The sequence below is a fragment of the Crocuta crocuta genome, unplaced genomic scaffold, assembly GCF_008692635.1.
Source record: "Crocuta crocuta isolate KB4526 unplaced genomic scaffold, BGI_CrCroc_1.0 scaffold112, whole genome shotgun sequence".
NCBI classification, from domain to species: domain Eukaryota; kingdom Metazoa; phylum Chordata; class Mammalia; order Carnivora; family Hyaenidae; genus Crocuta; species Crocuta crocuta.
Window position 1 is genome coordinate 779,725 of NW_027528818.1, and position 112,124 is coordinate 891,848.

Genomic DNA, 112,124 nt, shown 5'->3' on the forward strand with positions numbered 1-112,124 from the left:
TTTTGCACAGTGCTTTGGTCTTGCACTAGTTTTTGTTTCTCATCTGCAAAAAAAAAAAAGTAAAAGGAAGAAAATGTACCTTTTATATTGAATGAGTAGACTGTAAGTTTGAAAATTTTGTCACAACCTCTTTGACATATAACGACCCAACAAAAAGGTGCTGTTTAGTCCTACGGTTCAATTTATGCCCCTGAGAAGTTTCCCTTGTGTTTGCAGATCGTCTGGCTATAGTGGTATTCTCCATGTTATTAATAATTCTGTATTCCATTTTGTTAACGCCTGGTAGATGTAACCTGCTAGGAGGCTAACTTTATACTTATTTAAAGCTTTTATTTTGTGGTCATTAAAATGGCAACTTATGTGCAGCACTTTATTGCCGCAAGAAGCAGATGTGGATTGGTTGCAGAGCCCTTGGCTAATCCTAAAAAGTAAAGGGTGATTTAAAAAGAAAAAAAAAAGAATCTTTGGCCGAATATGTCAATGGCCTGTATTTTTAAGACAACAGAATTCCCAGTATGAAACAGGCTCAAAGGGCAGGACGAAATGTGCTTTGTATAATAATGGAAAGATTGGAATATAAAAGTTTATATATTATTTATCTATTGAAGAACTGGTGTACAAGAGGAATGCCTTCTTACTGCCTTGCTGTTTTCCATCTTGTGTTATTCTAGAGTTGGGATTTTCCTTTTCATCTGTTTCACCAGGGGAAAATAAAAGCATCCCTCATTTTCTTCCTCTAGTCAGTTTGCTTCACTGAAAGCCACTCGAACTTGGTACAGTCCTACAGGAAGCCAGAAGACTGTACCATCTGTCCACACCATGGACTCCCCCACCCCCATCCCCATTCTCCTTCCCCCAGACCGAGCAGGTGTGCTACACTTCCCTTCGCCAGTCATTCAGCCCTGGCAAACCTGTTTACACTAAGGAGATGTCCCCAGGGGCAGGGAGGCCGAGCCAGCTAGGGCAGGAAGCTCCCAGACCCTCGGCCATCCTCCAGCAGAGACATTTGTCCTTGGCTATGTTAGAACCGTCATTCAACCTCGCCGCGTCAATGTCTCGGTAAAAAACACTATAGACAGTTACGGACAGTACACTCCAAGAATACCGGGCTTGTGGGTGGGTGTGTTTTTTTTTTTTTTTAAGTCCTGTCTTTATCCCCATATAATGGAGAATGTGCCACTTGGCTAATAATGTGCTTTCAAAACTACAAGTTCAGTGATGACAGCATAGAGGGCCACGGTGATCCCACTGAGGCTGGCAGAAAGGGTGAATCACACACAAGCACCAGCAGGTTAAAAACCTGAAAGGGTGGCCCCAACATTTAGGACTATAGGTTTTACAGCATGCCAACTTGTGCAATATGAGGTCCTAAGCTGATACTTTCAAGGTTGAGGGGGATGTTGGAAGGAGATGTTTACTGCTCAAATGCCATGCATTTCACTGCTTGCCACTGAACTTGTATTTGAATGACTTAGTTATGCTTAATGTAATTGGGCAACTTTTTTAGCACTTTGGAAAGAGTCATCAATCTTTCTGGTAAATTATAAACGTTTTCTGAGTGAGAAAAGGTGTGTTTGGAGTTTGTTTGACTTTTTATATTATTATTATTGTTATTAATAAAGGAAAATCTACAGCATTTTTCAGACTCCACCGAGATAATATATACCCTCGAATTTGGTTTGCAGTTTGATACTCAGGGAAGGATTATTCCATAGATATCCTTTCCGTGTAAAACACTAACGTCTTTGAGAAATTCACCTGCCAACTAACTTCAATTCTGTTTTCACTATGCATTCTTCAATGAAAGCTAGCTTATTTTTCCATATAGTACTGCAGTTAGCATTCTCAGCACTTTCTTTCTTCTTTCCTTTTTTTAACTCCTCATATTATGTTCAGATGATCATACTGTCAAGGTTTGTGTACATTACTGAAAATTTGTATTGTATAAAGCTTTTTGCATTACAAGGCTGTACAGGGTCATTTTGACAGTAACTGGTATATTTCTTTGCATCTTATGTTGCATTGCCAATTTCTAGTGTATCCAGTTTGGAAGTATAATATACTCTAATTAAAACAAAAAAAAAGGTTGGCTATACTCTTTGTTTCTTTTTTTTTTTCTCCTTGGTGGCCATCCTCGACTACTTATTAGTCTCAGGGTTCTATTTGTATTGCTTTGTTCCCATTTTAACTTTGCAGCGTATTTTAAATAAGTTCAGGAAACGTCCATTACTAGTTATAGCTATTGCAAAATGCAAGTTTTGAACAGCCATGGTTATAATGCAGAGTGTCATTATGTAAGTCATTAATAGACGTTAAGACATAAAGCATATATCCATCATTCAGTACAGTTTCAGGCCAGCTCCTTCCTGAAATTACTTAGTGACATTTAAAAGTGTTCACCAGCCTTCCCCTCTCCTGCTTAACATCGTTTTACTGACCCCATAGCCAAAGGGCCGGGGGTGGGGGTGGGGGGACAGATGAATAATTCCATTGCTCCTAATGAAGTTTGGCAACTAGGAGATTTTAATGAGGGGGGAAATGGTCTGTTTTGCAAGCTAAATAATAATCTATCCAAATGCAAGTAATAGTTCATCATTCAAAGGAAGGAACCAGAGAAAGAAACAGGAAAAAAAAAAAAAAAAGATAACTCACACTAAGTTGAAACAGTAATTTTTTGAAATCCATTTTAAAGTTCTAGCCACTAGAGATCTGCCCTATGAATCGGTGATGGTTGATAAAAAATATAAAACAACAAAAGAAAATGTTCTATCTAGTTCACAGTTTGCATGCTTATAAATATAATGTCCTTTCCTCCGTGTAAGAAATTATAAACTGCTTCACTCTAGCATTATAAAGGTCAAATTTACTTTTCATAAAATGAGATCATGTAGGAGAAGCCACTTTGAAAATGACCAGTTACTAATCACACTCTTTTCCCCTTTAATATTTCATCCAATAGCTATTTTTTAGGTGATTGAATCAAGTGCTCTCACTTTATTCAATATCAGTTTAGTTTGCAGGCAGCTGATATTTACTGAAAATTTTAAAATAAGTCAGACTTCTTTGCCTTTTGCTAGCACTATAGGCCAGAGTGACTTCTCATTTTGTATACATATTTTTTTTTCTTAGATCCCACACCTACCTCACACTTTCCCTGTGGTTGAGAAAAGCCAGAAATACAGAGAAAATAATCATCAGTTTCGTAATCGTCTTCCACTAATGGGCTTCCAGTGACTGAGGAAGGAGCGATCTGTGACGGAACAGACCACAGCCTCTAACACCTTCGCTCACGTAGAATGTCGCAGGTGCACCTGGGCAGCTCCAAGCCAGTGTTGTGGCCCCCACTTGACTTTAACCTAAAATCATACATACTTTTCCTACTGTCATGTTAAATAAATATACTTTAAGTTAAGACGCAAGGCCATGTTTTCTATAGCGTGTCTATGGCCGATTGGCTCTCTTTTTTGGCCACCGAAAAGTCCCTCATGATTTAACAGAGCCCCAGCGCTGGTCACAGACAGGGGCACAGGAAGAAATCTTAAGGTCTGATGAGCACATGTGCCTCCTTCCCCCACAGAATCATCATATTAGAACCCCCACCTGCCAAAAATCATGTGAGGCTTGCAAACTGTTTGAAGGAGAGGGCACATCTCATTCTTTGCTGAAACTTCGGTCCTTGGGGAGGACACGAGCTCTACGCATACAAGAGGGGAGGGACAGAAGGAAGAGGATCCAGGCTGAGTGACTACATCCTGCTTCCAGAAGACAGACAGTGTAAAACTGGAATCCTTTGCTCCCTGTGAACAAAGTCACAGGATAAAATAATGCCCTTGGGGATTTGGACTCCATTCTATGGAGCCATCAACCACAAATATTCAAGAGACCCCACCCAACCTTCTTGCTTATACCACTGTCTCAAAACAAAAAAAGGTTTATTTTGCGAATAGCTACCAGTAAGTAACAAAGCAGATATCCATAGAGCAGTCCCTGGGGTAAGTCAAGTGTGGTGACTGGAGGTACGCAGTCTTCCCCTGTCCAGGCTCTGAATGGTCTCAAGTTATCAACCAAGACCTCTTCTTTATGAGGCAGCAGATCTATCGATAATTCTTGATAGCCGGGTCTGTAAAAGACAAAATGCAAATATTGCTCGCATTGGTCAGAGATGCAAAGAGGAAAAAGAAAGTGAACTGCTGTATCCCTTTGGAATTCTATTTTGATAGGAGTTAGGATAAGGATTAGTTAGTTCTTAGTTTTCAATAGAATTATTGACCTGGAGCAAATGCCACCTCAATCCACACTTCAAACTTATTTCCCCCTATGCCAATCACTAACAGGTAGCTTTCTACCCTAGTTAGTGAAAATACCTGAATTACAGAGTGTTTTCCAACCCTGAGGGCAATTACCATAGAATCAGATCACCTAAATTTGAGGCCTAAGCTACAGGTTAAATTGGATGATCTCTAACACCCCTACCCCCCTACAGATAACATATAATAAACTATGATTCCACCACTCTCTAAATAAGTAAAAATGCGCCTTTGGAAACAAAGTGGCTGCAAAACAGAATCCTTGCAAGGCAGTTATAGCAAAAATGACATCTCAACATTTTCAAATGACAGCAAACTCACGGGAGAAAAGAAAAAAGTGGCCAAAAATATGTTTCTGCTCACTTCAGAGTTTGAGAGGTCTACAACTTTTCTCTTCTGATTAAACACTAAATCATCATGCTTGGATCACCTGCCAACATCTTGAGGGTGGCTTAAACATTATTTTACCAAATTGTGGGTACCTAATCTGGTTAGATGGGTCAGGGGGTAACCAGGTGGGGATGGAAAGGGTTTGTCAGGCCAGTCTTCATTCCTCTAACTTCGCCCCCCTACCACCACCCAACCCCCACTGCTTGAAACCTCCTCCAGGCAACTAGCACAATTATGACCTCTGAGCTCTCTTGCCACCACCCGCCACATTTCAAATGTTTCCTGTAGAAGGGCACACAGTTGCTTTTAGCAGCAAAAAGACATTTTAGTTTTAATACAGTGAAAGAATACACTAAATATGCTTATTTCGCTACTGGTCTAAAAAAAAGATTCTCAGCCTCAAAACTCTAAACACATTATGAAACCTCCCAGGCACTTCCATTGGATGGAAAGTCTCCACGTGCTTACAGAAACACAGGGAAATAACTGATCTATCCCCGTCATCACACAATTAATGCCAAGAGTATGGGTCTAGCCACTGGTCTAGGACGAGGGAAATTTATCTAGCCATCCTCTGGCCTGATGCAGCGCTCCACCCAAACCATTCCAGAATGGGAAGTGTCTTTTCAATCTTAAAGATTTCTAGACAGGAGACGCCATCACTTGGCCTCAGTGTGCTCTTATGTTTATTTGAACTGCAGTTCCTAATCGGTGGTCCACACTTTTCAGTGTGTCTTCCAAGAAACCAACAAGCCCCAGTCCTCTTAGGTGCCACTTCAAATAGAATGTTACAACATTCTGCACAATGGGTTTGGTCAGCATTTGTGGTCACCCCTCCCCGTGCTCCGCCCCCAATACCAATCTGTTTTCCAGGTCCTCCTAAAAAGCAGAACCTTGAGGGGCGCCTGGGTGGCTCAGTCGGTTAAGCGTCCGACTTCAGCTCAGGTCATGATCTCACGGTTCGTGGGTTCAAGCCCTGCGTCGGGCTCTGTGCTGACGGCCAGCTCAGAGCCTGGACCTGCTTCAGATTCTGTGTCTCTCTCTCTGACCCTCCCCTGCTCTCTCTTTCTCTCTCTCTCTCTCTCTCTCTCTCTCTCAGAAATAAACAAAACATTAAAAAATGTTTTAAAAAAATCAGAACCTTGGGATTTATTCTGGGAAGCTATTATAGAAACGAAAGTGGGGAACTATAAAGAGTGAAACAAGAAGGGAAAGCCAACCCCGGAATGAACAAGTAGGATGTAATCCTTCCAGAAACTCTCATGAGAAGCTGTATAAATGTATCTCAGGAGTGACAGCCCAAGGGACAGGAGAAAGAAGGAGCTAGAATAGCCCCAGAGAGTTAACTGCCTTGCACTTTCAGGTTTGCACATCATGTAGAATGCCTGATTAGGTTCCTGCAGGCAGCCACAAAGGTGGCAAAGAAGCCAAGGGTGCAGAACGCGCCTAGTGAAGCCAAGGGCAAGTGCTGTCAATTATATCTGACCATAGCTGGTTACTATGGCAAAGCTTGGCTTAAGAAGGTGGATTTGCGGGGCGCCTGGGTGGCTTAGTCGGTTAAGCGTCCGACTTTCGCTTAGGTCATGATCTCGCGGTTCGTGGGTTCGAGCCCCGCGTCGGGCTCTGTGCTGACTGCCAGCTCAGAGCCTGGAGCCTGTTTCGGATTGTGTCTCCCTCTCTCTCTGACCTTCCCCTGCTCACGCTGTCTCTCTCTCTCTCTCTCTCTTTCCTAGAAATAAATAAAAAATATTTAAAAAATTAAAAAAAAAAAGAAGTTGGATTTGTGAGTTGGGAAACAATAGGTATCCAATTAAATTATCACATTTAGCAAGAATGTTGCCATCACTGTAGCCTCTAAAACAATGTTGGCTACGTATCCAACCTAATGAGTTAGCTCAAAGCCCTTCTCCTTTCCCTCCATTGAAACTGGGCAGAGCCAAAGACAGACAGTGTTGGGTCATTATGCTACGGAAGGGAAGAGGTGGCACATAAGAAGGTGAAGACACCATACGATAGAGTCTCTCTAGAGTCTGCCCTTTGGGGTTTGTTTTTTGATGTCTGTGAAGGAATTGAGCTGTTCTAGGACTCCATTAGGGGAAAGTCACTTGACAAGGACATTGGCTGCCTCCCACCTCAGAGAGCCTCCTTGACCCGGGGGAGCCACGAGAGAGCCCCAGTGAGGCCAAAAGAGAGGAGTCATCTCCCAGGCTTCTGAGGACGGCCTCAAGTCTAAGCAAAAGGCATCCTGGTGTCTCGCACAGGTCCCAACATACCATGAATGGGGGCTCAACAAAGGCGTTGGCAGCCAGACCTCAGAGAGGAATAAAATGGTTACATATGTTTACCTGGCATTGTTTGTGTACACATATCTCCCTCAAGAACCTGGAGCTAAGCAGGGAAATATCTGTCCTCATGGAAAACAGCTGATTGAAAATAGAAATAGTCAGGATATGGGTCATCTATGTTTCTTTCTATTTCTAACCCACAGCTAGCAGTCCTTTTGCTAACGGAAGTTTGGGCTAAGCATGGACTGATGATGGAGCATACAGAGCTACGGAGAAAATATATATAAAGAATGCATACAGGAAATATATAATATAGATATAAACATAAAAGATGTGTGCATTTGTATTAGAGCATCAAGAAGGAAGGCCAGGGATTGTATTCTTCTGGGATCCCCATTATTAAATTTTTTTTTCATTTTTCCTTTGTGCTGCTGAGAATAAATATAGGTTGATGAAAAGGTAACATATGAAAAGAATAATTAAAAGTCAAAGAAATCCCATTAATCAGCATATCCTCCTGTCCCTCTTTTCTACAATTAAATAAATGGGCACAGCAACGGGTCATCACCACACTATCAGTCAAGGTCCCATCTCTTTATGGCATCACACAATAGAACGCAGCAGCAATAGCTAAATATGCAAGAGTCTTGGTTACACAGAGAAGCCATGTATCTTTTTAAATGGGCAGAATAATAATTCCGGCTGATGAAGGAGTTTACGATTGGGTTTGTCTGCCTCTGAGTAAGGCTAAATTGTGTACATATGTGATTTTGTGCCATAGAGCCTGTCTTTAAATATGAGTCCCTTATATTACCCAGAATTCATTGCCTCCTTCATTATTATTCCCTGCACTTATTCTTCACACACAAAGTACCTATCCCAGTTGGCCATATTCTAGAGCAAGTCCAAGCATCTCTTACCAATTACTTCTCCCCCAACCTCCTCTTCCATTCTAACCATTTCTCTTCTTTTCATTCATTATTTAATAAACAAATATGTGGGAGGTCATGTACAAGCAGCTGGTATGAAACAGAGACAAATAAGATACTTTTCCCAGCTTTAAGGAGTTTTATCAACCAACAGAAAAAAATGCATACTTAAGTGAATAAATTATAATACCAGGAAAAATACACATAAATTGTTGTGGAAAAAAATTGAATAAAGAGCTACCAATTCCAATCAGAGTGAAAGGAGGATTTATGAGGGATACAATCCCATGCAAACTGCAATCTAACCAATGAGTGGAATTTTCTAGGCAGAAAAAGTGGGGAGGGCATTCCAGATTGGGAGAACAGCTTGAGAAAAGGCAAGAAGGTGAGAAATTGCATGGTGGGTTCTGTTGTGCTAGGAGATTATAATGAAATTAAACAAAGCCGGCTTGTGCAGGGCTTCAAACCCCTTGTTAAGGAGACTGAACGTCTGAATTACTCCACAGTTAATAAGCGCTAAAAAAAAATTTGAGGAGGAGAATGGCATGATCTGACCTTTGTTTTAGGAAGATAATTCTAGCAGCTCTACAAAAGGAAGACTCGAATGACAAAAAGGCAGAGATACATGGTATGTTCAGAATGTCCTAAAGGGAAGCCATTGTTTTCTCTCGCAGACCTACCCCTTAACCGTGTATTCCTCAGCTCTGTAAGGGCACACCATCCTCCAAGCGGCCCAAGCTACACCACCTCAGCTCAACTTTGCCCCTTCTATCTCTCCTCATTTTCTCTCTCCTCTCTTTCTTTGGACAGCCAATCCATCACAGTTGTGCTTATTTGAGCTGCTATCCTGCCTCTCCACTCTTTCAACATCCTGGTGCAGGTCCTTAAGCATCCTTGCCAGATGCCTTTGCATAGTTTCCTGTCTGAATAGGACATTTTTTGTGTAGGAAAGACTGTAAAATTTATTCCAGAGCTCAGGAGAAAGTTTATGATCAGACCTGTAGACACAAAGATGAGAGGTAGAGCCAGCGGACAGGCTGATAACATTATGGTAGCAACAGCAACAACGGAACAGCAGCAGAGCGTCAAAGACAGGATGTTGGGAGATGCCGATTTTAGTGGAGAAGCCAGAGGAAGCAACAGAGGAGACTTAGGAGAAACCATCAGAGAAGTCATAGACAAGCGCAGCATTGTTAAGAGAAATCCAAGGTTAGAGAGAATTCCATATGACATTGGACAAAGGGATGAGTGGTGTGAAGTTAGATTTTAGTCCTTACCAATTTGATGGCATTTGGTGGTCTTTGAGGATACAGTTTCGGGGACAGGATGGGATGGAAACCAAATTCTTATAGGTTAAAGAATGAATTGACAGTGAGGATCCGGTGACAAGGAGAAAAGTCTGCTCGTGTATTAAGTTTGGTAGTGAAAGAAAACAAATTATGCATGCCTACCCCTTGCCAAAAGATGCCTTTTCTCTCAAGGCAATCTACTCCTTTCCCTTTCTTTAACTTCACATGTCTTCAAAGAGAGAAGCATAAGCTACTGACATTACAATCCCCAGCCACACTCCAAACCAATTTTCCATACCACTTTTGATGTAACTCATCCTTTGAAGTGCATGAAGTCTGTGTTCACACCATGCCTGTTATTGCTGTGTCTGCCTTGACCAGGGTCTGTTAGCCACAGACATCTACAGGAAATGGACTCTGCATGAATAAAATTTAGTACCACTTCTTCTAACTATAAGAGTCTAAAGAAACGCAAAAAAAGATGGTCAAGAGATGGAAAGTCACCCCCCTCCCAATCCCCTCTACTGTGGCCAGAACCATAAAATAAGGATTTCAGTGTGGAATGATGAAGGCTTAGAAGGGAATATGATAGGTCTCTTAAAAAAAAAAAAAAAAAAAAACCATGATGGCTGTGGCCAGAGAGCACAGACTTAGTCACCAAATTCCAGAATATTAGGCCTAGGGGGTAAATCTCAAAGCTTAAAAGAAGTTGTTTATGTTGGAGCCCTGACTAAACTGTCCCTTTCTAAGGTGGTGCAAACCCGACCTTTGTGGAGAGCGATGGATCTCAACCCCTTCTAGGCTGCACAGCGCTTCAGCTAGGGAAAAAGAGCTACAGCTCAATTCTTCTGCCCCAGCTTGCTGTCATCCCACCAACAGGAAAAAAAAAAAATCACCCTCATCAGACATAATGGAAAGAAAGGTACCGGATTTTATGAGATAGAAAAGAAATAATCTGTTTTTTATTAAATATCATGACAAAATTATTAATTCATGCCAGAAACACAAATATAAACACTATCATATTGAAAGCATTTATTCTGAAGGAGACCATCTGGCAGAGCCTCGCAGACCACACTTTGAGAAGCAGAGGGTATGTGTCACCATGCCGGGCTCTGCCATTAAAGCAGCAAATCCAGAGGAAGTGAAAATTGAAGGGTTTTGAGGGAATGCTTTGCAGTAATGACATCTGCTAGATGCTTGTCATGTGTTTCTCAAGAGGTGGGCCTGCTTTTACAAATGTTGTTATATGAAAACCTACATTTTCAAAACAAGGGGTGGTTATTTCTCAGGTTCTCTCCCTTTAAAAATGGATTTTTCCTTAGGCACCAAATTCCAAGAGAGTATTTACATACAAATGTATACAGCATTCATTGTTGAACAGAAAGTCTAGACGGAAGCTGAAGGACAATGTAGGACATCTAATGAGTCGGGAGCCCCAAGCAATTAGAGATGGACCAAAATTTAAAAATCCTGTACAGCATTATGAGGTTATAAAGTAAATGGATGGTTCTTTTCTTTTGTAAAACATAGGTTTAAAAATGTCATGTCATCACACTCTTCACAGAAGGGCAGGGATATCTAGGACTTGGAAAGCATGCACCGCCTCTGGAGACGCATGGAGCACTGGTCACACACAAAGTAGAGGAACCCTTGCATTCTAGAAAAGAAGAAATGCTCACGGCAACTGGAAGAGATACAGGATCCCCTTCAGGGTCTGAGTGAACCTGTCTCACCTGGCTGCCCTGCATTTTCAAAGGATTCCTGGCCTTAATTCTGAGTACATCTTCTGCCTTCAGAGATGCTACTGTTGGTTGAACATCAGCTCTTTGTTTCCCTTTTCCAAAAGTCTCTCCTCGATGTCCTCGGGGTGTCTGAGTGGCTCACTCTGTTGAACATCTGACTCTTGATTTTTGGCTTAGATCATGATCTCACAGTTTGTGATTATGAGCCCCGGATCAGACTCTGTGTTTACAAGCACAGAGCCTGCTAGGGACTCTCTCTTCCTCTCTCTTTCTCTCAAAATAAATAAATAAACAGTAAAAAAAAAAATTTTACAAAAAAAAAACCCCAGATCTCTTTCCTCTAGGTCCTACATCAGCCCCAATGGGTGGACCTAGAAAATCCACAGAACAAATTCCTCAGTCTAGAATGGGGGAGGTCAGCAGAGTTTGACCTCTGTAGAGTTCCAGCACTTGAAAGTTCATTCCCAAGACCATCAGGCATCCACCTACCAAAGTTCAATCACTGTGTATAAAATCATCTCAAAAGATCCACATTACATATCAAAATGGTGTTAATATGATATACTGCATTCCTACTTAGGCATGGCTCAAATTCTAGTGAGAAGAACAGCATCTATCAACTAGGAGCTCAGTATTTGTCATGGATATCAGGCCTGTAGCTACTCAAGCCCTAATTACCGTTGAGTTTGGAGAGTAATTCAATTATACAGGCTGCATATGTTTACTGTCTCTCTTCATATCAAACACTTTAATGTGTATATTTAGGAGTGGAAGAAATAGCCCTCATGCAATCCAAATCTCCTAAGGGAATTTGGATCCTCAATGATTACTCCTATATTCCTCATACTTTTAAAAGTTTAATAACACGTTTTAGTACTGTTTAAAGGGCAATACGTGCACACGGTAAAAATAAAAACTGATTCAATGATTAGGTTTCAGGAAGAATAATTTAATTTTTAAAATTCTTTGTAAGTATATTTGTCTTGACAGAGCAGAGAAGGGGCAGAGAGAGAGGGAGAGAGAGAATCCCAGGCAGGCTCCCTGCTGTCAGTGTGGAGCCCAATGCAGGCCTCAAACTCACAAACTGTGAGATCGTGACCTGAGCCGGAACCAAGAGTCAGGTGCTTAACTGACTGACCCACCCAGGCGCCCTGAAGGATAATTAATTTTGTTGCCATCTTTAGCCTTTGTCTGTTCAGAGATGCTGTTGTTAAGTGGAGCCTTTCCCAAATCTCTCCCCCTTGCTACGCATCAACTCCAATGGGTGGACCGAGACAATCTATGGAAGACATTCCTCAGTATAGAGCAGTAGCTTCTGGGAAGGTTGGCAAAGCTTCACACGCCAGATCTTAAGCCAGGAATCCTCACCTGCTATAAGCTTGGTCATGTGCCGACTTCCCTGTCCAAATCTATAGTCTACTCATGACAGCTCATTTAGTGACTAATTAAATTACAGGAATGAATGAACCAACTATTTGTCTATGCATCTTATGAGCTATTAGCCATTAAAGAAAATGGTAAGGTAGGTAAATGAAAGATGAGAACGAGAGTCATAGAGAAGTGGCTGGAGTTCAGAGCATGTAATTCTATTTCTTCATTATGTAAAAGAAGAACCTGCAGTCTGCACCGGGAGGGGAAGTTGAGAGGAGAAAAAGAACAAGAGAAAGAGTGATGGAAAATACTTCTTAATAATAATTAATAATAATAATAATAATAATTGCATCTATAACTAATTAATCCAAGGCAGTCTTGTGGTTCAGTCTCAGCAACAGATCACAGAAAAAAATTCCCACAGAAAAAAATATAATAAACAGCAATTCAAGTCTTAGTCTCTCCCTAAAACACCAAAGAGGGGAATATACTCAATATACATCCAAAGATCTTAAAACTCTTCTGAGGGCATTTTCCCCACCTTACTGATAATGAATCCCCTCGAATCTTATTCTTCTCTCTCTCTCGAGAACCCCTTAAAATTCCTCCCAATACTCAGGCTACCTAGTCCCTTTTCTCTGCTCCCTGGCACTTCAGTATACAGATCACCATAACTTTTCTGGCTTTTTTCCTCATTGCCGCACATCCTAGAACTAAAGAAAGATGGGAACCCTCAGATTGAGAGCCTATCAGTCTCAAGGAGGATAAACTTTAAAAATAAACTGACACATAGATATTATACTACAATTCCAGAACATCAAGGTGAAAAACGTCCTAAAAGGTAAAATAGGATACAGATAAATTACCTACAAAGGAGTGAAATTCAGATCAACCATTGACACTTCAAGAAAATAATGGAACAATAGCTTAGAAATGTTCAGGAAAAGTAAACTCTAAAACTTAGAGTTGTATAACAAGCCAAACTAACACTCAAGAGAAAGATGAAAATATATCCTCAGACACACAAGCCCTCAGAAAAATGTATTATCCAGACACTTCCTAGCAGAGAAAAGAGAGAGAGCAAAAGAAACCTACCAGACGATGTACTCCAGCAAGAAGCAAAATGAAAGATAATCAAGTGGCAAAGAAGAATATATTCATGTCTGGGCTTTTTTGTTTTTGATTTTTTTAAAAGTAAACTCCCACAGACCATGGGGCTTGAACTCACAACCCCGAGATCAAGAATTGCATGCTCTACCAACTGAGCCAGCCAAATGCCCTGAATGTATGTGTATTTTATTTTTGTAATTAAAAGGGATTTCTTTGTGTGTGGTGGTTGCCACAGGGGAGGAGGAAGGTGGGCAAAATGTGTGAAGGGGAGAGGAGGCACAGGCTTCCGGTTATGGAATGAATAAATCACCGGCATGAAAGGGAATACAGTCAAGGATGTTGCAATAGTGCTGTATGGTGACAGATGGTAGCTACGCTTGTGGTGAACATTGCATAACATACAGATATGTCAGACTATGCTGTACACCTGAAACTGATATAACATTGTGTGTCAACTATACTGCAATGAAACAAAAGTAATTTTTGAAAAGGTTGGGGAGAAAGTGAGGTAGAAAACACAATTCAACTTCTTTACTTTTTAAAAAATTTTATTATGGAAGTATAATTGATATACAGTGGTATATTCATTCCAGGTGTAAACAGCATAGTGATTCAGCAATTCTATACCTTACTCTGTGCTCACTAGATTAAGTGTAATCACCATCTGTCACCACATAATGTTATTACAGTATTATTGACGATATTCCCTATGTTGTACTTTTCATCTGGGACTTATTTTATATCGGAAGTTTGTACCTCTGAATCCCTTCACCTATTTCGCCCATCCTCTCTCCCTCCTCCCCTCTGACAACCACCACATTGTTCTCTATATTTATGAGTTGGTTTCCAGTTTTTCGTTTCCATTCCATTTTACCTTTGCCTAATGTCATTATAGTTTACGAAATGCTTTCAGATGAATTGTCAGTCATTAGAATCACAGGGCCTCGAAAAATATGTGTTAAGAGGGACCATGTTGGGGCAAATAATAATTCCAGTAAAACTTGGAATTGCGCTCTCCAAGGGTAGTAATGCACTTCTTGCCATGGTAGGTGGCTGCTTTGCACCAAGCATCACGATGACGATGACGGTGGGTCTGTGGAGGTGCGATAAGCATCAGATTTAGCAGGCTGATTGTTTTTCTTCCTGTGTCTACCAAGTTGGACTGTGTTATGAATTGGTAGAGAAGGAAATGAGCGGAGGTAAGAACTACAAAATCACAGACCAGCTGACACACTGCAAAGGGACTTACTAGAGGTCCAGTGTGTGGAGTCTATGGACTGGAGACCTCTTGCAGCCAGGACGGAGCAGGTGGGACCACCCCCTCGGCACAAGACGCCTGCTAACAGACAGCCTGAGGCTCCACAAAGGCTTCTGTTGAGAGGGTCACGGTACTATTGCCTATGTCACATGCCATGAATTTAAGGCTTGGAATCTCTCACTTGCCCTTTTTTTGCGCCATCTCGGTGTATGGCAAAAAAAAAAAACAAAAAAAAAAACCAGCAGCTGCCAAAAAGCAAACATTTTCCTGTCCCTAAAAATAAAACGCTGGCAATAGTTCAGGCCTCTGTGCCAAGACCTGGCCCTTCCCAGGATAAACAATAGGTGGCCAAGCTGATCCCAGGCGAGCACTGAGCCCGGGAGCAGGCCGGGGTCCAGCCTGGAGTGCCTAGATCAGGGCATATGAAGCTGTAAAATTAGAAGCCAAAGTGGCCCTCCCTCCTCCCCAGCTGATGAAGGGCAGCTGCCACCCCCCAGCCAGGGGCTAGGTGTGGCCGGGAGGGGACAGCCTGAGGTTACACCAGAAACCTTGACCCAGCAGAGGCCACAGAGCTCGCACCGTCCCCTGCCCCTGATCCCCAGGGTGCACTGTGACAGATTTGAGAGCTATGAGATCCTGTCCAGAGAAAGCTCCCGGGAAGGAAAGGTTCATCAGTATCCACCTGCGTTCATCACCCAGGCGTGTGCCCATCACCTGTCAAATGCTCAGCTGAGAGCTCTCACCTGCTAGACAGAGGCCCAGCAACACACCGCAGTGTGGGAATGCTGTAATAACAGCCATTGTTGCCCCTCGAATTCTCTCCCCACTCGTCAAATGCTTCTATAGCATTTGTTCGAGCTCCTGTGCCTTGTCATTAGGGTTCAAATCTTCCCTAGACCATAAGTTTGGCTTTTTGCTGGTCTGGGGAGTTTAAAAGACTAAGAAGGGGGTTAGGGGGGAGAGGGACTAAATATAGCAAATATTTGCAGGCATAATCACTCCATAAACATGCTTCAGTGGAACAGAGTGTAGGACCGACCCAGATGACGGATGTCACTCACCCGAGCATCACATCATAAATAAAACTGAATGAGCCCATTCTCCTACAGGACCAGAGTGACGCCTGTTCACACTATAAATATTTATGAAGTCATGGTCCTTAAAAGACTTTATTTTTCCAGGTAAGTAGACTTTAATGAACAAGTTGAGCAGAGCTTTTCCTGAAATTATGGAATAGTCACCGTAGCTTTTAAATCAGTATTCCACGGAAAGGAGAAGAAAAAAAGAAAGAAGAAAAGGAAAAATAAGGGCCCATTCCAAGGCAAGGGGCCCCCGCGCAAAGATCTCACTTAGGCCTTTCAAGATCCATTCTCATTCAAAAAGGGATAGACAGCCTCCTCTGAGGTGCACAGAAACCAGAGGAACACTATCAGTCCTGTTCCACCCAGGCCTGTGTCAGGAAGGGGGCCCAAACAGACCATTGTCACCCAGGTTCAGACGCCTCCCACCATCTCTGCGGGGAGAGACATTCTCAGCTCTCTCAGCCTGTCTCTTAGTAACAGAAAAAATGTACACCTCACCCCATTCCTATGCTCATGTGCAAAGAATTCTCAGAATGTGAGCATGTGTGCCTGGGCGTCTCTGCAGCGTTTACGGACAGCCCCCCACTCCTGCTCTTACTGACTCCCGATCGCATTAGCAATAGCCCCCCAGAAATGGCGCCCGAATGGGACCCACTTTTCCTGTGCTCTTCACCACACACCACCGCAGAGCAAACACCCCTTGGGATCCCAGCTCCTCCGCCACACTCTCCTCTTCCAAGGCGCTGGGGCAGTCCTGTCACCTGGAGCGCACAAGCCATTGTCTCCAGTACAATACGAGCTAATTTTTCATGTCTCTTTGCAGCATGCATGTTACTCATCACTTCAGTGCACCAAAACCCTTGCCCAAGTCCACAAGCCTGTTTCTTTCGCAGGGATGGCCTTCTGCCCAGGCTCCTTTCCCCTGCAAACATCAAGGTGGCCCCTGCTCTATCAGGCTGAACCGGACTCGTAGGGAAAAGTTGAAGGTCATTTGGCTCTAGCCTCCAGGAAGTCTCATTCCACAAGGAACAAGAGTCTCTGGTTTTATGAAAATGAGTCACAGGCTGCCTTGACCGTGCCTATCTGGGGAGGCCAGGGCTGCCATGTATGGTCCGTGCTCTGTGCCACCCACCTCTCCATGTAAGTCGGAGTTCTTTGCCAGGACAGCCTGAGTCATAAAACTCAGCACATTCCTTAGGCATTGGATAGTCTTTCCTTGTTATTACTTTGCTTTTGTTTTATGCAGCACCTGGTTTCATTTTAAAAACCCAAATAAAATCTCACGGTCAGGGGTTGGGGGGGCTGGAGAAGATAGGAAGGGAAGACAAAGAGAAAAAAGGGAGTGAAGGTAGGTTGGGGGAAGGAAGAAAGAGCCCAAACACTCTCCCACCCTGTCCCCAGGCAAGACCCAGAGCAGGACCAGGAAGGGACTGTGGAGTCAAGAGCAGAGAGACAGGCTGTATTACAACTGAACTGAGTTTGATCAAAGTCCTTTTTGCAGTCTATGAGAAGGCACTTGATGGCTCTGTCTCCTCCCCAAATTAGGCCACGGTACTGACAGCCCAGTGACCTTCTCTATACGTCAGGGGTCTCCTCAATAAACTGACAGGCTTATTTGTGAAGAATTCTAAGGAACTTGGCAGTTATAACACTATGATTTTATGAACCTGCCTGTGTCCTTTTTTCTTGGACCACAAACCCCTATCCATGTGTCAGGGAATATATTCCCACAGGCCATTATTGGTTTTTTTGTCTGGGGGTGGGGTAGAGAAATGGGACACAACGAAGGAGACCCAATCGCACAAATGTTGCTGTCCAACCGAATTTCTGAGGCCAGGGTATTTTGTAAACTCATCTGTAAAGCTGTTGACATAGTTTTAGAACTAAAACAGAACTCTAATAAGCAATGCCTTGCATCTACTAAACAAATACTGAATGAATGAATGAATGAATGAAGCCAATTAACATAGAGGGTTGTATTTTCTTGGGAGTAGTCAAGCATATTAATTACAGCGTAAGGCCAGAACATTGGGTCCCTGACTCAGAGCTTAAACAGAGGCCTTTACCTCCCTCTGCCTGAGATTCTCTAAACGAGGCTGGCAAAGGCAACAATTCTGGAGGTTCCTGAGTGGCTCCAAGGCTGCATTTTCAATGCACGGTTTGGCGAGCTTAATGGAAACCATACGAAGGGATCCCGGGAACCAGACCAGATGGCTTCCCGGGAATGTATTTAGCCTAACCTGGGTTAAAGAACAAAAATAACCACCAGGAGTTGAGGGGTGGGGGGAGGTAGGGGTGGTGGTGTGACTTTTAATGAACTGCCTTTTCTATTCAACAGAAATCAGGAGGACGGTCTGGGTAAATGGAAGTAAATGCACAGGAGGCAGAGAGCCGGNGAGAGCTTGGGCTGGAAAAGCCGCGGCTCTCCCCGCCCCCAGCTACGCGCGGGCGTCCCCGGAATCCCCGCCGCCTGCCCGAAGGCCCGGGCGCGTTTGCTTCCCCGCGGCGCCCCGCGAGGAGGAAAGCCTGGCCGTGCAAGGCTGCAGCTCTTCTGGGCTATTGCTCTGAATACAAAAAAGCCTTTCTCACGACCCTGGGCCCTCCCCGCCCGGGACTCCAGATAGAAGGGACCGGGCTCCTTGATGCTGGAGTCCACAGCTGTCGGGGCCACAGCACCATTTCTGTGGTTCTTGCAGAGAAGCGTGGCTCCAGGTATTTACTTTTAAAAAATGATTTTACGTAGTGATTATAACGATAACTTTTGTTCCCGCTTCCAGTTTAATAGAGAAAAAAGAAATCGAGGGATGGAGGGTGTTTGAAGCCCAAGAAGTGTCTGAAAAAGCCAATTGGTTAAGGTCAAGGTCTAGATATTACCGGGCCCACTCTTACCTCAAAGTAGTCGTTAACTAAAGGAAGCTGCAGGCCTCCAGCTCTGGGACTGGATTTTCTGACTCAGTTAAGTGACGACAACGATCCTCCCAGAGTGTAAACGGAGTACTGATCACTTTCTGAGTCTTCAGACGAGCCAATCTTGCTGGTAGAATTACCCCGGTTCTGAAACTGGGGAAAAGTGGCCTGGTTGTTAGTACTTGCCCATCCGCTGAGGTTACTTTCTGCACCGAACTGGGAGTGAAGTTACCAAGACCTCATTCCAGAGCAGGAGTAGGGGTTGTTGATGCATTTTCTTCCCCTCCGTTAACCTATTACATACATCGTGTCTCTGTTAGGAAGGCCAATCCATAAGCGGGCGAGAGAAACAATGCAGGAACTCAAATCACAACCATCACTGCTTCTCTCCTGCCCCTCGCTGAATCATCCCTGAGTGGTAAGATTCTTTCCCCTGCCTCCCCAACAGTTCCTTTAGTCTGGACATTCCTGGGTGTGAATTTCTCTACTTTACAATTTTACAGCGTGAGTTCCTTGAAGATAGGACCCACAAATAGCAATAATAAGAAGATGGTTACCAAGGCATTAGACACCAGGAAATACTTTAAAAAGTGAGACTATTATTAATGATGGTTAAACCTTTCTTCCAATCCTTATGTGTTGCTGAAGATTTCATTCAATCCCTACTTGTTGCTGATGCAGGAATTTATACATTTTACCTTTCAATGCTTGTTCTCCCCCAAATATAGCACCTCTAAAAAAAATTTAAGATTTTTGCCAAGTCTAATAAGTGAAAGGTCATGATTTATTCTTTTTGGTCAGAACTTCAAGCCCAAAGTTTCCCAAACAAGTACCCCATGTTCATTTTGGGAGCAGGGAGGTTGGGGGCAGGGAGTACTTTTAGCCTGTTGTTGTACCGTAAAAACAAGGGGAGGATGTAATGCCACTAATTTGTCAGGAATTGTTGACTTAAAGGAGGCTACTGTGAGTATAGGAAAATCAGTTTAGGGGAGGGGGTCGGGGAAGTATCTCAAAGAGAAAGGCAACTGTTCCCCAGAGCAGCTGCGGCTACTGGCAGTGGAATCGCTTGGCACCAGTCCAACTCGTCGCAGCAAAAGGGACTGATTTATTTAGCAATAGTTAATGATTCTCCCAAGCAACCCCCAGGAGGCCTAGCTAGCAGTAAATACACTTTCAGGAAATCATCTACCCTTCCTAGAAGGTTGCAACAACCCTATGGTGAAGGGAGGTCCCAGGCCACCCGCACAATACATCTTTTAGTCCACTGCCCAGCTTCAGATGCCCCCAAAGAACTCCCTCCCCAGCCTGCCCTAGCCCCGCCCTCTCGTGCTTACAATGCTCCCTAGGAAACTTATCAAAGCCTAAAGCAGAAAGATCAAGAAAAGTGCACAATTTCTGGAAGGCGATCATTGAATAGACTAGTTACCTAGGAACCCAGGTGGGTTGTCCAGCCTGGTTCCATAATTTTGTGAGATTAGCTACATGGTGCCCATAGACTAGCATGTTCCGAAGTGATATATATATGTGTGTGTGTGTGTGTGTGTGTATATATATATGTACATATGTGTATATGTATATATATGTAACTGGTGGTTCTTGTGATAATGTTAGGTGGTACCTGAATAACATTTCTTATTTTAATAGTCAGGATTTTTCTCTAATGCTAGAGAATAACTAGAATACCAAATCTGTGATGTCACAAATATAATTTCTTAGGGTGAGGCTAGAATTTTTTTCAAGTCAATTTATTTTATTATTTAAAATTTTTTTTAACATTTATTTACTTTTGAGAGACAGAAAGACACAGAGCTTGAGCAGTGGAGGTGCAGAGAGAGAGGGAGACGCAGAATCTGAAGCAGCTCCAGGCTCTGAGCTGTCAGCACAGAGCCCAACGTGGGGCTACAAACCACAAACCGTGAGTTCATGACCTGAGCTGAAGTCAAACACTCAACCAACTGAGCCACCTAGGCGCCCCTTTACAAGTTAATTTAAAGATAAATCTTAATAAACAAAAGTAATGGGATAGCAAAAATATTCAGTTGTAACTTTTATATAAAATGAGCTGAAGTCAGTGGAGTGCTTGTAGAAACTTGTTTTTGTTCTTTTTTTCAACTCATTCTTTAGGAGTCTCTGCCAGAACTTTTAAGACAAAAAAAGAATTCCATTTTAACATCTTGTTAAAAATTACTGGATTTTGAGGGGAGTCGGGGTGGCTCAGCCAGTTAAGTGTCTTTATCTTGACTTCAGCTCTGGCCATGATCAGACAGTTTGTGAGTTCAAGCCCCGTGTTGGGCTCTGTGCTGATGGTGAGGAGCCTGCTTGGGATTCTCTCTTTCTCCTTCTCCCAAAATAAATAAATAAACTTTTTTAAAAAATACGGGATTTTGAGAATGTCTGATCGGCAAAGACAGAGCCCCTGCCCTGGAGGGCCATGTCAGGGGGAGCAGAGAGAGGAGATATTGGGTGGTGGAACAAGCAGAAGAATGGGCCCAGGACTCTGGACACCCAGGTCGGTCTCCAGAAAGGAAGGACAATCTGAGAACCTATTGCTTTTTTTTTTTTTTTTTTTTTTTATTTCAAGAGGCAGAATCCAGAAAATCACTGATATCACTGATGAAAATTTAGGCAAGTACCAGAGAAATTTCCAGTCCACCTAAACCTCTTTGAGCCTTGTTCCCACAACAACCGGAGAGATCTATACAAAATGTTCATGATGCTTTAAGAAAGAATGCTCCTCAGAGTAGCATACTTTTCTATTTGTCACTTGATTGTAAATTTGGGATCACCTTCACACCAACTCTGAACACACACACACCACCACCCTCACTGCCGCACTGTGCATGCTCACTGACACTACTCCAGGGATCCACTGTTGGGTGACAAGTGAAAAGATTCTTACACGCCTCAGAAAGTCATTCTTTAGTCGATTGTAGATCATCAGATTCTTAGGTGCTGGCTTTTTAGTTCTCATACCTGGTGTAAAAGAGACAGGCACTGTGTTAAGTGCTTACGGTAGAGTCCATCTATGGAGTGTCCAGTCTATATGAATAGATGAAATTTACTAATATTCTGAAATCACTTTTAATCAATGGCTTCAAACACTCACATACATACTAGCTTCCCAGCCCCACCAACGTCTGTCACCACCACAACCTTCTCACATGCATAGTGTTTTTTCAGAGCTGCTGCTGGCAAATGTCTCTCTGGGATTTCTCCCTCCCTTTATTTCTGCATCCTTCCATCCTTGCTGTGAGGAGAGGAACAACAGAGGAACGGGGTGCATGACAGGAGGAAAGAAGCAGAAATGCGAAAGGCCTTGAATGACATCAGACTCTGGAAGGGATGAGAATATCAAGTGAAGACTGTAGTTAAAATCAAGGCCAAACATGCTATAAAGTGGTAGCTTAGGACAGGACTTACGTGATTTTTCATAATTTGGAGGTGCTGGAGAAAAATCACTAAACAGAATTTGGTGCGCCTGTGAAAAATATAAAAATAAATACCAACCGCTTTCACAACGATAGAAACTTAATAAAATTCCTTTTCCAATGATGTGCTTCCTCATTCAGAAGGGAGTTTGATACTTCTGTCAAAACCCACTGTAGTAATAGATGCTAAGAGTAAAATAGAAGGACAAACTTGGGGGGAAAATGTATAAAATAGGATAGGCAAAAGAGTACTATCCTAATATGGAGATAGCTTATACAAATCAATGAGAAAAAGCTAAACACCCTAATAGAAAAATGGGCAAAAAAAAAGAAAGAAAGAAAGAAAAATGGGCAAAGGAAATGAATACAATAAATCTTCATTATTCATAGATTCCATATTTTCCAATTTTCCTACTCATTAAAATGTATTTGTAACCCCAAAGCCAATATGTGCAGGACTTTTGAAGCATTCCAGGACGTGCACAGAGCAGTTAACAATTTGAGTTGCCTGATGTACACATTTCCAGTCAGGGTCAAACAAGAGGACACTTTGCCTTCTGGTTTCATCTCTCATACTTTACACAAGCGTCCTTTTTGTGGCCTACTTAGTGCCATGATTTTTTGCATATTTATGCATTTTGTGAGTGGTTTCACTATTTATTTAATTTATTTTTTTTTTAATATTTTTATTTATTTCTAGGAGAGAGAGAGAGAGACAGCGTGAGCAGGGGAGGGTCAGAGAGAGAGGGAGACACAGACTCTGAAATAGGCTCCAGGCTCTGAGCTGGCAGTCAGCACAGAGCCCGACGCGGGGCTCGAACCCACGAACCGTGAGATCATGACCTAAGCGAAAGTCGGACGCTTAACCGACTAAGCCACCCAGGCGCCCCTGGTTTCACTATTTAAAAGGTCCCTCAGTGTAGGGCTGAAGTGCTGTGTAATGTTCCTACGTGCAAGAAGACTTTGACGTGCCTTATGGAGAAAATGCATTTGCTAGATAAACTTCATTTAGGCGTGATTTGTAGAGCTGTTGGCTGTTAGTTCAATGTCAGCAAATCAACAATACATATGAAATAAGAAACACACATAAACACAAATTTACAGCTGATGAAATGTTGTGACCAGAGGCTGACAGGAACCTGGCCCTACATTTCTCCTAGGAGCAATGGTTCTGTAATGACTACCTCAGTGTTAGTAGGGACTTTAGAAAACGTAACTAAAGGGGCACCTGGGTGGCTCAGTCCGTTAAGCGTCCAACTTTGGCTCAGGTCATGATCTCACAGTTCGTGGGTTTGAGTCCCACATCGGGCTCTGGGCTGACAGCTAGCTCAGAACCTGGAGGCTGTTTCAGATTCTGTATCTCCCTCTTCTTCTGCCCCTCCCCTACTCACGCTGTTTCTCTCTCTCTCAGAAATAAATAAAACATTAACAAAAAAAAGAAAACAAAACTCAAGGTTTTCATACCTTGAATTATGAAAACTGACTATAATCACACAAAAAAACTATGAATAAGTAATAAGCAGAAGATGCTCAAACTCACTAATAATGAAAGAAATTAAAATTTAAAGGAAAATAAAATATCTTCATCTATCTAATTGGGAAACATTAAAAATATTTTTTATTTTATTTTTTAAATATTTTTAATGTTTTTTATTTATTTCTCAGAGAGAGAGACAGCGTGAGCAGGGGAGGGCCAGAGAGAGGGAGCCACAGACTCTGAAGCAGGCTCCAGGCTCTGAGCTAGATGTCAGCACAGAGCCCAATGCGAGGCTTGAACCCACGAATTGTGAGATCATGACCTGAGCCGGAGTCAGACACTTAACCAACTGAGCAACCCAGGTGCCCCTAAAATTATTTTTTAAAGCCAGTGTTAGAGAAAATATAGGAAAACAGGTGCTCTTGAGAACTGCTTGTACATGAGGCCAATTTTCTGGAAGGCATTTGGCCATATACCAAGACTTAAAATAAGCATAACTCCTGATCCAAGAATTCTACTTATGAGAAAGTATCCTGAGGAGATAATTGTACAATTGAAAAAATTTACATTTAAATTTACTCATCACTGCATTGTTTACAATAGTTGCCAATTTGAAAAACCTAAATGCCTAGCAGTATGGGTATTTGTGATATATCCAGTCAATGGAACATTACGTATCCTTTAAAATGATAAATATTATTGCTAATACTGAAAGAATATGTCCATGAAAATATTTAGTGATTAAAGCAGATTGCAGAGGGCAGTGGATCTCGTCAAGGCATTCTGTGTGTGTGTGTGTGTGCATCTTTATGTATGCATAAATATAGAGAGGTATTTCTGAGGAAGTTCACTAAAATGTTAATGGCAATTATTGCTTGGGGGGAGGGGAAGGATTTCAGATAATTTTTACTCGTGTGTCTATTTCTCTGTATTATTTGAAAGTTTAAAATCAGAGAAAAGCTGTTTTTGTTTTTAAACTGTCAATATAACCTCTATAGTTATCGCCTCACATGAGAAAGAGGAGAGTTGGTGACTATGAAGAAGACACAACATCATCAGTTCCCAATTTATAATCTTGGTTGTTTATCGTGTATCCCCATCTCCTAAAAGAAAGCTACACACATAATCAGCACTCATAAATAAATGATGAATAAACAATTTTAAACAATAATTCCAACCCTCCCCCCATTTATTCTTTATGAAATATGCAGGATACAATTATTTAAGCGCGTTCCATTTAAAGATTGTTGAGAAATACTGGACTTACCACACTGTGCTTGATATCTTGTGAATTTTTGAAAGAATTGGTTATATGAGGTAATAGTCCTGCATGCAAATAAAGAGGGAAAATCAGGATTAAAACCAGTGTTAGAATAAAATCTCTCACACTCCCCTTTATACCATAGAAATGAATTGTACACACATTACTTACTTTCCTTTAGAATTTAACCAGTGGCTTAGTCGGTTAAGCATCTGACTTCAGCTCAGGTATGATCTCACAGTTTGTGAGTTTGAGTCCTACGTCAGGCTCTGTGCTGACAGCTTGGAGCCTGGAGCCTGCTTCAGATTCTGTTTCCCTCTCTCTCTGCCCCTCCCCTGCTAGAGCTCTGTCTCTCTCCCTCTTAAAAGTAAATAAACAATAAAAAAAATTTTTTAAAAAGAATTTAACCAATGGAAAAGTTAAGAGTCAGTCAGGTAAAATAACTCTGTAACTAAAAGTTAATTCATAGTAAATATTCTGGAACTTTTGAGGGTAGAGGTAATTTTTTTATGGTACACATTTCAATTTTATTTTAAAACTAAAACCAGACTTATAATAGCTAAGGGGACACTGAAATGATACATCTATAATTTTAAAAATGTTATCAAAATAATTCAGTTTTACGTGTACTTTGTCTTTCTCTATGAGGTTGTCCTTCAGTAAGCCTAAAGTGGGGACTGTTTCAGTCTTTGTTAATTTTCTTAAATTTTAATTCAGCAAAAAATAATTATCTATGTTCCCTTTCCCATCTAAAACTAGTTAACCTTTCAAATGCTGCTCTTTTTAAAAAAGATTTTATTTTTCAGAGCAGTTTTAGGTTCACAGAAAAATTGAGAGAAACGTAGAGTTCCCATATATTCCTGCTCCCCTCCCCATGCGTAGCCTCTCATGATCAACACCCCCCCACCCCCAGAGTGTTACATTTGTTACAGTCAGTGAACCTACTTGTAACATCCTAATCACAGTTTGCATTAAGGTTCACTTTTTGGTGTTGGACATTCTATAGGTTTGGACAAATGCATAATGACACGTGTCCATCATTATAGTATCATACAGAGTATTTTTACTGACCTAAAATTCCTTTGTGCTCTGCTTATTCATTCCTCTTCCTTCCTGGCCCCTGGCAACCTCTGATCTTTTTACTGTATCCATTGTTTTGCCTTTTCCATAATGTCAGGTAGCTGGAATCATAAAGTCTGTAGCCTTTTCAGATTGGCTTCTTTCACTTTGTAATAAGCGTTTAAGCTTCCTCCACGTCTTCCACGATAGTTCATTTCGTTCTAGTGCTGAATAATATCGCGTTGCCTAGATGCACCACAGTCCATTTATCCATCGACTTACTAAGGAGCATCTTAGTTGCTTACCAGTTTTGACAATTATAAAGCTGCTATAAATATCTATGTGTAAGTATTTGTGTGGATCTAAGTCTTCAACTTCTTTGGACAAATCCCAAGGACCACAATTGCTAGATTATATGGTAAGAGCATGTTTAGTTTCCTAAGAAACCACCAAACTGGTTTTCAAAGTGGCTGCACCATTTTGCATTCTCATCAGCAAGGCGCAAGAGTTCCTGTTTGATCTACATCCTCACCAGCTGGCATCTGATGGTGTCAGTGTTCCAAGTTTGGGCCATTCTCATATGTATGTAATGATGTTTCATTGTTGTTTTCTAATTTGCGTTTCCCTGATGACATATGAGGCGGATCATCTTTTCATATGATTATTTGCCATATTTATATCTTCCTAGTGAGGTGTTTGTTAAAGTCTTTGGCTCATTTTTTAGTCAGTTTTTGTTTGTTTGTTTGCTTCTTGTTGTTGAGTTTTAAGAGGTCTTTATATATTTAGAATAACAGTTCCTTATCAAAAGAATCTTTGCAAATATTTTCTCCCTATCTGTGGCTTCTCATTCTCTTGTCTTTTGCAGAGCAGAAAAATTTAATTTTAATAAAGTCCAGCTTATCTATTATTTCTTTCATGGATCGTGCTTTTGACATTATATCTAAAAAGTCATTGCCGTACCATGCTCATCTAGGTTTTTCCCCTATGCTATATTCTAGGAGTTTTAGAATATACTTTACACTTCTGCATTTTACTCTACGATCCATCTTGAGTTAATTTTTGTGAGAGTGTAAAGCGTATGTCTAGATTTTCTTTTCTTTTTTTTTTTCCATGCAGATGCCCAGTTGTTCTAACAAAATTTGTTGAAAAGACGATCTTTTCTCCATTGCACTGCCTTTGTTTCTCTGTCAAAGATAGGTTGCCTGCACTCATGTGGGTCTATTTCTGGGCTCTGTATTCTGTTCCACTGATCTATATGTCTGTTCTTTCACCAATATCACATTGTCTTAATTACTGTGGCTTTATTGTAAGTAAGTATTGTAAGTATTGAAGTCGGGTAGTGTTAAGGCACCTGGGTGATTATTGCTATGGCTGGATTAACATCTACCGTATTTGTTACTGTTTTCCATTTGTTGCCCTTGTTTCTTGTTCCTCAGTTTGTCTTCTACTCTTTCTCTGCCTTTTGTGAGTTTTAATTGAGCATTTTATGTGATTTCATTTTCTCTCCTTTCTTAGCATTTTAACTATACTGCTCTCTCTTTCCCACTCTCTCTCTATTTTTTTTTTTTTTTTACTTTTTAAATGGTTGCCCTAAGGGTTTGCAGTATACAGTTACAACTAATCCAAGTGCATTTTTAAGTAACATTATACCACACGTTATATGAGTTGTGCAAGTGCCGTATAATAACAAAATAGTCCCAGTTCCTCTCCCCATCCCTTATAGCATTGCTGTCATTCATTTCTCTTATTTTTAAGCATAAATAAATATGCATACAGTTGACCCTTTAACAGCATGTGTTAGGACTGCAAAGGCCCACCCATTTATGGACTTTTTACAATGTAGTATTATAAATGTATTTTCTCTTCCTTATGATTTTCTTAATAACATTAATGAAAAAGATGTTATTCTTCATTTTTCATTTGCTTGACAGTGTTTTTGATCTCTCAGATTTATTTTTTGGTTCTTTTTTAGGATTTCCATCTCTCTGCTTACCTTGCCCATCTGTTCTTGTATTCTATCTACTTTATCCATTAGAGCCCTTAGAATATTAATCGTAGCTGCCTTAAGTTCCTGGTCTGATAATACCAAATCCTGCCATGTCTGGTTCTGATGCTTACTCTCTCTCTTCAAGTTGTGTTTTTGCCTTTTAGTATGCCTTGCAACTATTTCTTGAAAGGTGGACATGATGTACCAAGGAAAAGAATTGCTGTAAATAGGCCCTTAATAAGGAAGTGGTGGGCCATGGGGGGAGAGGAAGCGTTCTACAGTCCTATAATTAGGTCTCAGTCGTTCAGTGAGCCTATGCTCTGGACAGTGAACTTCACAACTGTTCTTGAGGTTTTCTTCCTTCCCTGTTAGGTGGAATAGGATGACCAGAGTGGACTGGAGTTGAGTATTTATCTTTTCCTTCATGGAAGGCTAAGGTAAGCTAGAGTATGGTTTTTCCTTTCCCCCGGTTCAGTTAGGCTATGATAATAATACCTCAGTAGATTAGGCTTTGGCAAAGTAGTTTCTCCTGAGGGCAGACCTTGTTAAGAACGTAGGACTCTGGAGTACTTCAAAATGGTACTCCCCCCGCTAGAAGCACAGGGAATTTTTCTCTGGGATTTGCTGCGGTAACCTGGCCAGATTCCTGAAGGTAAATCTCATGATACTGTAGGGGCATTCCTGTGTCTGGGTTCCCCTTGAGTTTTTAACTCCCAGACTTTCCTGCACTGAGCCGCCAGTGAGTTATCAGTTAGAGTCTGGATATTGAGCCCCTGTTACTGGTTCCTATGGTGGTTTCTGCTTGTGAGTCTCTGCTCTGGTAAGCTGCCACTACCTGTATTCACTTCTCTGTCTCTCTACTCTTGGGGCCAGCAGTTTGCCCTGTGTCCTCACCTATCTTAGGAGTCCAAGAAGAGTTGTTACTTTTCAATTTTGTTCAGCTTTTTACCTGTTGCTAGAATGGAGAGGCATCTTCCAAGGTCCTTACAAGCAGAACCAGAAGCCAGAAGTTGAGGTAAACATTTTTATATGTGGAACATTCTACAATGCACAGCTTATACTTTTAGAATCAGAGTGAACCAAGGCTGTGCTGAAATGGTAAGACCATTTTTCTCAAGGCCTGAAGAAGCCCTGGTATATTTTTTTTAACAATTTTATTGAGATATAATGTATATATCATAAAATTGACCCACTTTAAGTATATAGTTCAGGGACTTCAAGTAAATTTACTGATTTATATACAACCATCATAACACCATAAACTAGTATTAGAGCCTGTTCATTATCCCAGTAAGATCTCTCATGCCCATTAATGGCTAATCTTCTTTCCCATCCTCAGCCCCAGAAAGCCACTAACCTACTTTCTCTATAGATTTGCTTTTATTGGACATCACACATAAATGGGAATCATCTACCAGGGTTTTGTTTTTGTTTTTTGTTTTTTATCTCTGCCTTCTTTGACTTAGCATAATATTTTTGAGGTTCAACCACATTTCAGCTTTTTGGTATTTTGTTCCTTCTTACTGATGAGCAGTATTCCATTGTAAGAATATACCAAATTTTGTTGTCCATTCACCATGATAGACATAAGGCTTGTCTCCAATTTTGGCTATTATGGATAATGTTGCATGAACATTCAGGTGCAAGTCTTTGTATAGACATATGTATTCATTTCCCTTGGGTATATGCTTATATGTGGAATTGTTAGATCCTATGGTAAGTTTACGTTTAACTTAAAAAAAAATTGTCAAAGTGTTTTCCACAGTGGCTGTACTATTTTACATCCTCATTAGCAATGAATGAAGATTCTAGTTTCTCCACATCCTCTCCAACATTTGTTATTGTCTGTCTTTGTGATGATAGCCATTCTCATGGATGTGAAGTGGTATCTCACTGGCTTTAATTTACATTTCCTTAATGACTAGTCATGTTGCATTCTCTGGTACACTTTGATTTAAAAAATAAGAGAAAAATTTTGATTTGATTAAAAATAAATAAAAAGGGGCCTTTCTTGGCAAAATATGATGGGGTCTCTTTATTAGGAATGAGTCAAGGGAGAGGAATAGTTTTTGTCAAATGCTCATTGCTATTTGTGCAATTTTATGCTGATAAACTTTTAAAAACAAGATATGTTAAGCTAAAGTCAAATACAGAGTCCAACAGTTTATTTAGTTGAATTCAAGGAAAACCTGATTTTTCACAGCTACAGTAAAAGCAGGTGGATAAAAAGTTTATCCTGCACAATTAGTTCTGATTATTCCATTAGCTGTGAATCCGTAGCCTTTCAAAGCTCTGCAAGACTTTTATAAATCCTGCAGGCCTGCCAGAGGCTTTAAAAAAAATAAGGCTTTTTATGTCACCTTGCCTTTCAAGAATTATATGAGATAATCAGTAATTAGTAAATGATATGATTCAATAATATTAAAGTTTTATAGAATGTATTTTTGAGGTATTTGGTGGATTATGGGAAAAAAACAGGCATTAGAATTTGTGCTAGACTATGCATGAGGGACTTATTCTATATGTCCATCTTTTACCCAAACTTGGTCATTTTTCAGAGCATTTTTTTGACATTTTCAGAAATGTCTTTCATTTTCTTTAGTCTGTTTGTGGAGAGGAACATCAGCAAGCCCACGTATGTTAGAGTATGGTTAGCTAGTGAATTTTTTTCTTTGTGAGTTCACAGTTAACAAAGTAGAGTCCACAGTGCCACTTGACCTTGGTGGTTTCAGCTGGCCTTTTAATTAAGGACATTTAATGTTACCCTAATCTGCTAGTGTGTATCCACCTCCCTGCTTCCCCTTCCTAATCTTAGAGTGGTAAACAAACTGAGCAATTTTGTGGATGACACTAACAATGTTAGTAACCGCCAACAAATTCTATCTTTACATATTGGGTCCTTAAATGTTGTGCCAATACTAATGTGATACTATAGGTATTTGGTTTTTTAAAGCATGTTATCAAGAGAGCAAGTATAAGAGGGCACCTGAGTGGCTCAGTTGGTTAAGCATCCTACTTTGGCTCAGGTCATGACCTCATGGTTTGTGGGTTCAAGCCCCCCATCAGGCTCTGTGCTGATAGCTCAGAGCCTGAAGCCTGCTTTGGAGTCTCTGTCTCCCTCTCTTTCTGCCCCTCCCCCACTTGCACTGTCTCTCCCTCTTAAAGGTAAACAAACATTTTTAAAAATTAAAAAAATAATAAGGCATGTAATGGTCTGTATATTCAGTGAAAAATATTCTATCAATATTAAGTTTCTTGAGTATGATAATAGTATTATGGTTATGTAAGAGGACATTCTTACTCAGGTAAGTACTGGAGTATTTAAGGATATACTATTACAATATCTGTAATTCATTCTCAAAAGTTCAGCATAGAATATATATATCAAGTATTGGTATAAAGAGACAGAGGGCGCACTGGGTGGCTCAGTTGGTTAAGTGTCAACTCTAGGTATTGGTTTCGGTCATGCTCTCTCAGCCCTGGGATCAAGCCCCAAGTTGGGCTCTGTGCTGACAGTCTGGACCCTGCTTGGGATTCTCTCTCTCCCTCTCTCTCTGCCCCTCCCCCACTCATGCTCTCTGCCTCAAAAAAAAATAAACATTTAAAAAAGAGACAAAATGGGGCGCCTGGGTGGCTTAGTCGGTTAAGCGTCCGACTTTCACTTAGGTCATGATCGCGCAGTTCGTGGGTTCGAGCCCCGCGTCGGGCTCTGTGCTGACTGCCAGCTCAGAGCCTGGAGCCTGTTTCAGAGTCTGTCACTCCCTCTCTCTCTGACCCTCCCCTGCTCACGCTGTCTCTCTGTCTCCTAGAAATAAATAAAACATTTAAAAAAAATAAAAATAAAAAAATAAAAAAGAGACAAAGTTCCATGTTAACAAACGGGGCAAAATGTTAACAATTGATGAATATAGGCGAGAGTAGTAAATATTGCTTGTGCTATTCCCTCAACTTCTCTAGTGATTAAAAATTTTTTTCAAGTTGTGACTAAAAAAATAAGGCACTTTCATAATTACAGATAAAGAATGCTATTATCATATTTTATAATGACTAAAAACAGGCAAAAAAAAAAAAAAGACTAGGAAAACCAGCCAGTATCATCCCAAATTACATTGGAGTCATAACCAAGAACAGACCTGAAAACAGTGCTTTCCCGTCTTCCCATCTTCTCCCCATATAACCAACCCCATGCATCCCGTAGGCAAATAGCACAGTTTGTTCACGCAAGCCCACTAAAGTCACTGTAGTGCCCAGTAGAGTGCTATCTTTTAAGTTCACCGGCACTTTCTATTGCACCCCCTCCTAGTAGATGTTATGCTTCAACAGTAAAGTGCACACAGTAACAGATGGCATCTTGTGACCTTCTTAATAACAGGCTTGGCTGCCAGTGTTCCTTTGTGTCCAGTCTCTGCAGGGAATTTGGAAACTGTTGCCTTATACTTGAATATTTTCTGGCAAAGTCATAACCATTTATTACACTGGTTCCTAATTTAATATAGTCAGAGAGAGCAGAATAAAATTCCTAACTGCTGAAAGGGACATCGGTATTTCCTGAGTCTGGGGACTCTATTCAGGGATTTTGGGGATTGTGCTGGCAATCATTCAGCGTATCTGTCACTTTTAGTGTGGTAAGGACATCAATCCCAGGCAAACTGCTTATCGGGCTATCTAGATTTATCTGTGGCCAATGTAAGATTGTTGTCTTTCTGTAGTTTAAAAGAAATGCACTTCCCCCAGCAAGGCATACAAATGAGCCAGAAAATAAACTAAATCCCAGAATTCCAAGGTCCCTCTGCTGTGATAGCCCGTACTAGGAGTAAATGTGGGGACCCTGCATGGAGTGGGGCTTGTTCTAAGTCACCCTGTTCCCTCCGTTGCACAGCGGGGCAGCCAGTGGACATCAGGCTCCGCACTGAGAGGAGGAGGGGTGGGAATGAGGGCACTAGGTGGTGAGGTGAGGGAGCAGCCTGCTGGTCTGGCCCTCCAAGTCCTCAACTCTCCCACAGAGGCAGCTTTCATCTGGCAACAATGGAAGTCAAACAAGGGTGGCCCCAAGAAAAGACAATGAAGATAGTCACACCAAAGCCCAAAGAGTCTCCTTCTCCCAACAGGATGAACCTGGAAGGGCTGTACCAGCAGAAAAATGATAACATCAGTCCCTGTCAAGCAAGCAGAGTGTAAATGGAGAGACAGTTGAATTGTTTAACAATTTCTATTTGTTGTAATGCAGTTTTATAATGCTTGCTTTTTTTCGTTGAGCCCAGAAGTAAACTTGCACATAGATAGTCAATTCGTTTACAACAAAGGAGCCAAGAAGATACAATGGGGAGAGGACAGTGTCTTCAATAAATGGTGTTGGGAACACTGGGCAGCCATATAGAACAAAATAAAACTAGACTACTTTCTTATACCCGACACAAAAGTTAACTCAAAATGGTTTAGAGACTTGAATGTAAAACCTGAGGCCATAAAACTCCTAGGTGAATGCATGGATGGTAACCTCCTTGACACTGGTCCTAGTGATGTGTTTTGGATCTGATTCCAAAGGCAAGAGAAACAAAAGCAAAAATAAACAATTGGGACTACATCAACCTTAAAAGCTTCTGCACTGTGAAGAAAACCAGCAACAAAACAAAAAGGCAGCCTACTGAATGGAAGAAGATATTTGCAAATGATATATCCAATAAGGGGTTAATATTCAAAATATATAAAGAAGTCACACAACTCAACAACAACAACAACAAATACCCCAAGCAAACCAATTAAAAATTGGGCAGAGGATCTGAATAGACATTTTTAAAAGAAGACATACAGATGGCCAACATGCACATGTAAAGACAGTCAACATCACTAATCATTGGGGAAATGCAGATCAAAACCACAGTGATCTATCATCTCACCCTGTTAAAGTGGCTATCATCAAAAAGACAAGAAATAATAAGTGTTGGCAAGGATGCTGAGAAAAGGGAACACTCTCGCACTGTTAGAGGAAATGTGAATTGGGGCAGCCACTATGGAAACCAGTATGGATATTCCTCAAAAAATTAAAAATAGAACTACCAAATGATCTAGCTTTTCCACTTTTGGGTATTTATCTGAAGAATATGAAAACATGAATTTGAAAAGATACATGCACATCTGTATCCATTGCAGCATTATTTATAATAGCCAAGATATGGCAACAACCTAAGTATCCATTGATTGATTATCCATTGAAGGACAAAGAAGATGTGGTATTTATGTAATGGAATACTACCCAGCCATAAAAGAGAACGATATCTTGCCATTGGTGACAACATGGATGGTAAGTGAAATAAGTCAGAAGGAGAAAGATACCATATAATTGAACTTCTGTGTGGAGTCTAAAAAAAAAGACAAAGCAAAGCAAAAACAAACTCCTAGATACTTGGTGGTTACCAGAGAGGAAGGCGGTTGGGGATGGGCAAAATGAGTGAAGGGGCTCAATTTTATGATGACGGGTGAAAACTAGACATACATAGTGTATACACTATGATGTGTGTGAATTCTTGTGAAAAAGAATTTGAGAATATTTTTCCTATGATGATCATAAATCACACTTAAAAACAGCCCATGTGATTTGCATATATATGAATGGATATATATCTACAAAGAGACAATCAATAGATCAATGGTCACTTGACTTCATGTTTTAACTCCTATCATTAGGGGCTTCTAGCACAATTACAGTTGATAATCTAAAAACTGGACATGGAAATTGAAAAGAAGCACAAAGAAGGTATTACTTGAGTAAGTTAAATAATTCTGCTGAGATGTACTGTCACCTCTCAAGGAAGAGAGTAGTCATTGTGAAGTTAAAATGACCACTGGAGGAGAGTGAAAAAGGCACCATGAGCCAAATCCCTTAATAAGTCATCATCTTGAATGTATATGTTTATGCCGTTTCTTCCTTTCCTCCTACCAGTGCTGTGCCCTTACAGCAGGAGAGGAGGTAGGAAAACATCATGTAATGGGAAATCATTGCTTTTGTGACTCATGTTATCACCCTTCAAGGGGTGCCTGGGTGGCTGATTCGGCTAAGCATCCAACTTTAGCTCAGGTCATGATCTCATGGTTCGTGGGATCAAGCCCTGAATCAGGCTCTGTGCTGACAGCTCGGAGCCTGGAGCCTGCTTCAGATTCTGTGTCTCCCTCTCTCTCTGCCCCTCCCCCACTTGTACTCTCTTTCTCTCTGTCTCTCTCGCTCTCGCTCTCACTCCCACTCCCGCTCTCTCGCTCTCGCTCTCTCGCTCTGTCTCTCCTAAATAAATAAATTAATAAACATTAAAAGAAAAAAAAAGAGCCTCCACCCATCCAGCTCCAGGACCCGCAGCTGCCAGCGCTCACCAGCCATGGGTAATTAGCATGCTTAATCAGAATTCTGGAGGGCACAGATAGCACTATAAATGCAATAGGACTGGACTCTGTGCTACTCAGATCAGATGCACTGTCACCTTAACTTACTGTGAATGACGTGATCAGGCTGTTTAATTCCCCGTACCCTCGCTCAGACTTGTCTCGGAGCTACGCAGTGTGTTTTAATTTCGTGTTCATTACCGCACAGGGGAGAAAGAAAGTCTGTCCCGGTTTTAACAGTAGCACAAATGCTTAGCTGTCCTGTCCTTTTGCCTCAACAAACCGTGGAAGAACACAGAAAACCTGCCCCAAATGTACGATTCCAATAAAGCCACATTTTATTAGGAAAGCCAGCAGACTAGGGATTGTCCAAGGCAGCCATTAAAGACGTTTATCTCCCTTATTTGGGAAGTAATGTCCACCCCGTGCCCACCACACATGTGCGCATGTTAAACCTTTAAATACTACAGCGAGAAAGATGGCCAGAAGATCGTATAAAGTGCTAAAAAGTCCTCGTTCGAGATTTCAGTCATTAGTCTTATTAAACCTTTGAAGATGGAGCCCTGAGAGATGAAAATTATCTGGGAAAAGCCTGTTGTGTTTTTTCCTCCAAATCAGCGCATGTGGCAGGAAGGCCAGTTGTTCCCTTCTATACTGTGCAGTAGCTACCAGGAAGTGGCCGCCCAGCCGAGGAACCCACTTCTAAACGCTCTGGAATCTAGGTGGAGCCTTGTGACTACTCCCATTGCAATGTGACCATGAGAGGCGCATGTCATTTCCAGGCTGAAGTGACAAAACAGCAGGTGCACCTTCCCTACCCTTTACCCCCCCACCACGAACCAGATGGAAACAAAGAACTCTGGCACCCCAGGGCATGGTGAAACCCCAAAATAAAGGAAATCTGTGTCCCTGGAGCATGTGGAACATTCTGCCTGCAAAACACCCACCTTGGGCTGTATATGAAGAAAAAATGATGGTTTATTATGCTAAGCAACTTGAATTTAAAGTTTACATATTATAGCAGCTAGTGTTATTCTATTATAAATAAAACAGGGTGGTGGTGGTGGTGGTGGTTATAGATTAGTAAATATAGTTTACTAGTTGGTGGTTTATAGCTTTGGTTTCTCTTCTTAGTTTTTTTTGATGTACCCAGTGAAGTTCGGAATACCTTACCTAGATCTCCAAACTCTGGTAGAAGTGACCTTCTAGGATTAATATGGACGAGGACATTTTGGCCCCAGAATAACTCATTTTTAAGAATCACAGATCCAGAGTGCAAAATACTCATTTTCTTGCTAAAGACACCTTGTCTTTACGAGGCAAATGGAAACTATATGGACTACAGTCAAGAACCTAAAAGTTACAAAGACAATGACTCTGGAAAACGGGCTCACAGCTGACTGTCACACTTACCCTTAGCATCTATAGACTCTTGGGGACCAGCCTTAGACAGTGTGGAACTGAAGGCAGAGCCATTTGGTGATGACATCCTGAAGCAAGTAGAAGAAACAAGTTATGAGTGTGTGGGTCGATGAGCCACCGCCTATGGTCTGAGAGGGATTTTCACTCATCTTCTCATTTGACTTCATAAACGTTTGCTTCTTCTCCTCTTTCCACACTCCCAACCGTAACCCTGCACTCCCATGAAATCAACTCGTTGGACTTTCTTACTGTCTTTAGTGATGTGTTTGTTCTATTTCATCATAAAAGGGTAAAACATTCAATTTTTTTACATGAAAAGCTCAAACATTAAGTTCACAATTGTTTTCGCAGGATTTGTGAGTCTTTCTCTAGGGAGTTTTTTTTTAATGTTTATTAAAAATTTTTTTTGATATAGTTTAATGTCAAGTTGGTTTCCATATAACAGTGCTCATCCCAACAAGTGCCCTCCTCCATGATTATCACCCATTTTCCCCTCTCCCCCACCCCCATCAGCCCTCAGTTTGTTCTAGTATTTAAGAGTCTTTTATGGTTTTCCTCCCTCCCTCTCCTTAACTATTTTTTCCCCCTTCCTCTCCCCTATGGTTAGTTATCCCCTATGGATAGTTTAACATAAACTTAAGTTTCTCCTGTTCAACATATGAGTGAAAACATATGGTATCTGTCTTTTTCTGCCTGTCTTATGTTTTTTAAAGTATTTATTTATTTTTGAGAGAGAGGGAGAGACAGAGCGTGAGAAGAGAGAGAGGAAGACACAGAATCTGAAGCAGGCTGTGCTGACAGCTCAGAGCCCAATGGGGGCTCAAATTTACAGACTGCGAGATAATGACCTGAGCTAAAGTTGGACACTTAACCAACTGAGCCACACAGGAGCCCATAATGTTTATTTATTTTTGAGAGAGAGGGAGAGACAGAGCGTGAGAAGAGAGAGAGGAAGACACAGAATCTGAAGCAGGCTGTGCTGACAGCTCAGAGCCCAATGGGGGCTCAAATTTACAGACTGCGAGATAATGACCTGAGCTAAAGTTGGACACTTAACCAACTGAGCCACCCAGGCGCCCCAGGGGAGTCGTTTTCAAGATTAGTGCTATGAATGGAACAGGAAATATTACAGTAATTGTGTTGATTTCCCAGCAAAGTGTAGAACTTAACAGCAGAGGAGTAATTCAGGAACTTTCAGATGCTGTGTCTGCCCTTCAAAACACATCTATATCTCAGTTTCCCTGAATCCATATATGATGCTTTGGGCAAGCAGGGTCTTGGTGGGAAGCACAGTTATCTTGTATGGAATAGGCAGTCATCAATTTCTAGAGTGTAGCACATTGTTTATGGCACCTGATTAGAGAGAGAAGAGAGTCTCCAAGTTCCAGGGACCTGGAACTATGTGTGTGAAGTGGAGGTAGAGTGGGATTGACGTTAGCCTCGAGAGTCCTAAAATGCTCCTGGACATGCATCCAGCCAACAGACCAGCCCTAACCATCCCTATGACAGGGGCCGGCAACCCACCCTACATATTCTTCTAACCTACAGCAGCAGATGAGTCACTTGAGAGTGTTAATTATAAAAGCAGACTTCTGGTGCACCTGGTGGCTCACTTGGTTAAGTGCTGGACTCTTGATTTCGGCTCAGGTCATGATCTCAGGGTTCATGGGTTCGAGCCCTACGTCTGGCTCTGTGCTGTCAGTGTGGAGCCTGCTTTGCCCTCCCCCCGCTCCGCCCTCCCCTCAAAACAAACAAACAAACATTTAAAAAATAAAATGCAGATTTCTGAGCCCAATCCAACTGATTAATTTTCAATAGATTTGGGGTAGGTCCAATACAGGTAGTCAGCGGACCAGTTTGTTAACGTCTATGGAAATCTTCTTTGCTTCTCTTTGTATTTTTTATCACCTAAGCAGACATACCCAAACACTGGGGTTTGGGCTGTTTTTTAAAAGATATATAGAAATACATGCAAATGGATTTATACAATACATGCTACGTCTGGCTCACAGAGCTCAACATTCCATTGTGACATTACTGGGGATAACCATAGTTTGCTCCCACTCATTGTAACCACTGTCTATCCATTCCACTGGAGGTGAACAATCCTGATGCTACGTTTGGCTTGTTTTTAACTTTTTTACTATTATGAAAAGTGCTGCTGTGAACATGCTTATAGATACGTGTTTCTTGGTGCACACATGAAATGCATTTCAGCCGTGCATATACATAGAAGTGGAATTGTTAAGTTTTAGAGTATCTGTGGCATCAACTTTGGTTGATAAGACCAGACTGGTTTTCTAAAGAGCTGTATCAGTACCATTGCTGTCGGCTGTATAGGAGAGATCTCGTTGCTGTACACCCCCACCAACACTTAGCATTGACACTCTTATTTTTTTTTTATTTTTTATTTTTTTACAAATAGTTTATTGTCAAATTAGTTTCCACATANCATTGACACTCTTTTTAATTTTAACCTTTCTGGAGGATCATCTATATGAGTAAAATTGTTATGGTTTTAATTTGTATTTACTGATTACTGATGCAGTTAAGTACCTTTTGATAAGTTTATTCATCACGGTGTATCTTGGTTTATGAATTTCATTTTTAAGTCTCTTTTCCCATTTTTCTAGCTGTTGTCTTTTTCCTACTAGTTTATAGAACTCTTTATACTATATTATAGTTATGAGCCCTTTGCCGGTCACTGAGTTGAAAATATCTTCATCCTCTCTATGGCTCACATTTTCCTACCTTTAGTGGGGTATTGTGTTACCAGAACTCAAAAGTATTGGGTGGTTTGAGTATAATACTCAAAACAACCCAAACAACCATCACCAATGGATGAACAAAAGGTGCTGTATACATGCAATGCAGTATTATTCAGCCTTAAAAAGGGAATGAAATTCTTTTTTTTCTTTTTAACTTTTTTTAATGTTTTATTTATTTCTGAGAGAGAGACAGTGTGAGGAGGGGAGGGTCAGAGAGAGAGGGAGACACAGAATCTGAAACAGGCTTCAGACCCTGAGCTAGCTGTCAGCACAAAGCCCGAGGCGGGGCTCGAACCCATGAACCATGAGATTATGACCTGAGCTGAAGTCGGACGCTTAATTAACCAACTGAGCCACCCAGGCGCCCTGGGAAAGAGACTTTTAAAAATGAAATTTATAAACCAAGATATACAGTGATGAATAAACTTATCAAAAGGCACAATTGCATCAATAATCAGGAAATACAAGTTAAAACCACCCAATACAATACCACCGATACCCAATATTGTTTTTTTATCTACCATATTTATCATATATATGTATATATCATATTTATCATATATCATTTTTATATAGGAGTGTCTCTTAGGACAAGTGTCTTAATCATGTTGTTCAAATTTGGTGTGTTCTTGCCGATTTTTTGCTTGTTCTACCAGTTACTGAGAGAAGAGTGTTAAAATGTTCAATTATGATAGTGGATTTGCTCATTTCTCTTTTAGTGTCTCCAGTGTTACCTTTTTAAAAATTTAACTCTTCAACAATTTTAGATTAACAGAATTATTGTGCTGACAGTCCAGAGAGTTCTCATATACTCCACACCCAGTTACATCTATTATTAGTCATCATGTCTTCTTAGGTTCCTCCTAGTAGTGACAGTTTCTCAGACTTTCTTGTTTTGATGATCTTGACAATGTTGAGGATTACTAGTCAAGTATTTTGTAGAATTCTCTCATTGGGAGTTACCTGATGTACTGCTCATGATTAGATGAGGGTAATGTATTTTGAGGAAGAAAACCACAGAGTTAAAGTACTGTTCTCATACCAAGGGTAAAGACTATTGGTATGGCTTTTCATTATTGATATTATTACCTTGTTCAGCTAGCCTGAGTAGTATTTGTCAGGTTTCCTCTCTTTTCCCTTTCTATAGTCAGCAGAAGAAAGTCACTGTGTACAGCTCACACGTAACTACCCTGAGTTATGCTCCACCTCCTCGAGTACAACATAACTACATAAATGATGAAAATGTTCTGCGTGAGAGATGTGTCCTTTTTCCCTCACTAATGAATTAATTTAGTTATTCATTTATCATAGTATGGACTTGTGCTAATTTTATACTTTGGGCTGTAATCCAATGCTGCTTTATTTTGTTGCTCAAATGTTTCCAGCTTTGGTCATTGGGAGCTCTTTCAGTTGGCTCCATCATTTTTGTTTTGTTTTATTTTGTTTTGTTTTGTGTTGTTTTGTTTGACACTTTCTGGCACTACAATATACTCCAAACTCATCTTGTATATGTCCCGCTCCAGTCTGAGAATCACCATTTGTCCAAGAAACGGTGGTTCCATACTGGAGAATAGTATTAAAAACTAAAATCTGGGTACTTGGTGTGCTCACTGTTACAAGGTCTTGCTCTCGGGTCCTCTCAGCTGATGTCCCGTATGGATGTGGGCTGCACACAGGGACCAAGGACGTACATACATATGTGCTCACTAATCTGTGTATATACATAAACCAATAAATGTTTCTTTATATAACCATCTATATTTATATTAAGCTAAACACATGCTCATACTGATATTCAATTCTAATCCATTGCTACGTGGATCATTCTATCCTCTTCCCTGTGTTTATCATTAAGTTCCCACTCCAACATCCATTGTCCATATACTTAATTGTTCAGTTCCAATATATATAAAGTGGTTTCAGAATTGTTCCCTGTCCCCCTCTGGGAAACAACGTTATCAACTAGAGTACAGTGGTTAGGCATTGTTCCTTTAGCCTTTTAGTCTCACAATCTCCATTCATTTCTAAGGTTACTTAGATCCGGGGCCCCTGGGTGGCTCGGTTAGTTAAGCATCTGTCTCTTAATTTCGGGTCAGGTCATGATCCTAGGTCATGGGCTTAAGCCCCACGTGGAGTGCTCTGCTGACAGCACAGAGCCTGGGGATCCTCCCTCTCCCTCTCGCTCTGTCCCTCCCCCCTTCAATATAAATAAACTTAAAAAAAAATAAAGTTACTTAGATCAGCACTTTATTCCCACACCCCCTTCAGTGAGCTTGTTTCATACATTCATAATACACATTTATATTACTTTGTCACATTTTGTATGCCATCCTGGGAACCCGCCTACTTCCTAAATAATTTCTTTAAATCTACATATATATATTAAATGTTACTCTTTGCTCTGTGAAGTACTGTGGGTTTTCACAGAAACTTAATGTCTTATAGTGACCGTTACTGTATCATATAGGATGGGTTCACTGACCTTACAAGTCCTTGTTCTTCACCTACTCAGCTCTTTCCACTCCCCTGTCAACCACTGATCTATTTGCTGTTTTAGTTTTGCTTTTCCAAAATATCATATAGTTGAATATGCAACGTGTGCCTGTCAAACCAGCTTCTTGTAGTTTGGGCAGTGGAGCTAAGAGTCCTCCATGTCTTCTGTGGCTAAATTATTGCATCCACTGTATGGATGTGACCGTTTTTTCTTGATCACCTATGGGTGATCAAGGACACTTTGTTTCCTTCCACTGTGGGGCAATTATGAATAAAGCTCCTGTAAACATTCACCTGCAGGTGTTTGTGTAGATGTAAGTTTGTAAATCAGGTAAATATCTAGGAACACGATTGCTAGATTATATAGTAGGACCATGTTTAGTTTTGTAAGAAACTGCCGGCCCTCTTTGTTTTTAACTGAATTCTCTATTTGTTTCCTTCAAGCACAAATAGCTGTTTCCCTGGTGATTGTTTCCTTCACCAGACTCTAAGCTCCGTGAGGACAAGAGCCACATAGATGGTTTTTTAAAATTTTTTAAATGTTTTATTTATTTTTGAGAGCAAGAGACAGAGCAGGGGAGAGTCAGAGAGAGGGAGACACAGAATCTGAACAGGCTTCAGGTTCTGAGCTGTCAGCACAGAGCCTGACGCAGGGCTCGAACCCACGAACTGAGAGATCATGACCTGAGCCAAAGCCAGATGCTCAACTGACTGAGCCACCCAGGCGCTCCGGTAGTATCTTAATAAATATAATCATTTAATGAATGGATAAAAGAAATACTTTAATAAACAAAGCATCAAGACTTAAAATTATTTATACTGAGCCATATCCCTGTCTTAGGAATTCCAAAGGGCAACTCTTTTTTTCTTTAATTGAAGTGCAGTTGACATACAGTGTTACATTAGCTTTAGATGTCAAAATTCAACTCCTATTTTAACTTCTGCAGACAAGTGAAATTGATAAATGACCGTATATACCACACTAATCTCCCTTCTCCCAATGCAGGATCTTTCTTTTTGCATGTTTATGAACTTTACGTATTTACTGCTAAAACTGTACTGTTAAAACTGATTCAGGACCAAATGATTGACACTTCTACCAAGTTTCTTCTGTCTTGCTTTATATGGTTATTCAATGTATGTGGTGAATAAATAAGTGAAAAAAAGGTCTTGTGTTTTGTATACCTTAATATTTCCCTGACTTAACACATTTTAAATAATCAGTCATTTTATATTTTATTCAAAAATCCTCCTTGGACTATTTTGATTGTACAGCAGTATAAAAATGTCTGCTTAGAGCCTTACAAAATTTTAATCAAACAGCTTTTGCTCGGAACTTAAGACATTTGCGTTGGGGCTAAAATTAACTAAGAAAAAGATTAAAAACAAAAGCAAATTTAGAATTTAATCAGTGCTTTCAAAATGAGCTGAATCTGCCCTTCATCTTCATTTATAACACTTACTGCTTTTTAACCTATAATAGAATAAGCTGTAGTTGTGCCAAGGATATATTTACATTTCTGGAGTCCCAAGAAAACAGAGAAACCTCACAAGGCTGGGGTCTGTCATGGTGTGCAATGTCACAGAGAGCATTGGTTGGCATGATGCATGAGATGAACACACTCCAAATGGGACACAGATTCGAAGTTCTGGACATTTTTTTACCAGATATCATATTTCTATACTTTTTGAGTTACTAAATATTTTTTTCTGATCTGGTGAGTGGATCTATTTGGATATCAGATTTCAAACACTATTTTCAGAGAGGATGACCCCGACCATGCATAAAGATTCCTCTATCTGGCCAAAAGATATTTCAAAATTGATAGAATTGGCAAAGGGATTTCCAAAATTAATTGAAGTGTCAACATACTGTAGCACAATTAAAAATACAGAGACAGAGACTAGAGCCTGGGTGGCTCAGGTCATGATCTCATGGTTCATGGGTTCAAGCCCTGCTTCAGCACAGAGTCCAGTTCGTGGGTTCGAGCTGTCAGCACAGAGCCCGGAGCCTGCTTCAGATTCTGTCTCTCTCTCTCTCTCTCTCTCTCTCTCTCTGCCCCTCCCCCACTCTGTCTCTCAAAAATGAATACACATTAAAAATCTTTTTACATAAAAATATAGAGACTAGAGTTTTCTGGAATAAACTAGACAAGGCACCCAATAGAAGAGTAATTCTGAGACATTTAAGCTTTCAGCACTGTTTTGATTATTTGGAAAGACCTGGAAGGCAATACAGTTAATAATTATTAGGGCGTTATTTGAGTTATTACATCTCAAGTTGGAGCCAACAATCCAATTGATTTTCAAATAAATTTCCAGAATTTGGATAAGATATTAGACAATTAATATACAGAGGGACATATTTCATAACAAGTCCTCATAGTTTTACACATTTCCACTTAGCAGCTTTCTGTCTCAAACTCAATGAGCTATTTGTGGTTCTCTGATCATGCTTGGATTAAACACTTCCTTGCCTTTGTGCATACTCTCTTCTTTATGCAATATGCGTTTTCTTTCCCTACCTCCTAAACCAGCTTAGAGGAAACCTTCACTGATATCTTTCCAGAAACACAAAACCCCTTCCCCCACCAAAGACAGTAATTAAAATGTTCTTCCTTTGTGATTATTTATTTCTATAGTTTCAGTCAGCATATTAAACCAATTATTCTTTTCTGTGGGCCTATTGTAAAACTGAGCTTAAAGTAAAGACTCAGAAAGTGTCTTTCAGGCCCTCAACGCTTGCATTTGTTGACAGACCATACCAGATGGGGAAGAGAGGGGGGTTTAGTCCACCTTCTTCCTGCTCTGAGAGAATTTTTCAACTTCTAAAAGTGGAAAAACTAGACAAGAAACAAATTGAAATTCTCAGGAGCACCTCTTTGCTGAGCAGAGAATACAAAATACCTACAATTTAATCAAATACTCACACTTTAGCTCTTCACGAGTAGGTAGTTATACATAATGTTAAGACTAAAAGAGAACATAATCATAATTTCAGCTGGTTACTGACATTTAGCTCTTCTTCCCGCTGACATTTACACAGGAAAATACACAGAGTTAAAGCCTATGAAGGCTCGCAGGGTCTACAATACCTTGTTCCTCCTACTCCCATTCTTGTCTATTTATAGTGACATATCCAGGTGCAAATTACAAAGAAATCTTACTGGTTACACTCAGGCCAATGCTGTCCTGCTTTAAGAGAAAATCGACTGCGTGTGGGCTCATCCAGTTGTTTTTTCCGGTAACTGCCTTCATATGTTGTCACAGAACACTCTGACCACCTTGCTTCTTTCTGCCAAGCTATGCCAGCCTTGCGTCTGATCAGATCGAACTCTTGGGAGGTGAGAGGGCTGAAGGGCAGAATAATTTGTGGAGTTAAGTAGAAGAAGTGTGACATAGCCAAGGATGGCCTGCGCTGAATGACAACTTGTCAAGCCCTCTGCATAATGGAGAACTAATTTCCTTTTAGTCTCAAGAAATAATTGACCGGGCTCACCAAACTTTGTAACTCTGACGGTCACAGAATATAGAGGCTTAACTCTCTTAAAGTTGCCAAGCAACAGATTGCAAAATTCCACATATTCTACCGTCAAGCCCCCAATTTTAACTAGCAAATGCGTAAGGTATAGAATGTTCTGGCCTTTGCTCTGAGCAATATACAGCCCCAAATTATGTCAAGAAAGCAGGTGGCAACTGCTTTCCTAAATAAAACAGTGAATCCTAATGATGGTGGCGTAAGAGGTGGAAACAAGAGATAAAAGAGCAGTGCCAAGCTTTCGTTTCTTCTAAAGACTGGGCTCCGAGGATCTGGAAGCAAAATGAACTGTTTGTGATGTCAACAATAGCAGGTGACTCAGACAGCTTTTACATCATAGAGCAATGGTGCTTAAGCTGGCTGTACACTAAAGTCACCCCAGGAGCTGTTAAAATAAGCAGCAACTCAGACCTCACCCACACCCCCATCCCACCCCCATAGAGCCTGATTTAACTGGTCTGGAGTAGGGCCCAGGCACTGGTATATTTTAAAAGCTGACTCCTGGAGAATTCTAAAGACAGCCAGGGTTAAGAATTAAGGTCATTGAAATATCACTGTGAACCTTTTTTAGGTTGAGAGGTGATAGTATTCAATTGTCCATTCATGTGATTTCCTCCATCCCTCACTCATAAATACTCTAAAGCTGCTTCATGTATTTGCCTATCCTTTGCCACAGTAACAAACAATTCATTGGCCAATCAAAATAGATTTTTCAACTTTCGTCCTTTTATCACCTCTTGGAGGGGTGCCTGGGTGGCTCAGTCGGTTAAGCTTTTGACTCTTAATTTCAGCTCAGGTCATGATCTCGTGGTTGGTGGGATCAAGCCCAGCGGCCGGCTCTGCATGGACAGCTTGGGGATTCTCTGTCTCCCATTCTCTCTGCCCCTCCCCCACTTGTTCTCTCTCTCTCTCTCTCTCTCTCTCTCTCAAAAAAGCAAACTAAAACAAAAACAATCAGCTCTTGGAGCAGTTCTCCACCTTCAGTGCTCATTCCCATAACCTGCGGAATGGTTTACAGACACAGATGTCATGCCTCATCTGGAGGCAACCAGATGGGGGCAGCACTGCCAAGAGGCCCCTCATCAGCATTAAAGAACCAGAATCTCCATAGGTGTTTGGATGAGCACCTACCGGCCTGTTAAATATGCCGTTAAATATGCAGAGGCCTCAGCTCTGCCTTCAGGGACCAGACAGGTCTGAGGAGAAGCCCAGGGATCGCATACTTAAACTGTTACGTGATTCTGATGCAACTGGTCTTTGAATACTGGGAATGCTGCTCCAGGAGCTGAATTCAAACAGTCCTTGATAGTGAAGCTGGGGCACCTGGGCGGCTCAGTCAGTTCAGTGTCCAACTTTAGCGCAGGTCATGATCTCACGGTTTGTGAGTTTGAGCCCCACGTTGGGCTCTGTGCTGACAGCTCAGAGCCTGGAGCCTGCTTCGGATTTTGTGTCTCCCTCTCTCTCTGCCCCTCCCCTGTTTGTACTCTGTCTCTTAAAAATAAAACATTTTTTAAAAATTTAGAGGGAGACTGACAATACTACCGGCCAATTGGGAATAAAAGTTTTGGCAAATAATTTTTAGTGTTTAAAATTAGGAGTTGCTTTCCTTAAAACTGTAGTTGGGAATATAAGCACCCTCACCCTAGAAGAATTAGGCAAAGATTTCAGACCCAGCTGCTTTTTTCCCATGGAACTGGGGCTCCTTAGAGAAGTCCAGGTCAGATAGGAAGATGGAGATGCAGAGGGAGGGAAGGGACCAAAACCCCGGCTGCCCAGCCCCTTTCAGCCCACCCCGGGTCCGGTAACAGCCGTGCATGTGCTTCAACCAATTCCAGTGAAAATGGTGGTTTTAAAGAAATCTCTGCTGGCAATATATATTATTTGGGGACAGGAAAATATATGGAACAGATTGTGAAAAATTATTTGTAGAAAACATTTAAAAGTCTTCTTCTTAGGTTGTGTGTCAGTCAGTAAACAAATCTGTGACAAAATGGCCCTTTAAAAAGTAAATTGTGGCATAAGTGTCCTTTATCTTAGCATTCTGATCCTTTATATTATTTTTATTTCTTCTTCCCAAATAAATTATGATATCACCTTAGCAACTATAACCTCCAGAACTAAGAGTGGTGAAACTTTGCTAGCTAAGTGAAAATGACTCAAATTGGGTTTAGGTGGAATTAGAGCTTAGTTCATCAGTCTATTAGATGTTGAAAAGTCTGTTAAAAATAAGTCAAACTTCAAATTAGAGAATAACTAGAACAGACTGAATGTATTATAATAAATATTTAATCTATAATATCCTAGAATTCTAAAAGACTTTGCACGCATTCTTTGCTCTCATTTTATCAGATGCTTCATTTCTCTTGGACATATCCAGCGCTGGTGTGTGTGGTCTGACTTTCAAGCTGAGAGTCTGAACTCGCTAAAAACCTCCTTTTGCAACTGAATGATGGCAAGCTATGCTGCCATTCAGTCCCTGGTTTGTTAAATGTGAAGAAAATGCTGATCAAGAGCCCTGGGACAATTGGACTCTGGATTATGAGTGAGATTTAGTGAAAACAGAAGCTTCCTGAGCAAGTGACCTCATACCCGATAAAACCAGCAGGTGGCGTACTGGCAGGTGGGTAGGCTTTGAACAGGCTTCTAAACATAAGCTGATTATTCTAATGAGGTGTTAACAGGTTAAATAAGTTTGGGACAAGTTAGTATTAAGTGTTTCTTTGCTGTAGGACTTAGAGCCTTCGATATTTCAATGTGCTTAACGAATCTTTCAAAGGGGCCTGGATAGTGAAGCATTTTCTAAACTTATGTGACCACAAAACTGGGTTAGTGGGATAGAGAGCATCTCTGGGTATCGCTATTCTATGGAATAATCCCAGAGCTGAAAAGGCTAGTGGTCCCTATAGCTAAGATAATGGCTGGGCTGCAGTCTCTGGAATTTACTAACTCTTTTTTTTCTTTAATTTTTTAATGTTTATTTATTTTTGAGAGACAGAGACAGAGTGTGAGTGGGGGAGGGACAGAGGAAGATACAGAATCCAAAGCAGGATCCAGGTTCAGAGCCGTCAGCACAGAGCCCGACGTGGGGCTGGAACTGATGAACCATGAGACCCATGACCTGAACTGAAGTCATGGCTTACCCAACTGAGCACCCATGCACCCCCAGTAACTCTTGACTAGATCTCCAGCCTAAACCTTGGACAGTCTCACAAGAGGGTGGATCAGACCATAGTTTTTAAAAATTGAGATATAACATCAAGCAGTAATGGACACAGATATACTTACATATGTGTACATTCATGTAACTTCTACCCAGATGCACAAATCTTGTCCCTTTCCAGTCGAAACAGTATGTGTATGTGTGCGCACAAACACACACACACACTATTTCTATCACCACAGACTAGATATATCAAGGCTGTATTCCGTGGAGGCAGAAACTTACTGATGCCATTCCAAGTCGAAACCAGGAGGAAAACAAGTAATAGAAAGGCCAGAAAAAGCAGACATTCCTTGAGAAAAAAGAACCCATATGAAGCTGAAGCTTCAATCTCAGCAAAATCTGTCTCCTCCCCACAAGGTGCCAAATTCTGATATTTGGAGAAGTGTAGCCAACAGCCAAATGAGCATGCATGTGTTATAGTTAATAACTGCTTGAGTCTGTCAGTTATAGTAATATCAGTTGTCACTCCTTGATCTTTGAACGCTTCCTTCATACTTACCAATTCTGTCCTTTGGAAATTTGTATTAACTTACTGATCAAAAATGTGGTCTAGAAGACACAGGAAACTAGTTGCGACAGAATGAGATGGAAATAAAAGAAGGATAAAGTGCAAAGGAACAGGAAAATAAAACTGATAAAATTAGGAGTAGCTTAAAAGGAAGCCTCTTTTCTCTTTCCTGAAATTTAGTTTTGGTTATGTTTACTATTTGAAAGTTGAAACTGATTACAAGCAATGTATACACTCTGATCCCAATTTTGTTTCATAAAAAGTATATGTGTGTGTAGATATATTTGTAAGAAAGGACTGAAGGGGCTATGTATAAAAACGTTAATACTTATTACAGCTGAGTGGGAGGGTTACATGTGATTTTGTATTTTACATGGTTTTCTTTCTCGTCTAAACTTTTTACGATGAATGAGTTCAGGGCCAAGGTATGATAGAAATTATGGAATACCAACACGAGCAAGGAAATTTTACAAGAGAAACATGAGGCATCGCTCGTCTTCTTTTGGTTTTATGGGTTGTTGAGGGACCGAGGGAGGGTGGAATTGGAAGGTCAAAGAATATATTCTTATTTGGGGTGGAGAGGAGTGTAATAAAATTTCTGTAGGAGTTCCCTTTTTCTAGTTAGGCTCAGACAATTATATTAGTTTCCTAGGGCTTCCTCCACAAAGTACCACAAACTGGGCAGCTCAAAACAACAGAAATGTACTGTCTCGTAGTTCTGGAGACCAGAAGTCTGAGATCGAGGGGTCAGCAGGGCCCCTGCTCCATCGGAAACATGTGGTAGAACCCTCCCTCACCTGCTCCTCGTGGCTGGTGGTTTTCCTGCCATCCTTGGCACCCGTTGGCTCGCAGCTGCATCTCGCTGGTCTCTGCCTCCATCACCACACAGTGTGTGTCTGTCTTCATGTGACTGTCTTGTTATAAGGACATCAGTCATATTATTGCATTGGGGCCCATCCAGCTCTAACATGACTTCATTCTAGCTGATCACATCTATGGCAGCCTTATTTCCAAATAAGATCACATGCTGCAATCTTGGGGATTCGCACATGAACATTTCTTTTTAGGTGGCAAATTCAAACCAGAACAGTGATGCTATATGATGGATACTATATGGACCACAAAATGTTCTGAGATTTACTGAGTAAAGTGGCCCCTATATCTTCTACTATTTCAAGAGCCCCAAGTGACTAAAATGAGTGGAAAAAAGTTTCTGGAACTAGCAACATCACTGATTTGGGTTTTTGTTGGGTTTTTTGTTTTTGTTTGTCTTTCTGGTTTTTGGTGTTTATTTATTTTGAGAGAGTGTGTGAGCAGGGGAGGGACAGAGAGAGAGGGAAAGAGAGAATCCTGAGAGAATCCCATGACCCAAGAGCTGAAATCAAGAGTCGGATGCTTAACCAACTGAGCCACCCCAGTGCCCCACAACATTACTGTTTTTTAAAAAAGGTGGTATGATTTCTAAAATTCTTATCCTAAATAAAGATGTAGTATATGTAGCAGATCTCTGGTAAACAATGACATTTCTAGAATTAAATAAACTGATTACTAGGGAAGAGAAGGAATCATTTAAAAGATTATGGTCAACAGGCAATGTATGTTTCAAAACAGCTCGTTTCTAATCCATGTAATAGATCACTGAGTAAAGAGGAGAAGTAGATTTGAGTCTGAGTCCTATTGGCTGCTTAAGCAAATTGCTTCGCTCCTCTGAAACTCATTTTCTACCCAATTTATCTATATCACTTGTTCCTTGGTAGAAGTGTCCATCCGTGCCTGGCCCACCCCCACACCCCAAGAAACAGTGCCTTACAGACTGTTCTTGATGAAGAAACGGAACTATATTCATACTTTATCCCACCTCCTGAAACACAGGTTGGGATGTGTTTCATGTTTGCTGTAGCTGTAGAGGACAGAAGCTACAAAATCCTCTGGTATTCTTGTTTTTGCCTCCCCTCTTGACTTCAGGCTTCCTTATATCCTCCTCCTCCTTGGAATGAGTCTGTATCTTATAACTCCGTCAACGATAATTCACTAGTATTATACTGAAGCCCTGTTGGGACGATGATACTGTGGGAGAAGGAGTGTTCTATAAACTTATGATTAAATATCAGTCTTTTCAATGGCCACGGGGCTGTGACCTTTGCAAGAATTTCCCTGTAGTATAGCTTCCCCAACTCCCACTCCCTACTCCATTCACTGGCCAGTTTCCAATCTATTCCCTTGAAGCCATGACCCCTGTTGACCATGTTCCCATTTCCACATTAGGTGAGAGAAAAACAACAATAACAGTAACAATAACAATAACAAAACCCACGAGGGGTTGAGAGGAATGCCCTTACCCTAGCTGGGATAAGACCCCGGCAAAGTCTTCCTCCTGAAGAGCAGGCCTTATGGAGAAGATCCTGGCTGTCCTACCCATAATTATTCTCACCTTTCTCCTGCCAGAGCCAGGAGGGGATTTTTCTTGGGTCTTCACTGTGACAATACAGTTCCTACAGGTAAAGTCCATGAAAGTGTGTGGGCCCCGTAAGACTGCAGCCCCAGGAGTTTCTCACACTCCCACTGGGTCCCCCTCAAATTTCAGCAATTCTTCAGAGTGACCAATAAAGCATTCCCACTAATTTGTGGCTCCGACAGTCTCTGTTCCAGATAAGCAGACACTGCCTGGGACCCTCTGGATGTATCTGTATCTCCAGATTTGGGGAGGTGGTTTCTCTATACATCCAAGAAAGATCATTCATTTTCAGTTTGACCAGCCGTTTCTAAGTTAAGTTTCTAAGTCTCATCTAAGGATGAGTGAGAGTGAAGACTTCCAAATTCTTTATGTGCCAGAGTTTAAAATATAGGTCCTCAGCATTGCCTCCTTTCCTGAAGGTGGACTTTGATTCCAATCTTTGGATTTTCGTGAGATCTCCATATTTAAAATAAATCTGTCCTCTCCTGAGTTGTCTTGTGTAGGCCAACCATGCAATCGAAAGACACTTGTTTGAAATGTATTGGCTGTCATGAGTTGCAGCTTCTCCAACTGTGTAAAGGTGGTAGTTAGGGCTAAAATAAATTCTTCAGTTAGACATGAAAGGGAAATAATCCCTAAACTATACCAGACTTTTTAAACCATTCCTCTTTAAAGTACTGATCCTTTCCTGTTTTCAAATGCATCTTCACTGTAAGGAAGGGTAAAAAACACCAGCCTAGTGTTGGGGGTGGGGAGATTCTACTTGTAAAACTGGGTTAGGGAAAGATACTTTCAGTAAATAAGAGTGGTATATGGGCATCTGGATGGCTCAGGTCTTGATCTGAGAGTCATGAGTTCAAGCCCCATCTTAGGATCCATGCTGGGTGTAAAGCCTACTTAAAAAAAAAATAAAAGAGTGGGATGGCCATATGAGTTTAAAAATAAGCAGCAACTGGGGTNGTGTTTGGGTGACATATTGCCAACAATTGGGCTAATAATCATTTTCACAAAAATCAGACCTTTTAATATATCAATAACATTTATTTATATTTCACCTTAGTCTAAAACCCAGAACAGATTAAATCATCTGTAGCAGTTATATGTTCTGTCTGCCTGGCAGTCTCATTCTGTGACCACCCCCCACTTGCCTTGGAGTCCGTGTGTTTCAGCCAATCCCAGTCCTCATACCACTGGCCGCAGAGATGAACCTCTGATCTTTCAGGCAGGCTGGTCTGAGTGCTTCCCCGAGATTTTCAGAATTGGAGCTATGGGGAGAAGAGAAGTTCTTCCCGTGGACCCAAGTGCTGGGCCCCACATCTCCGTCTATGTGGAGGAAGCTGGGAGAACAGAGTCAATACACAGAGGGGAAGAAATGAGGCATGGAGAATCCTTGTATTATTTATGTCCCTGAAAAGCTTGCTGAACCCCTACTCTTCCCCACATATGAGTGGATAAGCCAATACATAGGATTTTCGCCCAAACTGGTAGGTTTCTATTATTTCTGTCTGAGAATCCTGGCTAATATAAAACCTGATACTAAGTTTCATTGTGGTTTGGTTTTTAATATCTAAAATATTATCTTCAAACAGAAGCAGAAAAGTCTACTGGGGAAAAAATACCTTGAGGCACCAGTTTCCCAAAGAACAAAATCTAAGATAGTAAGTTATAGAAGAAAGGTCTTTAAGATCAAATGTCAAGCAAGATCTTACCATCTGGATTTATGTACAAATCTACCCTTTACCACAGAAGCATCTATAAGTTATGAAGACAGTATCTGTCATGAAACTGTCTTATAGGAAGTATGAAAAGAAGTTCATAACTTGCTTTGAGCAACTTAGAAAACAGTAATTTTCAAAATCTAATGTATATCACATTTAGGAACAATAAATTTAGATACATTTCTTGATATCCCGGTTGTTCAATTTCTTTTCCTGTGAAATGGGGTCATAACACCTCTCTTGAGGGGTTGTTGACAGAATTACCAATCCTCGATATGTGAAGCTGGGAGATCGTGACTCAACATAAAGTTGATATGCCAGAAAGGAAGAGACCACCGACTCCTGCACCTTTCACAGGAGTCGATAGACAGATGTTTTGAAGGGGGGATTTGTGAGGGGGAAGTTTGGGGGAGGAGACAGGAGAGCTCGAGTGAGTGAAAACAGGAGTACTATGAGAAATGTTCTGGTAACTGGGAGCAGCCCCTGTGAGGGGAGAGGCAAGGAACCTGTTCTCAGGGAACAGCACTATCTGGGGAACTTAAGAGTCTCACAGTTTGGAACATGGAAGCAAGGCAGAATTCTCCTACAGGAACGGCAGCAGCTAAAATAGCGGAGGCCCAACAGAAGCCTAAGAGGAGCGAGCTGCACCCGGTAGTGTGAGGTAGTTTGCACATCTGTGAGGAACCCCTGGGATTTCCAAAAATATGTGACAAGAGGCCTTTCCAGGGGACTGAGATCCTGCATGATAGGACGGAATCCCAAGTCAGCCAAATTCAAGTGTAAAACCTAGAATGACTTTATTCGTAAGAGTGTTGATCTTTGAAATAGTTGGGTTCTATACGTAATGAGGTTTGGTATTTAAGTATGAGCCTGATAAATGGTTTTACTGGCATCCTACGATATCTCTGTATGGAATTCTAACCACACCTTAGCATTGGCCAGGCAGATGTTACAGAGCATTGAGGATGAGCTCACATGATTTCCTCCGTGTTAGCTGAAAGCAAACATTAATTGAGATTAAGCATTTAGTCTTGCTGTGAGTAGAAAAGTTCACTTTAATGTGCACTCACCTCCCTCCCATCAGGAAGCTGAGGTGGCTAAGCCAAGTAAATTGCCCCAAGGTTACCTTTCTGCATCAAATTTACAGGTAAATATTAATGTACTTTGACTCACATTACCACCATCTACATTTCATAATACAAAGTGAAATTTCTTCCGGAAAAAAAATCAGTATTTTATAATTGCTTTTGTGCCACTCTAATATTTTGTAATCAAACAGCACTAATGACCAAAAAGGTGAACTTATATGAACCTCATGGAGCAGGAATTGTCAGCAAGCATTTATGTCAAGGGGGTTAAAAAAGTTCATAAATTATTAACCAACTAACTCAAGTATGATAGTGGAAGGAAAGAAAAATAAACAGGCTACAGTCGCCTTTTGATTGTTCTTTTTCAAGGCAAATGTTGACTTGTTCATCATTTTCTTCATTTCACCTGAATACCAGTGCTAGCATTTAGCAAGTACTGGTCCCAGCCATCACTCTTGCACCCTGCCTGAGTTACAGTGGCTCCCTACATACACCCTGTACATGATGAGAACTCGATCTTCTGAGGTGTTTCAGAAAGTGGCTCTAGAAAGCATTTGTGTTTCCCCATATGGTTTTCTCAGGCTTCAGGAGCAGCTGAGCGCCACCATCTGTACAAACGTAGAGATCATAAAAGCTACTGCTTCTCTTCTCAAAGTACTGTACTTTACTAATTTTTAGCAAGAGTGTCATGACTTCTATGACGGTAATCTACTGGGTGGGTGTAATGTTACAATTGTTTTCATTGATTTTTCCTGTTATTTCTTTTTTTCTGTATTAAAGTTGAACTGCATAAACAGTGAGTATTATATACATGCTGTTCATTACCTTTCATCTTCAGTGTATACCAGAGCTACAAAAGCTACATGCACTCTGGGAAATAAGTAAATAGGCACGTAATAGAGTGATAATAAAGACAGAATTCCCTGAGGTGCCTGGGTGGCTCAGTCGGTTTAGCATCCGATTTTGGCTCAGGTCAAGATCTCACGCTCAGTGAGTTTGAGCCCTGCATCAGGCTCTGTGCTGACAGCTTGGGCCCTGGAGCCTGCTTCGGGTTCTGTCTCCCTCTTTCTCTGCCCCTCCCCCACTCAGGTTCTATCTTTCTCAAAAAAATAAATAAAACATTATAAATTTTTTTTTAAAAATCCCTTGCTAAGTTGTATTATGATGGGCAATTTTTTTAATGTTTTTTTTTTCTTTTAACATTTATTCATTTTTGAGAGAGCATGAGTGGGGGGAAGAGCAGAGTGAGAGGGAGACAGAATCTGAAGCCGGCTCCAGGTTCTGAGCTGTCAGCACAGAACCCGACGTGGGGCTCAAACTCACGAACCACGAGATCATGACCTGAGCCAAAGTAGGACACTTAACTGACTCAGCCACCCAGGCGCCCCATGTGATGGGTAATGTTAACTGCAGCTATAACTGTACAAGTAATTGTAGTCACGTTAATTAAGTTTGGTACTGTTTTAGCAAAATGTCTGTCAATTTTAGAGCTCCTTTTAGAACAGAGAAGTAGGTTACATCCAAACTTTTTACCGACCTACAGAAAATAATGGTAATTATACAACTGACAGAAGCAAAGTCAACTTATGAGGTTTTTTTCATAAAAGAATTATTCTTTTAGGAGAGGAGGAGAGTAACTCATTTAATCCTTAAAACAACCATAATTTTACTCTTTAAATATTTATTTAGTACTTACTACGTCCAGGTCCTATATGTATATTAACTAAAACAGTCCTTACAACAACTCTGGGTGACAGTCCCTACTGTCAACCCCATTTAATAATGAGGAAACTGGGACACGGGACACAGGGGGATTCAGTAGTTTGGTCAAACTCAAATTAAATGATGCCAGTCCATTTTACAGAACAACAAGCTGTCAGTGTATAATATTCCCAACAACACCTACCAATTGTTGTGTTGACATTTTCCACAATATCTCTCATTTAATTATTCCAACAACCCTGCAAAGCCGCTATTCTTACCCTAACTTTAAATACAAGGAAATGCAAGGTGCATACAAAAGAGTAAAAAAAACCTGCCTCAAATCATATGGCTAGTTATCGCAGGCTGAAATGTGACAGTGTGCATCTAGGTCAAAACTCATGTTTCTGACTAGGTCAAAGGTTCCACATGGTAGAATCACAGATGGCCTGGAGGGATGGCTTAACAAAAGGGAGCATGGATTTTTCTTTTAAAGGCTACAAACATTTTGCTATATTATACAGCTTCCAGTATAGCAAATAACAAATAAACGTAAACAATATCTTAGAAATTGGTCTCCACGTTCTAGCCAGTGGTACAGTGACAACGGAAAGAGGACAAGGGGGAGGGGTTCCAATACTTTTTATGACTCTAACATTTAAAAGGAACTCAAACTGAGAAGAAATGCACAGCTCCGTTTAGGGCTATGAAAAGCCAGTCTTTGGGCGCCTTCATAGTGCAGCGTGCATGTGCTCCCACTGCTACTCATGCTGAACCACAAATGACAGGTTTGTCACTCCCTGTAATAGTTTACTAAGGGAAATTATGAACCTCTTTCTCTGGAAGATTCTAAAAACAGTTTTCATCTGGTTTAATGGTTGTCCTTTCTGAAATTAGGTGAACTGTCTGGATAATCTTTCCGCTTCTCCTAACCCCTCATGTAAGATGTAGTAGGTATGCCAATGCCAGTAACACTATTAAAAAAAAAAAAGAAAAGAAAAAAAACCCACCTATGGAATGTTTGCTAAAATAATACTCAGTAATTTAAAAAAAAAATTTTACTATTTATTTTTGAGAGAGAGAGAGAGAGAAAGAGAGAGAATGAGAGGAGGAGGGGCAGAGAGAGAGGGAGACACAGAATTTGAAGTGGGTTCCAGGCTCTGAGCTGTCAGCACAGAGCCCAATGCGGGGTTCAAACTCGTGAATCATGCGATCATGACCTGAGCTGAAGTCAGATGCTCAACCGACTGAGCCATCCAGGTGCTCCAATACTCAAGTAATTTAATTTTAGAAAGCTGACATACTGTGTAAAATATTCTAAAGGATTCAGAATAGTTTAAGTTTGAAATTTCTAGGAAGATATTTTGTGCAATGGAGAAATTTTATGGTTAGAAATAATTTTATTCAAATGTACACACTTATAAATACCATCAAACAGTATAAAATATATTCAGAGAATTAACTACAGCAGGTACTTTAAAGACAATCATAAAATATCACAAGTACATGATGGTAGTAGTAAGACCATGAGAGAAAATTCAATTTATATATAAGATTTGTACACTTTGAGGTATTGATTACTATCATAATAATGATAGTAAGCAGCCTCTGGGTATTTTCTACGTACCATCATAGTAGGAAAATGATTCTCCTGAGTTATCTCCTTTATCCACACCGACCCTACAAAGTTAATGTGTCAATTCCCTTTTAGCAGGAAAGAAACAGAAACTTAAGAGAGGTTGGTTATTTGTCCAAACTTAGGCAACTAATAAATGACTGATCTAGGTTTAAAGTTTACACCCACACAGTCTGATTCCAGAACCCAATGTCTAAATCACTGTGCCACACATCCTCTGGAGGAAAACCTGCTCTTCCCCATCAGGAGTAAGACAGATTTTTAAGAAGCCGCTATGAAATCAAATGACCAAGGAAGAAGAGAAAAAAAAGCCTTTGGTAGTATTCAAACTGAATAACCCTTGAGTCACTGCGACCTCACTTTGGTCTTTTGAGGGTTTAGTCCAGCTCTTGGGGATTAACGGGCCACATTATTTGTAGGTGATTTCCCCCAGTTCCCTTTGGGCTCTCCTACCTATCAGGGGGATCCAGAGGTCTAGACAAGTAGACTTTAAAACTGTGTTCACATCACTACACAGTCCAACTGTTTTGCCACTGAACACAGCCATTTCAGAAATTGCTAGAATACTCCGGTACACTAAATATCAGTCTTGATTTTCAGCTCTTGGAAATCCGCTGTGCATGATTCTGGCCTGAAGTAAGAATTTAGAAATGTGGTCACTCTTGCTTACATTTTCTCTGGAAACTCAGAGAATGTGGAATCAAAGAAAACATTTTAAGGTACATGACCTTCTTTTGTTCTCCTCAGCTTTCTCTGCTTATGACTGATGAGAAGAAACTATCCTACCAGCTGCCATGCCAGGGTATAAGAAGAGAAAGAAATGGAAATCAGTAACATACAACAGGCACCTTACAAATACTGCCGACTGCCTGACCTTTGCCGGCCATAGCTAACATTCTTTGACTTTTCAAGCATGATTCACAAATGGGGCCAAGGGCACCACAAACGATTACTGAAAATATAAGCATATAAGTGGACTTTACTATTGAAATACTTTATGAAATGATACATTTCACGAGTCTCTGCTTTTAAAAGTTTTCAACAACACATCAGCGGCTAGTCCTGGGGACAGGGCTCCACTGAGAACCTTTTTTTCCAGGAGAGGAATCTGTTCCCGGACTGCAGGATGGGTCCTGAAATGGTCTAACACACTTTCCTGAATGAGGTTCCACATCCAAACTTTCTGCTGCTTCTGTCGTTTGGCGGTCAGCTCCCCACTGGCGAGCATGAGGTCCTGGAATTCTTTCATCTTATCCCACATTTCAGTGATCCCCTCGCCACTTCTGGCAGAAATACGAATTACCTATTGAAAAGGGAAGAGCCCAAAACCATTTTACTTAAAATGAGAGAAAACATTTTCATGGGGACTCCAAATTCTGCCAATTAGGTCTTATGGTGTATGGAAATAGGCGAGTGAAATGGACACATTTGATCACTGTGTCAAAGTGAATATGATGAGAAACAGACTGAGTCACTTACTACGGTTACTAAATACATGCAGAAACAACACATTGATTCAAGGTCAAAATCTTTAGCCCAGGGTTTATTCTGACATAGGACTGCTCAGCCAGGCAACAGGGATGAGGTGTGAGAGGGTCACCAGGATGAGAAGGGCAGGGCTGGGTGGGTTTCCCTGAGGCCTCAGTGCTAGAACATGAAACTCAGTTGAGAAAACAGCCGCATACCCTCCCTCTGTCAGAGTTCCCTGACTCAGCAAGTACCGAGAGCTGAGCACCCAGCACCTGCATATAGGACGGCCCCAAGCCCAGTGGCATGTGACTACGGGAGACCGGGAGCGGGTGGGAAGGCGGGTCGTGGCTGCTCTCACTGTAGTGAGTAGTGACTGTAGCTTGTTCTTTAATAACATAGTGCCCTCCTGCAGATAAAACTGCCCACTGTACCATTTAGTACAGAATTTTTCTTTTTTTTTCCTTATTGAAAATAGCACCCAACAAGCATAATGGGAAGGGAAGCGATCACGTCAAAAGCCTTTTCTCTCCTTCTCAAACTCTAATATAGATAATCAGATCACTAATTGCTCCATAATCTTAAGAAGGGTTCCTTTCAGAATGGATTTGCTATCACTTCCAAATGGCTCAAGTCAAGCATTAAGCAATCTAATCTATCCCCTCACATCTCGTTTTTGACATCTAGTGGTTGAAGGATTATATTTAAAATCATGACTACACTCTCTGGCTCTGTCATAATTTTTAAAATTGTAATCTCACATACAAGCAAAGATTGATTATCTGTCTAGCTTGGGACTTCCATCCTCTCTTCTAATGTGCACAGTCCACTCGGTGAAAAACGCAGAATGGAACGCAAGCTAACCTTTGGTCTCCAGACTTCTGAACGCCTGCGGAGTAATTTCAGCGCACTCACATACTCTGCCTGTATCCTGCGAGCTGGCACGATCAAGTCTCCGTCGGATTTAGTTATAGCTACCAGATCTGCCATCTCGATTATACCTCTTTTGATACCCTAAAGTAAAAAAGACAGTGACGTGTCAGAAATACCTTGTTTAATTACAGCAAAAAATGGGACACTGGTCAATGCTAAGACTTTGAGAGTCACGCACTTGATTAACTAACTTTTCCTCTACATCTGCCCAAACCCTGGGTACCAGGAATCACAATTATTCAGCAGAAATTACTTAAAACCACCAGCTGTTGGGATTATGGAAGTCACCTATAATATCTCTTCCAAGTTTACACACTAACATGCTAAAATACATTCACAATTAGAGTAAATATATCATTAAGCCACCACATGAATGAGTGGCAGGAGACAATTCACACTGACTCATGATGGCTTCCATTTCTCATGAACTAACACTGCAGGATGCAAAATCATCCATCATTAAGTGCTTAAAAAGAGAAGACACCTATAGCTAACATCTGCATTTCCATAAACAAAGTCTTTGAAGTTTTCCTTAATGTCTGTAATTTTTTTCTCCAAGTTACATTTGAAGAAACATAACCTGAAGGCGAACCAAGCCTCCGCCTCTGTACCACAAACACCACTCAGCAGTAGTCTCTCTGTCCACGTGTTCTCTTCACTCCCATGTTGCGGGTGGGAAAATCTACGTTGCACAGTTAGCTCGAGGTCTTAAATTCTATTACTGTAAGTTGAGAACACAATATAGAGACTCTGCCTTTGACTCAGGTGTTTTAGCCAATACGAATAATATTTCTTTCCCTAGATTAACAGCAACTTAATTTACAGAAACACAACACTGGAAATATGAAAAAAGTCAATATAATTACCTGCAATTCATCTCCTCCTGCTGGTGGCAGTAGTAAAACAAACATGTCAACCATATCAGCAACAGCGAACTCCGACTGACCCACACCTGCAATGGTAAATCACAGCTATATGCTAAAATATTCATAGTAACTTGGCTTTCTCAACTACCTTGACCATCATTTCCATCCCACTTCATTCACTTGTGCTCATGATCACACACTCAACCTGGTCCCATGTTAAACTCCCCACCTTTGAAGAATTTATTAAATGTACTGCCTTCCCTATGAGCAAACCGTGGCCCTTTCCAGCTCACCCCTACACTTATTCCCATTAGCCTTCATCTTGGCTGAACGGAGAACCTCGGGATGTCCTTTCTCTCCTCCCCCCTGCAACTCTTTCCTGGCTTTTCTGTCATCAGTAAGCAGCTTGAGCAGTGTGCTTCTAACCCCAGATCATGTCTGTCAGGCCTTTCAGCTTTCTTCCCTTCTCATCTTCCCACGAGCCCTGCAAACCCCACCCACGGATCAGTCCAACGATCCGTGTTCTCTGTACGCGTGCTAGAGAAATGGCTCGAGAACAGGCACCAAGGCAGGATCGTGGTGTCTAACATCTGCTACCTCCTCCTCACTGCCTGGTAAAAGCAATGGCCCTAAACGCCCTCAGTCAGCTGCCTTCCCATTTCTCACAGTGGCTTTTACAAACATTTACTGAGCCACAATCTCCCCACATGATGATGGCCATGACATCTACTTGGCTTGGCGGTGAAATAAAGGCAAGAGCCGCCTCAGCTTCCCCCTCTCCACCCTCCACAGATAACCAGACCTGAACAGCAGCTCTGCTCACTGCCTCCTGTCCAGTCGCAGCGTAAGAAGTACTGGCTGACGGTCAGCCTCTCTTTCCTCCCCGCTTCCTCTGTGCCCTTGCCCTGCTTTATCTTTAACCTCCTTAGTCTACGGGCTTTTGTCCCTTAGTACCTCATAGCAATCGTGCTCATGTCTTTCTCATCTGAAAACAAAACAAAACAGGGAAAAAAAGACAAAAACTCATGATCTCCTCCACTTACCGCCATATTTCTCATTTCTCTTCAGAGCTAAGTGTCTAGGAAAAAAATCAATGCATGCTCACTGGTCTTCATTACTTCACATTAATTTCAATACACTTAAATCTGACTTCCACGTCGCCTGCTCCTCTTCGAAATTCTGTCCGTTGGGGTGGCAGAGACTTCTGGTTGTCCGTTCCATATGTATTCTTTTCTATTTCCTTATCCCAATGTTGTTAGGAGCACTGATGTACCAGATGAAAGCCCACAGTCACCAGAACCCATTTCAGCTAGAGATGATTAATTAGTGAAAGCCAAAGTCACTAGATGGGGCTTCCAGGGAAGTTCTTGAAAGGGAGCTGACCCAGCTACGGGGGGCCAGCCCTTCCCCCACCTTCCCTCCTCCCGCCTCGCCTGGAACGTGGCCATGACAGTTAGAGCTTCATCAGCCGCCTTTTAGCCATGAGCAACCCTGACGATGGGAACTCAGTGCTAAGAATGAAGAGCAAGAGATGGAAGCCCAGGACACTGAGGGCAGGGTACAATGACCAGGCCTGCTTGGGACTGCCCACCTCCAGGCTTCTTCTGTTTACAAAACAATAAACCACTTTCTGTTTGAGTCCCAGTTATTTTGAGTCTCTGGGACAAGCAGCCAAATCAACTTCCAGCTCATGTACTTGGTTTTTATGGTCCTCTACCTTAATTCTCCTACTACCGCATGGGCAACTCTTCCTCCACCCATCCTTAGATGGAGTTTCTAGTTTCCAGCCCCATCTCTCTTCACCCCCGCCTCCACACTCTATGTGCTAAGTATCCTGAGCAAACTGCAGTTCTCTAAATGGGCTGTGTCCTCTCATTCTCTTTATTTCATTTTATTTAACTCCAAGTTCTCCTTCAACACAGAGTTTAACTGTCACCTCCTCCTGAAGTGTTCCACAATCCCTCAAATCCGAGTCAGACTGTGTCACAAACATCTGTCACTAAGTAACAGTAGATTGTCACTCCATAGGAATGTGAATTTCTTGAGGTTTCCATTTCGCTATTTTCATTGTGTATAACGCAATGGGATATAAAGATGAAGTAAAACATGGCCCTGTATTAAAAAAGTACCCAGCTACATGAATTTTCTGAGCGAATACTGAAGACAAGGGAAATGTGCTTTAAATAAAATAGGTGTTATGTTGAAATACTGTTTCCAATGTTTACAGTTCTGTCTGGCACTTCCAACATACTGCTCTTATGTAACGGTTCTCCAGATATATGCCTCTTCTTTAAAGGTGAGGATGATAGCCCATATTTTCATATCCCCTATGGAGTCCGAGGTACAGTACCTCGTACTTAATTACACCGTTAGTAAATATATGCTGAATGACCAAAATGGTAGTAGCTGTCACACATCTTTATATGGCATCTGTTATAATAGCATTTCATTGTCTTGAAATAGAAAATCACACTCACCTACGGTTTCAATAAGAATGATGTCATATCCCCCTCCTTCACACAACAGAATAGCTTCATTTGTGGTCCTCGTCACACCTCCTAAAGTCCCTCTAGTAGGAGACGGCCTGATGTATGCATTCATATCTCTTGATAACTCAGTCATCCGGGTTTTATCACCTAAGAGTGATCCTAAAACACATATTTACATTTTTTAATCGTGGAACACCTATAAGGTCCAGTTATCAATCAGCCAATGCCAGGGGAAGTGCCTAATGACATTTCTCCCAAAATCTCAAAATTATTTCATATAATTGAGCTTTAGTGCAACACAGCATGTATGATGCCAAATTAATCTTTTTAACACTTCAAGGCCCTCAAAATTTATAACCACTTTCCACTGACTAGAGGTTCAAATCTAGATTCTCCAGCCTCACACTAAAGGCCCAAGGAATGCAGACCCACCTATCCAATCCCAGCTGCCACTGGTCCCCAAATCAATCTTCCATTCCAGCCAAGATGGCTTCTCTACCATCCTCTTAATATTGTTGTCTTTATGGTTTTCAACTGGGGACAATTATGACCCCAGAGGAAATCTGGCAATGTGTGGAGATATCTTTACTTGTCACAACTGGGGGTAGGATGCTACTGGCATCTGGTGGGTAGAGGCTAAGGATACTGCTAAGCATCCTTCAAAATGTGTGCATACTCTCAGCTAAAGTTCTCAATGGGTAGTAATAGGAATTGCTGTCCACCTCTCTACTGACCTAAAGTCCCTAAAATATGATTGTATCATCTCTGTATTTTAGCCTTAAACCCACAGTATGCAAACCAAACACTTCCACAAAGTGCCCTGTATTTCCTCCTCACAACACACATTACACTGTAAGGGCCTGTGTGTACATGTCTGTTTCTCACGTAAGATACAGAGCTCCAAAGGTCAAGAGGAATGTGTCTTATGCACCATCACATAACATAGTACCTTCCTGGTACAATGCCTTGCCTAGAACAGACATTCAAATACCTGTTAAATGAATAACTGCAATGTGAGACGCTTAAATCATAAAGAGGGGTAAAAGAGGAAAAACTTTACTGAGTATTTATACCGCATGCTTTATGTTTTCCTTAGAAGATCCTTCTGGGAAACTATGTTTATTCATTGTATCTCTGATGAACTGTGAGTTAAACTCTGAGTGACTGTGTGACCCCAAATCAGTAACTGCTGAGCACTGTACGTGACATACCATACTCAGTGCTGTAGGGGCAACAGCAGTCTATTACATGGTCCCTCTAAGAGCTCTCTGTTGAACCGAACACATAATATTAACAGGCGACAAATTATAAAGAGCAATAAAATTTTCTCTTAAGCTCAAGAGATGTTACAATAATATAAGAAAAAAGGCAATGAAAAGACTGACCCATCTTCTGAAGCACGTAGGGGCTGACGCTGCCAGGAGGAAACAACAGGAGGGAAGAGGGGGCCTAGCCGCAGGTGTGATAGAGACCTCCAATTTGCTTTTGATGACGTTCCACTTCTGGCACCTGTTTTCCTAGCTTTCTAAGTAGCCAGGCTACTCCTGGACCACCCACAAACTAAGAAGCCTAATGCCCCAGACTACCTCCCTCAATCTCCCCCCTGCCCTCTAGAACGCCCTTCTTTTAGTGAGGCCAAACTCCACTAGAGGTTAGAAGTCCCCTGATCGTGCAAATTCCCACTAAATTGTAACAGAGAGCCCTACGAGCCCCTGCTCTGCAATTTAAGAAGAATCAGCAATACTCACCGCCACTAGTACAAGACGAAGGGTCCACAGCTAGCACGGATAATTTGTGGCCTCTCTCAGTAAGCATTTTTCCAAAATATTCTATGAAGGTTGATTTTCCAGCACCAGGGGGCCCAGACAATCCTACAGTAGAGAGAATCCTTCTAATTTAAGAAATGAAATCAGCACTATGATAAGTTCTATCCAAATAGCAGATTACCTTCTATTTCTCCTAATTTACTAAAACCTTCATTAATGTATTTCACTGTAACAAAACACATTTATCTAGTTCCTGACTCACAGGGACATAGGAAGAAAACAATCCTGAGATCCGCATGTTCACCAAATTCGCTTTATAAAATTACAAAATATGATTTGCCTTTTTACCATAACGTAGATCTTTTTGGACAGACTTAATTGCCTCTGTCATTAATGTGCTGCATTTCCACATCTGTCTGCCTCTCATCGTGACCAGTAACGATTCCACCTGCCCCGTGCTGTACTTTATGTTCCCATTGGGAAAACAATGCACTACTCTAGAAATTCCCAGTGACTGAGAAAATAATTTTCTATTTATGAAAGATAGTTTGTTTCATCTCACCCATAACACAAAATGTATCAGATAAACTGGATCCTGAAAAAATTAATTTGTCTGAAGAGAGGCACAAAGCTCCCCTGCTAGGAGAGTTCACAGAGCACGGCAGATAAGACCACACACACCGGAGCTGGGTGGCTAGGCCTGGTTCTAGCTCTGCCGCTTATGAGCTGTGTAATCTTGGTGAAGTTACTTCACCATTCTGTGTCCGGGTATGCTCTTCAATAAAATGCATATGATAGTACCTATCTCTTCAGGTTGTTGTTAAGAATTAGATGAGTTAACGTTTGCAATGTTTCGAACAGCACATGGCATAAAGTAAGAGATATGTGTTATGTTCACAAAGTATATAAAACTTAAGCATTTAATTGTGATCATATTCAACAGTATGTATATGCTTGGCTCCTTTCTGCAGTTTTCAGGGCAGGTCTCTGTCTTAAACATCTGTATGGGTGCTGAATCTGTTACTTGTATTTATGATGGTGATAAAATAACCACCACAGAGACACAGGTTTATCTGGGCTCATAAGACCAAGATAAAAGAACCGGAATAGCAATGAAAATTTGTGAGTTGCTGCTTAAGTCCAGATATTTCTGGGATGTTTTCTCTTCAAACATCTTTTGGGTGTATCGAGGAAACACTTTGTTATAACTGCAATTCCTCTTTCGGAATCTGCTATTTTGTCTGTCTGTAATATGTAAAGATTATTAACACCCAACGTAGTACTGTCAAAATGAGTCCTTCAGTGATGGCAGAATAGGATGTGTGAACAATGTAGACTAGTATAAATGTTGGCTGGTGAACTTTTTGAAACTATCTTTAAAATTCATACCATTACCGTAAAAATTAGGAGGTTTTAATCCCATATCATCAGTAAACTGAGCTATATGTCTAATGCAATGCCAGTCCATTTTTAAGTGTATTAAGTGCATTTATTCAACTTCTGCATTTTGTCCACCATTTCAAGTTCTTTTTAGTAGGAAAGCTGGTTGGAATCACCTACTCTGCCATCATGAAGAGCTCTCATTCCCACCTAAACACATCTACATTATTTTAAAATGCACAATTAAAAAAATACAACAAGCTTATTTGCAACTATGGAATCTGGTCAACTGTTCAAGAAATTGAGTGAACATCTAATATTTTAGACAGCAAGTGAATCTGGTCTCACTTTAAAATACATTTTGCTATTGAGTTGGCTATGCTTAGAGCCCAGCAACTCCCAGAAACTTTAACAAAAAGCACCTGAAAGAGTGAGACTTGCCCACAGAAACTAATGAAACACCTGAGAAGTAGAATTTTGAAATGTGGTAATAGTTATAGTTGATATCAACACACACCCAAGGCATTCACTTTAGACTATCAAGTAAAAGGACTACCAAGAGGGAGGAACAAACCGGTTAAAACTTCTTCACATGCGTACTCTGTCCTGGGAGCCACAGCACGATTCTTGCCAAAATAGAAATCTTCTGAGATTCTCTTAAAATACAAAGCCTTGGTTCAAATGACCATGACGGTTTCCCAGCCCCCAACATAACAGGACTACTATTTGCAAAGAAAAGGCATTTAAAATCTAGCACAAAATTCTGAAGAGAAAAAAAAAGAATTCCCATTAGATGGCAAACTATTTAGACCTATTTCAAAACAGACAAAATGTAGAAAAATATTTATTGAAAAGACCTAAAGGAAAAAAAAAAAAAGACTGACCCACTCGAAATGCTAGTGGTTTTCCTTTATTTATGTGTTCTTGTTCTCTGTGGTAGACTAATACTTTCTGAAGAAGCACCTGGGCTAGCTCTTTTTTCCTCTTGTGGGTTGATTCTATAAGAGTTATGGCCTCTGCTAAGCAGGCCCTGTGCCCTTGGATTAAACCAGTATAAAGTTTATCCACAAATCTTTGTTCTTTATCAGAAAGTTCTTCTGTGTGTTCCTTTAAAGTTGTTTGTACACATAATTTTCTCTTTAAACCATTTGACAGCAGCATCCATTTTGTACAATGGAGTCCAAGAGAATTAAATGGCTGAGCACAAGGGATTCCTGATCCGAGATGAGTACTTGAGTGAAAGATGAAGTGGGAACGTCGAAAAGGTGTTCTTAAAAGGCCTTTTAGGAAATGCCGGTGAGGATGCTGTAGTAACACAGGAATATTCATTTTGTTCCTAACGGCAGAAAACACTGGATGTTTTTTGGCTCAATGTGATTTGTGATTCCCTAGAAGAAAAAAAGCGTATTTTTGCCAGTTCAATATATAATTAAGATACTGAAGTTAGTAAAACTGTAAGCTTGGTGGTTTCTCTATATTCTAAAACACATACAATCAGGCTTCTTGGCAGTACAAATGGGTGAAAGTTTCTCACCAAACATGAGAGAAGATCCCCCAACCCTTGCCTACAGTTAACAACCAGAGTAGCCCCAAATTCTGGAATTACTGTTCTACTGTGAAATACAATGTACACTACACTTTTCTTCTAAACAAAAAATAAATATACAAAAAATCCCCGTAGGGTAGAAATTCTATGCCGTGTTTATTTTCTTCTGTCTACAGACCTTACAACTTCCTCAGATCAAATATACCCTATTTTGAAACTCATTCAAAAGGTTAAAAAAAATCCCTCTGATGCTGGCCTTTTACTCTTTCTCTACCAAAAAAAAAAAAAAAGTGATTAGTAGTGCAGGCACTTGAGGTCTAAGTTTAGATAAATGTCTGTATTCAATAGGCTCACCCTGGAATACAGATAGATTCAAGCAACTGCCTAACATAAGCACACCATCATCACCACCACCACTGGGGCCTTCATGTGAAATGAACTGTGAGGCTTGTATGGTAACGAGATCAGTGCATCTCAAACCATGGCCGGAACTGCCTAGCACTTACTAAAACTGCGTACTCCCAGCCCCATGAATCAGAATCTCTGTAGAGAAACAGGCACACTGAAGTGTGAATCTATGGAATTAGAGGAGGATGCTTTACTCAGATTTACTGATAGTCTCCACTCCAAACTGTATTTGACAATGAACGCGGACACAGTCCATGGAGGGTCAAGAGAGTGCAGAGGTTAGGAGCCATGGCCACTGTGAGCGTCTGCCACTTAAGCTATCGTGATATTGACCGCTCTGTGCCTCAGCATCCCCTCGAGTTAGGAGAACAGGATGGCTGTGAGAATGAATTCAGTTAATTTATGTAATAACTTGGAACAGTGCCTGGCATAGAGCAAGAGCTCAATAGCATTAGCTTTTATTATTATTATACCAATTTATAAAACTTGAGTAAAAGTTAGGTCACAGACCTGGCTTCCAGTGGCTAACTCCAATTTACATACAAATGATACATAAGGCCTACCAGATTTGAGTTTATGATTATTTGAAAATTTTGGTTTTCAACTACCTTGCAGCAGAATGAAATAAATTACTTTATTGCTCCAAAGTACCTCTCTAATGTATTTCACGGCCAATCCGCAGGAAATCAATTTTACTAAATAACATTCTAATAGGAAAAAGAAGACATTTTAAGTTTTTTTTTATTGTCAGAACTGTAACTGCTCATCATTTTTCTATTTTGGGGGAAACAGGGGGACACTATGACTTGTTTGTACAAAATTAGTCTTATTCTAAAAGGACAGTTTATGGAAAACTACAAAAAAATGGTTCTAAAAAAACAATTTAAAACATCCACTACCCCCCTTCACACAAACATACAAAAAAGACATTTAAAACAAAAAAGTTCCGAGGGGGATCTATTTTGGAAGCTCCCTGTAAGCACACTTCCCAACAACACCTCCGCCGTCAAAACAGCCTGGAAGTTCATCGGGAAGAACCGTATTTTTATTCGACCACTGTTTTCTAAGTGTATGCTACTCTTCAGGTCCCATGCTAGGGTTAAGAATGAGAGCGATGATAATGTTACTGTTGGTGACGACAATGATATTTCACTGTATTCCAGTCATTTTACTCTGACCTGCTGTATTCGTTTCCCAGGGCCGCTGTCACGAAGTACCACAAATTGGGTGGCTCAGAACAACAGAAGAGTATTCTCTCACTGTTCTGGAGGCTGAAGTCGGAGATCAAAGTGTGAGCAGGCCTGCACTCCCCCTAGGGGAAGGCTGTTCCCTGCCCCTCCCAGCTCCTGGGGGCTCCTGGTATTCCTCGGCTCATGGATGCACAACTGGGATCTCTGTCCCTGGCTTCACAGTGACTTCTCCTCATGTCTCTCCTCTGTGTGGAGATTCATCTCTGAATTGGGCCCACTCAGATAATCCAAGATATCTCATCTCAAGATCCTTAACTTAATGTCATCTGCAAAACTCCTTTTTCCAAATAAAAGTCACATTCACAAATTCCACAGATTAGGACATGGCTATATTGTTTTGAAGGCCACCATTCAATCCATTACACCTTCTTAGGTAGACTGTCAGTCTCATTATCTTACCCTAAATGACATAATCTCAGCACTTCAAAGGCCCGCAGACTAAATAACATCATGCCAAAACAAACAAACAAACAAACAAACAACCCCACGAAGTGCTGTGGGAACAGAGAAAATTATAGAAACTAACCCTCCTTGGGGAGTAGAAGGTTCGAGTCATTGATGGGTCAATGTCAGGGTTAAGTCTTAAAGGATTAAAAAAAAAAAAAAAACCCTAGGAGGAGGCAGGCTTTCCAGGCTGAGGCTGAGGCTGGGGACTTAATGTACAGAGTCACAGATGGAACTTGGTCCCTTCCCTGCCACCTCAGAGAAGACTGAGCGAGTTAGTGAGGCAGAAGCCTGGTGTACATACGGAACCAGTGATAAGAGATAAGCTGGACCAGGATGTAAACCGAGGCCATGGGACTAGATTTTGCCTTGTTGGCAGTGGAGAAACAACAGATCTCTACAAAGGTAAGTGACATAATCAGCTCTGGTGTTTAGGAGGTAACATCGGAATGGTGGTAAGAAGAGTTATTAGACCCTGGTAACATAAAGCCCAGACCCAAAAGGGATGATGAGGACCTGGCCTTAGGCAAGGCACTGGGGGAAAGGCCAGTCAGACTTAAGACCTTGTTGTACACATTGGAATCCTCAAAGCTCACTATACAAGCTGGCACGTTGCAACTGTCAAAAAACAAACAAAAAAGCCTGCGGATCTGAATTGATTTCCCACCTGTCTGTCACTCAAGAGTTTATAATCCACTTTCAAATACTTCATTTCACTTAATTTTCCCAGACAATTCTATGATGACACTTATTATTATGTATTCTCATTTAACAGGGAAGGAAAACAGGAGTGAGTTAGGTACTAAATTAGTCATAGCCAATGGGAGGACCAGGATTCAAACTCAGGTCTTTTAACTTTCTGTGGTATTTTTCTCCTTCCTTCCTTCCTTCCTTCCTTCCTTCCTTCCTTCCTCCCTCCCTTCTTTGTAAATTTTAATGTTTGTTTATTTTTGAGAAAGAAAAACAGAGCACAAGTCGGAGAGGGGCAGAGAGAGAGGGAGACCCAGAATCCAAAGCAGGCTCCAGGCTCCAAGCCATCAGCACAGAGCCTGATGTCTACCTTGTACTCATGAACCATGAGATCATGACCTGGGCCGAAGCTGGACTCTTAACCAACTGAGCTACCAAGATGGCCCTGTGGCATTTTTTCTTCATAATTAACAAATCTTACCATGACTACTTCTTGTTACTCCACAAAGCTATGCTCAAAAAAGAGCAAAGTAATATGCTGAGAGAGAGCAAAGGAAGATTATAAAGCACTCATTCAAGACACATTTGAGCATTTACCGTGTGTCATGCAATAGTCCAGCACTGGGGATACAATAATGATCAAAACAGAACAAAGTTCTTGCCCTCATAAAGCTAACATCCTAGTAAGAGAAGACACATAACAGACATATAAATAAGGAGGCCAGTGTGGCTTGATGTTAATAAGAGAGGAAATATAGGAGAGAAGGTCAAAGAGGGACAGCCAGCCATAGATAGGACTGGAAGAACTGAGTGAGAAGGGAAGCGATGGGACAATGGAGAACCTGATGTGATTTCTGTTCTAAAAGAATCTGATGGGGATGCAAGAACAGAAATGGGGAGACCAGCTAGAGATCAATGCAATGGTCCCGATGAGAAATGATGAGAAGACAGGGATCAGGTGGAGATGCTGTTAAACCAGACTCTGAATGAATTCTAAAGGACCTGCTAATGAATGACATGCAGGATGGGAGAGGAAGAGAGCAGTCAAGGGTGAGGCACAGGTCTTACCCCGAGCCACAGCAAAGATGGAGTTGCTCTTTAATGAACTGGGAAGACTGCAGGGGGTCAGGTTTGCGTTCAGTCTCCGATACATTAAGTTTAAGATGCCTACTAAATATCCAAGTGGGATCCTGAGGAGGCAGTTGTATTACTAGGCTCAGGAACAGGTCAGAGCTAAATTGTAAATTTGAGAATCATTAAGTGTTTAGGTGTGATTTAAATCCATGAGACCAAAGGGGATTACCAAAAGAGTGACTGGAGATAAAGAGGTGTTACACCGTTTTTCAAAGAATTTTATATACAAACACACACACAGAAATACCTATGTCAAAACGTTAACTTCGTCTATAAATGAGTGGTATTACAGTGCTTATATGTTGTTTTTTGGCTAATCATATTTTTCTGATTTTTTAAAAAATGTTTTATTTATTTCTGAGAGAGAGAGAGAGAGAGAGAGAGACAGCGTGAGCAGGGGAGGGTCAGAGTGAAAGAGGGAGATACAGCTTGAAACAGGCTCCAGGCTCTGAGCTAGCTGTCAACACAGAGCCCGATGTGAGTCTCAAACCCATGAACGATGAGATCATGACCTGAGCCGAAGTCAGACGCTTAACCGACTGAGTCACCCAGGTGCCCCATATTTTTCTGATTTTTTAAAAGAAGTGCATGTTACTGTTGTCATCAGAATAATGCTCCCCCTCCCCTGCAAGAAACAGCCATGTCATAATCCCTGGCACCTGTGACTACAGTACCTTACACGGCAAAGGAAATTAAAGTTGCAGATGAAATTAAGGTTGCTAATCAGCTGACATTACGAAAAAATGATTACCCTGGATTATCCAGGTGGACCCAATATAATCATCAGTCCTTTAAAATGAAAGAGGGAGGTGGAAGAGCAAGCTGATGTCATGTGAGGAGGACTCAGCCCACCCTTGCTGAACCTCTAGGATGGAACAAAGATGCCTTGATTCTGGCCTCGTAAAACCCATGTCAGACTTCTGACCTACAGAACTCTAAGACGATCAGTTTGTGTTGTTTAAAGCTATTAAGTTTGTAGTTATTTGTTATAGTGGCAAAAGAAAACTAATACAGTTGCTATGGTAAAAAAAAAATTTTTTTTAAAGATAAAACACAGAATTTGTACTTTTAATAAGAAATGTCTAATAACTATTCAGGATTTAATTTTTACCTTTGTATCTGTAACTTGTAACTTGCTTCCTTCTGCATTGAGATTTCTTTATAATGTGAGAATCAAACTTGATAAGTCTTTAATTTTTAAAAAAATTTTTAATGTTTATTCATTTTTGAGACAGCGAGAGAGAGAGAGAGAGCGTGAGAGCTGGGGAGGAGCAGAGAGACAGGGAGACAGAAATCAAAGCAGGCTCCAGGCTTGCAGCTGTCAGCACAGAGCCTGACGGGGGCTTGAACTTATGAACCATGAGATCATGACCTGAACTGAAGTCGGACGCTTAACTGACTGAGCCACCTAGGCGTCCCAATAAGTCCGTAATTTAAAAGTACTACAACCAACAGCATTACATTCAATGTATATTTATATGTCAATTTCTAAATTAAACATAAAATTAACATATATACTCAAAACCTAGTAAGAATTATGAGGTGAAAAAAGTGATAATCATGTTTTAGCTATGCTTTTGTGCACAGAGATTCTATCAGAATTCTCATAGTAAGATACGAAGTTCAACATAATATTAAGATATGAAGTTTGACTCTGAAATAATGTGACACACGTGAGCTAGTAACCATTTTTGAGGATGGTGGCTTTAAAAAAAACCAAATCTATATGCTATAATAAAAATTAGGTGTTTGGAATGCTTATCTTCCACTTTTTTGCTCGACAAACTCCTACTCAGTTCAAATATCACCTCTTCTAGGACACATCTTCCCCCACACTTCCCAGGCAGTCACCTGCTCTATGTGCAGAGCCCCACAGCCTTTTATTCATCTTGTTTTCTAATTTATCTAGCTACAGATCTCTCCCCACCATTTCTCATCCCTCAGCCCAGCCGATGATCCTCCCAGAGACAATGTCTTCTTATTCTTTGTTTCCTCAGAATCCAGCACACTGCTAGGCATACAGTAATTTCTTTTTTTTTTTTTTAAGGTTTTAAGGTTCATACTTATGTTGATCTAATATACTAGAAAGGGAAGTTTGAGCACCTCCTTAACCTGTGTGATCTGAGAATCTTTACTAAAAACATTCTACCTTCTAAGTTCTTTGTTTTGAATCAAGGCACCTTTGACATCTAACTAAACTTTCAAAACAGAAAAACAAATATAAATTCGTAAGGAATCAAAACTCAGTAACAAGAGCTTTACTAGATGAAAATATGTTCACTTCTAATGATGCAAGCAAACAGTATTCCCTAACTAAATGAGATGAAGCTAAAAATTGTCTAATAAATAGTAATATAGGTTGCTCTGACACTTAGAATAGTTAATTCTTACAATAATTTAATCGAAGTCTTTCTCAGAAAATCTAGGCCAACTATCTGACAAGGTTATGGTTTATACTGCAGGGTTTATCACAGCGTGGGATTGTGAAGTTCTCCGTCCTTTTCTGCCAATACAAATCTTAACTGGCCTGTAAGTGAAAAGAAAGAATCGGGAAAAAGATGGTATCACTTCCGCCATTCTTCTGCAAAAAACCAAAACGCTATCCAGATGTATATAATTCAAGATTTTTATACCTTCACATCTCTCCCTGGGGGCTGATTTTCTTGGTGCCCCCCAAACCTTCTGGACCATGTGAATGACAGAGCAGCAGCTGTTACCTTTCACTGAACATTTATCACATGAGACGTTTCTGTATACATTTCCTCAGCTAAGCCTCACAACAGCGGACAAGATTCTGTTTTACAGGTGAGGCTCAGTAAGGTTACACTGATTGACCAAGACCTCACAACTAGCAGCAGAACTTGGGAAAAACTATGGATTTAAAAAATCCAGATCTAGGGGGCACCTGGGTGGCTTGGTTGGTTAAGTGTCCCACTCTGGACCTTGAATCAGAGGTCATGATCTCACAATTTGTGGGTTTGATCCCTGTGTCAGACTCTGTGCTAATGGCGATGGCATGGAGTTGGCTTGGGATTCTGTTTCTCCTTTCTGCTCCTCTCCCATTTGTGCGCGTGCTCTCTCTCTCTCTCTCTCAAGATAAATAAACTTAAAAAAATAATAATAACTAAAAAATCCAGATCCATATGAAGAGAGGTGGTGTCATGTCACATCAAGGGAACACCAAATAACCCTTTACACTTAAATACAGAATGATTATGGCAGACTGTTTATCTTCATTTTGTTTTTTTTTTTCTTTTTTTCCTTAGGCCAAAATGAAAAGTTAGTTTACATTTTCTAGGCAAACTTTACCAGTAGGAGATCCCAATAGTATATTAGGTGATAGAATAAACCAAATTTGTACCATTTTTAAATGTTTTTCATTCCACAAAGAATTCACACCTGATAACTAAGTATACAACATACTTACACCCATTAATTTAACCAATTAGCCAGATTTTAAAGAAGTCCATAATTTCTTTTAAGGCGAATGTAACTCAGCCTTGTCTGAACAACACTCCACCCTTATAGCCTCTAGAGTAGCAAAATTATGGAAGCAGGAAGAAAGATTTCCCATCCGCTCATATAACTAAGCATCTTCTCCTGCTATCTTAAGGAAAGAAATTTTAAAACCTGGCTAATAATCAAATCAAACTGTTTCAATGAATTTTCATGATTGCTGAGAATCGTTGGAGGTCGTACTACCAAAATACAAGAGAAATTCTGCATCATTTACAACATTCAATAAGATCTTTTAAAGCACTGCCATTCATAATAAACCAGAATGTTAATTTGTTAATATATAATGAAAAACACCAAGTGGGCAAAAATACTAAAATGAGTTGGTAAGTAAACCGCCTCCCAAGCAAAAGTTTCACATGGACAGCAGCATTTTAAGAATCACATTTGTTTTCCTCCAATATCTCTTTTATATCCACTCCCTCTTCCCCACCCTGACTCCCACATTACGATAATGGCTTTCAAGCTTTGATCCAGGGTCCGTAGGAAGAAATACACAGTCAACAGACAGGAATATAGCTGAAACAAAACTTTTACAGAACATTTTTTTTACTGCAGTACATGGGATGCACTGTTATCTTTTCTATTTTTTTTTTTTAATGTAGATTGCAACCTACCGCTGGCACAACCTTAAGTCTGAAAAACCCTGATCTACTACAGCTACCTTTATGACCATATTACCCCTTATCATCATAAAATGTAAATCTATGTTACTCCTCTGCTTAGAATACTTAAGAAGTTCCCTCTGCCTTATCTGTAAAAGTGAATAAATAAATAAAATGAACAAAAAGTTTTTCTGTGATTCAGCCATTCATTTATTCAGCAACTATTTACTGAGAAGCTACTGTACGCCAGGCGCTGTGCTATACAGTGGTATATGGGGCCAACAGAGGTGCTGACGTCAAAGTTTACAATCCAGCTAACACAGTTATTACCTCAGTATTTCATACTCTATATGAGCGCTCTTATCTACCTCTCCAACTTAAATTCATTACCCTCCTTCACTTTTACCACATGGCTCTAACTACTCAGATCTGCACAGAGGACCCAGAAAAACCACTCTCCTACATCTTGGCCATTGTCCATGATATTCCCTTGGACTGGAATCCCTTTCCTTTAATCATCTCACAAATTCCTCTTCAGGAATCAACCCAAGTGTCTCCTCTATCCACAGTTCTCTGCCCCTTCCCACGCCCTTTCCGTTGTCACTCCTGTCTCTCGTCATCATATGCAGGTTACATCCCTCAATTATAATGCTGGTCACATTGTTTTAAGTAGTCTTGTCTAGACTATGAGTTATCTTTGTACCCACAGCATATGCCCACAGAATAAATGAACGTGTACTATGAGTTTGTATGGGTCTATAACTCCATTACATTGATTACTCAATTAATCCATGTTTGAAAACATACATTTTTCTAGATTTTACAGTAAATATGTATTTATTTAAGGACTTTCTTTTTAAAGTCTTATTTCAATATATGGATATTTTCCTTCATTAAAAATCCGCTCAGCAGCAGCCAGTCTGACTTGGGATATTTGTCTTGTAACTGATCCAATGAATATTCTCAATTTCAATAACCACTCTGGCAAGAAAAAGCATATAGGATTTCCAAAATCAATACATTAGGTCAGTGTCTGCAGCACAGCACAGTTCATACAGGCAGTGCAGTGTTACACAACGTGTGTCCATTTCTCAATGCGGATCATTTTCGGTTAGAAGGTAAACTGTCAGGTGCCGTTAATCTGTTTACCATCGCCCACCATCCCCCACAGAAGGTTTTACATTCTCCTTTTCAAATAGTCTCAGGAAGTTTTGGTAGAGCAGAATGACTTTTTAAACAAGCACCTTTTAAATAGGTCATTGTTAGAGAAGAGTAATACCAAACACATACGGAACTCATGCAGGCAATACTCTAAAGTTCTCTCTCCACTTTACCTTTTATCACATTTCCAGGGAAGACTCAGAGTTCCCAATTTCCACTTTTAGGTTTCAATCTGTTTGGGAAATCTCTTCTTTTTCTGAATTTCATCACCATTAAACGTCTTACTTCACTCCCATTGCTACCACCCAAGTTCAAATCCAAACTGGTCTTAGGGAGCCCTACGTATGATCTATGTATGAGTGACCCACATGTCATCACACATGACTATATGAGGCAACAGTCAGCTAAGGGGCAAATGTTTCAAGCACTCGCCAGTCCTTCCTATGCCAAATATAGGTTTTCTTTAGTCTTCAAATATCTCAAGATGATACTTACATTTCTTATGATTATGTAACTTTTTGCATCTGTTTTGCTCTAACAGAATACAGCCCTAAAAATAACTGAATTGTTCCCTTTTTGGAATTCTTATTACCTTGAACACAAAACAATATTGTTGACTAACAGAAGAATATTTGTGGGGACCCTGAGTAGCTCGGTCAGTTAAGAATCTGACTCCTGATTTTGGCTCAGGTCATGATCTCATGCTTCCTGAGGTTAAGACCCAGTCAGGCTCTCCACTGACCAAGGAGAGCCTGCTTGGGATATTCTCTCTCCCTCTCTCTCTCTGTCCCTCCCCCACTCTCTAATAAACTTAAAAAAAAATAAGAAATTCTTTGTAGACATTGCAGATGACCCAAAAATGATTTAAAATCTTCATAGGCCTCCGGGAAAGTTGATTTTCTACCAACTTGGAAAAGCTGTAATAATCTATTTGTTTTTCTATGTATATGTACTAGGGCACAACTCTTAAGATAATAAAAAATTTTATCATGCCATTTTTGCTTAGGTGGTCTTTCATTTGCTAATGACAAATATAAATTATTTGAATACATACGTCTCCTGGAAGGGGCTTAGACCCTGTCTTTCCAGAGTATTTGACAAAGTCTGGATACTCTGTGACTTTCAGTATGAACCCTACTTTATATCCTGGATTATATTCCATAAAAGAGTTTTAATTTCACCCTTTGGTAGTAGCTACACTGGACTATCGTGCCTTTCTCCGATCCATCCTCTGGTGGACCATTCACCAAGTCTGGCATCGGCAAGGGACCAGCAACCTCACCAAAACCTCCTTACTGTGGCACAATAGTAAGCTCACAAACGTGCCTAAAATGTCAATTTTAAAACACTGCTTCCAAAACGACCCTTCCCTTTGAACCCCTCCTACCGACGAAGGCCGGTCAGCGCATATCCCGCATTCCCATTATCACCCAATTCAATAATATTCCTTTTCCTTCCCCCACCCCAAATCCTCCAGGGGGCGCCCCTGACGCCGGGGTGTGCCCCCACCCGCAGCCCGAGGCCTGAGCCCATCTCCGGCTCCAGAAGCGGAGCGCAACCCCCGCCCCACACTCACCCTCCCGAAGTCACGGAAGTGCAGCCCTGACCCGCCCCTTCCGCCGGGCAGGGTTCGCCCCGCCCCGCGCTGGCCGCCGCGCGCAGGCGCAGGACCCACTGCCGGACGCGGAGCCCAGAGGGCTGCCGGGTCGGACTGCGGCGCGGGGCGGGGCTAGGGTCCCGGCGGACGTGGCCGCGGAATTCCAGCGTGTGTATGGGGAGCTTGTGCGTTAAGGCCTGGGGGCCTGTGTCGGCGTGGGGAGGTGTGCTGGGCACCGGGAAACTATCGGGAAGTGAAGCAGGATGGGTGGCTTACGGCTCTCGGGGAGCTCTTTTTCAGGTCTTTATCGGATCGTTCGCTTCCAAAGCTGGAGAGTAACATTTCATACCCTCCCAGCCTTGGCGCTTTGAGTAGTCCTGGAGCCAGGGTCCAGTCCTGGGCGCCCGCGGCGTGCGACGGCACGCGAGCGCAGACCCCTTTCTTCCTCTCCAGAAACTTCAAATGTGGGGTACAGGGCGAGACGTGGGCCGTTTGACAAACTGGTGAAATCAAGAAGACTCCAGACCCCGCAAAGCAGTTTCCAACCTATTGGAATAAACGTTCAATCGAAATATAACTCAAGTGTTTAAGCCATGGCGTAGTTTTTTCTCTTAGAAGTTATCAACTCGGGGGCGCCTGGGTGGCTTGGTTAAGCGTCCGACTTTCGCTTGGGTCATGATCTCGCGGTTCGTGGGTTCGAGCCCCACGTCGGGCTCTGTGCTGACTGCTAGCTCAGAGCCTGGTGCCTATTTCAGAGTCTGTGTCTCCCTCTCTCTCTCTGACCCTCCCCTGCTCATGCTGCCTTTCTCTCTCTCTCTCGCTCTCTCTCCTAGAAATAAATAAAAATATTTTTTAAAAAAGTTACCAATTCGTATTGATTAACATTGTGACGTGTACTAAAAGTAAGGACTCGCGCTTATTGCCCTTGGAAAGTCACCGACGGGGAAAAGCCTCCCGGCTGAAATGGAGATGGAAATGAACATGCTTAATATTTGTTTGCTACCTCACTGTGGGGCCGGAATGGTAACTAAGTTTTTGAAAACCTGTTGGATTCTGTAATAAATAGTAAATCCTGAGTTTTACCGGCGTTCTGGGATTTTTAGGGAAAACGAGTCTCCCAAATGTATGCTGTAATGTAAAGAGAGCATCAATAGGCAATAAATAGCAAGGTTCAAATTATGGCAAACAGAAATGGTCATAACTGAGGGCTATTTATAATTAGTATCTGGAGCCAAGACCCCAGTCTCCCCTTATGATATGCATAATTGAATGCATTTGTGAGAGGTTAGGACTTTCTCAAGTACTTGATATGCATTCATTTTTGTTGAACATAGAACAATAAAAAAAAAGAATTGGTTTTCCTTAGTGTCTTCATTATTATTCAGACTAAAAGACCACCACTTTTACCCCAGAATAATTGTAATTGACCTAAGTATAGTCAATTACAGAAAAAAACCTGAGTCTGCGTGAATTAGAGGGCCTTACGGCAAACATGGAAGCAAGCAGTCAGATATGGCTTCACATCTCAGCTCCTGAACACACCGAATACAATAAGGATAAAACTTGGTAGAGGTTACTTCATTTAAACTTTAAGTTTGAGGTAACTCATCTGTACAATTTTTTTGATAAGTGTTAAATTTAATGAAAGCTCTGCACTATCTAAGGAAATGGGGACTCTTAAAAATGATTTTTAATCCTTACCTGGTTGTTATTCTACAGACTTGAACACTTTAGTTCATTTCTTTTTTTCTCTTTTCCTTTTCCTTTCCTTTCCTTTTGTTATCCCGATATTTCCTAAATTGTTTTATGCACATTAGTCCTTTGCGAAATGTTAATAGATGCTTTATGGAAAAAAATTTCTAGCCTCAGTACTGGGAAAAACTTACAAACCTGTTGCTGTGAGGTTATTTAAATCCCTGTAGCATTCTTGCGAAAAGTTTTTATCCAGAATCTGTGAGGAACACTCAGATAAATTCAGTGTGATATATTTGGACTTTTCAGTAACGTCAAACTTCTCTATATCAAATATAGGTTTGATATTTTTTTTAATTAAGTTGGTGGGGGCGCTGGGTGGCTCAGTCAGTTGAGCATCCAACTTCGGCTTAGACTTCAGCTCGGGTCATGATCTCACCGTTTGGTTCATGAGTTCGAGCTCTGTGTGGGGCTAACTGCTGTAATTGCAGACCCCACTTGGGATCCTCTGTCCTCTCTCTTTCTGCCTCTCCCTCACTTGCTAGCACGTGCTCTTTCTCTCTCGCTCTCAAAAAAAAAAAATGAAAACATTAAAAAATATTAAAAGGGAAGGAATTGTAGCTAGCAGTTACTAGCTTTTACTTTTTTTTACCAGCAGTTTTTTAAAAAATATGCTGGTAATGCTTATTTATAGGAAAATACAGAATTCATTTATATACTAGTTTTCTTACAGTCTGACCTTAAGAAATGGTGTGGCATGTCTTAGAACTATAGGAAATCACTTGAGAAATGACTCCATTCTCAAAGGCATGATATTGCATCCACTGAGGCCTGTTTACCAGAGTAATGTTCATGTATATCATCCTAAGATCCCTGCTCTATGCTGTGTATATTGCATTAGAATTTTAACAATTCTATTCATTCTATTGATGAATTCTTAAAATCCGTCGATAGTTTTAAAATGTTCTCTCATTCCTACAAATATTTCTGTACTGCTATGTGCCCATGCACTCCACTAGGTTCTAGAGATAAAGCTGCTATCAGTAGTGTACAGATAAAGCTCCTACCCACACACAGCTTGCTTTTGCGGAGCAAGAAGAACACAGAGAGAATGAACATTGGGTTTGAGGTTAGTGGTGAGAAGAACTACCGTGACTTCCAGTGCTTTGACAGAACGTCATATGGGAGGCCTTCTATCCAAGTGTCTACGATTTCATATTGTTGGAGCATTTGCTGTATCCCTGGGGCTTGTAGCTTTCTAGAAGTTTACTGCGGCCAAACCAAGAAAGAAGGCATATGCAGATTTCTACAAAAATTATGGTTACACAAAAGATTTTGAGGAGAGGAGGAGGGCTGGTGTCTTTCAGAGTGCAAAGAGATTTTGGAATGTAAAGAATTCCTTTGGGTTGAGTTCCATGGAAGTTTGCCACTGACCTGTGTTCCTGAACTATGAAACATGAATATTCGGTTGTGGAATATTTATCTTAATAAATAAACAACTAGCAAATACTGTGGACAGCAAAAACAAAAAAAAAACACAAAAAACAAGCAAATGTGTATCAAATGATAAGGGCTATATAGAATAATAAACTAGGGTCAGAGATTTGAGGATACCAGGTAAGGGTGGGGCAAATACTACCTTATACAGGGTGAACAAAGGCGACCTCACTGAGAAGATGACATTGGAGCAGAGACGTGAAGGAAGTGAAGAAAGTGAAGGAGTGGGCTTTGGAGAGCTAAGGAAAGTGGGGATTGAGAAAGGGCAGTGGGCTTAGCATGTTTTAAGAATAGAAAAGAGACCAGAGTGAATGAATGATGAAAAACAAGAGGGGGAGTTGCAGGAGATGAGGTGGGAGAGGTAGCCAAGGCCAGATTATGTATTATGCTTTCAGAGGTGTTTTAGCTACCTTTTTAGAGAGAGTTACCCCGGAAGCACTTGCTGTAGTACTAGAACATAGTATCCGCTAACTGTTATTGTATTTGTTTTCTACTCTGTGATAAGAAATTACCACAAACTTAGTGGTTTTAAAAAGTCAGATTTATTGTCCTACAGTTCTGTAAATTTGAAATCCAGTACAGGTCTTTCCTGGATAGAATTCTCTCTAAGGAAAGATCTGTTGCTTTGCCTTTTCCTGATTCTAGAGGCTGCTTACATTCTTTGCCTTGTGGACTCTTTCTGTCTTCAGTCATTAACAATGGTCAAAGATTCTCCACTCTTAAGGATTCTTGTGATTAAATTGGACCCACCCAGGTAATCCAGGGTAATCCCTCCATCTTGAAGGTTCTTAACCTTAATCACATCTGCAAAATCCTTTTATCCTCGTAACATTCACATATCCTGGTAATCTGAGTGTGAACATTTATGGGAAAGGCATTCTTCCTACCACAGTCCACCCTCTGATCCCCAAAGATTCAAATCTGTTCACCTAAAACTCTATTCACCTCCTCCCTAAGCACCCCCACATTCTCAACACATCACAACATTTCATCTAAATTTCAAAAATCCCAAACCACATCTAAATTATGTACAGGTGAGGCTCTGAGTATAATCCCATCCTGGACAAAATCCCTTTCCTTCTATAGACCTGGGAAACTAGAAAACAAGATATCTGCTCCTACAATGCAATGGAAGAGGAGAAACAGGAGAGCAGTTGCAGCCATTCTCATTCAAAAAGGGAGAAAATTGTAGGATGAAAGTAGTCACCAGTCCCAAATAATTTCAAAGGCCAATCAGGCAGTCTCCATTAAGTTTCAAGCCAAGGACTAAACTGTGGTTCTTGCTTGGTTCTGCTCTCTGGGCTCACAGCTCCACACTCTGAGCACTGGGAATTAGAGTATGCACATCTTTGATGGGCTATTTTTCTGCCCCTCACAAGCATCATTATCATTAGATTTAGTATTGTTTTTTAACTAATCTTCATTTAGTAGTGGTTCTTTAGCTCTTAAGTTTCTCCATTAGCCACAGTCAAGAGGTTAATTACTGTTACACAAATACACAGTCAGTACTTGAGGACTTCACCATTTTAAGGAACTTTATTGTACATCATTCCATGGTAAATGCAAATATACCATCTAATTTCTCTTAGATGGAAAAGAGTGCACTCCCATTTTTATATACAGATCGTATTTTCTTTATAGGCAATTAATTTATTCTAAAACTACTAATTGCTAAAAAAGACTAAAATAAAAATAAAATTATTGATTTCTTTCAGGCCCAAGAGTTCCTATATTATGCTTCATTTTACGGGATAGGCAAAGTTTTACAACTTCTAAGGTCATCATTCTTGCCCTTTAAGGACACTGGAAACTCTGCCTCCCAGCAGGTGGCAGCAAATCAATATTCGATAAGGTGCAGTAAAATTATGATCTTCTTGTCCTAGTAAATGTTCTGGGTGGTGCAGACTGTGGCCTCTCCTAGATCGAAGAGCAAAAAGACTATTGTCACCAGATGGTAGGAATTTATATCAATTTATCAACTACTTGGGAGAGGGTATTTCATTTATTTGACTAAATTTTATTATATCATTATATTAATGTTGTTCTTCATTGTTTGTCTCTCACAAAAGTCCATTTGTAAGCAATTTTGCTTGAATACCAGTAATGCTCATATATCATCTCCATAGCTAAATACCTCTCCATACCCTTTATGTGGCTAACAATCATCAACACAACACAGCATTTCAAAAGGTATGAAATACAGATAAAGTATTCTTAGGGGACACATGTATACCTTTTTTATTACTTTATTAAAAAAAGAATAGTTAATGAATGATCTAAGTCAAGGTCAGTGAAATGGTCCACAGGCCAAATTTGGGGCAGAGCCTGCTTTTGTACACCCTGCAAAGCTCTTAACAAAACTAATTTAAAAACAGAGACAAATCACCAGTATCTGAAATGAAAGATCACTAAAGATCCTACAGACATTAAAACACTGGTTCTCAACTGGAAGTGTTTTGTCCCCTAGAGCCCGTTTTGGTTATCACACTGAGGGAGGCTGCTACCAGCAGGCAGTGTGTAGAAGCCGGGGTGCTGCTATGCACAGAAGAGGTCCCCACCGCAATGTTCTGGCCCCAAATGGCAATAGTAATGAGGCTGGAAAATTCTAATTAAAACCACAAAAGGAGAATGTTACAAATTTAGGTTAATAAAATTTGATAACTTAGAAGAAATTAATTCTCATAAAAAAAAACTTAACCAAAACTGACTAAAGAAGTAGAAAAATCTTAGTAGTTGTACATCTATTGCAGAACTTGAATTCATAATTAAAGAACACTTTGCAAAGAAAACTCCAGGCCCAGATGATTTCACTGGTGAATTCTATCAACACTGAAAGATATAAACTGTCAATGTTATATAAAGTCTTTGAGAAAAGAGGGGAGGAGAGAATATTATCCCACTAATTTTATAATGACAGCATAACCATGATAGAAATGTCTCACAAAGACATTAGAAGAAAAAGATCACAGACCAATGTCACTCATAAATATAAATGCAAAAATCCTACATAAAATACTAGCAGACTGAACACAGCAATAAAGGATGAAATATAATGGCCAATTGAGGTTTTTCCTAGACTGCAAGGTTTGCTCAACATTTAATAAATCAAACAATGTAGCTTACCATTATTAATAAAAAAGAAAAAAAATATGTTCATTTCAATAAATGCAGAAAAAGCATTTGACACAATTTATTGTCAATTTATGCTGAAAACATTCACAAAACTAGACAGAGAACTGACTTAATTTTATAAAGAGCACCTATGAAAGACCTGTAGCTACTATCATGCTCAGTGGTGAAATATTCAATCCTAGGATTGGGTAAAAGGTGAAAATGTCTGCTGTCACCACTTCTATTCAACATTGTGTCAGAGTTCTTAGATACTGCAATAGGCAAAAATAAATTAAAATTATAAAACATGGAAAGATTAGAAAGGAAGAATAAAACTGCCTATTCACAGGGGCCTGCATACAAAATTATTATTATTATTATTTTTTAATTTATTTCTAGGAGAGAGAGAGACAGCGTGAGCAGGGGAGGGTCAGAGAGAGAGGGAGTCACAGATTGAAACAGGCTCCAGGCTCTGAGCTGGCAGTCAGCACAGAGCCCGACGCGGGGCTCGAACCCACGAACCGCGAGATCATGACCTAAGCGAAAGTCGGACGCTCAACCGACTAAGCCACCCAGGCGCCCCAAAAATTATTTTTTCTAATGTATATTTATTTTTGAGAGAGAGAGACAGAGCACAAGCAGGGTAGGGGCAGAGAGAGAGGAAGACACAGAATCCAAAGCAGGCTCCAGGCTCTGAGCTGTAAGCAGAGCCTGAGACAGGTCTCAAACTAACAAACCAGGAGATCATGACCTGAGCCAAAGTCAGACACCTAACTGACTAAGCCATCCAGGTGCCCCAAAAATTATTTTTAAAAACTACTATTTACTTGTCAATAGATTAATAATTGTCCATGTAGAAAATCTTGGAAATCTATTGGAATGAATTATTGAAATTAGTGAGCGCAGGATAACAGATCAGTATATAAGAATCAGTATTTCTACATATTAGCAAGCAGCAATTAGAAATTGAATTTTTAAATATGATATGTTGGGGCTCCTGGGTGGCTCAGTAGGTCAAGTGTCTGACTCTTGATTTCAGCTCAGGTCATGATTTCACTGTTTGTGAGTTCAAGCCCCGCATCGGGATCTGTGCTCGCAATGCAGACCCTGCTTGAGATCCTCTTTCCCTCTCTCTCTGCCCCTCCCTGTTGTCCCTCTCACTTTATCTCTCAAAATAAATAAACTTTAAAATCTATTTAAAAATTTTTAAAATGAATATAACATTTAAAATAGCATTATAAATACCTAGGAATAAATTTAATGAAAGATCTGCAAAAACTATACTACTATCAAACATTGCCTAAATGAAAGACCTACATAAATGGATATGTGTATGTGTAGATAGATAGATAGGTAGATAGATAGATAGATAGGCAGACAGATAGCTAGCTAGCTAGCTAGCTAGCTAGATAAACAGATCTATCGCCTATACATATCTCCTATCTGTGCACCCAGAACAAATACCAAGAAAGACGATATTCTGGGCTCTAAAGCAGCCTCAATTAATATGTAAGGATTGAAATGCTGCAAAGTATGTTCTCTGACCACAATAAAATTAAAATAGAAGTCAGTAAGAAATTTCTGGAAAATCCCCAAATCTCAGTAATCAAAGGCATAGATTTTCCAAACTGATAGCCACAGAAGTTCAGGTTGACACTAAAGACGTTTCTCTTCTCTCTAGAGCCAACTGAATCATGTAGGAATTGACTGTGGACGTATCAGTACCACATGCTTACCAGTTGGGCTAACCTGGCAGTGCCCTGAGATTGGGGTATGCTGTGAGCAACTGCCGACGGCTGTTATATACTTGAGTATTGCACTGAAACAGAGTTACAGCATATTTAAAATTCACGAAATCATTCCCATTTCTTGCTTTCTTTCCCTCACAGTCTGAAAATACTGATGAAAAATCTGGGAACAAGACTGTGGGTGTAGTTGACAAAACAGAAAATCTGTTCCTGGACAGCTTTTGATGAATTTAATAAGTAGAAAGATAATGAACATAGACTGCATTTGCATAATGGCATAACGAAAATTCTTTGAACCATGCTAACTCTCTGGGGAAACTACACTTTGGAAACTGAATGTAACATTCTGGTCCTGGAAAGATTACCCACTCTAATGATGTGCATGGTTCTAAAAGGGGGGGGGGGGTAGGGCATGGTAAATACCCACATGCTTTATTCTCACTGATCTTAAATATCTTTTCATCCAATTTTTCTAATGAAATAATTACAATTCATTTACAAATAGAAAAATTTCCAGCCTCCAGACCCATCCTAAGTGTATATCTTTCAGCGATTAAACATTTCTGGGGCACCTGGGTAGCTCAGTTGGTTAGGCATCTGGCACTGGCTTTCAGCTCAAGTCATGATCTCATGGTTTGTGGGATCAACCTACATCAGGCTCCACGGGGAGCCTACTTGGGATTCTCTCTCTCTCTCCGTCCCTACCCAGTTCGTGCTTTCTCTCTCAAAATAAACATTTTTAAAAATTAAAAAATAACTTTAAAAGGATATAGGACTGTAAATTATGTTTAATATTAAAAGGTTTTTTTCTACCCTTGAAAAGAATTTTAAGTTACCTCCCCCCAATACTTACTTATTTTGACTGTCAATTATGCTTAATTTAACCAGATAATTTTCAAATTTCACTTTGTAAGAAAAATTTAGAGACCTTTCTTACCAGAAGTTCCTTCCTTTTTTCTGAAAAGGCTTTTTTTGTTTAAATGTTCTTTCAATATCTACCTTTTGCAGTTTTTAACTTGATGCTACTTCTGATCATTCTGAAAATAGTTCTACCATTTTAGCATAATCCTCTAAAATCTCCGTGGAAATCTTCTTCTCTGGTGCTCTTTCTATTCTGGATTTGAACATAAAGAAAAAAACCGAATGTGATGATTTGTTAGTAGCCGATCCTAACTGATATTATTGAGCTGTTTGATGGCCACGGTGCTATTGTCATATTAGTAATTGTTCCTCTCAACATTTCTGCGAGATAGATGCTACTCGTATCCCTATATTTATGAAGAATGGAGACTCAAGGAAGTTAACCATTATCATATGATAATAAGTGGGAAAGCCAGGGTTTGAGCTCTTGTGATCGACTGCAGTGTCCTCATAATTAATCACTGGTGTGTACTAGCTCTCATTTTTCTGTGCATTAACTAAAGTAATAGGATCATTTCAGATCCCCCAACTTATTACAACTCTCCAATTCCAGTGTCATGTCTGTATAAAATGTGTACCCTGTCTTATGCGGCACGTTTTCCAATGTGATACACAGATTCGCCACATGATGGTGCCAACGAAGTGAGAAGCCCCTATGCCGCTAGTATTTGACATTAGGCTCAGACCTAAATATAAATGTCAACAGAAGATAATTAAAGGTGTTAAAAAATAAGATTGTTTTTTTAAAAAGGTGACCACAAGAATTACAGTCTGGAATGTCTTTTTAAAACACAAGGAGTGAAAAGATCATAACTATAAAAAGGGTAAGAGAACTGACTCAAAAAGTTAAAAATAAAAAGATAAAAGATGAGCCTTTGTATTCATAAAGAAGTATGTGGGACAGATGTCAGAGACTTCCCACAGGAAGGAAAACACCAAAGGAAATGAATTAAATGAGAGCAGGTGACTTACAAAAAAAAAAGAAAAAAAGAAAAGAGAAGAGAAAAGAAAAGAAAAGAAGAGAAGAGAAAAGAAAAGAAAAGAAGAGACCAGCTGAATAGTGATGTAACTCCAGGATCAAATGGATAAGTGTTCCAGTAAGATTCCACGGTAAGCACAAATACATTAGCAAAAGCCAGTGCGTAAAGAGTTTAGAGGCCTTTTAATAGACACCAATATTTTTTTCTAACCGAGATAAGTGTTACTATTTTTTCCTCTGCAATATCAAAGATATAACTTACTGTGAAAGGAAGAAGCACTGTTTTTCAGAAATTTATTGACGCCAATCTGTATACATTCTGCTAATTACAGCTATTTCAGTGACTCAAAATGTCCCTGGACAATGAGCATCACCTAAAATTGTTACAGATGCAAGTTCGTCAGTCCCACCCCAGACTTACTGAATCAGAAATTCTGGGCATGGGGCCCTTCAGGTTCTTCTAATGGACTTAAAGATGGAAGTCCAACAGTGTTAGTTAAGAAAAACAGAGAAAAAAGGAAAAGATATACATCTAAACATTATTAATACAAAGATATTGAAAATTATAATATTAAAGGGATATGAAGTAAATAATGGAATGTTATCAAGGCATTTAAACAATTGTGATGGACAGTTTTTAATAATGAAAAGTATGCATGATTTAATAGTGGAAAATTCAGAATACAAAATTGATTTCAATCATGTAAAAACAGTTCTGGAAAAATAGAAGGAAACAAGCAAGACTCCTTAACAGTGGTTGCCTTGGAGTGACGGAATTAGATGAACCTTCTTTTTTGGCTTCTTTGTATTGCAGATGCTGTTTTTAAAATTTCTATGAGGAGACATTTTGCAAAAAAAAACAAACCCAAAAGCCAAAAACCAAAAACCAGAAAAACTTATAATGATTTAAAAAAAAAAGTAAAAAGAGAGAAAGAGACTTTCCAAAGTCCAAATACTACATACAAACTATATTCTTGCCCATTTTTCCATATATATATATATATATATATATATATATATATAAACAAANAAGAAGCACAGCTGTGATGTTACTCACTGGAGAGACAAGGCACAGAAAGACCATGGAGTTGATGTATTCAGTGTTGAAAGTGGTACAGGAGGTTACATTTGAGAGTGTGAGAAAATAATCGGTTTACATACACTAACCACATGCTTTACTCTTTCAAGTATCATTAGTTAGTGAAAATATTAAGCATGCTAAAGTAACGTAAAGGAAAATGTCTTCAAATTTAAAGAGAGTAGGCTTAAATGTTACCCCTAAGAAAGATTCCTATTTTATGCCTACATCATTTGAATGAATGGCTGAATAAATCAAGTAGGGAGAAAATGTCTCTCATATCACTGTAAGTTTAAAGATTAATACCTAACTATGTTTATGTATATCTTGAATGTTAGACCCTACGTATGATTCTTTTTTTTTTTTTTTGCCTAGCATTTGCAAAATATATAAAATTGAGGGGTGCATGGGTGGCTCAGTAGGTGGAGCGAACAATTTAATTTCAGCTCAGGTCATGATCTTATAGTTTGTAAGTTTGAGCCCCACATCAGGCTCTGTGCTGACAGCTCAGAGCCTGGAGCCTGCTTCAGATTCTGGGTCTCCCTCTCTCTCTGCCCCTTCCCTGCTTCACTCTGTCTCTCTCTCCCTCTCTCTCAAAAATGAACATTAAAATTTTTTAAATATATAAAATTGATAAATATATCAGGCCACAAAATCTTATTAATATTTTTAAACCTTAGCAAATTTTTAAAAAATCTAAAGTTAAACAGGCCACACTCTCTAAAAAGAATAAAATACAATCAAAATCAATAATAAATGATCAAACAAAAGGGAAAAAGGAAACCAAAACTACAATCCTTCAGAAAAAGAGCATATGAAAGAATAGAACTAATGGAATACGTCCAAAGTTGAACTCAAAAACAAATTTATAATTTAAGTCTTTTCATTACTTGAAAATGAAAACCTAAAAACGAATGAAGTATTCAACTCAATAAGTCAGAAAGAATGTTTTAAAAATCACAAGAAACAAATAAAGATAAAAGCAGAAATCAAAGAACTATGAAATAAAAACTATTAGAGTTATACATGGATCAAGAGTTATGTCATTGGAAGATAAGTACTACAAAAATGCCCCGGGATTTCTAATTAACACACACACACACACTACATTAAATATGAGGATTGGGATAGTTACACAGTTGAATATAATTTTTTAAATTATAAAATAAGACCTACCTTTTCAATCATATGGCATGCTACATTATTCAGGCCAACTCTCTCAGCTGGATGGAAGAACAACTTAAAGTAACGAATAGCACAAAAAGCAAGTTTTTAAAAGCAACAAAGATCTGATGAGACAGTAAGGAATTTCCAGGCCAAAATCTAAATAGAGAGGGAATCCTAGAGATGTTAGCAGAGCACTGCAGTTGCTTTTGCACTAAGAGCATTTGCAAAACTAGGCAAACTTTCACTTTAGGTGGACTTGCAGAGTGTGGACAAGAGAAATTAAAGCCCAGGGTTTCCCCAAGGTGAAGATCCAAAAGGAAACTCATTCTGAATAAAGACAAGATACTCAAGGGATATTCCCTCAGTCTAAGGATGAGCCAAAAGTTAACCACCCCATTTCTGCAAGGAAGGTTTCCTTAGCTCAAAGCAGAGCAGGGATGGGAAATAAAAGCCATCCCTGAGAAAGTTTTAACCAGATGAATGCTTCAGGAGCTGCATACCATATTTACATCATCAAGGTGGTTCCAAACCCCTTAAGCCATGAATTTAAGCTGTTTCTGAACGGATAGTGTTTTATGTACCAGGCAGAGGCAAAGATATCTTTACTTTAGGCCTATAGGAATCCTGAAAAATAATTTTCCAAGGGAAAACAAAAAACAGCTTACAGTCAAAAGGAGCAGAGTGCCCTAGGGAAATCACCAAGAACAAAAATCAGCAGAAACAACAAACTGCAGAAACAGAAAAGTACATTGAATTTAGCTATTCAACTTTTTCAGGGACAGATAATATAATCACTATGCTCACTATGTTTTACAAAATGAAAAACAAGTTTAAAATATCTCCAAAGGATAGGAAGCTATAAAATATAGGCTAGCATATTTGCAAGAAAGCTAAACATAACTTCTGGAAGTACAAAAATAAAATAAAAACAATTGGAGATTGCACGACATATTAGGAAATATTTGAATAAAGAATTGGTGCATTTGAAGATGGGGAAGAAGAGATTATTCTAAATACAGAAATACAAAGAGGTGCTACCTATGAACAGGAGTTTATGTAACATGGGTCTTAGAGTTTAAAAAGGCCACCACACATCTAATAACGGTTCCAGTTAAAAGAGGAGAGAAAAAGAGATGTGGCAGAGATCATGGATGACAATTTTCCAGAAGGACCCAAAACACTCAAAATAAACCTCCACCCAGAAACATAGTATAATAGCAGAAAGCAAAACTTAAGATTTTAAAAGAAGCCAGAAGAAAAAAAAAAAGACATTATATTCAAAAGATTCTCAGATTCAAAAGAATCTCAATAGATTGACAGCAAATAATGAAAGCCTGTAGATAGTGAAGTATCTTTAGTATGCTGAAGGAAAATTACTGCTAATCTAAAATCCTATATCGAGTAAAACCATCTTTCCAAAACTGAGGGTAAAGTAGAGACATTTTTAAAAAAAAAAAAAAAAAGAGAGAGTTTACGACCACTGCAAAATCCCAAAAGAGAAAGTGTGAAAGATAAAATCTGGACTGAAGGAAAGTGATTTGAAAGGAAGAGTCTGATAGGCAAAAGGGAATAAAAGGTAGAGGAAGGGCTAAATGGTATGAGTGAATGTGAACAAATATTGCATGTTTCAAACAAAATGATAACGTTGGTGGAATGAAAAACAACTTAGACTTAAAACCTATGAAAATAATTAAATGTTATTTGGGGACAAGAAGTAAATAGACTTAAAAGTGTGGTAGATCCTTGCAGATAAATATTTTTGATTAACTTTAGGCTTCAATAAGTTAAGTATTCATATTGTAACTTCTATGTCAAATGCTGAAAGAAATGGGGGAAACTGGACTGACCAAAGCAATGCAATTGACCTAAAAGAAGACCCAAACACAGAGGGGGAAGAAAACCCCAACAAGAAATAAATGCAAAGCACAAAATAAAATAAAATGGTAGGTTAAAATGATTTACACAGATAAGCCCTTATCTATTAGCAATTACATTTAATATAAATGGAGTAAATACTCAAGTTAAACAATTGTGAGACTGGATTTTTATTTTATTTATTTATTTTTTCACTTGCTAAGTACACATTTATTTAATGGTAAAATCTGGATGTGCATAAATTAACCCGAGTTCTGGTTTTCTTGAAATTTTAGATTGGATAGTAACACATTCTGGATGTTTATAAATTTTAGATATTCAGATTTTATCTGTAATATAGTTTAATATATTGATATATTGTTGATGACTTCTATATATTCCATCTTTTTTTTTACAAACATGTTCTACATTCTTTATTCAATCTGTTTTAAATCATAATGATCATTTCAAAAACATAAAGTCTTTTCAATTGGTGAGTTAGTTCTTTTTTTTAATAGTTTATTGCCAAGTCGGTTTCCATATAATACCCAGTGTTCATCCCCACAAGTGCCCTCCTCCATGCCCATCACCCCCTTCCCCCATCCCTCCCCCATCAGCCCTCAGTTTCTTCTCAATATTCAAGAGTCTCTCATGGTTTGCCTCCCTCCCTCTCCCCAACTATATTTTTCCCTCTCCCATGATCCTCTGTTAAATTTCTCCTCTTCCATTCATAAATGAAAATGTATGGTATCTGTCCTTCTCTGCCTGACTTATTTCGCCCAGCATAACACCCTCAAGGTCCATCCATGTGGCTACACATGGCCAGATTTCATTCTTTCTCATTGCCATGTAGTATTCCATGGTATAGATAAACCACATCTTCTTGATCCATTCATCTGTTGATGGACACTTAGGCTCTTTCCATGTTTTAGCTATTGTGGAGAGTGTTGCTATGAACATTGGGGTATATGTGCTCCTATGCATCAGCATTTCTATATCCCTTGGGTAAATTCCTAGCAGTGCTATTGCTGGGTCCTAGGGGAGTTCTATTGTTAGTTTCCTGAGGAACCTCCACACTGTTTTCCAGAGGGGCTGCACCAGTTTACATTCCCACCAACAGTGTAGGAGGGTGCCCGTTTCTCCACATCCTCGCCAGCATTTAGAATCTCCTGATGTGTTCATTTTAGCCACTCTGACTGGCGTGAGGTGGTATCTCAGTGTGGTTTTGATTTTATTTCCCTGATGATGAGGGACACTGAGCATTGTTTCCTGTGTCTGTTGGCCATCTGGATGTCCTCTTTGGAGAAGTAAGACTACATTTTTTAAAATCAAATGATATGCTGGCAAGAGGCACATCTAAAACATAAGGACACAGAAATGTTGGAAGTAGGAAAACTGGGAAAATTCAAATAAGGTGTGTGGTTAGTCTATAGTATTGTATAAATATTAATATTCTGGTTTTGATAATTGTACTATGATTATGTAAAATGTTATAATTAGGGAACTCTTAGTGAATGGTATATGGGAACTCTGTACCATTTTTGCAACTTTTCCAACAGTTTAAAATTATGTCAAAATAAAGCTGTACATATGCAAATGATGCAGTAATGCCACTCTCAGGTATATATCACAGAGGAACGTTTTCCCTCATGTGCCTGGGAAAAAGTAAGAATGTTCATAGAGGTATTCTGCCCTAAAATAGAGAGAAACAAATGTCTATTAACAGTGGAATAAATAAGTTGTGATATTTTGAAATAATGGAATATCTAGAACAATGAAAATAAACTACTGCTACATGGATCAACACTAATGAGTTACAGTAACAAAATATTCAGTGAAAGAATCTAAACATAAAATCTTTATGCTACATGATTCCATTTAAAGTTCAAAAATAAGCAAATTATAATGTTTATGGATACATATTTGGGTGGGGAAAAATAGAAAAGTTACCATTTTATTTATTTTTAAAAATTTATTTTATTTTTTCGAGAGAAAGCATGTGCATCTGAGTGGGGAGAGGGGCAGGGAGAGGGGAAGAGAGAGAATCCCAGATAGGTTCTGCACTGTCAGCACAGAGCCCAACATGGGGCTTGAATCCACAAACTATAAGATCATGGCCTGAGCTGAAACCAAGAATCAGACATTCAACTGACTAAGCCACCCAGGCACCCCGCAAAGTGCCTATTTTAAAAGTCACCATTCTGGTTACCTTTAGGAGTTGGAGAGACTAGTGTTTGGGAAGAGGAATAAGGCAGCTAAGAGAAGGCATGGAAGCTCCGTGTCCCTAACGCATACTCTGCTCTACGCATCTCCTCATCTGGCTGCTGATCATATCCTTTATAGAATCTTTTGATACATGGGCAGCTGCTTCCCTCAGTTCTGTGAGCCACTCCAGCAAATTAAAAGGACCTAAGGAGGAGGTTGTCAGAACTTCCAACCTATAGCCAGTAAGCCAGAAGCACAGACAACAGCCTGGGACCTGCTTGTCACTGGCATCTGGAATGGGGAGTGGGGCACAGTCTTGTAGAGTGGAACCCTTAACCTGTGGAATCTGATGCTGTTTCCAGGTAGATACTGTCAGAATTGAGTGTTTTGTGTGGGGTCCCCCCAACCCATGTTGGAATAGGGTCTGGGGAACCCAAAAATAACTGGTGTCGTTAGAGGCTAGACACAGCGGAAGGAAAACTCTTGACAGTATAGAGAGATGAACCGATTTAAGAGCTCAGGACAGGAGAGCATCTGATGTGTTTACCCAGTTTTGTTGTTATTATTGTTTGTCTCAGAGAAGTCTGTTTCTAAAGAACTTCAATAGTAGATAAACAACTTTGTTCCAAAAAAGTTTTAAGCAAAGAAAAACTAGGGTTACCAGATTTAGCAAATAAAAATGCAGGGTCTTATGTAATATTCCGGACATATTTATGTTCCAGATAATAAAATTGTATTTATTGTTTATCTGAAATTCAAATTTAACTAAGCATTCTCTAGTTTATCTGGCAACCTAACCTAAACTTAAATGCATTTTGGACTTCAAGAAGCTTGATGGTTTACCACAATTATTATCTTAGGACAGTGGTTCTTAACTTCGATGGCAAATTATAATTGGCTAGGGAGCTAGGATCTCAGGGATGGGAACCGGGCATCGATATTTTTATGATCAATCCTCTCCACCCTCCACCTTTTTCCCAACCAGGTGATCCTAATGTGCAAGGTGTAGAAAAACTGAATCAATGTTTTCAAATGTTTAAATATTCTCCAGTTTACACAAAATTTTGTAATGTGAAAAATCAAATTTCCAAAATAGTTACCATAATCTAATTTAATGTCTTTAAATACATAGTCTTTACTCAACAGCAATATATTTGACATGACCACATCACTTTACAGGGAGCCTGTTTTTGTTTTTATTTTTGTTTTTTACTACATTTCTCTGGAAAGCTTCAAGCTTCCTTTCCTCTCATTCAGGAGAAAAATTGCTAAAAATTGCTCTGGTATAAAAGTGAGCTAAAGGCTCTTTCCTAAACTGAGATGAAAAGCAATTCAATGTATTTTTTTAAAATTGTATTTGGTGATGGACTTTTATTTCAAAGGAGAAGGAAAGAAATTTTTAAAAACCAGATTATATTAAAGTATGAGAATTGCCTTGAAGCATAACTCAATATTTATCAAATTGTGTATATCTGCTGAACTCGGAAGAGTAGCTCTGCTCTCAGAAGACTAATATTAAACTGTTCATGATAAATATCCTTAGTCCCCTTTATACCAAATTCAGATGTACTCCTTTGGTTCCTTTTCAATCTCACAAAAAAAGGGAGACAAGACTGAAATGCTGAATGGTTGTTGTTGTTTTTTTTTAATCTCTACACTCTTTCAGCTTGTTAGAATAAATAAGAAGTGTCTGTTTATTTAATTAAAAGAACTCCATTGGCTGTGTTAGCCTGTCTTCCTACTGATAGCAAAAGAAACTATACTTATCAAAGGAAAGGATCTAAAGTTGTGGGCTCAATTTCTCCTACATTTTCTAGTCTATTTTGACAGTTGTTAGGAGTATCAGCCAATGTTTTGAAAATGGTTTATTCTGAGCCTTGAAATAACCATTTCCAACCTCACATTTTAGATCATTATTTCTGGGGTGCCTTGGATGACTCAGTCGGTTAAGCATCCCACTTCGGTTCAGGTCACGATCTGGTGGTCAGTGAGTTTGAGCTCTGCATGGGGCTCTGTGCTGACAGCTCAGAGCCTGGAGCCTGCTTCTGATCCTGTGTCTCCCTTTCTTTCTCTGTGCCCCTCTCCCCCACTCGTGCTCTGTCCCTGTCTCTCAAAAATGAATAAACGTTAAAAAAAATTTTTTCTTTAATTATTATTTCTTCCCTTAGGATAGTTGATGGAGTGCCTCCAAAGTATCTCATGATTATTGATTAATGCAAATTGCTTATTGGAAGGAGAACTTACCCTAAAGCCAGTAGTCTCCTGGGGAAAGCCTGCTGGTCACCCGACAAGGGTGTGGGATACACTACCTGTGGTCGACTGCTGCGCTCTAACCAGGGCCAGCCTTCAGCCTGGCAGGCTCACATGTGATTTATGATCTCTCAGGTAGAGACTCACTTTAAACACACTCATGGACACTAATATGTGTGACCAGAATGCCAGTTTATTGATTGGTTATGAAAATATGGCAGATACTTGTCAATAATTCTCTCTACAGGCCAATTTCGAGTTGAGGCCAAATTTCAGTCAGAAGAGAAGTAAGATGATTTTAATGGTTAGTGTCATTGATCTATAATGCCTGATACACTAGCTCCAATTTTGGGTTTTATCTGCTGCACCGCTGATCACCAGTTTTGGTCGATATATACTTTTTTTTACACATCTAAACATTCAGTCAGATTACAGTTGATGCTGTTGGGCAAGAGTACATTTCTTTATCTTATGTTATTAATGGAATGATGCTTCATAAGCTTTTTAAATGACTTACTCCAGAGTTTAGCCATATCTTTCTCTTCTCATATCCCAAGAGGCATCTCAACAGTGAACAAAAGCTGTATGTGAACCAAGGTCTCATCTGTCTCATTCACAACTGTACCTCCAGAGCTTAGAACAGTGCCCATAATGTAGGTAAGCACCAATAATAATAGCAATAGAATGAAAGAAAAACAAATGCCGTCTTCAGTTATTTTTACACTTCACAAATGTTCTTAGGAAAAAGAACATGTCCTGAGTACTCATGGATGAATTCTCTTTGAGGATCTCAAAGGAAATAGCTCATGAAGCACTTGCCTTTGACCCATGAACTTAAGTGAGACTTTTCGGCCTCCACTTTATCATTCTCTCTCATCTTTTTTTTCTCCTTTAGCACTTACCACAGCTGGGAGCTTGGAATTTATTTGTGTGTATTTCTATAAGCTCCAGAAGGTAAAGACTGTCTGTTTTATATATAGTCTATATCTATAGCCTAACTGTATGCTGTGGGCTTCATGATATTTAATAACAATCAGCCAGATCTATCTTGAAGTCATAGGAGGAATAACACATGACCTGGGGATTTTGGATACCAGGCTAGTTGGATGCTGAGCTATTTTGACAGATGGCTGTCCCAATACCCCAAAGTAGTACATACTGCGGTAGCACTGCTCACAGACAAACCAGGGGTCACTGGTGTGCTCCCGGCTCTCTACAGAAGGAAAGAGCAAGGAAACAATTTCGTGTTCATTTAGTAAATTTTAAAGTTAAGATTAATTTATTATATTTTCTAGAAATCTAGTTGCACACCTAATAATCACTGTGTTCCTAAAAGTCGTTCATCCCAGCGAATATTCCATTCATGGTGTACTGCGCCTCGACTGCTGAATTTAATACATTTAAATGCTATTTACGTCTGTAACTTTTATACCTTGCATTGCATGCAATGATAGCCGATTCCCAGGAATAAATCAAATGCTTACAGGTAGTGAAGTGTAAAAGTAATGATGCAATGGTAGTGTAAATATAACAGAACACCGTAAATGTAAACAGTGAACAAGGGTCTGATGCAAAGATCGAATGTGAAACTGTATATGCGAGAACAATTGAATCTTGATGAATACGTGAAAATTGGATTTTATCAGACCAGCAATCAATTTGCCTCTAGTCTCTATTGCATTGTCTGTTACAAAACTTTGTTAAAGAATGGCAAGAAGCCACAGAAGCTTTTGCATTGCTTTCAAAGTACCGTGACCTTTCTGATAAACCAATTGAGTTTTCCCTGAACAAGCACAAAATAATGCTTTCTAATATGAAATGGATAAATTTTGTCATTTAAAGGTGAAGGGACCCAAACTAAGGAAACATTATTCAAAATTGCACACCCAAAACCACCACCATCAACAACGACAACAAAAACAGATAAGGAAGTCACACTACTGCAAAAAAATGTATAAACCCAGCTCTAGGGCTAATGATAATTACCAGGCTCAGGAAGAAACATAAATTAGCCACTGGGAATTTCATAATCAAAGAGGGCCATTGTACATCATGCAATATTCACGGCATATAGTGCAGAAGGGGAATGTCTATCGTGAGTACATGTTGGCAGACATTTGGCTTACATTTGGAAAGAATCACAGATGTGCAGAGTATCAATCAACACTTGGCAGAAATGTGGAAAAGGGAGGTGCTCCGGGACTTATTGGTTAGTTTGTTGCACCACCTTGGACTAGAGGAGGTTTTTCATGTGTATTTGGCAATTATTTTGTGAGCCGTGATGCAGGCTGGAAAGACACCTACAGTACCAGTAACGTGTGCAATAAGGAAGTGTTTGCCTTTGTGGATAAACTGTCCCTTTACCTATTGCTTCATCTCAGCACATAGTCGGTGAACATTGTTAACATGCTCAAACTGTGGTTACTGAGTGTTTACCTTTTAAGCGTGCTTTGTGAGGAAACTGGCAGTAAGTAGAAGCCACCTTTTCCGCACAGAAGTAAACTATTTATCAAGGTGAAAGTGTTTAGAAAAGCTTTTGAAATCAGGGATGAGATAAAAGCATTTCTTCATGACACTAGTAGTGCCAATTTTTTTTAAAGTAAGTCTTTCAAGTGGCATATTTCATTGATATAGTCCATTTTTAATAGCTTCAGGCTATCATGTCAGAGTGTAAATTTTATCATTTTAAATATTATCACTACCAGGATTTCTTAAGAAGAACAAACTATGGTATAAATACTTTAACCAACAAATTTGATTTTAACACTTGATTTTTTTCATTCATTGGAGAGCTCCAAGTTGGTATGGTACTTATCTGTCATGTTCTCCAAAAATGAGATAAATAAGAGAAAGTAATCCAAATGCTTTCCCCAAACCTAGAAAAACACTTTTTAGAGCCAAATGAAATCAAAAGTGGAGTAAGATTCCATTTACCATCAACCATCTGAGGTTGAAAAAAACATTCCAAGTATTAAGTATGGTGTGTGTTTTTATCCTAGTGCCTTACTTAACACTGAGAGAGAAATCAGAGCATGCTTTCTGGGTCTATGTTTGAGCCATATATTTAAAATGATTAGATGGAGGTCCTGAACAATTTTGCCCATCTTGATAACCAATAATTATGGTTAGAATTTCTATTTCAGTAGAAATAGAGTAAGAAAAGACACTGACTGGATGTGAGCTCTAACCTATGCCTCAAGCCTTCCATCTTTTAGAGAGTTACAAAAACCTTGGTGAAAGATGACAAAGAGTATCATCTTTTTCACTGCTGTAAGGTAAATATTATTAATTGAATACTATTTTGTTTTGGATGAACCTTGGGAACATTATACCAAGTGAAATAAAGCCAGATGCAAAAGGACAAATATTTCATGGTTTCACTAATCTGAAGCACCCAGAACAACCAAATTCATAGAGACGGAAAGTAAACTAGAAGTTACTAGGGATTCAGGGGGCAAGGAAGAAGGGCAATGGGGAGTTGGCTTTTCATGAGTCCACGGTTTATGTTGGGGGTGGTCACAAAGTTCTAGAAATGGATGGTGGTGATGGTTGCGTAACAACGCAAATGTACTTAATGCCATTGAATTATACACTTAAAAATGATCAAAATGGCAAATACTGTGTATATTTTACCAAAGTAAAAACCTGCTTTTTTGCTATTTTAAAAGTATAATGAAAACATATTTAAATATTCTCCAAATTGTTAGTCTTCTGTGTGCCAACATCCCCCAGCAGTCTGTGCCAGCTCTGGAAATTCGTCTCAGTAAGGACATTTGAAGCATCATTTCTACAGAATGGAGGAAATGAGAAGAATCCACTGTAAAGGGCCTAGAGGAGGCCTTGAAGAGGTAAGGCCAGGAGGTGAAAGTTGGAGCTCCTTGTAGCTTGCTGTGGGAGAATCCACTCCTCTTATCTGAGGAGATAGAATCCAAAGAGAAATTCAGCGTTTGGGTTTCTTCCCACGGAGGACAGCTCAGTCCACTGTCAGGCAATGGAAGCACATCAGTGGCTATTTATTTGACAGTTCTGTATTTATTTTGCATTTTAACTCATTAGGCATATTAAACTGAAAACCTTTGGTTGTGGAGTTTCTTCTTTAGTAATCAAAGTAATCAAAATAAGAGGTCTTTGGGACTCAAATCAAAGAAGGTCTTCTTGGACTTCATTGGAAGTATGGCATTTCCTAAAGTGGGCCTTGGAGTGTTCCTAAGTGTTCCATGAAAATAGGTATCTGGTAAGTAAGCAATTGCTGCCACAGGTTTCTCCACTGCAGAACTTTCCAGAGCGCAATTTGAATCAACAAAAGAGTCCTTTTTTGAATGTTGCTGATATTGTCATAGGGATTAAAATTGACCTCTTTTTTATTTTTCACACAGTATTTTGTGGAACCTGCGTTCTGGGAAGCACACTTTGGGAAAGGCTGGTCCTGTTAGAACTGTGATGTTGTGTGGAAAGAGCCTAAGTGTCCATCAACAGATGAATGGATCAAGAAGATGTGGTTTATCTACACCATGGAGTACCACATGGCAATGAGAAACAATGAAATCTGGCCATGTGTAGCAACATGGATGGACCTTGAGGGTGTTATGCTGAGCGAAATAAGTCAGGCAGAGAAGGACAAATATCATATGTTTGCACGTATAGGAGGATTAGGAGGAACTTGACGGAGGAACAAGGGGGAGAAGAAGGGAGGAAATGGTGGGGGAAAGGGAGAGAGGCAAACCATGAGAGACTCTTGAATGCTGACAAAAACTGAGGACTGATGGATGTGGGGGGCAGGGGGGATGGGCATGGAGGAGGGCACTCGTGGGGAAGAGCACTGGGTGTTATGTGGAAACTAATTTGACAATAAACTATTTGTAAAAAATAAAAATAAAAAAATAAACAAACATTAAATAAAAAAAACAAAAACAAAAACAAACCAAAAAAAGAACTGTGATGTGAATTATAATACATATTTAGTCTTCATCTCTATTTCTGGCACAAAGATCCTAAAACTCTTGGAATTACTAAGTGATAAGAGCAATAAAAGTGTGTTGACATGCATAACAACCCCCTTTCCACCTCATCTAAGTTTATGTTAATGGGGTGACTTTTGGAAAGTACCTAAGGCTGGGTGCTGGCTGCCAAGGAGATCAACCAGTTGATTAGAGTGTTGAAACTTTCTGTTCCATCCCACTGACCTTCGGAGATGGGAGAGGAGCTGGAGGTTGAATTCACTGCCAATTGCCCAAGATTTAAATCAATCATGTCTGTATAATGAAAACCCCGTAAAACCCCCAAAAAGACAGAGTTTGAAGTTTCCAGGTTGCTGCACACGTGCAGGTAGTAAGAGAGAGGTGTGTTCACAGAGGATGGAATTTCCACCCTTTGCCCACACCTTGCCCTATGCATCATTCCAACTGGCTGTTCCTGAGTTATATCCTTTTATAATAAACCAGTGATCTAGTAAGTAAAATGTTTCTCTAGCTGCTGTGAGCTATTCTAGTAAATTCACTGAACCCAAGGAGGGGAACCTTTGATCTATAGCTGGTGGATCAGAAGCACAGGTGACAACCTGGAACTGGATTTGGTATCTGAGGTGTATGGGTGGGGGAGGGAGGAAGGAACTTTATAGGACTGAACCCTGAAACCGTGGGATCTGATGTGATCCCCACGTAGATAGCATCAGAACTGAATCAAATTGAATCAAATCGAATGGAATTGAATTGCATTGTGGAACCCAGCTGGTGTTGGAGAATTGTTTGGTGGTAGGGAAAAAACCCGCAAATTGGAATTGGTGTCAGAACTAAAGGAATCATTTTTATTGCTATTTCTTTGCTTCTTGCCCATGTTTTATGTGATTGCTACAGGTTATCATTGGCTCAGTTGCTGTCAAATGATCTTCACACTTTTTGTTATATAGTAGGCTTAAATAACATTTATTGTTTTTTTCTTATTAGCAAAGCAATGTGATCTATTGAAGAAAAATGAGAAAACACAGACCAGCAAAAAGAGTAAAATAAAACACCCACGATCCCACCATCTGGGAATAATCACCGTTAACAATTTCTAGATATCAGTTCAGCCCTCTTCTTATTATAAATATACACATTTATTTACTACAAGAAGACCATTCAGTACACACTTTTTAAAAAATATATATATATATATATTTTTTAGGTTTTATTTTTTATGTTTGAGAGAGAGAGACAGAGACAGGGAACGAGCAGGGGAGGGGCAGCGAGATGGAGACAGAATCTGAAGCAGGCTTCAGGCTCTGAGCTTTCAGCACAGAGCCCGATGCAGGGCTCGAAGTCACGGACCGCGAGATCATGACCAGATCCAAAGTTGGATGACTGACTGAGCCACCCAGGCACCCCAGTACACACTTTTTAAAACCTGATTTATTAATTTAACAGTCTACCACAAGCTTCTTCCCATGCCAATAAGTATTTGTCCACAGTATAATTTTTAAAGGCTAAAAAGTTTCATCTTTGTAAATATGTAAATATAATATTAAAACGCAGATCTGAATTACTGGCACAGACTTTGTAAGTTCGGGAAATACATAAATGCCTTCACTCATTTTCTCTCTTCTGGGTTACATTTTAGTGCAATTTTTAAGGAAGGATTTGGTCAGCTTTTCCTAATCCCTCCACAGCTGCATTTTGACTATTTAGATATAGTCACAACTGATCAAGGTTCTGTGTGTCACTAACATATTTGCCTATAATATAGTTCTTAGATGAATCCTGAAAAATGACTATAATTTCTAGAGACACCTGTTAGCAATTCACGGATATTTTTTTACGCATCGATTGTCATCTCATTGCACAGTCGGGACTACCAAAGGTGGTTTGCAACAGAAAAGCAAAGTTTAAGATAGGGAATGGGAAACATGCAAACTTTCTTCTAGGAAAGGAATTTGGCTTTTGAATTGAAATCTATGGAGAAATCACCATCTTTTCCAAAGATGATGCTACCTAAGTATTTCCATGTGCCACCCAAAACCTTATGTGTAATTAGGTTCATATTTCAAAGGCCCACGGAGATCAAAAGGGATTGAGGGCTGCATTCTGCTGGCAGAACCATTGCTTTCAGGAAGGAAAGGATGTTGGTGAAAGGGATAGCCTTTTTCAATGACTCCAGTGAGGCTCCTCCCCACCGTGTCCTCATGGCTCTTCCTTTCTGACCACCTCAATACCACCCAAAGAAGTCATAGTACAGCAAGCTTAGCTATACCACACCTGAGTTCCCAGTCTGACTATGATGAGAGGGACTGCTTCTCTGGTGAAAAAAGAAACTCTCTTAAATTTGAGGACCAAGTAGGTCATTGACTGGAAGATCTTGAAGGCTAGAGGTTTACTCCAAAGTAAGAATTAAAATTATGAATACAATCAGGGATACTTTGAAATTAAATTCAAAGATGGAAGTGTAGATCTTTATTTTAAAAATATAGGGCAATTAGGGATATCATTGTTTCTAAACTATAAAAAAATTTAATGTTTATTTTTTATTTTTGAGAGAAAGAGAGACAGAGCACAAGTGGTAGAGGGGAAGAGAAAAGGGGGACAGAGGATCCAAAGTAGGCTCTATGCTGACAGCAGAGAGCCCAATGTAGGGCTCAAACTCATGAACCGTGAGATCACAACCTGAGCCTTAGTTGTACACTCAACCGACTAAGCCACCCAGGTACTCCTAAAGCATAAACATTTCTAATCAATCATAAAAATAAACACAAACTAATAAGAGGATTAAAGATCACACCTTTCAAGAAATCTATTCTAAAATCTATTTTGGTTTATTGATCACATACAAGTATTCTCTTTCAATTTTCCAAATCACTCAGGCCACTTCTAAGGACATTTCTATGGACTTAGAAAATAGATCTTGTGTTTCTGTGAAGGAGGGCTTTTATTACCAATAAACAAACTATATACACGTGCATATATGCACATAGACACAAGCTTCCATCTAGTTTCGTGAATAATATTTCCAGAGCAGTCGACACTATTGTATATTAGTGTTTATATATTATATAACATATATAAAGTACTATTGTGTATTAATATTTTAGGAACTTTTTCAACTTAAAATGAAGCCAGGAGCAAAGTCCCAAAGAATCCTTAATTAATACTCAAAAAATAATTGTTGATTGAAACTCTGTTCAGTCAACATGTTTCCAAGAAGGGAAATATATGTTTGCTGACATAAAAATACATTTCTATTTTCACTTAAAATGATTCATCTTACTCACCTGTGTTTAGTTTTTCTCTTCTCTTTTCTCTACACACACACACACACACACACACACACACACACAATTAGATAATAAGTAAGTACTCAAAAGATATTTCTTGAACAAATGATCCTTAGAATAGGAAAGTATATGTACATGACCTGAGCAGAATTATGTCTTAAGTCAAGACACTCAGGGAGACAAAGCTCTTAGTGAAATGTATGTATTTTGGGAGACCTAACAGATCTTTCCATCCAACTCCTTTATTTTACTGATAAAGGGACCCCACCTTGGGAAGTGAGGGGGAGCCACCTAAGGCCAGGGAGCCATCTGTTGGCAAAGCTGATACTCAGAGTCCAGTACTCCCAGGTCTCCCGACACGGAGGCCAGATACTTTGCACTACTACTCTACCATTTCTCACCTGGTGCACATTCGATGGAATCTACACGTGCAATAATAATACACATCCATGTTTATAAAATATACACTGGCATTTATTGAAAGTTATGCTACTCATAAGTTCCTCACAGAAACCACCTACCCCTCAGACTTATCAAAGCCCGCATTCACTCTCACAGACTAAAGTTGCACTCATCCAAAGCACTAACTCCAGGCATAATCTTACATTTACTTGTGTGATCACAGGACTGTTAGCTCTGTGAGGGCAGGAAATACATATCTTTTTGCTCACTATCATATCCTAGGCATCTAGCACAGCACCTGGCACTAAACAGATGTTTAATTAAGGGGCGCCTGGGTGGCTCAGTCGGTTAAGCTTCCAACTTCAATTCAGGCCATGATCTCACCATTCATTGGTTTGACCCCTGCATTGGGCTCTGTGCTGACAGCTCTGGAGCCTGCTTCAGATTCTGTATCTCTGTCTCTCGCTGCCCCTCCCCTGCTTGCACCGTCTCTCAAAAATAAATAAATGTTAAAAAAAAAAAAAAGATGCTTAATTAACTATTCATTGAGTGAGTGGTGATCACTGGTGCTAATGATTGAAAAAAAGCTCAGTTAGTGTGCCTGTGTGTGTGTGTGTGTGTGTGTGTGTATAAAACAATAGAAACCTCGCGCTATTTTGTCTGCAGTTATATTTCGTGTCCTTCAAGGCACAATCAAGCCCATTTGTCTCAAGTTGTGCTTTGGTGGATTTTCCTGTGACCACATGCTGGCCCAGTTTTTGATGTGTGAGAGGTCCACAGGAGACCTTATTCAAGATGGCAGACCAAAGCACACGCATGGAGCTCCACTCTCTCTTCAGATACGATTAATATTGTATTAAAGTAACTCAGAATTAAAAGTAAAAACTCGGCAATAAAAAAACAAATGGCAAGGGAGCCATCAGCAGATAAGAGAGTTCAACACATTTCTGGATTTGTGGAGAGGATGAAGAGCATTACCATGAGGCAGAGAGGAAGCAGCAGCTGCCTGGAACATAAAAGATGAGAGAGCTATAGCCATGGAAGGGACTGGCAATGACAGACATCACAACACAAGGATGAGAAGTGAGACAGAGAACAGAAAGGCTAATATTGAGAAGAGTTCTGTCATCTCCCTCTCCAACTTTTGCTTGCAGACCTGCTCCAGACTGGCCATTACTCTAAGGCAAAGAAATTGGAGGATTATTCCCCCAGAAAACCCTCTGGGAAGAACTGGGGTAGCCACTGTGGGTCTTGGACTCCAGAATAAAACCCTGCTCGTTTGGCATTTAGGAGGCTGCTAACATGTGGCTATGAACGGATACCTCCTGGTCAACGAGCCTCTTGCTAACATCCAGAGGGTGTTAGGCTTCTAATTGGCCTTGTTATTGCCTTTTTCGTCAGGATGAATGGAGACTAAGAGTTCAACAGACATTGGAGAAAAGCAAGCACCACGATGTAGAGAGTCCAAGATTAAAAATCAACAGCAACAACAGCGAAACCCAGAAAAATCTATAGCAGAAAAAATTAAACAGAAGATATAGACATATTTTTTGGAAAAGAATAAGATATTTTGGAAAATAAAAGATATTTCAGATTCACTTTGAGATATTCTATCTGAAAATAAACTATAAAGGATAACCATAAAATAAGAATAGGATCCTAGTGAAGGGAAACAATCAAGAAATAATAGGTCTTGAGGGGCACCTGGGTGGCTTAGTTGGTTAAGTGTCTGACTTCAGTTCAGGTCATAATCTCATGGCTTGTGGGTTTGAGCCCCGTGTTGGACTCTGTGCTAACAGCTCAGAACCTGGAGCCTCCTTCCTATTCTGTGTCTCCATCTCTCTCCCCCTGCCCCACTTATGCTCTGTCTCTTTCTCTCTTTCAAAAATAAACATAAAAAGATTAATAAAAAAAGAAACAATGGTCTTGGAAATGAAATATGATATCTGAAATAAAGCATTCACTAGAAGGGCTGAGTGACAAAGATGAATCAATCTCACAAAAATCTGTATTGGTTTCATATAATTGCTATAACAAATTGCCACAAACTCAGTGGCTTAAAACAAGACAAATTTATTACCTTATGGGTCTGGAGGTCAGAAGTTTAAAATGGATCTTCTTGGGGTGCATGGGTGGCTCAGTCGGTTAAGTGTCCAACTCTTCATTTTGGCCCAGGTCATGATCACATAGTTCATGGGATTTCACCTCGGGCTCTGAGCTGACAGAGCAGAGCCTGCTTGGGATTCTCTCTCTTCTTCTCCTCTGCTTGTGCATGTGTTCTCTCTCTCTCAAAATAAATAAACATTAAAATAATTAAGAGAATAAAATGGATTTTCTTGCCTAAACTCAAGGGGTGAGCAGGTCTACGTTCATTCTGGAGGTTCTAGAGAAAGTTCGATTTCTTTATTTTTTTCAGTTTCTAGAGGGTGTCTGCATTCCTTTGCTTGTGGTCCCTGCCTCTACTTTCAAAGCCAACAGGATAGTATATTCCAATCCCTCTCTCTCACCTCTGCTTCCCAGTCCCACTCCTTCTTTGATTCTGACTCGCCAGCCTCCATCTTTCCCTTATAAGAGCATTTGTGATTTCATTGGGCCCATCTGGCTAATCTCTCCATCTGAAGATCTTTAATTCACATCGATGATGTTCCTTTTGCCATACAAGGTAACATATTCACAGGTTTTAGGGATTAGGATGTTGCTAGAAAAACTGATAAAAGAATTTTAAGTACACCTAGAACTATCACTGTGACTTTCCACATGACAAACAAACAAGAGGTCCCGCAAGCTTTCAGTGGAAAAAAAGCTCATCTAAAAAAGACTGATAATTAGGCTAGCATCAATTTCTCACCAATAATCCCACATAGCAAGGAAAAACTCCACCAGTGCCTTCAGAATTCTTTGCGGGAAACATTTTCCACTTGCAATTCTATAACCCAAACTATCCATCAAGGGGGAGACTGAAATGTAAAACATTTTCTCAAAGTTTGCCTTCATTTTTTTTTTTACAAGGAGCTAAATTTTAGCTGAACTCCAACAAAACGAGGAAATAAACCAATAAAGAGGATGATATGGAATACAGGAAACCTAAGTTCAACCTAGGAGAGCAGTGAAGTTCTAAGAAAGTGGCTGTTCAGTCCTCAAGTGACTTTCATAGATTGGAGGTAAAGGGAGAAAGATCCAGGAGGGAGGGCTCCAGTAAAAAAGGGGGATTCAGTAGACTAAATAATATAACGAAGGCTTTGGTAAACTGGAGGATGTAAGGGGCACGTGGGTGGCTCAGTGGGGTAAGCTTCCAACTTTGCCTCAGGTCATGATCTCTCAATTCGTAACTTCTAGTCCTATGTCAGTGGGGTCTGTGCTGACAGCACAGAGCCTGGAGCCTGCTTCTGATTCTGTGTCTCTTCCTCTCTCTTTGGCCCTTCCCTGTTCATGTTTTGTCTCTGTCTCTCTCAAAAAATAAACATTAAATTTTTTTTTAACTTGAGGATGTAATAAAGGAACAGAAGCATTCAAGGAAAAAAGAAGTTAGAGGGGATAGAAGATTGATAGATAATAGATTAGATATATGGATAGATAGGTGATAGATAGATAGATAGATAGATAGATAGATAGATAGATTTCAGGGAGTTGGCTTGCATGGTTGTGGGGGCTGGCTATACAAGACCAAAATCCATAGGCCAGGCTAACAGGAAGGGAATATGATAGCAGGCTTGAAGCCATGGGTACAGGCTGCAGTTGGCATCCACAGGTGTAATTTCTTCTGCAATTCTAAGGGGAACTTCAGCCCCCCAACTTTAAGCTCCTTTACTTAGAATCAAATGATTGAAGACTTTTTATATGTTCAAAATCCCTTCACAGCAACACCTAGATTGGAGTTTGAATAACAGGACTCTAGCTTAGCCATATCAAAAACCTCATCACATGCAGGCAAAAGAAAAGAAAAAGAATCAGAAACTATAAGAAAAACAAAAAAAAATCTTATTATCAGAAAGTTATGGTCCATGGGTGCCAGGATGGCTCAGTTGGTTGAGCGTCTGACTTCAGCTCAGGTCATGATCTCACCATTCATTCCTGGGTTCGAGCCCAGTGTTGGTGTTTGTGTTGACAGCAAGGAGCCTGCTTCAGATTCCCTGTCTCCTTCTCTCTCTGCCCCTCCCCCTCTCATGCTCCCTCGCGTGCTCTCTATCTCTCAAAAATAAACATAGAAAAGAAAAGTTATGGTCCAAATTAAAAGCAAGCTAAAATCAAATGTTATTTCGATTGCACAAAAGGAGAACCCATTTGAAGTTGACTCTAGAAACATTTCTCTCCGAGGGATGAGGTGGTTGTGATACTAGAACCACAGAGCCACTTGACTCTAGATGGATACTTTTTAGGTAGTTATGATAACATAAATGCTGTTTATTGGCTTGGAACATTTAGAATCAACCTGTGTGCAAATCGCAGGAGACTTGACTCTGTTTAAGGAACACAGTGTAAACGCCATCAACCTTCACATTGTACAAATAGAGGTTCCGGTTACAAGGCCAAGAGGAGAAGCTGAGGGCAAAATGAAGGAAACAAGAATCATGACATTGCTACACTGGGCGGGGGCAGGAAGGGGATGTGGGAGCTGTAGAAGTTAGCTACGTCATCTATCACAGGAGGGAGTCAATAAACGAGGTCTAGAATCGATAAATCAAGAAGCAGAAGTAGAAGCTTACTATTCAGAGCTGCGGAGATGGCAACCAAAAGAAAAACAATAGCAGATGACAATGGGTGCCCCAGGGCAGCACAATGGAGAAAGGGGAGAGCAGAGATGGGATTGTTGCTTTGCAAGGGGAAGTCCTGTACTATTTGTTAATTAATCATCATAGGCATGTCACCTTAAGGAAAAATTTAAACAGCCGTATTTGTAAATAAAATCTCAAAAATGGAAGGCTGCGTGAGCTACATAAAAGATGCAAGTTAGACAGAGGGCACTGCAGTAATCATATTTACAACAGAAATCCAAGATTACTCTCCAGTCTTCTGCCTACGGCCTCAGTGAAGTCCCCCGAGATTTGCACTTGGGGGTCAACGTTCCGCAACGCACACACAGCTGGCCTGGCAACAGGGGAAGAGAGCTGAAGGACAAGTCAGGTATCATGTGGTAATAACATGTGACCCCTAATCGATAGCACTGGGCAATCCTCCAACGGCCCGGCTTCTCGGGGCATCTGCCTTTTGGCCACTCACATGCACAGTCAGCTCCCATCAAACAGCAGCTTGGCCACCACGTGATGGAACCCGGAGGGAGGAGACCGTTCTGCCAGTGACCCCAATTCTATTAGAGTGTCACCACACACTGCAGGTGATTAAGGCTTTTGTTGGAACTGTCCCAGGTTTTACTTCCTCATCGCAATTTCCTGGCAGCTGTGCTCCAAGGCTAGATGGAATCTTGACTCTTACCAGAAGCCACTCTCAATAAACATTTGCTGAATAAATGCTTGCATACATGAATGAATGATTAGAAGGTGGAGGAAAAAGCCTCCAAGAGAGGCTTGGAGGCGAGCAGGGCAGCAAGCAAGTACTCGGGTACCCTTGCAGGCGGGGGCGCAGGGTGGGCACGCCAGGTGGCTTGTGGGGGGTGTAGGGGGGAGGGCAGACCACAGACAGCCGGCTTTTCCTATTAGCCTTCTCTTTGTGCTGTTTGCTCTGAACTCTTCTTTCTCTCCTGCCTCACGCCACTTGGCCCCGGACCTGGGCTTTCAGGCGTCTTCCCGGGCCACCCTTCGATTCTGTTTGGCATCTGCAATGCACATGCTAGTTGCCCCTCCTATGTACATGCTTCTAATGCTTAGCTTCTCCATATTCACAGAATGTTCCTATCATTTCCCTTCTTGCCTTTCTTCCTGCATACTGTCTAATATTTTATAGGAATTCCAACAGAAAGAGGACA

At 40.2% G+C, this 112,124-nt stretch overlaps 2 protein-coding genes across 5 annotated transcripts; both read right to left on the reverse strand.

Moving 5' to 3' along the window:
• Positions 1-3,915: 3,915 nt before the first annotated feature.
• Positions 3,916-50,021, reverse strand: CUNH4orf51 (chromosome unknown C4orf51 homolog). The gene is made up of 8 exons (XM_077755885.1): positions 50,006-50,021; positions 45,107-45,292; positions 36,670-36,746; positions 24,846-24,904; positions 22,094-22,151; positions 21,573-21,646; positions 18,656-18,826; positions 3,916-4,120 (listed from the first exon to the last, which is right to left on the reverse strand). The coding sequence occupies exons 3-7, from the start codon at positions 36,743-36,745 to the stop codon at positions 18,719-18,721; spliced, it is 375 nt and encodes a 124-aa protein (XP_077612011.1). The 5' UTR covers position 36,746; positions 45,107-45,292; positions 50,006-50,021; the 3' UTR covers positions 3,916-4,120; positions 18,656-18,718.
• An 8,734-nt stretch (positions 50,022-58,755) lies between these two features.
• On the reverse strand, positions 58,756-79,592 carry MMAA (metabolism of cobalamin associated A). Of its 4 annotated transcripts, none has more exons than XM_077755915.1 (7): positions 79,335-79,592; positions 67,592-68,095; positions 65,310-65,432; positions 63,550-63,720; positions 61,073-61,158; positions 60,138-60,287; positions 58,756-59,109 (listed from the first exon to the last, which is right to left on the reverse strand). In XM_077755915.1, the coding sequence occupies exons 2-7, from the start codon at positions 68,034-68,036 to the stop codon at positions 58,819-58,821; spliced, it is 1,266 nt and encodes a 421-aa protein (XP_077612041.1). In that variant the 5' UTR covers positions 68,037-68,095; positions 79,335-79,592; the 3' UTR covers positions 58,756-58,818. The 4 variants fall into 4 exon arrangements, with proteins under 4 accessions (XP_077612041.1, XP_077612039.1, XP_077612040.1 ...); XM_077755913.1 differs by lacking the exon at positions 79,335-79,592 and adding an exon at positions 79,038-79,114; XM_077755914.1 differs by lacking the exon at positions 79,335-79,592 and adding an exon at positions 77,635-78,370.
• Between the last annotated feature and the right edge of the window lie 32,532 nt (positions 79,593-112,124).

Coding starts and splice junctions, on each gene's coding strand:
- CUNH4orf51 (XM_077755885.1), bottom strand. CDS start 36,745: ATGTCATCACCAAATGGCTCTGCCTTCAGTTCCACACTGTCTAAGGCT. Junction 24,905..36,669: donor AGAGTCTATAGATGCTAAGG/GTAAGTGTGACA, acceptor ATTTGCATGCAG/GACTATTACCTCATATAACC. Junction 22,152..24,845: donor AAGATATCAAGCACAGTGTG/GTAAGTCCAGTA, acceptor TATTTTTCACAG/GCGCACCAAATTCTGTTTAG.
- MMAA (XM_077755915.1), bottom strand. CDS start 68,036: ATGAATATTCCTGTGTTACTACAGCATCCTCACCGGCATTTCCTAAAA. Junction 63,721..65,309: donor TTCGTCTTGTACTAGTGGCG/GTGAGTATTGCT, acceptor TATGTGTTTTAG/GATCACTCTTAGGTGATAAA. Junction 59,110..60,137: donor CAGAAGTCTGGAGACCAAAG/GTTAGCTTGCGT, acceptor CCTTTTCAATAG/GTAATTCGTATTTCTGCCAG.